Genomic DNA, 144,179 nt, shown 5'->3' with positions numbered 1-144,179 from the left:
TTAAATATATGTCTTTGGGGATATTGTATTGTTTTGTGTTCTGACTATTTATTTGTATTTTTATCTTGTGAACTGCCTTGAGATCTTGAAAGGCAGCATATAAATTTAGTAATAAACAAACAAACAACATTCCATTTGCAGCCTTTCCTCTTTGGAACAGTTGGCGTGTGGTGAGAAAGTCTGAAGAACAGGACTTCTGAAGAAGTTTCTTATGGAGAAAATTTTGACTTGTACACATCTTTGAAGTGAACCAATTGGTCTTTGACTGACTCTAATATGCCTTTTATCACTAGAAGCCTGGCAGTCTCGTTGGCAGTGATTCACTTTATTGTTAATCCCAAGGGTTCCTCCAGAAAGTGAACACCTTGGATTTGACCTTTTGTTTCTTGCACTGTACTTATTGCAGCTAAGCTCTAATTACAGCACTTTTCCCTTTTAGAATGTAATCTCAGGTAATAGCATCTCTTGAAGTTCTTGGCTCTTGGCTCGAGTCAAGATATTTGACAGCTAAGCTCCCAGTAAATTTCAGCCAGAAATAAGAAAAGTATCCATTTTTGACAATAGCACCATTCAGTCACAGGTACAACTGACGAATTTGGTGCTAACAAGTTTGTTTTGAAGCATCTACAGATATCATTGTCTCTTGGAGCTATTGAATGTTGTGTTTATGTTTCGGGAAATACTCCAGAAGAAAAACTAAGCAATTTATACCATGTTTCACTAGATCTATTATATTTATTCCTTATATCTCACTCTTGCCAAATTCAATAATAGTGATATGGGGCTAAATTAGCATTTCAGTAAAAGGGTTAATCACTTTCCCTTCTCTTCTAGAAGCACTTGTGCAGTTCCCGGCTGGTTTGCTTAGATCCCTGGGAAGAGGATTGGTTATAAACCACTCTGGGAACTGTTGCTCTACAAGGGAACATGGGGTGACGCAACAACTCTCAGCACCCCTAAGAAATGAAAGTTCCCAGGATTCTTTGGGAGAAGCAACGACTGTTGGTATAATGGTGCCTTAAATGTATAGTGTGGATGTGGCTAAAGTTTATTGCACATATGTGCCAACTTGCAAAGAGGCCTTCGTAACAGGCTTCCATGCAACATGATTTACAATATCTGGGGTCAAATGCCCTGATCTCACACAATAAGTGAACTGGGAATATTCCTCCAATCTTCTGGTTATTTATCTATTAATGAGCAATCACCTTAGCTTAATTGACTCACTTAAAAGTCCAGGAGGAAAATAATGTGCGCACACACAATATCCTTGCCATTTACAGTAATCGGGTTCTTCCTTTCCTTTCTTCTTTCTTGTGCTTTTTCTCCATTCTAAAGGAGCATACTTTTAGCATCCCATTCGTCCTATTCTGCCTAGCTAATAGACTTCATCTGTTGGGACTAATTAACACATAGAATGACATTAAAATACAATAAAGCTCAGTGACAATGTTACACAATAAAACACCATAACAATGGCGATACTGCAGCATAGACAAACGGTAAACCTTGCATTCACACTGCATTTTCACAGTAAGCACAGTTTCAGTATCCCTACAGGATCCATGTGGTAGAGCTTATTCTAGAGAAGAAACCGCAAACTGGTGAAACTAGAGCCACCATTAAATCTCTCAATGCTCTCTAGAAAGTTATATTTTAAGGCATATTTGTAGGATCCTGCTTCGGCAAAATATCTGAGGAATTCAAAGGAAGACCAGGGACTTTCAATAAGGCTGTCAAAAGTATTTGGAGTGGTTTTGCTGGATAGCAGTGATCAGAGTTTTGCAGTCAGGTTTTGCATTGATAGCAGTGATCAGAGGAGAGCAGAGAGAAGAAATGCCATGGTGCATCTGCAGCAGCACAACATTGCATCTTTATCTGCCCCAGCTGCAACAAAGCATGTCTCTCTCATATCGGTCTCTACAGCTACAGCACTGTAATCTTCCAGCAGTTTGACTTCACTCCCAAAGCCACATTCCTTCATTGTCTCCCAAGACAGATGACAACAAACAACAACAACAACAACAACAACAACAACAACAACAACAACAGGTTTAGCATAGCTGGAGTTTGCCACTGAATTTTACCTGAGGCAAATTTGCATTAGAATGGCAGTAAACACTAATTTTTTCTCAACAGAGTTACACCTTTTGTTGTTTGGTCTGCACAATCTCTCGTGTTAAAATCTATTCTTATTCTTTTGCTTTTTTTTATTCATCCAGGCCTTTAATGAAAGCAGTCATATAAAGGGTGATACCCAACGAAAGATATGAATGTTACTCCTTAGTCTGCATCCAGTGTTCTCCCACTGCTAGTTGGCATTTACATGTTAGCCACAACCCATATTGATCCTCTAGTTCAGCGTTTCTCAACCGCTGTTCCACGGCACACTAGTGTGCCGCGAGACGCTGGCTGGTGTGCCGCGACGTGCGGCGACGAGAAGGGCGATTTGCATTGTCACGTGCCTGGCGGCCGCCAATACACAACACTGATCCGCCGGAAAGCAATATTTCTCCTCCTCTTTCCCAAAGCTCAGTGCAAACGAGCCTGGCGGCCGCCAATACACACCGCTGACCCGCCGGACGGCTTGTGAAGCCTTATTACAGGAGATTGCAACCAACACAGCAACTGGAAAGTGTTTCTTACAGTCATAATTATAGTCAATATAGGGCGGCACAGAGTTAATTTTTTTAACTTTTTTAATGGTGGTGTGCCGCGTGATTTTTTTCACGGAACAAGTGTGCCGTGGCCCCAAAAAGGTTGAGAAACACTGCCTAGTTTCAGTATAAATACTGCTGTTTTTCCTCAAACCAGTTTCAATCCAACCACGAAACTTAGGCTGCATGCACTTTGTACTTACAAATGGTGTTTACAGTTGAGACAGCCATCGCATATCCACAGATGAGCAGACATGCAAATATGACAGCTTTGTGAACAGGATTGGGAGGGCAGGAAAAGGGAAACTGAAAGGGTTGTGCATGTCAGGTGAGGGAATCCATGCTCCTTCTTTAATGTGTACAGCACCATGAAAATGTAGCTTGAAGCACAACAGAAGGAATGGCCTCACTGAGTTTCAAGACACTAGTGTGAACATATCATAAGTTATATACAGAATAGACCCAGTGAAGTTAATGTACTTCAAAGGATGGGAGAGTAATTGTGAACTTGTGGAGGAGCTGCTAACTTGTGCCTGATTTGAAGAGGAAGGCTTCAGGTATATGCTCTGTGGAAAGTATTTAGATTAATCATGGTATACTTTCATTACTGTTATGACTCACCCCAGCCTGGCATCACCAGCTTCAGGATATTTGTGGTCAACCAAAAAGGGAGAGGCAGATTAACGTCCACCTTGGCATGTAGCAGACTGGAGAGTGAGGGCATGCTTGTTTGTACTTGTCAATATTTGTGACATTAAGTTAATTTAGAACACCAATTTATACCATTTCATTTGGTGTCATTTGGATATCCAGATCCCTGTTCATTTGCATTCATCTCCCATAAAACATCTCCACCAACTACTCTTGGCTAAAGGCTAAATGGAAAAATTAACTTAAAAGACATATTTGAAGGCAGAAAATGAAAAGGCCTTACAGCTGTGATATGAAAATTGAGTTCCAAGAGTAAGGCTGAGGCTACAATCCAAAGCATGGTTACCAGAGAGTAAATCACACTGAACACAATTGGAATTCTTTCTGAATAAACATGTGCTTAGGAATGCAGCACAGTGGGTTGGAGATATGGCCAGGAGTTAAGGATTTGACCCTGTGTTGTTCCCTTTCACTTATATGAACACAGTTGTTTCAGGAGATTCTACGAACCTTTTCATTTTTAAGAGTAACAAGGTATCTGTGTAGTAAAAGGTAAGAAAACCAAGACAGGTTATCTGAAATGTCCTATTCTGCATAATTACTGTGCAAGTAGCAGGCAAAATTGAAGAAGGAATTAAAATTATGTTCCACTCAACCATGTTCTTCAGTATGAGAGACATTATATCGTGTACTTAAATCCAATAGCTTAATCCAATTAAGACAACTGTATAATTTGAATTTAATTATTAGACAAGCTAGATGATGGAAACCATGTATGCATATCAAACATGAAGCTATGCACATTTTACTGTTCTACCTGATGTCATTATGTATGTCACTAATTAATGTGTATTCATATATGAGTTTTGTCTAAAGGTCACTTAAATTGTAGTCTGATTACTTTGGCTTTTCCTCAACACACTTTGAATATTATTTAGCTCCAGTAGTGAAAATACACAGTATTTCCGCTGAGTAAGGTTAACCAGAAAGCCTGGATATATGAAGCACAATAAGGATTATACACAAACACAACACTTGGCAACACACAACTGTGTTGTGTGACATTGCCCAAGGTGGGTTACAATGACTGTTTCAATGAAACCAACTTTTGAAAAGGGGAATGAAGAAGGAAGAGGGGAAACATGACTAAAGAGGAAAAAAGAAAGAGTAAGGAGTGTGAACAAGTTATACATTAAAATTATAAGAGTCCTGTGTTTCAGTTTGGGTTAAAAGTGGTTTCTGAGTCTCATAAGATTGAATGCACCAATCTATTGATTTATCTCTCTGCCTGCCTACCAGTTTGTTTGTTGCATAGCTATATGCAGTGCATAGTCAAAGTATGGAAATTGCTCCCCCAGGAGGCAGTAATGGCCACCAACTTGAATGGCTTTAAAAGAGGATTAACAAATTCATGGAGGAGAGGGGTGTCAATGGCAACTAACCAAGATGGCTGTGCTCTACCTTCTGTGGAGACAACATTAGAGAAAGGGAATTGCAGTCTAGGGATGACAAGCTGGGAGGAAGGAGTAGGAAGTACTCAAACCATAAGTTTCCAGCCTTTGTAACTTATCCCAACAATATCAAAATAAGCTCCAATAAACTAGAGGAGAAGTCTTGAGAACAACAGAAGCAGACCTCAGAACACTCCAAGCAGCCTTTGGAAGGCACAGCCCATAGAATGATTCCTGCTACTCCCCAGAGAAGGAGGAGACAAGTGGTGATGATAGGTGACTCCATGACCTTACTGTGGGTGTCTGCTATAGACTGCCAAGCCAGACTGAAGACTTGGATGGTGCTTTACTAAAGCAGATTACCAAACATTCAAAAAGGAGAGAAACAGTAATCATGGGAGGCTTCAATTTCCCCGATATCTGTTGAGACTCAAACTCTGCCAAGCGTGTAAGGTCTGCCAAATTCCTCCATTGCTTCGCTGACAATTTCATTTCCCAGAAAGTGGAAGAACCAACAAAGGGATCATCTATATGGGACCTGGTCCTCACCAATAGGGAGTAACTGATTAATGAAGTGACAGTGTCCAGAAACTTGGAAGGAAGTGATAATATTCTCCTGGGTTTCAAGATACAGAAACCCTTGGAGGTTTTTAAACAGAGGTTGGGTGGCCATCTGTCATGTATGCTTTAGCTGAGATTCCTGCATTGCAGGGGGTTGGAGTAGATGACCCTTGGGGTCCCTTCCAACTCTAAGATTCAATGATTCTATGATTACAATGAGACCCTAGGAAAAAGAAAGAGATGAAATTACCATTTTCCTCCCTTTTGCGAAAGTTAAAGTTGAGGAAAATAAAAGCAACTCACTCTCTCAGTTATGACATTAAGCATTCTAAATATCTTAATTTCATGTGAGAATGATGGAATAAGAACTTTATATGGATGGTTTCCCGCTCAATAGTCCTCAATTAAAATGTTAAATGACTGCTGGAAACTGCTGTTCATTTCCTTCAGAAAAATAATCAAGGCTGTTCAATCAAAATAAAATCTTGTGCATCCTAAACCTGGGAGTGAGATATTGGCATGGCTTTGATTAAGCCTCATAACGAAAAGAGGGGTGTCAATAACAATGATAAAAAATTCCTTCAGTAGCACCTTAAAGACCAACTAAGTTTATATTTTGGTATGAGCTTTCGTGTGCATGCACACTTCTTCAGAACACGAAAGCTCATACCAAAATATAAACTTAGTTGGTCTTTAAGGTGCTACTGAAGGAATTTTTTATTTTGCTTCGACTCAGACCAACACGGCTACCTACCTGTAACAATAACAATGATGATAATGATGAGGAAGCCAAGAAAATAAGACACGGAGCTACTTTTGTGAAGGGCACTGGCATAACTCCAAGTGTCAAAACAAAACAAAACATATATGGGAATTAAGAATAGGATATTCATGGGATAATCACCATTAACTGCCGCATTAGCTCAGAATCAAAACACAGGTTCTTCAGAAAAGGCATTTTAAATACAGAAGTTTCACTGTGTTGCTCTTGAAGCATTTTGCCATTCTCTAACTACTCTTGATTCTGGATTTAGAAATCCATTATAGAATGGGACAGTTGATGGTGATTAACTGAGTTAATCCGAGTCTGAGTTCCTTATGAGTCCCATAAAGGCCAATGTTTAACTCTGAGTTGGTGTCATTTTGTTTTTTCTTTTGTTTTAGGCAATAATGTTCTGAGTACCAGTTGCTGGAAACTGCAAGAGGGGACAGTGTTCTTCTGCTTGAGTCCTGCTTGTGAGTTTTCCACGGGCAATGGTTGGCCACTGTGAGAATACAAAGCCAGATTAGATAGGCCATTGGCCTGATTCATCAAGCTCTTATGTTCTTACTTCTCTCTCCAGAGGGTGAAAGTTATTTTAAACACTTCCTTTGGGTGGAACTTTTTCTCTGTTATGAAAAGTGATTGCTAATTGTTTGCTAAACAAAAATAAAAAAATTCCTTCAGTAGCACCTTAAAGACCAACTAAGTTTTTATTTTGGTATGAGCTTTCGTGTGCATGCACACTTCTTCAGATCCAGACCAACACGGCTACCTACCTGTAACCTTTGCTAAAGAAGATACTGTAATTGGGAAACAAAATTAGAAGCACTTTCCTCAATACTACCCTTTATGAACACTTGATATGGAATCAAGAGTAGGGTAATCATGGGATAATCACCATTAACTGTCCCATTCTCGAATGAATTTCTAAATCCAGAATCAAGAGTAGTTTGAGACTTTAAAGAATGGCAATATGCCAGTTTAGAAACTATAAAAATCTTATTATGGGGCCAGGGAGTTTGGTATTTGAGGAGGTTACAAGATCTATGACAGGAAGGAGACCGTGCTGTTTCAATATTTTCAAAGGCTTGACAGGCATATGTCATGAATGCTTTGATGGTGTTTCCTGCTTGGCAGGGGGTTGGACTGGATGGCCCTTGTGGTCTCTTCCAACTCTATGATTCTAAATTAGAGGTGCAATCGCTTCCTTAATACAGGAATGTGGGGCTGTTAGGAAATAAAACTAGTAGAAAACTATTTCCCATTTGGACAAAGGCATAATTGCAATTTGTAATGACCTCTGGCTAGGTTTAGATCAGAGAAATTACAGAGAGATTTGGGTTGTATAACAAGGATCAATTGAAGTCAATTTGGAATAATGTCCTTCTAAAATAATATCAGGAAATTTAAAGTAGAATTGCTTTAAGATTCTGTAGCAATGGTACATAACACCCCATAATTAAACTGAGATCTGGCAAATGCTGGAGATGTGGATCGTGTAAGCAGACTAGATACATGATTTTTAGAATTGTCCTAAAACACAGACACTTTGGAAATCTGTACAAAAGACATAGAAATCAACTCAACGTGGTCATAGAGAAATGAGTATTTTTGGAAGAAACTGTTTTCCCTCTGAATTATGGTGTTTTATACTATCTATCCCTAAAACCAAGGCTTCTAACATGTTTCTTAAAAAACAAAAAAACTAGTTTACATTTATTTAGGACCACCATGAGGAACACACTAAATAGACAGATATTTCCAGAAGAAACAACATCTAATTCTTTCCCATGGAAAAATCAATTGATCTTGGGTTCCAAGAAAGAAAAATAGAAATAAGCCAACTGTCAAAACAAGAACTGATAAATACCCTCTGGTTTTCAAAATTCAGTGCTTTTTTTTTAAAAAAAAAAAATCTGCTTGGTGGGAATCAAACAATTATTCACCATGAGAGGATCACTGCTGGTGAGGAAGAGACCAAGTAGCATAGGGAATAAATTAGTTCCTGATTTTGAAAGCTCTCCTGAACTTGTGTGTGTCACAACTCTGTGCTTTGACTGACACTCACACGATGAGTCCCCAGAGAAGAATTCAGCCTGGAGGCTGGACCACCAAACACACTTTTTATAATGAGGCATACTAGAAACCTGGGACACACACATGGCTCATTAGTTTCCTGCTACTCCAGAGTGTATTGTGTTTCACTGAGACACATAGCTTTGTTTATGTAGCTTACGAGCAGACACTCTGTTGCAGCCAGGAGTGCAGTTCACCCCAGTTATGAATTCTAAGAGAATAATTAAGGAGTGTTGGAAAAATCAGTGAAACATTTGAGAAAGTAGAGTCTGGATCAAACAGATCCCACCTACCCAATATAGGTATGAGCTCCATCAGTTCTGTCCCATTTCAAACAAAAGAAGAGAATATTTTCTTTCTGAGATTTGGCTAAGAAATTTATTTATTGCCATATTTCTGTCCTGCACTCCCAGGTCCCAATAACTGAACCTTCAATGCTAACCAAAAAGGTGTAATGAAAGAAAAGCATAATAAGAAACTACAGTGGTAGAACACCCACACAATCAAAATACCTATTGGCAAGAATGGGGGCATAAAATTCAAGTATAGATAAAAATGCACGTACAATTCAGGAACTAGCCACAGAACATGGACAACCAAATGCCTATTGCAAAAGAGAAGTTTTGCTACAAACTCTCTGAAAATTCAGAATGTAACAATTTTTGCATGTACTCAGGCAGGATGTTCCAAAACTTAGGAAATACCATGCACACATCATTACTTGAGCATTTCTCTACATGTGCACCAGAAAAACCTTGCATGTGCAATTATATGTTTAACAAGGAGGACCAAGAATAATGAAAATAAAGGCTTTAGGATAGGAGATGCAACCATAAATTGACTCTTAGCCTGAGCACATATTCACAGAAAACAAAGATCCCCTCTCCCAAAAAAACCCCCAGCTGTACATGGAAATATTGTAATCTTAATTTTAATGCAGCTTGGTTTGAGGCTGTGTTGTAAATTTCTTTGTAGGGTGCCTTTACACTTGGTTGCAGTCTCTGATCTAAAGGAAATTGCATACTGTTCATTGAAAATTTATCATAGCACCAACAGCAGCAATTGCAGATCTTGTGAATGAAAATTTAGCAGTAAATGAAGAGTGATTCTCAACAATGACAGACATTTCAAATTATCGCTACAGCGTCACAGTGTTGCAAACTAGCAGCTGGACCCAAAATACACTGTTTTCAAATAAAGACTTTCAATATAGTGCACAATACATGTGTATAACTTGAAGATTATGTGCAGGAAGCCTGACTAGACTTATCTTAAACAAATATATAAATATACCATCTTAAATGGCATTAAAATTTATTTTCTTTTATTTTAAATATTTTTGTCTATTTTTCATTTAAGCAATCCCAAGGCAGAATGCATACATAACAATATTAGTAGCTAATAATTTTCTAAAGAAAGCAGTAAAACATTAAAGCCACAGTATCTACACCAATAAAGCAAGCTACACATTACCAACAATGAGTCCTCATCAGCTGATGCACAGGAAGTTAAAACCTGCTTTCTGCAGGGATTAGCTTCACAAGCAGCTGATCCAGCCATATCTCTACCTGTGCAACACCTGGTATCATATATGACACCAGGTATGGGTGATGTCTTTGGAACACAGTAAGGGTGGCACCCTGAGCTAGGCCTAAATCTCTCTCTCTCTCTCTCTCTCTCTCTCTCTCTCTCTCTCTCTCTCTCTCTCTCTCTCTCTCTCTTGCTGTTCCAGGCTTTGGGGAGGTCTCAGGACTCTGGCAGGGTCCTAGAGCCCTCCCACCTCCTTCCCCAAGCTAGGCAAGTGCTAACTAGGCTTTAGAAAGGAGGGAGGAGGACTCTTAAGACCATACCAGGACCCTTGTGCTTCCTTCCCATAGCAGGGTGAGTGCTTACCAGGCACTCTCTCCGCTCGACATCCAGTGCAGGGGAACCTGTCACGTTGTCTTAAAACCGCCTCTGAACCCATGGGCGTAGGCAGGGGGGCAGGAGGGGGCAATTGCCCCCCCTAGAAGCAGGGCCGCTGGCCAGCCTTCCCCCGCTGCCCGCCCGGTGCCATCTCCCCACAGCCAGCAAGGGAGAAGGGAGGCGGAGGGAAAGCCAGGCAACCGCTTTGCGTGGCTCTGGGGCTTTCCCTCCACCTGCCCCGGCGATTGCAGAGGGGGAGGAGGGAGTCGGAGGAGCCCGATTTCGGGCCAATCCTGGCTCCCCCTCGCCCCTGCCGATCGGGGAGGGGGAGAAGGGAGTCGGAGCAGCCCGATTTCAGGCTGATCCTGGCTCCCCCTCGCCCCTGCCGATCGCGGAGGGGGAGGAGGGAGTCGGAGCAGCCCGATTTCGGGCTGATCCTGGCTCCCCCTCGCCCCTGCTGTGGCCCCTTGGCCCCCCTTGGCCCCGCCCCTGACCCCGCCCCTTGCCCCCCCTGATTTTCATCCTGGCTACGTCCCTGTCTGAACCCATAACAGTGGTTACCCAGGCCTCATTGCTGGTTATGAAGTTCAAGCTTCAGGGTCCCCAAAATGTAGGTCTGCCCACTCTCCAGTATCATGAGAGAAGGCTCTTTCTCTGTTCCATCAAGGTCTAATGGTGGTAATGGGGGATAGAGTCTTCCCTGTAGCATAGCAGATATGAAAGGCTCATTATGGAATCCCTCATTGTCTCTTCTGTACACCCACTCTTTCTCCCCTTGCCTTTCCTGATACTAACCCAATCCAGGCTCTCTCTGAAGGCATAAGTAGCCTTCACATTCTGAATAAAAATGGGATGAATAAAGAACAGCTGTTGTAGCAATTACATTCAGGCTAAAGTAATTTCATTTAAGAAATCAATAGCCAAATAGCTAATCCTTTTCATCAGCATTTTATTTAAGCTTTAGCAATTTATGTGCAGATATTTCCTGGTACTTTATGCCCAATTGAAAAGGTTGGAAGTTTAAGATTAAGCCAGATAGCTATTAATACGGTTGATTATTAACTGACAGGAAATGGTCAATCTACACATCTCAAATGTCATCATAAATAGAAAGAATGCAAGCCTGTCTGTGAAAAAAATAACATAATTGCCTTTTCTGTGTGTAAGGGGGGGGAGTAAAATCTTTATTTTGTTGTTGTTGTTAATAGATTTGTATCTGAAAAGAGTACAATTAAGTCCTAATTAAGAGCTGTTATTGAATAGGAATGCTTTTCTTTGTCTTAAAAATCAGATGAGCCCCTGAGGCCAAATGCAAACTGCCCCCCCCCCCGCTAGTATATTTTATCTTTTATTCCAATGAACCTTACTTCCCAGTATTTGTATTTAGGTTAGAGAGATGTTCATTTCTCCTCTTCTGAGTGCTGATATATTTCCCTTTTGCCACGTTTTTAGAAACAGCCCTTTTACATATTTTTCTGCATCTGTTTGTTTCATTCAAAAGTTTCCCTGGTTGTTTTTTTAAATATTATTTTAAAGTTATGCTTTATAATATAAAGCTTATGATTCCATACATAGACCTTCGCGTGCCATTGTGTCGCCTGCCTACCCCCACCCACTGCCTCCATAGTGGGAATACGTCTGCAGAACAGGAAGTAAGTTAGCCTGTCCCTCACAAGCAAGTCTTTCTGCCAGAACTACACACACAATCACACTACCCCAGGCATGGAACAGGCCTGAAGAGAGTGTTGTGGGAAATCCCCACACTGCCAAGTCCATTTCTGGGTGGGACTATTGCAAATAGGCAGAGACCAACTGATAAAGCAAAAGCACCCAGGAGGGTGTTCTCCTACACTCCAACATTTCTCCGATAAAAATAGGGACACCCTATTCTATTACTACTACTACTACTACTACTACTACTACTATATTTATACTCTCCCCATCTAACTGGGTTACCCCAGCCACTCTGGGCTTCCAACATACATAATAACATAAAACTTTAAACATTTTTTTTAAAAAAAACCCTCTACAAGGCTGCCTTCAGGTGTCTTCTAGATGTTGTATAGTTACTTATCTCCATACCCTCCAGCGTTTCTCCAACGAAAATAGGGACATCCTGAGGAAAAGCAGGACATTATGGGATCAAATCAGAAACGGGGACAGCTTCTGTAAATCCAGGACTGTCCCTGGAAAATAGGGACACTTAGATGGTCTGGTGTTCTTTATTACTGATGCAGCAGGATCCCCTGTCTGCCCGATGACCAAGGTGCGATCAAGTGATGCCTCATGGCACAGTACCAAGACCTTTTATATATTTCCCTTAACACTCTTGAGACAAATAACTTTATAACGATTGGTTATGTTGTACTACAGCAGTATGTGCATGGGTACTCTTCATTTTCGCTTATCAGTTGTTACATTCCTAACATGGCATTTCAGCAGACACTCTTCTGCCTCCTTGATAGGCTCCTATCTTATCCGCTTTCCTTCCACCTCATCCATCTCACAAATGTCAGGTTACATAAACATTAGGCATTCCATATGGCAAGCATGGCCTTACTCAAGTTTCTCACAAGAGGAAGCCAGAAAATTAAAATGGCGGGCGGCCACCACAGATGGGAGTCAAGCTCATCACCACTGCCCACCCACAGATGAAAAAACAGTATGGGGGCTGGTGAAGAGGGTGGTAAGGCAGCAGAATCAGGTCAGGTCAATAAGTCTACTGGAACCATCACCCACTTCCCAAACTGGCTGAGTGCTGATGTTGGGCTTGGCCAACCTCTCTCAATAGTTTTTGTCCACTCTGGGGAAATCCCTAACAGAGTTGCATCCTTCCTCAGTGTGATCTGGAGAAGAGGCATCTACATGTGAGGAGCCTAGACTGTCAGGTATGTTGATAGAGTGAGGTAATGTTACTTTGCCAGGGCATAACATAACACAGTGGTATGGTTCCTTGACATGAAACATCCACATTCTGCCCTCTAAATGTATCTTGCTATGCCTTGTATTATGTTCCAAGATACAGCAAAAAGACTCTGAATATATTACATATTTAATCAACTTGATAGAGTTTTAACACGAAATTCAAATGTGATATTTTAATTGGAGGGGATGTCTCTTGTAAGAGTATGGATTTTTCATTTACCAGATTATTCCTCCCACCACCCACAGAGAGACAGAATAAGTATTGCACGAGATGTACATTGCAATCCTACCCTTGTCTACTACTAAGCTTGATAGGGCTTATTCCCAAGTAAATGTGTATAGGATTGCAGCCTCTAGGTCTAAAAAAGGTTTATTTTCTAAGGAAGGGAACACAAGTCTTTTATCAGAGCAAATGTCATAGGGTGCTCATTTTCTTATAAACTGGGTTGCTAGGGGAATGAAGCATATTGTTAGAACTAACTCAGCAGCTGGCTTTCAAATGCTGCCAATTAAGAATCAAATGAATATTTTTAAAACTTTGATAAGCACATATACTAATAACACAAAACATTGACTTTATTAGTGTTTATCAGTCAAGACTCCTGAAGCAAGTTCAATTCTAACCTTGTTTTTAATTCTAACCTTATTTTCTAATAAGGCTTTCCCAACAGTCCATATGAATGAAGACAGGACTGGTAGAGAGGCTAGGTTGAATTATCACCATCACCGTTCAGAAAGTGTGGCAGATGGGTTAGGGCCATATGCTGGGGGAAGCAGCAGCCTTCACCCTTCCTCCTCAGTCCCCTAAGCTAGCCTGATCTGCACTCCCTAAACTAGCCAGCTGCTCTCAAGACCAGAGGAGAATGTTGTCCGATTGCTGTTGTTGAAGAAAGATGCTACTGTCAATCTAGTTGGATTCTGTAGGTGGAATGGTGCCATCCTCATCCTCTGCTCAGGCAGAAAAATGTATTGGGCCTAATAATAGTAATAACAATGCCCTGCTCAAAAACCGCAAGAGCACCTACTGAGTATATGTAAAGGAAATGCCAAAGGTTGGGCAAAATGCGCCTGAAGAATTCTAAACTTTCGTGAGCTGACTTGACTGGCATCAATTTAGGCTAACACACAGGTTGGAATTTACAGGGTGGGGTTGTATTTCCTGACAGTTCTTGGCTCAAAGAAGTATTAAATAATATGCATAAGTACATTTTAGGTATGTTTGGAAATGTGCATTTGGGGGGGGGGAATTGTACCCTCTTACCTGGGAGGAATTGCAGGAATTGCATTGCAGGAATCTCAACTGAAGCATTGATGGCAGGTGGCCATCTAATCTTAACAAAACTTACTTCTGAGTCTGAGTAAGAAATGTCACTATTGAGAAAATACATTTAAAATACATAAATGCAAATGTCCATACATTTTTTAAAAAACAACCATCACACACATCCCTATTATGTGAGAGGCATAACCCCTGAAAAGGGCTACATTCGTGTGTTGTGTTTTCAGCTACACCTTGGGACTCAAATAAAACGACTGGCACATTGTTTCAAAATGTGATGTTGGGTTTTTTACTTAGGCCAAGTACAAGTGACTCATGGGTGGAAAAACCGAAACTAGGCACAATTATGTATGTTTATTTTATTTTTACATGAAATTATCAGGCCACTCAAGGCTCTGCCAAAACTTATTTGGCTGAATGATTATTAAGCAACACTCATTTAGAGATGTTTTAATGAGCATTTGGCCCCCATAAAGTTTATAAAGGTTTATAAAGCTTATAAACGTTTACCCTTACACTTTATCGGTGGGATAAAATTACTTTTTGTAATGTAAATGTAACATTGTTCTTAACCTTAACTCTTTTTCTTTATGAGGTGAGCACTGTTAAGGATAAGCTAAGACTTTAAAGGGTTTTTTTTTTTGCACCTTGGTTATTCTCTGTGGCTATAAAATAAAAAAATCCTCTTTTAGCCATAGAACCTGACCCCTAAAGCAACATTTTTAGATTTGTGAGACAAACTTGGCCTAACACATCATCATCATCAATATTATTATTATTATAAAAAGCTTACGGTATATCTCTAACCTTAAAAACTATATAGATTCTGAATGACACACGGTCAGATTCTGTTTCCTGTTTCTCATGCTTTTACACCCTTCTCTTAGAACATATTCTTGCATCTGCTTGAGTCAAGAGAAAAGTAGCTGGATAAAGGATTGGCTCTAAAACAGGAGCTCTTCATTTAAAAAATCTTTTATTTTTTTTAAAAAAATAAGTATACTTCCACATTATGCAAAAAGTAGAGGGCTAGAGAAAACCCTTCTCCATTTTTATGTTCTTCATGATGTAGTTATTTTAGTCCTTGTATGATTGTTTATGTCTTTCTGTCTATTATAACCTTCCTTCAAGTACTTATAGGCATGCTTCTAGTTATGAATAATATGAATTAATTAACCTTTATAAGCAGCAAGTTCTGTATCTTGTTCTATCAGCAGCAAATTTGAACAAGAGCTTTCTCACTGAGGAAATTTTGCTGTTATTCCAGAGGTTATATTTCTGCATTTTCACATTCCATTTTTGTTTGTCTGTTTTGCAGGAAACCAATTTATTCATCTAAAGTGCATTTGTTCAAAATCACACTGTATACTTTGGTTGTGTTCCCAGACATCATTTCCACAGTCTAATTGTTTGCTGATTCTTTGTCAGCCACCTACGGGCCATGTGAGCAAGATGTCCTATATTTTAAAATGCCATGCCCTGACACATACTATATATCTCTTTATTACTGGTACATTTCTACCTTTTACCTTTCCTCTAATGAGCTCTTAGTGTCTGACACCTTCACTGCATATGTTTTTGTCATATGCTGAAGATGAGCCCATTTACCCTGTCCTTTGATGTCTGAGATATGTGTTTTTAGAACCTGCCATTTTCTTTTGACTTGTTAATTGTTTTAACTGATTTTTTTGGTTATTTTTACATTGTTGTAGCCCACCCTGTCTTATGGCGAAAGCTGAATAAGAAATTTTATCAGCCTGACCCACGTCACAGGGTAGTGAAAAATTATATTCATCACCATCACTACTCTATGAGGTTAGGCTGAGTTGCAGAGCAATATCAAACTCAGCAGTTGCCAGCACAAATAATTTTAGCTGTGCAGAGGACCTTCCCACCTTTCTTCTCTCCATGAGCCCCCTGTGTGGCCCTTAAATGTGTTATGAGGGCTTCCTCAACCCCTAACCCCCTGAACATTTTTACAATGGAGAGAGAGGGCAGGAAAGTTTGATTGCACATCTAAAAGTACTTGGATTTTCAGTACTCTGAAAAAACCTTGAGAAGCCTTCATTTATTTGACATGTATTCCTAGACAGCATCTTAAAAAGCAGAGACATCACCTTGCCGACAAAAGTCTGTATAGTTAAAGCTATGGTTTTCCCAGAAGTGTTGTATGGAAGTGAGAGCTGGACCATAAAGAAGGCTGATCACCAAAGAATTGATGCTTTTGAATTATGGTTCTGGATGAGACTCTTGAGAGTCCCATGGACTGCAAGAAGATCAAACCTATCCATTCTGAAGGAAATCAGCCCTGAGTGCTCACTGGAAGGACAGATCGTGAAGCTGAGGCTCCAATACTTTGGCCACCTCATCAGGGCCATCTTAAGTATATTTGGCGCCCTGGTGCGACGGATCCCTCCGGCGCCCGCGCCCTGCCCCGCCCCGTTTTCCAGTGCGGCGGACGGGCGGAGCTGCGTGGCCGGGCTGGCGGGCGAGCGAGCGCAGCACACAGCGCAGCTGCTGGGGGTGCAGCTCCGCGGCGGGTGGGCGGGCGCCCTGGCGCCCTGCGCCACCCAGCCTGGCCATAGGGCCTCATGAGAAGAGAAGACGCCCGGGAAAAGACCCTGATGTTGGGAAAGATTGAGGGCACAAGGAGAAGGGGATGACAGAGGACAAGATGGCTGGACAGTGTTCTTGAATCTACCAACATGAGTCTGACCAAGCTGTGGGAGGCAGTGGAAGCCAGGAGTGCCTGGCGTTCTCTGGTCCATGGGGTCACGAAGAGTCAGACACGACTAAACGACTAAACAACAAAAAATTCCTTTGCTTGTAGATGTACAATATAATATTCAAAAAGCATAATTAAGTATGTTCCATTCAAACACAATGCTACTTCATTCAGACACTTTGTTTGGCCTATGAGCACTTTACTTAGCTTGCAAAGAGCAAATTAACATCCAAAAGGAGTTAACTTCAGTCATTTTCATTGTTGTTATAAATAATCAATTACTTCAATTAGCTAACCCACACAAACAGCAGCTTATGCAAGTGGTCTATTTGCATGAGGAGTGTAATGTTTGTGGGTAGGAGTTATCACAGAAGGTTGTTTCTGCTCCTCCATTATGATAAACTGTGTTTTTGACAATTGCAGAAGCAAGGTCATGATTTTCCATGAGTCTGTCCCTCCAATCTTACGCTACTTAGATTGCAGTCCCAAGAATAAGTCCCCTTCAATTTAATGGAGCTAACTTCTGAATAGACATGCATCAAATGGCTCTGTTAGTTGTAAGGTATTTGAACAAACAATAATTTGCATTGATGAGCCAACTGCCATAACATCTGCCCTGGCTATTAGTATAGTACACCCTTTCCTAACCTGATACCCTCCAGATATTGTTGGACTCTAATCCTATCAGCCCCAGGCAGCATGACCAATAGTGAAGGATGATGGGAGTCATAGTCTAAAAATTCTGGAGGACATCAGGTTCGGGAAGGCTAGTACTCTCTCTCTCTCTCTCTCTCTCTCTCTCTGTGTGTGTGTGTGTGTGTGTCGTGTGTGTCGTGTGTGTGTGTGTGTGTATCCTGGCTGTGTTTGAGATAGTGCCTAACTTATCAGCTCACAAAAAGGGTTGCCATACATCCTCTTTTTCCAGGACACGTCCTCTTTTTCATGAGTAGCGTCATCATAGCAATCTAAATGTATCCTCTTTTTTGCTCTTCAAAATATGGCAACCCTAGCTGTCATAGAATAGGTGGGTTGTGTTTTTTTATTGGAGCTAAAATGAGCTACAAGGTGAGGAAAGGAAGGGAGCTATCCATCGTACAAGTCAGTCTTCTGCTCATGCAACATTGGCTACAACACACAGCAGAGCTGAAACAGGATGCAATGTATCATATCCCAAATTATATTCCTGAATGAAAGGGGGGAAATGCTGCAAGTAACAGCTACAAATTCTCCATCTGTAGAATTAGAACTAAACAATTATTTGATCATCTATTCAGGAATTCCCAATGATACCATACAGGGCTGTACCCGGGGGGGGGGGGCGTCTTAAATATGTAGACATCTGTTGAGTTCAGCATGCAGTAAGCTCGGCTGCCTGCAGTCAACTTACTATTCCTGATTCAAGCACCTCCTTGTAGCATCATTTTTCTATCCTGCAATGATCATCTAGCCTATGATGATTACTGCTCTGCTGTTATTTACCTCAGTTTTATGATAGCTATGCACATGTAAGCTAAAGGTTAACTCATTTCTTCCAGTGACTGGTTTTTATTAAGGACTGTATCCCATGACACTAAGTTAAAAGCCATGCAATAAAGGGATCATAAGCAATTGCACAGAGTATTAACTCCTAATGCAGCATACAACACCCAGAATGAAATACAGGCAGGTAAAGCCAACCACACTAATTATCTTGCTGTAAGTAAAGTAGAACAAGAATTCTAAAGGCAGGCCCAGACCAGGCTTGTAAACCACAGGACACAGTCAGTATCCCACCAGCATTACCAAGGGAGAGATGAAGTAAGAAAAAGTTTAATGTGCCAGTTAGAAAGTATTTTACTTCCAAATGAAATGCACTTCATCAGCAGAGAACAATATTAAAGGGTTGAAATCAACTCACAGTTATATTTCCAGGCCCAGCATTAGTATTAAGTGATGTTGGGCAACTGCCAGGATCCCACGAGGTATTGACTTAACAAGCTGCCATTTTTAATTCCCATAATGCCTCTGGTGCAGTGTCACTCTAGGACAGGCATCCCCAAACTTCGGCCCTCCGGATGTTTTGGCCTACAACTCCCATGATCCCTAGCTAATAGGAACAGTGGTCAGGGATGCTAGGAATTGTAGTCCAAAACATATGGAGGGCTGAAGTTTGGGGATGCCTGCTCTAGGACATGGTTGGAAATCAATTATTGGTAAAATTATTCATAAGGATAGGAGAGAAATCTGTTTCAGTTCAAATTAAAATACTTTAATTTGCAGTTGCCAAAACAACATATAAAGCAAAACACAGCCATTCTTAGAAATGTGCACCTCTCTTAATTTTGCAATGCTGTCCTCCAACCAAGTAATATACCAAAAAAGCATAATGAGAATAAATTATTAATGAGGATAGCATACAAAAATGCATTAGGAGGAATTCAATGCCGTGCTAAGAGATTCTGTCAGCGCAAGTATTTCTGTTTTCCAAGATGGGACAATCTCTCTGAGGGTGCCCCTCACATACACATACACATATACACACACCAGAAGCACTTTGGGGTTTGCAAGGAGAGGAGACCAAATGCCCCAGCGCTTGTGCTGGATTCCACTAGTGTGACACATAAGTTGACAAACTATTATTAGGGAAACTGTTCTGCAAAATTGTGCTTATTAGGAAAAATTGCACACAAACATGTATATAAGCAAAAATTCACATTAAAATGATGGTGAGTTCCATGAGGTCTTTAAAAAATAAAAATCACGAATTGATGTGGAAATGTGGAGAACAAAACTTGACTGGAACTTGACTCCCTTATTGTGAGTAGTAATAGTAATGATTTTTTGGTTAAAGGGATGGGGTGAAGCAGCTCTTACTAGATTTGTATTTCCAAGCCCTTTATGACTAGAACATTAAGATGTTACATTCAAAGTTAAGAGCCTAGCTCTCCAAAGGCTCACCACTCACCAAACCTCGCTGCCACTCTCTCCCTTCCCAAAAAAAACTTCACTCACGTAAATGAGAAAGCCCACCTTTATCTGATTGCCAGTTAAGATATGCTGGATGGTGAGAGCTGTACTTAAACATCTATCACCTGGAAATCAGAGCAAGCTATCCATTGTTAGCCAGCTATAAACGTCTTGCTAAAGTAATCAGCGAGCCTCCTGTTATAGCATTCTGCCAGCCTCCTACTCTATGCCAATTACTAGTGAAAGCTGCACTTAAACCACTGATCAGCAGTCATGGATCACATTCTTTTGATCCCAAGCACTGTGATACTTCCATTTATCTCAAGGAATCTGTTACCCTCAAAAGCATTAACTGGCAGAACATGCTATACCAAACAAAACATCACATGCAGGCCCCATATTGTAATTTACGTCAAGGAGCACAAATGTCTAGGATGTTATATTTAATGCATGACTAAAAACTACAGCTGTCCAAAGTTCACATTTTTTGAACCATGAATCTGAAATTTTGATTTAAAAAAAATGAAAAACCAGTTGCAAAGCACTGTAACAGCCTCTCTGATTTGTTAGTTATTGCAAAACAGGTGCCATTTGTTTCATGACTATTAGAAAAAGTGATGTTGCTGCCGCACACTGGGATGGGGCGGGGTGTGGCAGAGAGCTGGTGAAGTTGGTGTGCTTGGGGCACACCAGCGGGAGCTTCAGAATGGCTCTACTGGTGTGCCAGAACAACCCTAAACTCGCGGCCATCCTCTCCTACTCCTGTACTATCCTGGTCTGTGCCAGCTGCTCGATACCTCAACTCCAGGAGGATAACTCAATTAGAAAAAAAAAAACTTTGGGTGCAGCATATTGTGTTAAGGGCTTTCAGCATTCACTCAAGCTCCAAAATGCCAGTAAAATTGCAATCATTAAGGGTCACGCCTCCAGGCACGTCCAACAGGTAGATCGTGATCTACCGGTAGATCACTGGAACATTTGTGGTAGATCACTAGCTCCCCACAAAGGAGCTCAACATTTTTGCCCCCCCCCCAAATGGGGCCTTCCTCTTCCCTAAAAAAAGCTAAACAACTTTGTCCTGAACCCCTAAAAAGTGGGGCTTTCCTCCTCCCTAAAAACAACAACTTTGACCTGAACCCTCGAAAACAGGGATCGCCTTCCTAAAAAAAACTCAACAACTTTGACCTCAACCCCCTAAAAGGGGGTAGATCACTGCCAGTCTTTGTGAGTAGATCTCAGTCTCTTGGGAGTTGGCCACCCATGTTTAGGCAATAGGTCCCAACTTGGCAGCAAGGCCATTTTCTCCAGACTATGCTCACCTGCCTTGCTCCTATAATATGTGATGCCAGGTTTGGGGCATGTAGAGACCTGGATGCAAAGGAACAACAAGGAGCCTTGAAGGGCACTCTTAGTTCTTCATTGGCAAGCAACGCTTGCTGTCAGCACTGATCAGCTACCGTAATTGGCACTAACAGCTAATCCTGGTAGGATCAGATGCACAATGGAGCTTCCAATCACAGCCACAAAGGGAGGGGGGAGTCCTTGTGTCACTTAAAGTCACTGTCAAAATGAACCATGAGAAGGTGGAGAGTCAGGCTCTAGCCTACTGGTTAGATCCTGTTCCCCACCTTTCACCAACAACATTTAGAGGGCACCAGAACAGCTATCCCTCCTTTAAGGCTTTGATATCTCTATTAGGCTGATAAATTAAATAAATACATGTTTTTAAGGGAATAGCTGCATATTTCCAAGATCCAGAATAAACTTTTGTCTGAAGTGCTGGTTCCTGCTTCCAGAAATCATATAGCTAAGGGCACACATATACAAAGAAACAGGAACAGTCCCATATCACCACCTTCACAGCAAATGAACAATATACTTTCCAAATCATCTATCATGTTGGATGGCATTGATGTTTTAGGATGGGAAACTGCAGGATCAAAACATGTTCCTGTTCTTTTCCTCATACAAATGAACTTCATTTTAGCAATTTTGGGGTGGGTAGTCCAAACTAAACTGCACTGCATTTCATCTCTTAGTCATAAGAATAAGCTGAGAATGCTGAATTGTCAGCAAATCTTTGATGTAAATCAGTGGTCACAGGAGACTTCTTTAGAAGGTAGAATAACAAAATAATGTAAGCATCAGCTCATCAAAGGAAAGCTTTTTGCCTTTGAAAAAACATATAGCTAACTTTTAGAAAGCAGTTTTAACATCATATACCAGTAATTCTATGCCCTCATTATTGAAGGATACAATTGTTTTTGTTCAGTGCAGATTTTGTTTAAAAAACAACAACAATGTAATGAGACTTACTCTATTTCAAGAAGTGGCTGTGGCAATAAAATGTATAAATTAATAATGGACATGCTTCCTCTCTCCATTTCCACCCCACCTCCCTCTTACTTGTTAGTTAACTTGCTTTTACTGTCCTTGGCTTTTACCTAAACACTCCCGGCTACAGAATGCATATGATTACAGGTATTAGCACTTCATTACACAAATGCCATACCGGAGTCATGTTTTGCATAATAATCTGAACAGCTTGCACTCTTCTGATTCAAGTAATCATACATCACAAAAACAAATTCTAGAAATATGAAATGAAGGCTTGAAGAAGTTAGGGCTGCCATACGTCTGGATTTTCCCGGACATTAACAGGATTTCAAAGGCGGAATTGACACCCGGAGAGAATTTCCAAAACATGGTGCTTTGTCCTTGATCTCGGGCAAGTAAAATGGGGGGGGGGAGGTTTGGCATTTTTTTATTAAAAAAAACACTCAACCACCCCCACACCCCACCCAACATACATTTCAATGTCAGTAATCTACACACCTCCCTCTGGCTATTCAGGGATGTCTTTCTGTGATAAAAGCTTCAGTCCATCTTACTAGAAGTCAGCAATGAGAAATATTCTGTCATAAAGTGTCAGACATCTACACTGCACAGTGTAACTGAAGTTTTAATCAGACTGTGCGCTGGAACCATAAAAAATACAGACAAGTCTATAGTGGACAAATTAGTCCAGATCATTGAACATGCAGAGCCTCTTCACTGAACGTGCAGATGGCACAACTGCTGCATACATGAGCAATGGGGTGTGGAACTAACCCATGTAGCCCCCTGACTCACTCCACTCATGAATTCTTCCATTGCATGAGGCTGTCATCTCAATTCTGTTGCATGGGTTTATCACATGCATCCTGCCTCTGACAGAAACCAGTTCTTCCTCTCCAAACCAGCACTTTGACAGGGACTTTACTGATATTTTTACCAATGACTACCATACCCAGGTGGTGCTGTGGGTTAAACCACTGAGCCTAGGGCTTGCTGATCAGAAGGTCAGCGGTTCGAATCACTGTGACAGGGTGAGCTCCCGTTGCTCGGTCCCAGCTCCTGCCAACCTAGCAGTTTGAAAGCATGTCAAAATGCAAGTAGATAAATAGGAACCGCTACAGCGGGAAGGTAAACGGCGTTTCCGTGTGCTGCTCTGGTTCGCCAGAAGTGGCTTTGTCGTGCTGGCCACATGACCTGGAAGCTATACGCCGGCTCCCTCGGCCAATAATGCGAGATGAGCGCGCAACCCTAGAGTCGGTCACGACTGGACCTAATGGTCAGGGGTCCCTTTACCTTACCATAAGCTATTGATCAATAATTTAAAAATCTATTTGCTCACACAACCTAAAGTTAGTTTTCATTCAATGACAGAATGTTGTTTTCCATTTTGTTCATCATCACCTATTCCAGTTCTCTGATTCTTCGATGAGTTCCATGTCTGTTTCAAAAGAAATGATTTTAACATGCCATTTGAGGTTGTTTTCAAGTCCATAAGCAGGGGAGCATTTTTAGATTAAAAAATTGCACACAATCAAAATGTGTCAAAAGTAAAATCTGAATACTAATTGTATTTGATTATTACTGCTGCTTAGAGGTTGCATTTGTTTGATTTTCATGGCTCTTCCAAGTGTACCAGAAAGATTAATTTGGTATGCTAATAATAAATGCTGTACTCAGAAGTATTTTCAAAAGTGATCAGTATGCCAAAGTATACTAAAATAATCGGGTACATGAAAATGAAATCTCTGGCAATAAATTCAGATAGTGAAAATCCAATCTAATTAAATGTTAGGCAGCAGATCAAAAATGATTTCTTTAATTTCTTCTCAAACGATTTATAGTGAGAAGTAGGGGTTTTTAAGCATTCTTTTTTGTATTATACTGGAATGTGATACTGCACTTCAGCCAATAAATGTACAAATTAACAACACAGGACCAACACAGGTTGTTTAAATGCTACTCTTTTTTTATCCATTGTTCTTGGAAAATTACTTATTTGTTGGCTTCTAGATTGTTGCATGATCCAATTAAACTGAAACTCCAGGATGTGCCTATTGAGTGCAACTGAATTCATTGGAACTAAACCTGGCTTATAGGTTGTAAAGTTAAAAGCATTATAAATATACAGTGGTTAATACTGAACGACATGATGTATAACAACTATATTCTTAATGTTAATTGGGATACATGAAAAGAGAAAATGTCCCATTCCAATAGAGAAGTCCATGAATGAGATGAGTTAAATAAATAAAAAATAGGCCAAAAGATATCAGCTTTATTTCTTGGAAATAGCTTTGAAAACCTATTATTTCACCTAGTGCTTTTGTTTAAGAAAGCTCATCCTGATTTCTCACTGGGATACACTTTTTCTTCTAATACTCTTGTTGAACCCAAAGGCAAAAGTTCTAATTGTTCTACCTGTTTATTTAAATATGACCCCATTGCATTATACATTTAAAACAGTATCATACCACTTCCCCCAAATAATCATGGGAAGTGTAACTTGGTAAAGGTGCTGAGAGTTGTTAGGAGACGCCCACTCCCACCCCCATTCCCCTCCCAGAGCTACAATTCTAGAGTTCCCTGGGAAGAGAACTTGGGAAGAGAATGCTTGTTAAACCAATCTGGTCATTGTAGCTCTGTGAGGGGAATTGGGGGGGGCATCTCTTAACAACTCTCAGCACCTTTAAACTGCAGTTCCCGTGGGAGAAGCCATGACTGTTTAAAGTGGTTTGATACTGCTTTAAATGAGAAGTGCAGATCCATTAGTGCAGTGTTACATTATTTTCCTCGTCATAACTTGTGCTGAGTCCATAATATAGACTTCCTCGTTTATCCCCCACAAATAATACTTGAAGCTAGAAGAGGATTTTCTGTAATCCCAAGAGCTTTTGCTTCCTTTGAGTCACCACCACCTGCAACCTATAATATCTGTGCTCTTTTGGCTACTTTTTAGTTTTTGTCAATGGTGAATCATTTCCCTATAAACTTCAGTAATTTACATTTCAGAACTCAAATCCATTTTAGGTGAAATGTGCCAATAATGATTATTCCATCTAGGTCATAGAGACTTTAATTTTTCCCTCTCTCCTAGAAAAAGATACTACCATGAACAGTGTATTTCTACTTGGTGGGGCATGGTGGGGCAGCATTCCTTGCCTGACCCCTTGTCAATCACATCACTGCTGCTTACCGGAAGATTGAAAAGGAGGGAGAGGTGGCAGTGAGGTCAGTTCAACACAAACACACCAGCAGAATCAATATGGCATTCTCACTGGTGTTTGCACTGCTCTGACCAGGGGAGGACTTTGGTACTATGCCACCCTGAGCTAGGTCAAAAATTTGACACCCCTGTCCCCAGTCCTCACACCATGTCGGGCTTTAGGAAGGAGGTGAGAGGGCTCTGGCAGGGTCCAAGAGCCTTCCCACCTCCTTACCAAAGCTGGGCAAGTGCTAACTAGGCTTTGGAAGGAGGCAGGGGGATTCTAGGATTCTGTCAGAGTACTCATGCCTCATTCCTGTATCTGGGCAAATGCTTACAGAGTGCTCTTTCTGCTTGGCACCCAGTGCGGGAACCAGTGGCGCTGCCCTAAAAAAACCCACCTATTCTCTGACCCTGCTACTGCCTCAGCCCTACTTCTCCACCTGCTGGTAAGCAGCAGTGATGTGACCAACACATCCAATTTCAATTTAACATACTGTACCTTCACTAGAATAAGGCATTTTTCTTTTACTCAGCCTAAACCGCAAGTCATTTGTATGTCTCCTTTTCTCACTTCCTATAACACCCAAACAAGTCCTCACACTATATGCAATAGGGTTATTCGGAGTGTTTTGCCTTTGAAACTAGCCTTCCTCAACACGGTACCCTCTTGACGATTTTGTGAACAACTCCCACCATCCCTTACCATTGGCCATGCTGGCTAATGCTGCTATTGAGAGTTGCAGTTTAAAACATCTGGAGCGGGGCACTCGGCTTGGCAAGGTTGGCTTAGATGGCAAACTTTGCAGGAAGGCACTTTTAAAAGGCAAGCGTGTCAAGGTCAGATGCTTGGTACTAATTTCCATTCCCTGGGAGTCGTGGGTTGCCCTTTGGGGCAGCACATTGTGATGCTAAGTAATTACATCTTCTGGTTAAGCATTTATTTAAGAGTTACTGACATGCAATGTTCCTCTTGGTTCTGTTATATTTTCTCACTGCTACACTAAATCCTATTATCATTATCTTTTCTGTAACTCCCATCTCATTATACCAACTACAAGCAGAGCTCTGAGGACAAGTGTTCTAATGGAGATGTGCAGGCAGAGGGAGGAAGAGAGTGAAAGGGCCTTTCTCTCCTCTCCTGTAACAGTGCATGCAATAAAGATAAGCCTGTTGCACTTTTCAGCAAATCAGGCAGAAGAAAATTGCTAGGGAGAGAGTATTATAGTAATACGGATAAATATGGCTGGATTAAGGAATTCCTTCCCCTTTTCTATGGTTAAATATTATTGACTTAAACTCCTCTCTGGTGACATATGGTGTGGTCTATGGCTGGATATCTGTCCACAAGCCACCCACTCTGAAGCAGTGCTAATGATTAATGGGACTTCCCTAAAGTAAGAGATTGGAGGATTGCAGCTGAGGATTTCAATTGTGAATCCGGTGGCATATGCTAGTAAATCCAATTGAAGTTAATGGGCTCTACGAAGCGTAAAGGCTTGTTCAGGATTACAGCTTATCCCAGGGCCACTCTGATCAGACTGGAATCACCTTGAGTTTTCTTCCAAGAAATATATTCCACCATCCTTCTTATCAGGACATTCTCTTTGGGCCTTTTAGCTGATGCACAAGGCATCTACACATTCATTTGTTTCACTGTTTTTTTATAGCATGCTGTCACTCAGAAATGAGGCTCTTTCACAGGAGCAGCACTGCCAATATTAAGCTGATCAGCAGGCAGCCAAGAATACACATTGTTTTCTGCCTTTCTTCCCCATGTCCAAATAGCTCTATTCCCTGCCCTTTCTCCTTCAAACCACTCATGTTTGATCATAACTAGTGCAAAGTAACTCCATGAAAGATCTGCTGCAGGAACTAGAGGAGGCAGAACCATTGCTTTCTGCCACTACCTTTAACAAACTGAGATATAGCCACAGTTCACAAGTTTGCTTCAAAAAGTGTACCGGTATATATACTGTAAAAACTTTAGTATTGTGTGATAAAAAGCATAAAGAAATCTCAAGAAACAGCAGGGTTTATTACATTAAAGAAGCCCAGCTTTCTTTTTCTAGTGTACTTTATTATTTCTAGTGTACTTTATTAAGACATTAGATATAAAACAGTGAAAAGTTTCATTGACAAAGAAAATAAAAAGCTTTCTGCACCTTACAAGCTGATTTTTTTCCTACTGTCATTTTGCAAGGCAAACCTGATATGCTTGCTTCTACCTGGTTGCAAGTATATTTTGTGCGTTATATGTATAACCATGAGGGTTGTACACACACACACACACACACACACACACACACACACACACACACACACACACACTTTTATATAACAGATTTAACTGGATCATGACTTCCCAATAGATTAAAAATACATAGAAAGAGTGCATTTCTGAGCAATGAAGATCTTACTGCTAGAAGTCCCTAATCAATTCTTTCTGAGAAAAAAAGAATGGACAACTGTTTTATTTAGACAGTATCTCATGCTATGTGGTGTGATGTATTTGGTTCTTTAGTATTTGCCAGAATTCTTAAATATATATTTTCTTCCCATTCTGCAACTTCTGAATAAAACTGCCTTGTTTCCTAGATTGTTTTCAATATGCTCCATAGTTTGGCATGTAATAGTTTGGCACAAAATGCATTGTGAGAAAGGTATAGCATCATAATGTAAGGGAATCCTTATTGACCAAAGATCAGGCATTTATATCACATAATACATTCCAGTTACAAAGTTAAAAATCAGTCAGGCATGCAATTCTTTGAGCAAATCTCTTTTGAGGGAATGTGATTAATACCACTTTAGACATCAGCAGCTTACTCGGTTTCCTTTGGGGAATGTCTCTGACTACTTCCCCCACCCGCTCACATTGATGCCCTACAAATGTAAATCAGAAATTTATACTAATTCTAAATACACAAAATAATGCATAAGTATAAATTAATGCAGGAAGAAAGCTCAGAAGCCAGGAAATATTGTAATATACTGGTGCTGCATTGCCAGGAATGTAGCTTTAGTTATCACACTTTTCGTCATATCTAAATGTATGGTCAATATGTGATATTCAGGTATGGTATCACCAAGTGTGTCCCAAATTGGACTGAACTTGAAATAATAATTTTGTAACCAATTCTAAACCATAACATCCAAATGTTTACTCATGAGCTTTTTTTTTTTTTTTTTTTTTAAAAATATTTTTATTAATTTTCCAATTAAAACCAATTATATCACATTCAATATTTCAAATTATACACATATATATATCAATCAGACCGAATGTTATGCCAAATCATCTAAAGAATTTTTTATTTGGGTTCCCATGCTTCAAGAAATTGGGAATTCCTCGCAACTGTCCACTGCCGTCTTTTTTCTAAAGTTCAAATCGTCCTTCAAGTTCATAATAATCCAGATCTTCCCCTTACAGTCACAAAGATGTTTTCCACTTTCACGATTGTTTCCCAGCTGCTGATATAAATATCAAACAAAGTCTCACAGATGTTCTTTCTCCTGTGTGAGTTAATCAGTCCAGCCTCCCCATAAATCTTCTTAATGGAGCTCCTGTTGCGTTGAAGCAATTCGAAGTAGCGCCATCTTAAAAAGCTCAAATCACTTTCGCTTTCCTCTCATGGCCATGAAAATTTACGATCATTATAGAATTTACAGCTTTTCCAGGCAGGAGACCCAAACATCAAACCATAGACTCTTGGTAAATTAATGGATCTCCTTGCCCTATAGCTGAACTTAGCTTCAGGTCGCTGCTCCAATTTAAAGTGCGTCACAGCTCATAAATCCTCCGAACGCATTCAGAACTCCTTCCGTCCGACTAGGGGGGGGCTTTTCTCATCGGCAACTCCACATCTTTAAAAAAATATGCTCAGTAACAACAGTTATAAGGTTCAACTCACACAGTCTTTTGCTTCTCTTTCACTCCAAACAAGCCAGGACATCGCGTCCGGGAAGGTACGAGGCAACAATATGAAGAAAAAAAATAAAATAAAAACTCACTCCCCTTATCGCTCCGTCCCCATCAATCCTTCTTCCAGATGCAGTACAATCTTTGACTCCTCTCACTCGGCAGCATAAATTTCTCAGCAGTAAACAGCGCTTCTTTCCCTCCTTCTGAAGTATGTCCATAGATTTAAGCCTAATTATCTTCTTTAACCATGGAAATCCCCGCCATGCAGATTAGCGTCCGGGAGTCCTGGCCCTTGTAAGTGCTCAGCCCAAGCTCCCCCCACTCCAAAAACAGTCGGAGTGGGTCTGGGGGCATCGCGGGCCAGCGGCCCCTCTCCGTAACCCCCGGAGAGGGTAGGGGGTTGCCATTTACTCCCCTAGCAACCGCCAAATTCCTTACAAAGGTCAGAGAGATGGAAAACAGGTCCGCCATTCCTGCAGGCGGAAACCGGAACCTCTACTCATGAGCTTTTCTGCAGTGGACTAGAGGCTACTGATAAATAGCAGAAGACTGATTGCTTCTGAGAGCAAAATAAAAAAATAGCCTGAGGCAAATACGAGGGACTGTCCTAGTTAAGAGAGGAAAATCAAAACAACTTGATTTCTCAGAATGAGGGCATCAGAGCTGCAGCTTCTGTTATAAATTCAGGGCCAGAAAAACAGGACAAAAATTAATATAACCAGGGACAGCTATGGCACGATTCCAGAATTGCAGGAGGTTGGACTAGATTACTCTTGGGGTCCCTTTCAAATCTGCAGTTCTATGATTCTATCCCTCATCTTCTCAATACTAATTGGACTTCAGGGTGTCTGTCATAAGGCCAGGGAGCAAAAGAAAAGAATATATACTGATCCTTATGGATGGAATTCAATGTTGGTCATACTCAGAATGACTTAATGTTTAGTCCATTAATTTCAATGGCTGTATTCTGAGTATGATTGAATTGGATACTTACTATCTTATAACCATATATTGATAGAGCTGGGGATGATGTACTTGATAGATAGGCATGTGCTGGAAACAGAATTGAGAGAAGATAAGCCAAATTGGGTATTATTATCTGGTGAAATATATATCGATTCACTTAAAGAAAGTCCTCCTTTCTAGGATTCCCACCTGGGTGACTAAATGTGGCAGGTAGCTGTGCTGCCCTATTAGGGAGGAAAAGTTTCCTGGATGCTCCAGCTTTGATTTGCTTTGGGTTGATTTCTGGTTTATATTTAATATCTGCCTGTTTTTCTCCTGCTTCCGAGAGTATAGGGACTAATGTGAAACACATTCTGTGTATCTAAAGCAAGGTGAATACTGTATGTCCATTTCCATTTCTCATGGTTCTTTTCCTATCTAAAATTACAGGTCTTCTATTTCCACATCAGGTGTTGTTTTTTTAAGTCTCCCAAAAATTATCAGCATTTTAGTGCAATTTTTAGTGCATAGCTTGTTTGTTTACAAGTCTGGCCAATATACACATTTTTGCAAAATGAAAGATGCTGGGGAGAGCATAGCACAATCACTGGGGTAATTGGTTGACACTCCAGCCACACTTATGCTGCAGTCTTAAACATACTTACTATTATAAGGGACCTATTTTTGATAAAGCATTCATAAGATTTGTGTTGCTTTTTGAGAAAAAAAAAAATCAGTGGATGCATTTTCACACTGGGACCCAACTAAAGATGAATAACTATGCACAATTAGAGAGCAAGTCAGGAAGCATTGGTCTAGTTGTCAGGCAACAGTGAACTGTTGCCTCATTCACACACACCCCACAGCATCAGATTAGGCGCACAGTCGTAAAGAACAGGTTTGGTTGCTGCCTGCAAGGGTGAAAGATAAATTTCTTTCACAGACATTTTCACCCACACCTATTATGGCAGCTTCTGTAACCAACCTCAGGCCTTAAGATCATTTGCAGCAATATTATCGGACACCAATGAGATACCTAGCTGTAGATACTTTACTTTGTACCCCAATAACACTATGTTCACTGAGGATATGGCAGTAATTTATCTCAAGCAACTTTTAACCCTATAATTATGTTGTCACCTGAATGAATATTTCATTAAAACCAGTTTAGTATTGTATTTTTTATTATTTTATTATTTTTTGGTTAGCTTTTGCTGGAGTTTAGTCTTCTACAATTGTTTGCATGCCAAGCACGCTTCATTCATTAATTGCTGTGGGGGAAGAAAAAACCAAGTCACAACTATGGGGAGGAGGACTCTCAAAAGATTTGCTTTGCATTTTTTTGAAGTTTTGATTAAATCAGAATAAAATATTTTCTGAAGGAATTCATTTTCCAAAGCACAGAACTCTTTTTTCCCCTCAAACCCTTTGCCATGTACTCTCAAGCATATTAATCTTTTTGTTTCCCTGTTCTTTCTGCGCAAACAATTTTACAAAACAAAAAACACTAAGTAAGGTAAGGTGAGGAAATACACTGAGCATGCCTCAGGCCAATAGTTAACTTCATATGAATGTCTGTGGAAACCTTGGCTGCTGGATTTACTCTGACTTCAATGAGGAGGAAATGTTTTCTAACTCCATAATTGGTAGCATCGAAGACATGAATAAATTAAACTGTGTTTTTTAAGGATTTTTTAAAAAAAAAAACCATCACAAGGAAAAGAATATATTGAAAAAGTATGCCTTGAAACATATGATGATCTTTAGAGAAAATGACACTTCTGTAAAGTCAAAATGGAAATACATTGTAAAATTCATGGATCATCAAAAAGATGGCTGACTACAAATTCCAGCCAATGTCCCAGATACATCAGTTAGCAAAGTAACAGGAGCTCGATGGTGCAGTTTTTCTCATCCACACCCTGGCATTCAAAGCACAGATGCATATGCTGTTGGGTTAATTTGAATGTCATTGTTCCCCCACCCCCACCCCACCTTCCAACCATGCAACAGGGTGGCACTTGTTCCCCAACCCACATAACAGATAATAGTGACAATTTTTGATAACTTCCCACTAATTATATGCCCCTTAATATGCTGCTGCTCAGGATCCAAAGATAGTTCCCCCAGCTTGAGCGTGAATCTTGTCTCTTTTTTTAAGCTTGGCATGTAGTTATTAACTTTCCCTTTGCTGACAGATGTAGTGGGCGACAAAGCAAGAAGAAGAAAAAGGAGAACAAACCAATAGTTTTAATCTCAGCAGAAGCCGGGGGGGGGGGCAACGACGTGTGAGGCGGGAGGTTGCACTTATAAATGCACAGATCAGTTTCAACAGACCCTATATTTGTATATATTTTTTGTTGTTTTGCTCAAGGTCTACACATTTTCTCATTGACTGAAACTTTATGCAAATGACTGCAGCAACTTTCCTTCCGAATGCCTTCTGAGTATTTCACTTACTTGTGGGGGAAGCTTTTGATTAAGAGTCACATTGGCATGAGATGCTGGCATATTACAAAAGTTACATCCCTGGTTTCCTCACCGGGAGCAAATGTATGAAATATGCCAGTTCGAGTTTTATCTCCTGCCAACCAGCTCTTGAGGAAGCACTGCAGGTGTCCAGCATCCAGTTTGAAGGAGGTAGCAGGTGGTAGTACCTTCTTTGTCTAAGTGTCACTGGCATTAAAGAGGAAAATCACTGGTTTCAGAAATAATTAAGTGAAGGAGAGAGAGAGAGGCCATAATGATGGGGTTGTTGAAAGCTCCAGCTTGCATTCCTGAAGAGGTACCCCACACCTCCAAAGCATTCTACGCCTTACCTCCAAAAGACAGTGCCCTCTACAATCTGATCATCCTGCACTGTTAATGAACAGCTGGATAGCGTACTTTATTCTACTCTAAAGCAGACAGTTGTTGCAATAAAGATTGTTAGCCTTTGTCCTTATTAAATGATTATTTCCTCCAATACTCAGGTATGTTTAGAAGCAGCAAATGCCGCATCTTGAAGCTAAAAATAGTGTTTGCATGAAATTTCATGCCTCATATGTTCCTAATACTTTTTTTTTAAGGTCATCCTACAGCCAAAATAGGAGATAGTTAACAGCTACCAAGCAACACGACAGCCAGCTGCATTAGCAATTTGGGTTTATGCTTTGACTGAGCACTAAATGTCAACTTTGCCACCGACTTGTGGTTACAATTTTGTAAAAAGGCTTTATATGATCTGTTGATTTGTGCTTCATTTGTTTATTAGGAACATAAGAAGTTGCCTTAAGAAGTCAGATCATTGTCCCATTAAGCTCTGTACGGTACTGTCAAAAGCAACTGGCAGTAGCTTTCCAGAGTTTTACTTCCTATATTATAGCTCTGGTCTCATATATGCCTTCTTTTTAGGGTGTTTTCCCCCCAATGTTCTGCTTGCATTCTAAGGCAGCAGTAGGGGAACTACTTCTGTCTAGTTGACTAGATCCAAAACTGGCCACCCTTTCATGGGCCACTTGACAGGAAGGCGGGTCCTCTGAGTATCACTAATATTTTATGTCGCCCATTAACTGTTCCTGTATTTGTCTGACTAAGCGACTTTAGGTTTTGGAAGCAACAACAATTACGATTCCCCAGACACTTGAATCATTAGTGGTTATTCCAAATTGTTGCATATTAGGCTGTGTCTGTGTACTTCAGTCTCGTAAGACCTATAAGTTTGCAAAAGAAAACTATTCCATTCAGGACAGGGGGGGAACATCCCCTTCTGCTTTTCCTTTGATGGCATGGATTTGATGTCAGATAGTCTGTAATTACAGTTTCCCAAATTTTACAGTACCAGGGGTCATAAGAAGAGTCCTCCCAATGTTATAGCACAGATGCCCTAAGAGGTCATATGCTCTGGCAATCTATGTATCTTACTTGATAGCAGATTATTGATAAAAGTGCAAATGAACTAATGCCTGCCTCGTGCCAGCATTATGAGCACCTATATCTCCAAAGTTCTTTAAGAATGCTTTGCTCCAATGTTTCAGTTCCTGCCACTGATGCAATACCAAAGTACTGAAGCCAAAGTTATGCTCAGTAAGATCTGTCAAAAATAAAACCTTTGTCAGTCAGTCATAACTTAAATAACGTGTTCCCTTTAGGCTGCAACCTGTCTTGCTTAGTGTCAATCTTGCAACAAAGTTGTCTGACAACTTCTGATTCATACAAAATTTCAATTTCAGCTGCCATTTTCAACACAATGTCTGAAACAACTTTATTATAAAAAATGCAAGAGTTCGTTTTAGCTTTTTAAATTGCTATTGTAAGCATATTTCTTTTAATAAACTGAAAACTGAAGATGAAAGTGTGTTTCTCGGCTTAAAATCTGAAAAGTACTTTCTTCAAAGTACTTTCTGAGATATTTTCTTTTAAAAAAATATTGCATGTCTCTTTCAGAATATGCACAAATTTCTCCCCTCAACTACTGTTGATATTACAAAGGCCACAAATCAATAACAGTGCTACAAAATGTAGGGTCTACAATGTTCATTTTAATCTAAGAACAGATTCAAGTCTGAAATGTTCTGTAGGCCGTTGCTGGCGTTCAAAAAGCCATGCCATATATACTCTAGGGGAGTGCAATTCTAGAAGTGGAGTGTAAAGAGCTATGTAGTGCATGAAGCAAACTGTGTTCCTGGTGCCCTACTGTTCCAACAAGCTTCATCAATGATGTTTTATCAAGAGAGGTGTGCTGAACAGGAGGCAGTGGTGGTTGAACAGGAGGCTGAACAGGAGGGTATAGTCTTGTCATCTGGAACCAAGCACTGCCTTGCAGACAAGAGCAGACCTGCCCAACCCAACAAAGCAGGCATTCTCAATACCAATGTTTCGGCAAGAGGAGTGAATCTCACAAGGAGCATGCCATGGCTAATCTTTAAAAGCTTGGCAAGTGGGATGTAGAAAGTTGATGGAAAGTATTCCTTCCTTCCATCCAGTTCTGAACTTTTTGACCTGTGACTCATGAGCCTTGTGTCAGTTGCTGAGTATCTACCACAACTTACCCAAATAGGGATATCTTTCTCATTTACAAATAAGACCACCCACTTGTGTGTCTTGAGGCAAGAGTCATGACATTTATTTACATAGGATAGGTGCAGGTAGGGGTTTAAATGAAGAGATCTCCTACAGTCACATTTGGTTTTAAGCCTCAGCCGAGAAGCTCATTGAATGGACAAGTGGCTCTTTCCCCAATGTTAGCATTGGCTTCTCTCTCTTTTTGCTTTTTTAAAAATCAAAACTCTTGGAGAAATAGTGGAAGACAACTTTAGTAAATGAAACTTCAACAGTGGTGTAATCTATAATCACAGTTAGTGAAATCTGCAACACACGATTTACTTCCAGTAGCTTTGTTGCAAAACTGTGTCATCTGGCTCACACAGGCAGTTCAGATAACTCTGCCCATTTCTCTGATCTAAATTGTGACCTTATTGATAATGGCTATCATCTTGGATGCTTTTAATTATTTTCAGGTCTCAAAGAAGCACTTCCGTTCCTTTCCGCCTTTGCTAGCAAAGCTGAAACTGGTGTATGTCTGCCCCACTGTCTCCATTAAAGTGGCATCTGTTATGTAGTTTAAACTCATAGCATTATTTCACTCTTGAAGGTTTCCTTAACTGAAGGCTTTAGTAATCTTCCCATCCTACTGTCTTTTCATTATCTCTGGTTCTGTGATCTGTCTTGCCTTTTTGCAAATCTTATTCTGATTTGGATAATAAACCTCTTAAAGCCTATAAAGCAGATGGTACCTTTTGTCACTTCCATAGGGACTCAGGCTAGCATCTAATTGGAAATTCCCCTGTTGCGTACTGAATTACATTTTGCTGTCATCACCAGCAGAGGAGAGAAGGTTTAACCTTTTTTCATTTGCATACGTTGCAAGCTCTTACTCTCTAAAATCATAACAGATTTGCCAGCCTTTTACAAAAAAACTCAACACACTTGAGTTTTTAGTTTTTAGCTACAGATATGAGCATTCTGCTAAGGAATTTTGAGCTCCGTTCTTTAGCTTGCGCTTAATTCCTGAAAAATTATAATTAATGAAAATATAAATTATGATAAGTTACAATAACAACAAATTGAAAATCAAAATGATAGAACCTCTGGGAATCAGAAGTTTTATCTTTGCAGCACAACAGATCACATCGAACAGGATCCTATGGTATATTGATATCCTGATCCTTAAAGCAATGTACTTTTGTAGGGATTAAATTTTATGATCTTGTATCAGTATCATACATTTGCAGACCACACTCACAGTGTTTCTTGGCAGACTGTCCAAGACCTCTGTGGCGTAATATTTAAATAAGAAGATGGAGGGTAATTTACTACAAACAAATAATCATACTTTTGAAATCTCTGTGGTGAGATCTTTTCAACCCATTTCAACACAAAATCATGTATTTGTATTGGTACAGCACAACGCTGCATCAGTGAAATGACTAGATCCAGGCCTACTTTCAAAATCTGAAAATATGAATTGAATTGTAATTACTCTAAAGCAGGCATGTCCAACTCCCAAGAGCCTGCAATCTACTCCCACTATATATATAAAAAACTGACAGTGATTGACCAAAGTTGTGGAGCTTTTTTGGGGAAGCCTTTTACCGGGGGGGGGGGGCGAGGAAGAGGATCGCGAGATCAACCAAGATCGATCATGGACGTCCCATGATTGAACGGTAGATCGCGATCGACCTGTTGGGCATGCATGCTCTAAAGTTATTTATTCCTCCTTTTCCCATTATTATTTGTATCTTGCTGGTGCAATGTAGGTAACAAGTGTTTAAAAGGTGGGTTCTTGTTTTTCGTAAGGATATTTATGTAGGAAAAAAGGGATAGATGAACAGTGGACACAAGATATCTCTCTCTCTTTTTTTCCCTAATCCTAGCTAACAATAGAAAGTCAGGGGGAAAGGGAAAGCTTCTGGAAGACAGATGGTTTGTGAAGATCCCCATGAAAAGAATTCCATAACCACAGAGCAGCTGCTAAAATGAATATATAGTAGTAGTAGTAGTAGTAGTAGTAGTAATAATAATAATTTATTATTTATACCCCGCCCATCTGGCTGAGTTTCCCCAGCCACTCTGGGCGGCTTCCAACAGAAATATTAAAATACACTAATTTCTTAAAGATTAAAAGCTTCCCTAAACAGTAGTAGAAGTGCTGCTGCTGTGGTGAGGTTCCCCTGATTCTCTTTACATCCTCCTAGCCATATTTACATGGAAGGAAGTTCATGCAAATCACTGGCGCTTACATTTCAGAAAAAGCTCCCTTAGGAGTCCTTTTTCTGACTTTAAGATTAATACAGGTTGCCTGTTCACTGTGCATATGGACATTTTTAAAGATATCAGAATCAAATTTTGCATGCTGATTCCCAGGGCCGTCTCTAGGCCCGGGCTGGGTGGCACGGGGCGCCAGGGCGCCTGTGGCCACCAGGGCCGCCGCTGCGCCCGCCTGCTACCTGATGGTCGGAGAAGCGCTGCACTTCTTCGCAGTCCGTACGGGATCACAGTGAGGCTCTGGCTCTGGCTCAGAGTCACTAATCAAAGCACTAATCAGGAATAACTTTCTGACAGTAAGAGCTGTTTGACAGTGGAACAGTCTCCCATGAGAGGAGGTGGACTCTCATTCCTTGGAGGTCTTTAAGCAGAGTTTCGGTAGCCACCTGCCATGTACGGTATATTTTAGATAAGATTCCTGAATTACAAGGTGTTGGACTAGATGACCCATGGGTTCCCTTTGAACTCTACACTTCTATGATTCTATGTTTCTTTGCACCTGTAGGTTCAGTTCCTATTTTTTCTCTCTCTACAGAGTTTTTACTTTTAGAGAGAGAAATCTGGTGTGCAGCTTTCATGGTAGTTTAAGCACATATTGTTGTAGTCTGGCCAGCTTAGTCACTGTGAATGAGTAATCCAGGGTTTTATTTAAAAAGAATGTTGATTTTTCCTGAATGAGCAGTCTCGCATTGGAGAATAGGGCTCAGCAGGGAGAGGTGTGTGAGAGAGGAACAGCCCGTATTTTGGAGTTAGTCAGTGGGCACATTAGTGGCTTAAAACACCATGAGATTGCTTCCCCCTTGCTGTTGTAAACGGCAGAGGGGATTGGGATGTCTGTGCATTTCTCTGTTTGGTTTCCCTACACCTATATGCACACCCAGATCCTATTCATGAAGCTGTCATCTGTGATTGGCCGGGGGGGAGGGGGCGCCAGAAGGTGATCTCGTCTAGGGTGCAAAAAACCTTAGCACTGGCCCTGGGTGTGCCGGAGGGATCCTTGCATCACACCGCCAGATAGGCTTAAGACGGCCCTGCTGATTCCTGAAATCAAGAAACAGGTTTTTATCTATGTTTGGATACAATTGAATGCATCAAGATGGCAGACAGAACCTTTCAAAACTTCACTTGGTTTTTTGTTTCTTTTAATTCCCAAGCAATGTGAGGGGTGCTAGTTATAAATAATTGGCTGAGTTAAAAACTTTATAGTGAGAGGATACTCAGTAAGCTTCCAGGTACCGCAATGTGGAAAAATATGTGAATATGTATCTAGAACTACTGTTAAATTTTGAATCTGTATTCTGGGTGCCTCCAGAATATCTTATTTTTCAAAAAGGATACAAGAAGCATACTAGGAAATTTAGGTTTGCATGATTAGATTAAAGTGCTCTGTCACCATAGAACAGCAAAACCACTTTAAAGAAGAAAAAGATTTTTTCTGGTTAGGCAAGTGATGGGGGAATGCATTGAATGCTATAAAATGACAAAATGGTTAATGGGAAGATACATAAACACCTCACAAGCAAATCAGAATGAATGATCATTGTCATATAACCTCCTTGGAAACAAATCAGAATGGATGCTCAATGAAGATTGGATACAAACTAACTTTGGTGTAAGATTTGTAGAAGAAAATCTGGATGAATGCTCAATAAATATGTTGTCTAGAGTAAGAATGAGGGGGATTTGATTCAGTTCACATTTAAAGGTGAAACTAGCAGATTTGCACTTTCCAACAGAAACACAACCATCTTTCCAAATTCACACTTCTCCATGCATACAATAATGCATATCATACGGCAAAATTTGCTTTGAAATGCATAATATATCAGTGAAAATAACATGCAAAAATTACTTTGCAAAAATATATCTATTAGGGTAAATTGCGCACATATATGTGTCAATTCCGAGAAATTCACACTAAAAGTTTATTGATTTACACAATCCCTTAAAAATAATAATCAAAAACTGAGGTGGAAAAGCAGAGAACTGAACTCCAGACTAGAAAAACGAGAGAGTGACAAACAGAGAGAAAACAAAAATAACAGATACGTCCATTCCTAGTCTGGATGAGCCTTCAGTAACAAAATATAAAACAACTGGTATATTCTTAGATTTAAAAAAGACATAAATGTTTCTTTGGCTCAGGTGTTTGCTCATTGCATTCACACTATTTTCATGCACATAAACCAGAACTTAATGTAAACATCATTATCTCTCTTCTTGTATGTTATTTTAAACAGGGCTGCTTACTTGCCTCCTTTCTAAATAGCTTTTCCCTGTAAATATGCTCTGTTTACTGGCATTTAGATCACTTCAATTTTGGGGGGGCTGTTCCAGATACACTGGTGCTCCCCGCCCCCAATCTCCATTGTACTTTGTTGCCTTGGATTTCAGGAATCTCTCTCTCTCTCTCTCTCTCTCTCTCTCTCTCTCTCTCTCTCTCTCTCTCTCTCCCTGTGTGTGTGTGTTGCATGCATTTATCAAGACAATTTACATGCTGTTAGGGAGGAGAGCCAGGCAGACTGGAGGGGGTGGAGCAGAGCAACTGCAGAAATGCCCAACCTGCAGCTGAAGCAAGGCAGAGTGGGTGGAGCAGTGGCAAAAGGTATCAGGAAGGACAATCAAGGAGAGCTAGCAAGAGAAGCCGAGATGCTGCCAGAAGGGAGTGTAACTGAAGCAGAGCAAAGCCAGAGATAAATGTTAATAGAAGAGAAAGAGGGGGAGGCTAGAGGCAAAGATGGAGATGTAATTAAAGGCAGCAGGAGGAGAGAGACAAGAAAACTAGCACTGAGACAGAGAAAGAAAGCAAGAGCGGCAAGGAGGGAGCTGAAAGAGGGGGGAGGAGCAGGGAATTGTAGAGTTGGAAGGAACACTGAGGCTCATCTAGTCCAACCCCCTGCAATGCAGGAATCTCAACACATCCAATTTGGAACCAGACCAGACCCTGCTTAGCTTTGCAAAGATGCTAGCAAGCATAAGGGACTGAGCAAGCCATGTCCAAAGGAACAACTGGTGGGTTAGAGGAGCATTAAATGGAATTGTGAGAGGTGACTTAGTGGTGAACTAACAAGAAATAGACAAGACGTTTGACAGGATTCAGGTGTCAGGGACTGGCTGAATGACAAAGAGAAGAACTAGGCACTGCTTCAGTTTCTCAGCAGCTGCACAGTCCCTCTTCAGCTAGCTCTTCTGACACCAAGATCACAAAGAGCCTTGCACCTTGCAACAGACCAGACAGGCCCAGAGGGGCATCCCATCCCACAGTTTACGGTTGCTTTGGAGAAGTCCTGAGGGAGCAGGCTAGGAGTGGCCACACACCAGTCTGAGCAATGTCTTCAACTAGGGCAAATTTGCCTAGATGAACTCTGTTGTGTTTTGTGAATAGAAGCTGATTGCACTTAGCCAGTGTGGTGTAGTGGTTAAGAGCGGTAGACTCGTAATCTGGGGAACTGGGTTCGCGTCTCCGCTCCTCCACATGCAGCTGCTGGGTGACCTTGGGCTAGTCACACTTCTCTGAAGTCTCTCAGCCCCACTCACCTCACAGGGTGTCTGTTGGGGGGAGGAAGGGAAAGGAGAATGTTAGCCGCTTTGAGACTCCTTCGGGTAGTGATAAAGCGGGATATCAAATCCAAACTCTTCTTCTTCTTCTTCTTCTTAGCAATCTTACTGACCTGTGGATGGACCTGCATTCCTGACAGCCCCTTGACATCAGGTTATATAGAATCCTTCAACAATGCAAGGTTGCTGAAGCAGGTAAAAAAAAATCACTTAATAGGAGATGCCAAAATACCCAAGATTGATAGCAGCCCTATGAATCAATCAGCCCCAATGTGGGGCTGAAACAAATTCCAACAGATACCCTGTCAGCACAGGGATCATTGCAAGTGCCATCAACAAGAATCCTGCAGCTGGGGAGTCTGCCAATGGCCCTTCTGCCCACAAGCATGTTTGGCAGACAGTACAGGGAACTCCACACAGTGGTGTGAAACAGTCATGTCATTGCAGGTAGAGCTGTCAGAGGCCAGAGGGCTGGACAGAGGTGCTACAAAATTATTTTATGTAATGAATATTATTTTTGCAATTTAATAGTTGCTAGATGCACATTAGATAATATTGGGTACATAAATGTTTCTTAAAAATAAGAACAGAGCACTTTTGTTAAATGAGTTGATCATTTCGAACAGTGCATAACCTCAGTTAGCTTTTAAATAGGTAATAACGGGGAAAAGAAACTCATTAGATTTAAATAGGGCTGCACTGAATGTTCTCTAATTTTGTTATTTGCTTTGAAAGTAGCACATTTCATGCAGCCAAACAGATTAGCACAAAAACATTCACCTTGTTGAACATTCACGCTGTTTGTTGTTTGGCATACTTTAGTTTCCCTGGCTTCTGCTGCCTCTTTAATGCCATTTACTATGTCTTCTTCTTTGTTATCACAGTGTTTGGCCTTGTTTGCTCAGGGTGCCATTGTATTATTATTATTATTATTATTATCATCATCATCATCATCATCATCATCACCATCATTTATTGCCCACCCTCCACCCTAAAGTCCCAGGGCACTTTACAACAATTTGAGCTACAACATTAAAAGCTGTTTAAAACAACTTACAATTACAAAAATGGAGTGGGTCCAGCTATTTATCTATTATCTATTAATCTATTATCTATCATCTATCTATCTCAGGTATCAAAGGCAGCTATTGAACATAACAGCTCATGTGATTTTGCTAGCAACATGATTTTGCTTATTAAAGTCTGTGACACCACACCATCAAACACAATATTATGATGCTATCAACACAATTTTGTGGGTTGCCACAACTAGCAGAAATAAAGAGCAGTGTGAGAAAGTAAGGCTAAGGACTGTGAGATAAAGAAAAAGAAAAACAAGGAAGAAAATGTACTTCATGGGTATGTTTGCATTAGACCTGAAAATCATGACAAAAAAGAGGCCCCTTTCAACATCAGTGACAAAGAACACAAACTGACTAAATCCTTGTTTTAAATAGAGTTGAATGCATTTTACAAACAACTACATGCTTTATACCAGGGGTTCCCAACAAAATTTTCTCGAGGACCCCTCATCGAGCCGCTATTGTGACAAGGACCCCTATTAATTCCTAAACCTAAAATTAAAAAGTGGTTTTATTTATTTTTCAGTTGCTTTCCTCTTTTCTTTATCCTTCTTGGGGGGGGGCATTGGTGTGGTGGTGGCTGTGGTGGCGGCGGTGTGATGGCCGTCTGGGGGTCGGGGGGTTTCCCTCTGGAGGGGGGGGAGGTTTCTACCCTTTGACCTGGGTTGAGGGTGGTGGTGGGGCCCTCTCTTCCCTGTCGTCCCCTCTTCTTTTCTCCTCCTCTGGGGGTGGCTGTATTTGTGGCGGTAGTAGCACCAGCGCCAGCAGGTTCGGTGCGGCCTTTGTTCTTCGGGTCCCCACGAGGCTCCCCGTGTGGCGCGCAGGAGCTGCGGGATCGGGGGCCTTCTCTTGGGGGGGGCTCCTTCCCCCTCTTGGGCAGCTAGGGGTGATGGCGACTGCAGTCGTGAGGCAGGCCCCCCCAGGATCGTTGCGCGGTGGGAGGTCTCGGGCCACGGAGCTCCCCTCGGCCGTCGGCCGCGCGCCCTCGGCTTCGGCCCGGCGGGCCTGCGGGGGGCCTCAGTGGCTCCTCGCTTGCTCCGCCGGACGTTTCCGACGCCCACGCGGTCACCGCGGGGTCCGCGGCCTGGAAGGCGGTTTTGGGCCTCTAGGCCCAGGGGTTCCGCCGAGTCTCCGGCCGGGCGCACTCAGCCTCAGTCCGGTGGGGTCGGCGAGGGGCCTTCAGTGGCTCCCCGGTTGATCCACCGGGCTCACTTGGTGCCCGCGCACCGGCTGCGGCAGTTCCGCCGGTTCCGGCGGGCCAGAGGCTTGGCATCTAATAGCATCTTGAGGACCCCTCTGGCATAGCTCGCGGACCCCTGGGGGTCCCCGGACCACCTGTTGGGAACCACTGCTTTATACATCTCCTGGCTGCAGCACCAGCTACAAAATAGAGACAGGGCCAACACAGTATGGGTCCAGGGACAAATGGCTGTTTGTGGCAAGAAGGCAAACAAGAGAGAAGGGGTGGGAGAGGAAATATTTAAATCCTCTCACCATCTATAGCTACACTCCTCCTCCCTTCTAGTCTTGATCCTCTCACTATCAGGCAAGCCAGCTCCAGCAGCTAAGAACAGCAGTAGTCTTGTGACCTCTGCACCTGCCGCTACCACCATTGCTTTAACTGAGCAGGTGGTCATGGACCAGATCTAGGTGCTCTTGGAGGAAACTGATTTTCTAGATCCATTTCAATTGGGAATTAGGCCTGGTTTGGGCACAGAAACTGCTTGGGTTGCCCTGTATGACGATCAATGTTGGGAGAAAGAGATGGGGAAATTTGTCTTTGTTAATTCTCCTCAACCTCTCAGTGGTCCTTCTTGAGCAGCTGCCCAAGTTAGGGATGGGTGGCACTGCTTTGGCAAAGGAATGCACACACACAAACCCACATACAGACCATGATAATTTCACAGATATTCCTTTCCACTTGATAATTTTCAAATCCTGTTTCTCTTCTGATTTTTTTAATGGTTTTAAAAAACACAGTAAAGTGTTTTGGCACAGCACTAATAAATGGTGCACACAGGATTTCCACTAGGTTAAAAAATCTGTAAAGTGAGATTTACTAGCGCTGCTTAGTAATATTACAACGGTTGTTACAACAACCCTTTTGCTGTACTTTACAATAAATAGCTATAGTGGTTGTATTTTCCACAGAAGAAAGATGGAATATTTATAATTGTATCTTTAATGCTAAGATTTTTTTTCCCTGAGTCTGCAAAGCAGTTGCTGTGGTGAAGTATTGAACTCTCCTCTGGTATTTGAAGTAGTTCACACATTAAGCACAGAAAATACCAGGAATGTTCTGGTATAGTGTTTAAATATAGAACAGCTTTCTTCTTAAGCTCAAAGGTAGTGGCTGCTGGGTTTTAATAAACTAATAGACATTGCAGTGACTTGAACAGCAGCTATTTGGGTTTATTTATTGTCCTACATGTCCAGTTTTTGGCAATTAACAAGAAAGGATTAAAAAAATGAAAAAAAATTCTCTCTCCGTCTCTCTCCTGGTATAGCACTGTAACAATTTCTAAAATATGTGGAGTGTCCATACAGTTGTGGTTCCGGTGCTGGATATTATAGTACATCAAAAATACCACTTTGTTTTATTGTTACAGCTAGAGGTAAGAGTTCTTCAATTATGTGAAGGAGTGCAGTGTTTAAAGAACTCAGGGTGGCCTCTGAACCAAAGGCTGAGAGGTTGATGTCATTGGGAGCACAATCAGATCCAACTTGTGGTGCAGATTGGATTTGGAATGCACCAAGCCATTTTCCAATTTGGCAGAAAGGGGTATATTAAAATATGCCCAATGCCCAGTTGAGCCAGGGCGGGAAGTTTACCCATTACCAGTTTCAATACTTCCAGGTGTGTATTTATTGTGGAACCAATGCATCCACACAACATTCACATCAAAATGCCAGCCTGTATTCTTTCCACATGTAATCCAGATTTGCCCTTTGGGCAGAATAAACTGGGTAAGATTTGCAAATGCAGCCTGCTCCTGGAAGTACCCAAGAAAGGATGTGTTGCAGGAACATAAAATGAGCCTGCTGGATCAGTCTAATGGCCCATCTAATCCAGCATCCTGTTCTCGCAGTGGCCAACCAGATGCCAGAGGGAAGCCCACAAACAGAGCATGAGCACAACAGCCCTTAACCCACCTGTGGTTCCTAGCAACTGGTGCTCAGATGCATACTGCCTCTGCAAGTGGAGTTAGAACATAGCCACTGTGGCTAGTAGTCACTGATAGTGGCCATCACTGCCTCCTGTGGGAGCAAGTTTAGCTATGCACTGCATGAAAAAAATATTACAGAGATGACTAACAAACTTACAGCCTTAAACTGTGAAAGAGGAAGATCAAACATAATACCTGCTAACTTGGGTGGTAAGACTAAAGGGTGATTTTGTAACTTGCAAACCAATAGAAAATGAGGGGATGAAAGTGAAAGCTTAGGTTAAATAATAAATTATGCCTTCTGCATATTAAATTGGAGAAAATACACTGACATCCAAGCTGGAAGAGTTGTAACAGCACTTCCACTGCCTCACCTGCAGATGTAAAGGAGAAAGAGATCTATCAGCCTCTGAGGGCTGACCTTCCTAATAGGTCCCCTTCCTCTGCAGAGGGGGAAATGTGCTGTCAGCCAAAATCTGAACAGGAAGTGATCTGAGCATGACAAGGGACTGATTTCAATGTCCCCCATCGGGAATGCCCAGTCGAAAAAATAAGGTCTAGAGTGTGGCCTGCCATGTACGCTGTGCTGGTACATGCTGGGACAACCCCATGGTTATCATGGCAGCCATGAAGTCCTGAGCTGTCTCAGCATGGATGCTGAAGTCTCCCAGAACAAGCAGTTTGGAAGTCCTCAGCATCGCCTCTAGAGACCAGCTATGTCAGCTCAGGCAAGGAGACTGCTTGGCAGCGAGGCAGGTGGTAAACCAGCAGAATCCCTAATCTGTCATGATTGCGCAATGCCAGGGACACACACTCTAGATTCCCCACCTCCACCCCAGACTGGATAAAGCAGGGGAGACAAAAGAGAAAGATAGAATGTTAACAGCGTTACAGAGATACCACAGGTCAAAAATGTTCAGTCAGCCTTGTGTCCTTGCATGCTTGCATGGGAGTAAATCATCTTGAGTAAAAATGCATAGAGTTGCATTGTCCATTTACTTTCTTATAATACCTCTTCATGAAGTGGGAAAACTTAGTTGCGTAGTAACCCCTGCCGGTGCCTGGGGTGGACCAAAGATGCTGAGTTTTTTTAGGAGAGCCACAAAAATTCTGGAGCTGGCATTTCGATGGACGGGCAATGGCTCCACCCACATGCAGCACCTGAGGTGCCCAGCAACTGCCGTGTGGCCCTGAAGCTCCCCTGCCACCCAGCAGCCATATAAGCTAAACAAGCTATAGCTTAGGACCCCACTCCCCCTCAAAAAATAATACTTCTTCCTAATTGTATTTCACTATTAATATACTTCTTCTTAATTGTATTTCAGTCCAACAATTACTTTGATAAAATACGGTACATATTTTGTTATGTGCAAATGGCTTTAGATACCTATTAGATCCATAAATTACCATATAGCATATATTCAATTTGTTGTTGACAAAAGACAGCTGGACATATAAAGGGCCCCATGACCTTCAGTAGCTTAAGGCCTCATCTAACCTAAATCTGGCCCTGAGCCCACCCCCCACCCCCCACGCCAACTAGCCGCCATGCTACAGAGCCCTGTGCTGCCCTACAGCCCCACCTGTGCCTGGTGTGGCCCACCCCCTAGCCATGCTACTGGGAAAACGAGCAGATAGTGGCTGTGGGACAGCACTTTTGGAACATTACGCACACAACACTACCCTTGCTTACAAGCCTGAGCATGGCCATCTGAGATGGGAAAGCCTTTGCACGTTTTCCTCTTTGCTAATGGGAAACTGAAGCTGAGGCTACCTACAAAGTTGCATCCTTAAGTTTACTGCAAAACTATATATTTAGTTTCTAAAGTTTTTAGGCAGCAAATACATTTCTTGGCCTTTAAAGAGAAGCCTTCCTTAAGAGGATACTATTGATGTATGTATAGATTTTCACATGAGCACATTCCACTTCCACAACAGTACATTGGGAGGAAAACACTGTTTGATTATAAAAACCAATTCAGCTTTTCTTTTCTCTCCAGTCTATCTCAGTATATTGTCCAGGGCACAAATAAACATTACATTGAATTCCAACCAAATTGGCATAAGAAAGAGATGGATAAAGAATTGCACCTCCTGGCTGTAGGGCTGCCTGCTGTTCTTTGTAATGAAGTTCATCTTGGTGGATGATTTCAGATCCCTTCCCATCAACCTAGCTTCCAGTATACATCATTTCATGTTCAAAATGTGAAGTAACTTCAATGGAAAAATATCCTTTTCTTGATTTTCAAGGCATGAAACATCACATAAACTAATTTAGATGGGTGTTTTCAATACTTCAGTCACACAACATTGGGCAGTGGGGGGACCCCGTATGTCCCTTTGGCCAATTCTATAGGAGTCTAACAATGAAGAGATGTTCTTCTTGGACAGAAGAAGTGAGACGAAGGGAAGGGAAACAGCAACAGATGAACTCATGACTTGAGGGTTTTGGTTTTGGGGTTTTGGTTTTAGTTTTAGTTTCATTGGGTCCCAAACATAGATCTACAGTACATATTTACGTAACTATTGTGTAACTGTAGTCTTATGGTATGTCTTGTAGAATCTAAATTTCTCTGCTTTTCTTGATTATAAAGGTATGTTTTTGGTGGAATTGATCTCTGTGTGTCTAATTTTGTTAACACAATATGGCCTTGATTTTGTCTCCCATTGACATCAGCCCACATATATATTACCAGTGCGTATCTAATGTATTTCACACACTTAAGCTTAGGAAAACTCATGCCACAAGAAACTACTTTGCAACATGAATCTTTCTGAGTAGCCATAGGGCCAATCTGCATATTATTTATTGATTGGTTTACCACATTAGGAATGCATTTAAATCAATTTACAGTCTGTGTTGGTCTAAACCAGGCATCCCCAAACTGCGGGCCTCCCCATCCTGAGCTACAGTATCATTGATTTTGAAAGAGGTTTTTTTGTATGTTTTAAAAACAATAAAAACAAAATCAGTGTCAAATATTAACAAAGTTAAATATTGTGGTTGGTCACATGTTTGCAAAGGGGATAAAAAGTCTAAGCCAATAGTTAATTGATAATTGGTTGAATTATTCATCTGTTATTAATGGTTACTAATGAGCAACACTGGAATAATCAATGCTCAAACCCCACACTTTGCCAGATGTCATGTTAATTGCTATTGAAGACAGCAATAGCCTCACAAACTGCGGAAACAAATTAGCGTGATTGATTCAAACTTAGCCACCTCGTGCCTTGCTGGAGCATTTTTCCAGCTGTAGTTCAGCAAAGAATAAACTCTTCTGAGCTTGTTGAAAGGGATTTTGCCTATGGTATCAGAGTGCTCTGCTTCAGAATAAATGCCATAAATCTGACTTAGGCAAATATTTGCTTTGAGAATGTGTGTTGCTGCATGATAATAGGCAAAGAACTACCCATTAACCTTCAGTGTATAAAATGTTAAAACAAGCTGGTGTTTGTGGATAATTAAATCGAAAATTCACTCCTTGCCATGGATATATTTGTTGTTATTTTTCTTATTATATTGCATTTTTAAACTATGGTTTATGAGTTGGAACAAAACTCATAAACCATGCACTCAATGACATGTGGGGTTATTAAAAAATAACGCAGCATTGTTAAGTTGCTATTATTTTAACCCAAAGCTATTGTTATTTGAAGACCTGCACAGTATTCAATTCTGTGGCTAGAAAGGAAATGTTTACCTTCTGAAACAGGTCAAATAGATTTACATAGCAAAGAAACAGAAGTTTATCTGTGGGTTTTTAATGTTTCTACCTACTCCATGCTGACCTTAACTTTGCACATATTATTGTTCATTTCCAGAGCACCCGCATTAACTACGTAACTACACATGACTCATCTATAACAGCAGCAAAGCCACCATTCATTTCTAAAATGGCTCAAATCTGCTTAAGCTTAGAATGTAGGCCAATTCTGGGGCTGTGCCATTTACCTTATACGAGATAACTTACCTGTTGATTGCACCCATAGTAAATGATTAGCCTTCTAGCAGAAATAGCACTTTGCCAAAGCAGGCCAAATCTTAAGCTACTGAGCATGGCTGCAGCCATTAGCAAAGTTATGTTAAGAAAAATGAGGACATTCTGTAAATTTTTGGAACTGTTCTTTCTCACATCTCTATAATCTTTTTGGTGCCATTGAAGTTCTTCCTTTTTCAACAAATCTTTTATGTGGGGATTTTTACTCCAGTCTGTTTTTGCATTGGAGTTGATTTTCTAAAAAATGTACATGAAATGGTTTTGTTTTTATATAAAATTGTTTTGATTGGATTAATATTTGAAATTCTTTTACACATGTTTTCATTTTAAAATCATTTCAGATAGTTTATAGGAAGCAATTCACCAGTGTGCAATTCATAGTGTGCAAAAATGTATCCTATATGGGGAATTGCTTTGCAACAATTTGTATGTTAGGAAAAACCACACACAAATGTGTGCAGTAGGATAAATTTGCATTAAAAACTGACAAATTTTCATGACTTTAGTTTGAAAAATTCACAAACTGGTGTAGAGAACCAAGCTGAAGATTAGAAGAATAAGAAGCTAAAAGAAACCAAAATTAACTTTTACACATACCTCTGGTTCTCTAGATTTGTGCAAGTTTAAGCATTATCTCATATATTCTACATCTTTGCTGGAGGGAATGTCTTGAGTGGAGTTCTGGGTACAGAAAGTACTGATATGATCTATTCTATTCTATTCAAGAGGGTTCTGGAAGCTTCTCTATGTGAAATAAAGAAGCAGAAGTTCATGATGTTTGGGTTATTCCTTCAGAGGAGCTGAGTACAGCTGGTCTAACTGGTTCTGTTTTTCTGGCAAGGTTATCCTGACTATAATAATAGGCCAGAAGGAGCCTAGGTTTCTCTTTCTCTTTCTGTCTCTCTTCCTTCTGGTGTGGTGTTCTTCATTATAGGGTTAAGGTTTAGTCTTATTGTAAATTATTGTAAGTTTAAGTCTCCTGCAACTGGATTTCTTAAGGACAGTGCCAATCCTGAATGTATTGGATTTGTGATCATTATGCTCATTTGCCTTCATTAGCAGCAAAGCTGACAAAGGTTTGTATAGTTAAAGCTATGGTTTTCCCAGTAGTGATGTATGGAAGAGAGAGCTGGACCATAAAGAATTGATGCTTTTGAATTATGGTGCTGGAGGAGACTCTTGAGAATCCCATGGACTGCAAGAAGATCAAACCTATACATTCTTAAGGAAATCGGCCCTGAGTGCTCACTGGAAGGACAGATCCTGAAGCTGAGGCTCATGAGAAGAGAAGACTCCCTGGAAAAGACCCTGATGTTGGGGAAAATGGAGGGCACAAGGAGAAGGGGACGACAGAGGACGAGATGGTTGGACAGTGTTCTCGAAGCCACCAACATGAGTCTGACCAAACTGCGGGAAGCAGTGGAAGACAGGAGTGCCTGGCGTGCTCTGGTCGATGGAGTCACGAAGAGTCAGACATGACTAAATTCTGTTAGGAGGATCCACCTTACCAATTGGTTTATACATTTCCTTGCCTTTACCAAGAGAGCTAATATTTCAGCATTACTTGTAGTAGTGTACACAATCTGCAAGCCAATCAGTTCCTTTACTAATTTCTAATTCTTCTTCATATATCACTAAATGGTTCTTCCATCATGTAGCTCATGAAAACCAGATTTGAAATACTATTCCTAGCCTTCCCCAGAACAGGAAGAATAGTGTGATATATAAAAGGGAGCCTACGCAAGCAAAGAACATATTTACTCAAACATATCCTATATAATAATGTCCATGTTGTCCCTGCGTCCAGATGTCCCGTGTGTCCCTGGGGTACTGCGCATGTACCCCAGAGACACAGGGATTGGACGGAGGGACAACGGCCAACCGCCGCTCCGCCAACCGCCGCTCCGAAGCCCAGTCTCATGCTGGAGGTGCACGGCGAGGCGGCGGGGGAAAGAAGCGCTCCCCCCGGCAGCCTTGCCGCGCACCTCCGGCATGGGACGGCGCTTCCTCGGCCGAAGCGGCAGCGGGCGCCGAGGGAAGCCGGCTTTGGCTTGGTGGCGGCGGGAAGAAGAGGAGGAATTCCTCCTCTTTTTCCCGCCGCCGCCAAGCCAGTCCCCAAGCCAAAGTGCGGCGCGGCGGGGGCTTTTCGCCGTTTGCCTTCCCGGAGCGAAGGGGGAGGCAAACGGCGAAAAGCACCCGCCGCGCCGCACTTCGGCTCGGGGACTGGCTTGGCGTGCGCGGCGAGGCGGTGGGGGGGGAGAAGCGCTCCTCCCCCCCGCCGCCTCGGCACGCAGCGCCGGCATGGGACGGAGTTTCGGAGAAGGTCTCCGAAGCCCCGTCTCATGCGGGAGGTGCGCGGTGAGGCGGCGGGGGGGGAGAAGCGCTCCTCCCCCCCTGCGCCTCACCACGCAGCGCCGACATGGGACGGGGCTTCGGAGACCTTCTCCGAAGCCCCGTCTCATGCGGGAGGTGCGCGGCGAGGTGGGGGGGGAAAGCGCTCCTCCCCCCCGCCGCCTCACCAGGCAGCGCCTACATGGGACGGGGCTTCGGAGACCTTCTCCGAAGCCCCGTCTCATGCGGGAGGTGCGCGGCGAGGCGGCGGGGGGAGAGAAGCGCTCCTCCCCCCCCCGCCGCCTCACCACGCAGTGCCGGCATGGGACGGAGTTTTGGAGAAGGTCTCCGAAGCCCCGTCTCATGCGGGAGGTGCGCAGCGGGGGGGGCAGGAGAAGTGCTTCTCTCTCCCCCCCCCCGCCGCCTCGCCACGCACCTCCCGCATGAGACGGGGCTTCGGAGACCTCCGAAGCTCCGTCCCATGCTGGCGCTGCAGGACAGCAGCGTTCTAGCGCCCGTTTTTAAACGGGCTGAATTCCACTAGTATCAAATAAAGGCAGGCCTAAGACAAGCCCCCACAAGATTGGGGAGCAAAATAAATATCCCTTTCTCAGTGAAGTTGGAAATCACCATGGCTTTTTTTTATTCCCACTGTCTATAGCTTGTCAAGGGTCTAGATGTGTGCATATTACACCTGTGCTGAGGGAACTGCACTGGCTGCCGATCAGTTGCCAGGCCATGTCAAAGGTCTTGTTGTTAACATATAAAGCCCTGAAAATTTGGGACCAGATTACATGAAAGACTGCCTGTCCCTGCATAGAACACTTAGTTCATTTGAGGAAATTCAACTCGTGGCACTGCCCCCTACAGACTATCATAGAGTGGTGACCCCAAAGCAGACATCCTGTACACTGGCATCAGTTTCCAGAATGTACAGGCAAGTGGGTACTTTTAAATGTTGGATGTATGTAATATACTTTTCTCAATCTCTGGCTTTTTTCTGCAAATATCTAGAGCACATTCACCCCCATCATTCAGTGCAGACTGAGATGCATCTCCGAGGGCCTTCTGACGATTCCCTCGTTGTGAGAAGTGAGGTTACAGAGAACCAGCCAAAGGGCCTTCACGGTAGTCATGCCCACCCTGTGGAATGTCCTCCCATCAGATGTCAAGGAAATAAACAACTATCTGGCTTCCAGAAGGCATCTGAAGGCATCTGAAGGCAGCCCTGTATAGGGAAGTTTTTAATGTTTTATGTTTTACTGTGGTTTTATAATTTGTTGGAAGCTGCCAAGAGTGGCTGGAGCAACCCAGACAGATAGGTGGCATCATCATCATCATCATTCCCCCAAGGCCAAATTTGGCCTGTATAGCATCATCTGCTGCCCACAGGGCAGGGGAAAGAGTAGTGAAGAAGTTGTGGTATTTGTGGCATTGGGACTTGTTGCCAGTCTGATCTGAGTCCCACCACCTCCCACTACCTTCTCATGGTATCCCTACCATAAAATTATTGTTGACTAATTATGTGCTGTGCCTCAGATACACATTATGCTATTTGTTATATTTCCTTCTAGTCTCTGCATTTAAAGCTGCCTTAATTTTCACCTTGTTGATCTGTTAGCAGCTGATCAAGCTTTAGAATGCATTATCATGCATTGACTGGTCATTTCTAGGTAGTATAACTAATCTTGTTTACACCAGCTCTCCACAGAAGAATAAAAACCTTTCCCTGGCATTGTTCCCTGCCACTTGTGAGTTGCAGCCTGGAGAGCCTGGAATTATTTTTTAACCCCATCCATGGCATTGATTTTATCTCAGTAAGAGCCAACTTTTCTTCTATATCTAACTAGTTGTGTTCAAGTTAATAAAATTAGAGATTTCTTTACATGAAAGTATGGCTTGGGTGTGAGTTTTGCCAACTGGATAGACATACAACCTAAAGTACACTGAGGCCAGAACAATCTGGGTGTATTTACGCAAATACCTATATCTTCCCATACAGTATTCAGAACATGTGCCTGAAGTTTCAACAGCTCATTCTATTCAGGGTTTTTTTCTCATTCTTTTAAAATGGCTTCCGCAACGCCAATTGGTCAAATCTATCTGAAAACAGCCACCTACACACACACACACACACACACACACACACACACACCTACCTCAAAATGTGCTGTATATTCATTGTACTGATGCAGTCAATATAATGCACACATACCGGTATTGCGAAGTCTAGATTTAGCCCCTGAAACATGGCTAATATGAGAATGTGTATTGATTCCACATTGAAAACATTAAGCAGGGCAGTCTGTTTGAGTTAGCCTGTTCTGCTCCCAGTGGAATGAGTTAGTTGGTATTTTTGATTTGCAGTTTCTGGTGGACAGATTCCAGTACCCCTTTTCATACTGCAGGTTTGGTGTTGTTGTTGTTGTTTTTCTTGTTTCAAAAGTTGCAACAGAGATGTCTCAAGGGGAAAATACCACCAAACATAAAGAAGGTTACTACACTCACACCCTGAATTAGAGTTTGGCAAATATTCACTGTTTAATTTTATTTTATTTGGCATTGAGTTTGATTTCCCCTGAGAATTTGTCATCATCCACCTTGGGGAACATTTTTGAAGTCAGTTAATTAGCTGCTGAAACCCCAGAAGCTGAGGAACGTGTTGACAGGTTGGTTTTTACAAAGGCTACACATCCAAATTTACTGAGGACAATTAATCTTAAAATGTAATGAAACATCTTTTCCTCAAGTATGTGCTTCATGTATGTGTTGCTTCAAGGATAATCTGCCTCACAGGGTAATCTGTGCCTCAGTTCTGAGACTCAGGGACATGCCCTGGGGCAGGAGTTCCAAAACTGTGGTCTGCAGGCCACCAGTTATCCCTTTATTCATTCATCACTACAAAGAGGAAGAAAAATCATTAAGTGGTTTGGGAGAGGGAATTTAGGTAACCACTACCCTGAGCAAAAGGTATCTGCCAGGTCTCCAAGAGAAAAAGGGTTTTCTGTTGCCAGAGATCATGACAGCGCAAGAGCTTAGTGCAGAAATTAAAACAGTGAACTTCTGAACGAAATCTATATTTCAACTTCATGTATACATATATTTGAAAATTTATTTGGACCTTCTATTACATAGCTCAGGTGAGTCAGAGAAAATTCACTAAGGTCCAGAGGATTACCTCTAAATATATTTCCATAATTGTATTTTATGCTAAAAGACTCATGAAATTAGGAATTTGACATCAATACATCTTTTCAAATGATCTTTGCTGCAACTGCTAGATAAAACCTATCACTCAGAATGGAGAAGGAATCCGTTTAAAATGGATTCATATATATAGAATTCAGTGGTTCTGAGATGGTCACTTTTTGACTGCATTGGACTGCATCTTATGTTGAACACCCACCAATGCATCATCAGGGACTTTTGAGATGAGGTGACCAGAACTGTAGGCAGTATTCAATGTGTGGTTTCACCACAAATTTGTTTAACAACATTATGATACTGGCAGTTTTATTTTCAACCCGTTTCCTAAATATCCCTAATGTCAAATTTGCCTTTCTTACACCGGGCTCAACATTACAAAGATACCCACTGTGACCCCAGGTCTTATTACCAGTCAGTCACTTCCATTTCAGACCCCATTAGTGTATTTGTGAAATTGGTGGGGGCAGAAGGTTGCCCCAAAGTGCATCACTTTATACTAGCTTTATGTTTAATCACATCTGCTATTTTAAACCCCATTCACTCACTTTTGAGGGGCAGTTTGGAGAGGGAGCTTCACACAATCCCTTTTTGTTTTAACCAGCCAGAATTTGGTGTCATCAGAAAACTTGGCTACCGGAGGCTACCATAACTCTAGATCACTTATGAACAAGTTATAAAAACCACAAGGTCACAGTACTGATCTTTGTGGGGGACCCCGTTTTCGACATCACTCCATTGTGAGGACTGTTTATTTATTCCTACCCTTTGCTCCTTGCTGTTCTGATGGCTATGGAGTCTTTGGTGAGGGACTTTACATAAAGATTTATATAAAGGTTTATATAAGCAATGTTGACCAGATCACCTTTATCTATATACTTGTTGACACTGTCAATGAACTTTAAAATGTTAATGAGACAGAACTTAAGATTGCAGAAGTTATGCTAACTTTTACTTTCCCAGTAATTCATACTAGTGAATTCTCATATAGCAAAGGCTGGAAAATCCACTTGTCAGAGAGGCCTTCTGCTGGCATCCTGCATTACAAATCCTGCATTAAGGAGAAGTTGAGCTAGATGCCCTCTAAGGATTCTTTCACCTCTATGATTCCAGATAGCATAGTCCTATCGGTGGCTGGTTGCAACAGACTAGAAAATCTGGTACAAAATCCATGATACACTTTTGATGAGGCCCTAAGCTACTGAAAGTAATGGGGCCCTTTATATGTCCAGCTGTCCTTTGTCAACAAAAAATTGTCGCTGTTTTTGTGTTGAATATATGCTATATGGTAATTTATGGACCTAATAGGTATCTATTTGCATATAACAAAATATGTATTTGATCAAAGTAAAATAAAAAAATTCCTTCAGTAGCACCTTAAAGACCAACTAAGTTTTTATTTTGGTATGAGCTTTCGTGTGCATGCACACGAAAGCTCATACCAAAATAAAAACTTAGTTGGTCTTTAAGGTGCTACTGAAGGAATTTTTTTATTTTACTTCGATCCAGACCAACACGGCTACCTACCTGTAACCAGAACTATTTGATCAAAGTAATTGTTGAACTGAAATACAATTAAGAAGAAGTATATTAATAGTGAAATAAATATTAATACATACTGTTGTTGTATGTAGGTTTTCTTTTATTTGTTTTTTTATCTTATATTTTGGAAATGTACATCCAGCTGTTTTTTCCTTTAATTTTTTTGGGGGCCCCCAAGAGAGTGGGGCCCAAAGCTATTGCTTGTTTAGCTTATATGTAAATCCAGGACTGGTTCTGGCACTGTTTAAACAGCATATTTTGTGGACTGGGCTGCTCCAAATGAATATACAATATTACCATATTTCCTGACATTCTCAGACACAGTAGAAAAGAAAGGTCAGGCTGCTTTGAGCTTTATTGCTTCTGTTTTGTTTTTGTTTGTTTCTTTGTTTTCCTGCAGATTTTTTTTAATGCAATACCGTGTTGTGTTTTAATATAAGGGAAGTAGCATAATGATGGATAAGGGGTATAACTTTCTTTCCTTTGCTCCTAGGTCTAATTAGTGTGGCACAGTCTGAAACAATATTAGAAGCTTTGTTGTAATTTAATAAGTGCAAACTCCAGGCCTGTACAGCTGTTTATTTATGTCAGATGCTGAAGGGGGTTCCCATATAGGGAAGAACGAGGATAAAATCACAAGCAATTACAGAAAAAGTAATTTTGCATGCAGTGTTTGGTGAGAATAGGAAGCAGACATTGGTCTTCATATGGATTTTTTTGTGTAACTTTGCATTATCTGTTCACAATATAAAATGCCTTTTTCTAGGTCCAGTGGTAAATTATTTATATATCCCGCGATCCCGGTTTATGCAAACTACCAACTAAGCCCTTAGATGAATCAGCTTCTGAATATCATATTAAAAGCCTCTTGTTGCATAATAAAAAATTAAGCCCCTCATTGTTTAGTTCAATGCACACAATTTCAGAATTTAATAAAACATCTTTTGAAGTGTGAGTTACAGGATCCCATCATAACCACATAAAACTTCAGTAAAGCAACCTAAAGACCCAGCTGTCGGTCTGATAAGGTCTACAATGAAGTATGCTCAAAAGATTTAGCATATAAATCCTAAGAGGAAATGTCCCCTGTGAAGAGGGATTGATTGTTAGACCACTCTAGTGGAAGCAATAACTGGTTAAGGTGGCATCATAGTGCTTTAAAATGTATGGTGTGAATGTTGCCATGGTCTCTCATGCCAGTATTGATCTAAAACAGATTGGTACTGATCTTAAGGAAATGTTAAACAGTCATTGTTTTGCTCTGCAGAGTTTGTTGTCAAAACGTTCAACTGCTCAGCCCATATATGAGGAGGCTTCTCGCTACCCTTCCATCACACTTGTTAGAGCCGTATCACAAGCCCATTGTTCAGCACAATATAAAAGGCTTTTGAACCATTAAACTGAATAAAATTTTGCCAGGGTAGTGAGGAAACAGAATTCCTCACAAATCATTTTTGTTTAGCACTCTGAAATTCCCTCTCTCATATTCATTCTTTCACATTCTTAGCATCATTCACCTATGGAATGTAGGTGACATGTCACATCTAGGTCCTGTCACAAATAAAGCTGAGAAATGAAATATTGGGTGCATAGAACCATCAGAGTTTAGTTAAACTAATAAAATCATAATTAAAAGTGTTGTTATTTAACTAATCCCAGAGGATCCCATCCTGCTTGATTAATAATTCAGAGATTGAAGCATATTTAAAAGCTCTCAGGACTGTGCAATCAAAGACTCTTGATTTATTACTTCTTTGTGTACATCTTTTCTTTATTTTTCAAATGGTTCCATACCATCCATATATATATATATATATATATATATATATATATATATATATATATATATATATATATCCTATTGTCAGTCTTGTCTGGATAGTTCTGAAAGCTGTATAATGGACATTGCTGACAGGGTCATTTATTTATTTGATTCTAAATGTGCTGCTTTAAGATTTGACTAAGAGCCATTGCAACTTCGATTTAATGCATTTGTGACAAAGAAGCAAAACTATGCCATTTTGATACTGTGAATTTTAATATTTTGAGGCAAAAACACCCATCACCATTAGGAAGCTATGAAGGAAAGCAAGGCTAATGCATTGGCTCTGGTGAGAGACCAGCTGCCTTTGGCCTTTCCTCTACCACCACTTGGTGGCATCCATTCAAGCAGGCGACTGAGCAGAGCCCAAGAAGAAGAGCAATTCTGTTGAAAGACCAGCTGCCTTCTGGCCTCCTCCAACTGTTAGCCAGCAGCAGCCATTCCAACAGGCTACCTGAATTGCTTCAATCCAACCAGGGCTTCATAAGAACTGTAAATTTAGGGGCTCTCCATTCCTGTTATGCTGTCTCTTTTAAATTATAAACTTGAGGGCAGAGACTACATTGTTTTTTTATTGATCTGTAAGCAACAGAGATCCTTTCTGGCTGAAGAGCTGGGTTAAAAGAACTTTATACGAATAAATTTGCTACACAGCTATTCATATAGCATCTTTAGAAGTACCTTATCATCTAGTGCAGTGTTTCCCAAAGTTTTGATATATGAAGCATGACATTGCTGTTATTTCAGCACCAATTGAAGGCATTTGTGTTTACTCAAGCATTTTAGGTTCTTTTTAATGGGCGACTGTTTTAGGCTTCTCCTGTTTTTAGTTTAGCTACTGTTTTTTACTGCCTCCTGTATTTTCATGAATTTGTTTACTGTTTTATTGACTTGATTGCTTTTAATTTCTTTTATATCATACTCCATCCTGGTGCTAATGAAAGATGGGTAGATCAGAGCTTTCCAAACTTTTCTTGTTGGTGACACACTTTTTACACATGCATCATTTCACAACACAGTAATTCAGTTTTGTTAGTAAACTGGAGGTTAAACTAAACTTTTTCCAGCCCCAGGAGGAGCGCTGGGAGCATTCATGCAACACACCTATGCACTGCAGCCAACACACTAACATGTTGCGACACACAGTTTGGAAAGCTCTGGAGTAGATTGATACTACATTTATTATGTTATATGTTTATAATCTACAATATCCACAATCCAAACAAACAAAAACAGCATTAAAGCACACACAAAAGACACACCTATCTTGCTAAGCAAATATGACCTTCCTCCATTGGCCACTTTTTATAGATGGGTAGGCTCACTCACTTGTCAGTCACTAGATATCATGTAACTTAAACTTCAATCTAAATTTGCTGTCTTTTTCTCTTGCAGTTTTAATTTAAGTCAGCACAGCAAAGGATGACTTTTTGCAACCACATCTTGAATTCAAGCCACAACTGCAAAGATCCTTGCTAAAAGCCGGGCTTGCAGCTGGCATAAATTCAACACCAACTACAAGACCCTCTTTCTGAAGGAATTACTTCCACACAGGAGCTCAGAGTGGAAGCTCCACGAGGAAACAATCCCAGTAGAGTTTATATTTTGTCTCAAATTTAAAAGTTGCTCAATGAACCCTGAGCATGAGTGTAGCTGTGGGGAAACAGCTTCATGGGGACTAAATTGGTACCCCCAATTTGCCCCTCAAGCTTGAGATCTCTCCTCCTCCTCCTCCTCCTCCTCCTCCTCCTCCTCTTCTATTATTATCCATCTATTTATCTGTCTTCTCAATCAGTTCCCACAGACATTATTATCTCCACTCTACTGCTGCTGAACAAGTAATCATGTAAGAAAAATAATTAAATAGGAATCTCAAGGAACTTGTGAATACCATAACTGGCCAAAGGAAAGCAATCCAGTATTAAAAGGTATTATCAGGTGTTTCATCCAAATAATCAAAGATGATACATAACTCATGAATCTTTTATACTTCTTATCAGTATAATGACATTAACAACTACTCCTAAAGAAGATGGATGGGTAGATGGGTAGATAGATAGATTGTAGGTAGGTAGACAGATAGCACACCCACATAGTGATTAAAATATATTACATTACAATGTGTTACAGCAGTGTCACATCTGTTCTGGATGGGGGCTTTGTTTTCAACACTAAACAGCTTAATGTTATAATAAAATAAAGAGACTGATGTTCAAACACACACAGATACACATTAGCCTCTTAATTTTATTATAACATTAAGCTATTTGAGTTCAGGCAAATGCAAAATAGATGTGCTACTGCTGTAATACTAATGATTGTTCTCAAGGCTTCACTTAAATTAACTTAATTTTTTACAGAGAAGAATGAGCTTCTTGAAATAGACGATATATATAGGTAGTCATACGTCTCTGTTGCATCAATAGGCAAAAAGCCTAATCCTAAAAACATTATGTGGCAGTAAGGTACATTGAAATCAAAAGGACTTGTATCTGCGTAATTAAAGGGGTGTGTGCAATGCTTGTATTTGCAACTTATTAAATGAAAAATTAACGTTTTACATCAAGAACTTGGTCAAAATGTGAAAAGTTAGCATAATAACTGAAACTGGCCTTAACTAATACTATAAGATATGAGTGTAAATGTGTCACTTTTACCAACACTTTTTGTGTTTCTGTTCTTCTCTTTGGAATATAAATTGATATGCATTGTTTGTTTCTAATCGTTACTACCGGTAGATGCCATTAAATTATTCTATACAGTATATGCATGGGATGTATTTATAATAATTTACAACTATTTTTTTTAATCCCAATCTTTTTATCACACCTTCAGTTTGTTGGAATTTGTTTCCTTTTTTGCACTGCTTGTAACCAATGTGACCCTTTGTGGATTAGTTGCATTTCTCATTACAAACAATAGAGATCGGCATGATATACAATAATTACACCCTGCAGCCAATCAGATTTTGTTCATGGCACAAAGTGAGGGCAAGCAAAGCTAATTCAGACTTGAGAGCAATGCCTCTGGATCAGACACATCAATGATCCCAAACAATCAGGGATCATATATTGAAGAGTATGGTGTATGATCTCCTATATCAATTCAGATTTGTCTGTGTGATGAAATCACGGAAGGCAAATAAAGTAAAAGAGTGAAGGCAATGATTCCTTATAATAGATAAACACTTTTGAATTTGAACTGTACTTTAACAGCCCTCTGGCAACAAGAAATCACTGAAAGAGTGACCTATTTCACTGAATCTTTCTGAGAGTTAACCAGCAGAAACCAGTCTGCTGATTAAAAATGCCAAATACATGGTAAAAGATAGTAAGAGGGAAACAATGACATTGTTTATCATCTACAGAAATAGAATGTGCTATTTCCCTTCAGGATAACAAGCTTCAAGGTAAAAGACTGAAAACACATTAAGCAATAATAAGTCAATCATGATTTAATTTTTTGTTGTTTAACTTCAATACCATAATGTCCGCAGAAGATGAGACATTACAGACACATGAAGCTTCAGCATATACCACTAATTTTCAGCTTGGTGTATCACCATCACACATTTTTTCCCCAGACATATAGTTGAGGTTACTATCAATCAATCCTTTTCCAGAGACTCCTAGAACATATGCAAAAACTTCAATTTGTAAAATAATTTTGCCCTTGGTTAGATTTTCTTCTCTAGGGAGTTGAAAACATGATCCTCTGACACTCTTTTCAAACGTTTGAACTCAGATAACCTATTGCAATTATCTCTGTGATTTTTTTTAAAAAAAAAGGAGAAGCAGAGCTTGTTTTCGAACTACAAGAAACATCATTGAAATCCCCTCCATAGCTCATGACATAAAGTCTCCGAAGACCCTCTTCTACTTGGAAGAGCACCTTATATATGCCATGCTGTCAGCAACACGAAGCACACTAAGAGCCAGACTCTAATGAGATAACCTTGCCCACTTGAACATTTCCATTTTAGTAGGGTCATATCTTTAACTGTGGCAGCTTTTAGCAAGCGTGAAAAAAACACATTTAATTTAAGAACACGTGGTGGGGTAATGGGTGTGTGCAGGAAGATACTGAGAGCCAAATGAGTCTATGAACTGTCATGTATGGGTTCTCCCTTAAATTCTGTATTGTCTCACATTTAGATGATTGGAGGAAAATTATGCAATAGGGTAGCCAACATGATGCCCTCCAAACATTGACGGACTTTCACTCCCATCAGCACCAGCCAGCAAGGTCAGTGTGCAAGGATTACTGAAGTTGTGGTCCAACAGCATCAAGAGGGCATCACATTAGCTACTGCTTTTCTGAATGGTTGAGAGAATTCTAACACATATAAAAGTTTTGGGGGAGAAGATGCTTGCTCACATTATTCACTGGGTCACTACAGAAGCAGCAGAAGGCTATTGCTTATTTCATAGTAGTTTGGCGGAAGCTTCCTTTCCTCTCTCAGAGTTAGTGATGCTAACTTTCAGAAATGGGAAGAGTTGGAATTTGAATTATCATCTGTTGAAGTACAACTATCGTGTTGACCGTGGCTGGTAAGTTGAAGTCCAACATCTAGAAAGAAACACACTGATTATCCCTGCCTTAAATGTACTTGGCCGGGGAGGGCGGGATATGAATACTTTATTATTATTATTATTTATTATTATTATTATTTAATTACATGTATTTCTGAGGTGAAATACACAATCAAAAATTGGTGTTGTAAATGGATGCCATCAATAAAGAAACTGAAACCATTTCACTTTGCATATTCTTCTTCTTAAAAAGAATTCAGGTTTTTTTAATGGCAAAGGGGACAGGACTGCTGATGGAAAGTGGGTGGGGCACCTGTCACTTTCAGGTTTACAAAGTAGGCCTCTATTCTTCTGAGAATCTTTTAGGTACCCTGCTCCAAGCTGTATATGGCTTTGTACACCAATACTAGAGCACTGAGCCTGGCCTGGCAGCTAATTGGCAACCGGTGAAATTATTTCAGCAGTGGTATAATTATGATGGTGATATTCTGCTCCAGTGAGCAGTCAAGCCTCCATGTTTTGTACTGGCTGCAGCTTTGGGCCAGCCTCAAGAGAAGTACTGTAAAGTGCACTGCAGTAATCTAATTTGGAGGTAACAATAGTCAAGCTATCATATATGGAAATGGCTATAGCTGTCTTACCATCTGAAGCTGGTAAAAGGCACTCCTAGCCAACGAGGTAACCTTGGCCTCCAACAACAAATATATCCCTATTATTACTTTTGTTGTCAACCCAAAATGAATTCTTGGTAAGTGAATATATACATTATTGAGCTACTGTAGAGATCTATTTAACACTTACTGCTGCAAAATGTCTTCTTGCACCACGTTGTAATTTTAAGAAATGCCAACTAGAAGAAGAAACATGTTTGCAGTTGACCACAAAACACTGAGGAAAAGGAGTGGGGAGATCTCTTTGTAACTCCCTCTTCAAGAAAATTGAATGAAATTTGACTCTCCTGTACCAAATAATTTATAATGCTTGTTACAGCCCATCACAGATACTTGAATTCTATGTAGGGCTTCCTTCCAAAAATCAAACTAGTCATCTCATAGAGCTCTCAGAAGAAATTGCCTTTGAAATTCATATATCTCACATAACAATAGGTCTAATAACAAGTCGAGGAAAGATCCTGACAGCAAAGTAGATTTGTGTGTGTGTGTGTGTGTGTGTGATGTGTTTAGAGCAGGCATGTCAAACCTGCGGCCCTCCAGATGTTTTGACCTACAACTCCCATGATCCCTAGCTAGCAGGACCAGTGGTTGGGGAAGATGGGAATTGTAGTCCAAAACATCTGGAGGGCCGCAGGTTTGACATGCCTGGTTTAGAGATAAGGAAATTCTATAAAGAGAGTTTTTTACTATGAAGGAAGCCTTGTTCTTTCTTTCCAGCAACAGTGATTTACCACACATCAAGTTTCAGGATGCGAAAGGAAAGTTTGACTTAGTGTTGTTGACACATTGAACTTTTGGAAGAATACAAGTTTTGAAGATACTACAGAGTCTGAAGCTCTAGGGATAAGTTCACACATCTCTAAGATAATGCTCAAGTACAATAAAATCATCTCTTCTCGGAAGAACTCGTATTTCAGCACTTTCCTCTAATGCCTGTCTATCATTCTTTGATGCTGTGCACTTCCCTCCACTCAAGTGCACAATGTGTCATTTGGCTTGCTCTCAATTTGGGTGTGTTTTGCTTCCAACCACCCTTCATTCACTTCCATGGAGTGAGCTGCTTTGTGTATGCATCTCTCTGTGTGTGTCAAGCTGTCATCTAACGTAAAGAAAATAAAAGAAAGAAAGACTTTGGGGCCTAGGATGCTGTGTGGGTATGTCACAGTTTTCATATCTACCTTGAGTAAATGGATAACTCCTCTCCTCATAACCTCAAACATGCCATGTCCCAATGGAGTCTGAAGACCTTCTGTGTTACTTTTTACACACACTTTTTATGTAGCCCTTTTGTTTTAAGACAGTTTTAGGCCACTAAATCAAAGAAGAGGAAATGGAGACAGCTTGTGAGAAAAGAGGCAGACCACTGAACAGGATATGAAGAGGCATGAGGGATAAAGCAGAATTGCTGAAGCATCAGCAAGAAAGATGTTGAAGATTTCATCTGCCACTACCCTAGGCCTTGAAACTGAAAAATTCTGGATGGGGGGGGGGGTTGTATTTAGGTTGCATCCAGGGTTCACTGCTGGCTAGCACAAGAGCCCTTACACTATCAGATGGTATCATTTAAAGGTTGTGTAGCTATGGAATCCTCTGCAACAGTTGGATTGTAGCACAGGGATGGGAAACCTCTAGCCATTGATCCAATCTTGGCCAGCTAGGGGATCCAGTTTCATGAGGTCATTTCATGAGGTCATTTCCCCCAAACCATGCCCGTCCACCCATCTGCTGCTGTCATTGGTGGCATCAGCTGATAAGTGGGACAGGGTTTAATCCTGCATTGGCTGCATACCCTGCTAAGGCAGCAGGATTTAATCTTTGCTTCTTGGCTAGCAAACAAACATAAAGCTTTCTCAACAGTGCTTCTCCTGTGCTTTTCCTATGAGTGGCAGCAGTGTGTGTGGGAGAGAGAACAGTCTTCTCCTTCCTCCCCACTGCCACCACTTGCAGGAAAAGTAGTGCTTTCAGACAGCCCCTAGGCTTGTTTCAGCTGACACAAGATCAAGGGTCTGTCTTGAAGTGCCTCTTAAAAGTGCTGTTTGAAACAGCTTGCATACTTTGGCTACAAGCAGATAGGTGGTGGCAAAGTGAACGCCTACCTGCACCTCACTGCTGCTGACACCACTGCCACTTACAGGAGAAGTGTGCAAGTTCTGATCTAAAGGGGTGGTGTCTTGTAAAAACATCTGAAGAAGTATCTGGTATCTGGAGTATCAGGTATCTGAAGAAGTGTGCATACACACGAAAGCTCATACCTATGACAAACTTAGTTGGTCTCTAAGGGGCTACTGGAATGATTTTTTTATTTTGTAAAAACATTGTGAGTCTTCCCTTCCCTTTAAGATCAGAGCAAAAGTGGGAATTTTAAAGGGAAGTGGGAGGAGACTTGCAAATGTTTTGGTTCCCTTTATAGCAAGGCCCAAATCACTATCTATATCACCTTGCTGACTAAAGAAAGATCATAGAAACCAGTGGCTAGAGTGTCACACTTGCCCTGATTCAAGAAACATTTGTTCCCAAGACCACAACATGGGTGGGCATGGTCCCCATCAATGGCATTCCTGATTGCAGATCTTTCCCAACAAGCAATAGTCACTCCATTGGCTTGTTGGAGTGACTATTGTTGGAGAAACTCCTTTTGATGTAAATGTCGCACCTATGCCTACCATGAGTGTTGTAGCTAAATAATAGCTTGAGGGACACTTTCTTAGGTTGATAGAATCACAGAATGGTAGAGTTGAAAGGGACCCTGAGGATCAGCTAGTCAAAACCCCTGCAATGCAGGAATACGCAGCTGTCCAATATGGGGATCAAACCTTCAACTTGATGTTTTATGAGCACCATGCTCTAACCTGCTATGACCTACATTACACTAGACTAGAGCCTGAGACTCTTAATCTCAGGGTTGTGGGTTTAAGCCCCATGTTGGGCAAAAGATTCCTGCATTGCAGGGGTTTGGGCTAACTGATCCTCAGGACTGCTTCCAACTCTATTATTTTTCTAATAGGAGGACTTGATAGATTGCTATGTATGCATCTATTTTACTATCAAAACCCACTTTGGGGGGCAGAGAGAACCACCTGGAAGCTACTAGCTCAGCACTGAAACTAATCCATGTACAGTATACTTCTTTAATGATATCTGCAAGCCATTTAAAACAAAGTCCTTAAGAAATATATTTGGGGGAGGGGAAGCAGGAAGGGGAAATGTACTGACAGCAACTCTGAAACAGCTTTATGAACTTACATTATTTTAATAATCAATCTCTTATTTCCCTGTTTCAATTGGCTTATCAAAATAGGAAGTACCGGTATATTAACACCACTGCAAAGTGGGTGCAGAGAAAACATATTTTAATACCCTGAAGGGGAGTGAAATAGAGACTTGGAATATTTCATATTTGAATAAAGATTACTCTGACAGCTTAAGCAGGAGATAGGTGAAATCAAATTTTTATTGCCTAGGGCAATAGAATGTTCAAGGCACTCAGTAGAATCCTACAGAAAGGATGCATCACTGCTTAAGCATTATGGCTATGTATTGCCTTAGCAGTGTGTTGTACAGCTACCTTTGGCATGGTACTACCTGTGGCTTTATAGTTTCCGAGTGAGCAATGTGGTGTGATCTGTTAAAAGTAGCGCTGTGCCAAAAAACCACAAAAAACCACATATGATTTTTTTTGACCATTCTCCATCAATTAAAAAGAAAAGAAATTATTTTCAAAAATTATAAATAGGAGAAAATGTCAGTGACATTGTCACAGTTGAGCTGTGGCACTTTTTGTTGCACTCGCTTTACTTTTGAGGTGGCCGTGGGATTTGGTGAGTTTCCTTTCATCTACACATCTCAAGCACATCTGTCTACATTTGGCAGCCTTCTTAGGTGCCTGCGCTCCCCCAAAACCCTATGACAGCCGCAGCTGGGCTTTCCTGTAAGTGCAAGAAGCCAAGGAGGCTGTCTACACCAGCTATGCTGGGATAGAGCAGCAGAGAGGGACCCAGTTTGGGCCCCTCAGCTGACAATAGACCAGCATAGCATCTAGCACAGGCATCCCCAAATTTCGGCCCTCCAGATGTTTTGGACTACAATTCCCATCTTCCCAGACCACTGGTCCTGTTAACTAGGGATCCTGAGAGTTGTAGGCCAAAACATCTGGAGGGCCGCAGTTTGGGGATGCCTGGACTACACCAAGCTCTTGACAGCTGCACATTGCAATTCATTTATTTGTCACAGTTTTTAAAGTATTTTTTTTTTTAAGAAATCAGTATGGACTTAAACAGGGGGAAGTAAAGGGAAGGAATTCCTTTAAGAGCAAAATGAGTGAATGCATCAGTCTCAGGCACTTAATAGACAGTGTCCTCCATTAAAAATGCTTCCCTTAAAGTCCAGAGGAATACATAATGAGGTTATTTCTATCAGGGCGGGTGCCACTTTTCAGTAGTGGCACCCGCCCTGTGGAATGCCCTTCCACAGATGTCAAGGAAATAAGCAGCTATCCTATTTTTAAAAGACATCTGAAGGCAGCCCTGTTTAGGGAATTGTTTAGGGAAGTTTTAAATATTTAATGCTGTATTGTTTTAATATTCAATTGGAAGCCGCCCAGAGTGGTTGGGGAGACTGAGCCAGATGGTTGGGGTACAATTATTATTATTATTATTATTAATCATCATCATAGGTGTGTGCTTTTTTCCAATCAGGAAGCTCAGGCAAGCTGGAAGGTTTCCTAGCACTAGAAATAAATGTTTAACGGAAAGAAAAGAAACACACACACCACTCATGGCCACCTTCCAATGATAAGCTCAACACAGAGAGCCAATGTGGTGTAGTGCTTGGAGTGTTGGACTAGGACCCATAGCTGCCAAGTTATCCCTTTTTAAAAGGGATTTTCCCTTATGCTGAATAGGCTTCCTCGTGAGAAAAGGTAAAACTTGGCAGCTATGCTAGGACCTGGAAGACCAAGTTCAAATTCTCATTGTATGACCATGGGCCAGTCATGTAGTGCTAAGCAGGAAAGGAGGAGAACCACATCCATTGGCTTGGGCCTCTTGGCAAGATGTTGGCATGTTTGTCTCAAGAGACAATAGAGTGTACTGCCAGGGGTTAAGTCAAACCTCTGGGGAATCACAGCTCCTACTGTGGCTGCAGAAACCAGTAACTCATAACAGCTTCCTCCCATGTTGTTTTTGCTGCATTAGCTGCACTGAAGTGACCTCTCCAGGGTGTAAACCTAGGTAGTGTGTAAGGAGGTCCTGGGCTGCACAGATGACAAGACCCCCCCCCCCTCTCAGCTTCACTGATATGGTCCAAAGGAAAGCAGAGCAATACATTTGGCACCAGCTTGGTTGCTGAAGTTGCCAGAAAGAAGCATACAAGACAATATCAAACTGTCTTGGAATTCTATTCTGGATTTGTGCAGGGTTTACTCCTTAGCCTTTTCTCCTCCCAATGATGTCACACAAGTCAGTGGATACGGATTTACTTCCGAAGCCTTGCTCACAGATGAGTTTAGCCACAAAGCAGTGGAAGTTTTAGGATCAGTTTTTTCCTTCTCCTAGTTGGGCTACCTTCTCAGGTGGACAAGCCCCATCTGCCCCTCATTTTCCTCTACAGCACATGCAGTAACTGCCTTCTTGACCATTAGACCCACTAGTAGTCTCATCAGCTCAACCCACCAGAGCTTTACAGGATAGAAATGTAGTAAATAAACAAACCCCATACCCACCAAAATTCTAAATAAATTCTAAAATGACCTACAGATGAGGCAGAAAAACAGAAAACGCTTTCACAGGAGAAGAATGTTTTAGAGACACTTGTGGAAAAGTTCTGGCGCTGCCTCTGTTAGAGGTGTTTGCCTTTGAACTCCTATAGAGTTAAATTCAGGGATAACTTCTCTCCATTCCACCAGGTTTCCATTATGCCCACTACATCAATGCTGTTTTCTAAGACAAAACACTCCAGCTTGGCTCAGAGGCTTCTAGCATTAGCATGTAAACACATATGCCATGTCTCTCTCCAACTATCTTTGGCACTGATCCAATAATTCAATCCTGATTCAATAATTCTGGCAGCCATAACAAAAATCAACAAGCTTTCAGTGAATCTAACCAGAAATTTATTCTGGATTAGTATGCTTTCATTGTTGTCTCAGTGACTTGTATTAAGTGTCCATGGAATAACCGTGTTCTTAAGCAACAGACACACTTTAAATACTGGTGCATCTCACAATATTTGATTGTTCTGGGCCAAATTATCTCCTGTAACTTCTAAACCTAGGCAAAGTGTTTTTATAGGTTTAAGAAAACAGACTCCATGAAGCAATGGCTTGGGTGTATTGAAGGCATAATGGGATACTGCCTCAAAACACCCATAAAGCATTGCATCCTCAAACTGAACATCAATACAAAAACATACCAGTCTCTACCTAAACTGAGCAACAGACAATTCTAAAGAAATGATAAGGCAAATGGAATTACCCAAACTTTGAATAGGCAGAAGGATTATCCTCTGAAATTCACTGCTTGGGGTTCAGAAAATTGAATTGGAAAAGAAATTCCACCTTCTTCACGTCCCCAAAATAGATTGTGGAACACAAAGGATTTGAGATATTAATTGATATTATGAAATGCTTAATTGTGCTGAGATTAGGCTGTACAGAATTGCCACTCCTCTTCTTTATAGAAATCCCACTCCTACATTTCATTTAGGGGGAAAGGTTACAAGTCTACTTAAATACATGTGTGTGTGTGTGTGTGTGTGTGTGTGTGTGTGTGTGTGTAATGATCTTTTCTATACATTAAGGGGAAAAAATAGAAGGGGGATATCTCTCAGTGAAATGGGTGTGTTCATTGTACACTATGAAAAGTCACTTTGTTGCTTTCCAAAACTAGATTTGGAAGGCATTGTTAGGCTACCTAGAATTTCTTTACAGAGTCTTGGTAGAGTTCTCTTCATTTTCCTATTCACCTTTCCTTTGTTTTTGGACAATGGACATCTGAATTTCAGCAGTTTAGTTTTCATCCCTTGTCTTCCTTTATTCTTAACTACCCCCATACCTGTTTCACCTTCTCCCATCCTAGCTCAATTGGTTATTAACATTTTCCTTGGGCTGAAGCAGAGAAAGTTTGAAGCTACATGTCAGAATGCAAGTGTGTGCTGCTGGCGGGCTCCATGCACATGTGTTCTGTGGAACAATAGAAGATTAATGAGCCTATATTTTATAGCTTTCAAAACACTTTAGCTGGGAAATTATCTGTTTTGGCTAATTGCTATATATCATGAAAAATGCTGTTCTCAGTAATTCCCTTTTGCTTTGCATTTTGGCCCTGATTCCCCTGTCCCTGTGCCATACACAGTTATTTTATCTCTGCATAAAGTGGGTATAAAATGTTACTACTCGAGTGACTGATGATTTGTGACAAGGCAGCATTTTGCAGAAGCTTTGTACAGGTATAAATAGCTACACAAGACCCATATATCTTCTAAAATCCACAGCAATTTCATTGTACACATTTGTAGGTGTAGGGTGGGAAGGGGGTTGCACATTCTAACTGCAAGCACAGTCAGCTGAAATATATTGCCACATCTCTAGACAGCATATTACTTCAGTCTCAAACTAACAGTAGATACTCAGAGACAATGTAAAAGTTCACAGAAGGAGATTTGGATAGTTTTGGTTTTTTTAAATAATCATAATGTCAACCCTGGTGGAAAACCAGAAATTGTAATTTAGATTTCTGAAGATGCTTTCATAAATCAGAAGAGCGAAAGGTGCAACCGAGTGCTACTCTGCCAGAATCATCATTTTTATCAGTTTGGTGGGTATGTTCCCCTGTGATTGCTGCATTTTTCAGATGTTCCAGATGTTATTGGACTTTCTTGCTATAGAGATTTAATTTTGACCTCATACCCCAAAATGAAAAGACACGACACAGAAAATAGTTTGAAATATAGGACAAACTTCAACTGTTTACATGTATTCTGATCTGCAACATGTTTAAGTATTTCAATCCAACCTCTCTCAAATCAGTGTGGGTATGTACTTGCTACCAATATAAATGTTCTTCCTACTGACCGCCATAGATAGGCAAGAATCAGATCAATCTGGTCTTTGCTCTTTATCACCCACATATTTGAAAGCTGTGCAAGAGGCCCTGTCAGTATCAACAGCTCCTAAGCCAGCAACTCCAGGTTCTTGGGCTATTACAATCCCTCATGTAAGGAGTTGGGGGGGTGTGAACTCCTGAAGAGAGGAGCCTCCTATTATTGTGACAGGGAGTCTTCATGTGGAGAACCTTTATGATGACAGAAGTCTCCTTGTTTTAGAAATATGTCCTCCATCTTGTGGATAGTGACAGGAATGTTAATAGGGGGAGAGCTCAGCGTGCTCCTCCTCACTTTTCCACACACAATGCTACTTGCATGGGGGAAGGGGGCTATGATGCCTAAAGAGGAGTTGTGACAATGGCTTTAGCAGAGGTGGCACAGAGCCTACAGCTTGCCGATGAGAAGGTCAGTGGTTCGAATCCCCGCGACGGGATGAGCTCCCGTTGCTCAGTCCCAGCTCCTGCCAACCTAGCAGTTTGAAAGGACGTCAAAGTGCAAGTAGATAAATAGGTACCGCTACAGCGGGAAGGTAAACAGTATTTCCGTGTGCTGCTCTGGTTCGCCAGAAGTGGCTTTGTCATGCTGGCCACATGACGTGGAAGCTGTACGTCGGCTTCCTCAGCCAATAACATGAGAGCAGCGCCGCAACCCCAGAGTCGGTCATGACCTAATGGTCAGGGGGTCCCTTTACCTTTAAGGTGGAGTAGTCAATGTGGTACCCTCAGGATGTTGTTGGACTCCAACTTCCATCATCCTCAACTAGCATGGCCAATGATCGGAGATGGTGGGAGTTGTAGCTGAACAACATCTGGAGGACTCCACACTGGCTGCTTCTGGTCTAAGGAAGAGAGGAGCAGCAGGATGTGGAGAATGTTCTTCTTTCATAGCTCTTTAATCAAACTGCTGCCTTTGCAGAGATTGTGGAGGGAGGGGGAACCAGGCAAGGCTACCCTTGGTTTTAAATAGCCTCCCTACCAGTCAATGTAGTGGGCAACTTCCTAACCTCTTATTAAAAAGACATAATGATATTAGTTCTATTTTATTAAATGCATATTTCATTTTTAAAAACCATTTCAAAAGGAACAGAACTGGAACTAGTGGGTGTATTTGTGAAACTTATACTCTCTTTTTTTTTAATTTGAAGTCATAAATATATATCAGAAACCTCAGCAACAAAAGTATTGTTTTGCAATTTGAACATCAGCCACAAAAAGTGTGAGAGAGGCAAATTTCACATAATATGCAAATATCCCCTTTGCAGAGCTATTAATGTGGCCATGTGGAGTTGCTGATAGCAATAGTGAAAATTGCTTTTAGTATAGCTCTAGACAATAAGGCTGGCAGTTATATTACTGCTAATAAATGCACGATGAACCTCTCAATAGCTGGAAGCAAGTTTGCAAAGAAGTCTGTGATGGAACCTCCCAGTGAACCATGTGAAACCAGTCAGAACAGCTATACTGGGATGATTTTCTACCATCAGTGGGAACAATTCAAGAAATTCATCATGTATTCCCATAATGCCTTCAGGATTTTCAATTCACACAAAAAGCAACATGGTGGTGGTTTTAAATAACATTTTGATTTTATCTGTCATAAGTTGCTTTGAGCATGCCATGGGGAAAGAGTCTGAAATGTTATTAGCAATTTGCATAAAGATTGTACTACATGGGCAAGATGATTCTTTGTTGTGGCTGGCCAATTAGATAAAGTGATTTTCACTGCAACACTTCAGAGTCCTTTCTGATGCTGTCAGTTGCACCATGAAGCATTCTCCCCCTTCTGCTGCTTCTCTGCATTATTTGGGCCAAATGCCAAATTTATATGTGCTTGTTATGCAAGACACAACCAAAGCAGGTGTTTGTTTAATATTGAGGAAAGACAAAATCAGACCCCTTTCAAATTTGGGTCCAGCTTGAAATGGGATTAAGCCTTGCTGCCACCATTAACCAGACATTCCTTCCAGTTGTCATTCTCCGTCTTCCCAAGCAAAACATACAAACAAGGATAGGAGCTAAGTCTTAGGAGTCAAGGTCCCTTCAGCTCCCCCAATAAAATATTTGAGAGAGTGGGGGGCCCCCAAAAGTTGATGGGCATTGCCATTCAAATAGTGTGTGTGCATCATGTATTGTGACCTATTATGTGGGTGGGGCTTACCTGCCCCCCCAAAAAAAACATTTTATTCAAGTTGGGCCCCCTGCAAACAACTCTTGCTTTTAAGAGAGGGTAACTTATGGATTGCTTGAAGCAGTAAAGGCCTCATAGGGAGCATGAAGATTTGTACAGTGGTATCTCGACTTACGAACGACTCGACAACCAAATTTTTCAACTTACGAATGGGGGTAATGGCGGCGCGCGCGCTTACGAATGTCTTGACATCCCAAAAAAACACACGGCGGTTTTAGATAGGGATTTTTCGACTTACAAATTTTTAGATAGGGTTGCTTCGACTTACAAATGTTTCCATTTCCAATGCATTCCTATGGGAAATCGCGTTTCCAATGGCATTTTTCGACTTACGAATTTTTGACTTACGAAGGTGGCTTCAGAACAGATTAAATTCATAAGTCGAGGCACCGCTGTAGTTTTCTTTTCAAAACTACACATCGCATGATCCCTTGGATAAAACAATGCTCTGGATAGTGGTAAAGAGAGTCCTTTACCACTAAGGAGAAGTTATCTCCTGAATCTAGAGAACCCTCATAGGTACACATTTCTTCACCACCATCACTTGCACTAAAAGCAAGCCCCAGACATGCCAGATCCGTTTCAGACCTTCCCACACTGAGAGATGAGCTCTAAGGTAGGGCTCATGATCATAGGGAGGATAAGTGCATGCAGCTGAATGCGTGCAGAATCTCCTTTCCGACCTTCTCTTTCAACACAGTAAACTCTGAAGTGAGTGGTGTGACGGGAGCTCACATTTATGCTCCTTCCATCCACTCTGCATATTTAGCATACCCACTTTCAGGCGCATGTCTGAATAGGACTATAGCCACCCAACCTTTCAGTTGCAGACCTGCTAGCAATCATGAGGACTATCGAGCACCAACATAAAACGCATACAAATATTGTCGCTTTTAAACGTAATCTTTATACAATATCAGCAAGGCCAAAAACACATTAGGAACTGAAAGTCAAGAGATCTCATTTGGAGTGTCAGCAAAGCAAGTGCTCAGAGGCATGTATCATAAAATCTGACAGAAATCGAAAGCTCCACCTTGCAGCATTCCCAAACTCCCAAAGAAAATAAGTCTTTCTTATTACAATATTTTTATATAAAACCAACGCCCGGTGACAGCTTCTAGAATATTGTAAGTGCAACAATTGATGTGGCTCTCTTGTGCTCTCTGGCTGAGGCCTTCTTAAGCCCTCAAAGGGAATAGCTGATTAAAGACACGGTGTCAGGTGGTGGCATGTCTCACTTCTTCCTTTGCTGCCAGAGACAACCAGTACCAACTGAAAGCTTTCAGATACTGCCACTTTTGACGCCTTCTCCTTCCCCTTTTCTTTCTCAAGATACTGATGCAAGGAAACAAATGGGATCACCTGCGCTAATGTCAGGAAATGAAACCAACTCAGATGCCGTATAAAGAACTTCCCATCAATCATCTTGACAGCCAAGCTTAGTAACTGCCATTGGATACCATTTATCTACGAACTCTGTCTGCGCAGAGCCCATTGAAAAGAATGAGTGGGCAACCTATGGCCCTGTGCCCATATTTGACTCTTGGCCTGTTTTCATAAAGTCCTGTTTAGACCTCTGGAAAGACTGATCTTATCCGTTTCCCTGGCAGTTTACCAGGCAGAAGTAAAGAGGGAGACAAGTGGGAAATAAGAGATAGAAAGGGATTGGCAGAAAGAGTGCAAGGCTGCTGACTTTAGGCACTGGTCCCACCCACTGTCAGAATGCACTCCCTGACAGATTTCCCCTGGGGGAATGAAGTTCCCCAGCCCTGATGTAGCATTAGAGAAATACTTCATGGTTAAATTTACCAGTGGGTTCAAATCTACGTATGTTTGTGGGTACATATGCATATAGTAGTACTTTACAGGAGTAGATAAGGGTCGCAGGTGGCACCGTGGTCTAAACCACAGAGCCTAGGGCTTGCCGATCAGAAGGTCGGCGGTTTGAATCCCCATGACAGGGTGAGCTCCCGTTGCTCGGTCCCTGCTCCTGCCAACTTAGCAGTTCGAAAGCACGTCAAAGTGCAAGTAGATAGGTACCACTCCGACGGGAAGGTAAACGGCGTTTCCGTGCACTGCTCTGGTTCGCCAGAAGCGGCTTAGACATGATGGCTACATTACCCGGAAGCTGTCTACGGACAAATGCCAGCTCCCTCAGTCTATAGAGCGAGATAAGCGCCGCAACTCCAGAGTCATCCGTGACTGGACCTAACGGTCAGGGGTCCCTTTACCTTTACAGGAGTAGATGACATTTCATTGAAATTAGTGGGGTTAGAGTTGTTTTAACAAACTGGTTGAGAGTGTATCATATGACCAGGTAGTCCCTAACTCAAATGCTGCCTGAGGCACAAACTTACAAGGGAAACAGAGGCAGATTTAGGGCACTGCGACTGGTTCAACTGGGTGCCGAGCCTAGAGCATGCCACAGGGCATTACAGCTATGACGTAGCAAATTGCACAGTATGGAAGGCGAGAGACAGGGGGGTGCCAAATTTTGTGCTCACACAGGGCGTCGCTGAAATGTGAAAGACCAAGGACCACCCCTGAAACAAGCCACTCTCTTTCAGCTTCGGCCCCACACCTTATCTTTAATATGGGGGTGATAGTGACCCCGATGTAGGCTTGTTGCAAGGATTAATGATATCATGATGTGAAGCTTTTTGAATACGCTAAGGTGTTAAGTTCTGTGGATTTATCATAGAATCATAGAATCATAGAATCATAGAATCATAGAGTTGGAAGAGACCACAAGGGCCATCCAGTCCAACCCCCTGCCAAGCAGGAAACACCATCAAAGCATTCCTGACAGATGGCTGTCAAGCCTCTGCTTAAAGACCTCCAAAGAAGGAGACTCCACCACACTCCTTGGCAGCAAATTCCACTGCCGAACAGCTCTTACTGTCAGGAAGTTCTTCCTAATGTTTAGGTGGAATTTTCTTTCTTGTAGTTTGAATCCGTTGCTCCGTGTCCGCTTCTCTGGAGCAGCAGAAAACAACCTTTCTCCCTCCTTTATATGACATCCTTTTATATATTTGAACATGGTTATCATATCACCCCTTAACCTTCTCTTCTCCAGGCTAAACATACCCAGCTCCCTAAGCCGTTCCTCATAAGGCATCGTTTCCAGGCCTTTGACCATTTTGGTTGCCCTCTTCTGGATCATCATGCCGTTCATATTAGTAAGCCTGTCAAACTGCACTGGGTTGTGGCTTCTTGAGAACGATCAGCTAGGCCATTGCTGCAAATTCTACATGACTTCCAATAAACTAGTAAATACCGTATGGATAGGTTAAATGTAGATTGCATTATTTGCTTTTTGTAAAATGTATGCAAATAATTTATATAGGTCTGCATCATTCTTAGTTCTTAATTGGATTCACCACATTTTTTATTTCAATTACAGCAAGAGCAGCTGTTGCTGTTTCTTCTCTTTTATGTTACACACTGGTTTAGCTTATGGCTTCTTCTATTTTTGTGTTCCCTGTATTTTATGAAGCATGCAGAGTTCTGTGATAAAGATTCAAAGCAATCACCATTCTATGCAGGCAGTAAGATTTGTTTGCTTTCTCTTTGCTATTTCACATCATTCATTAATGACACCTAGATAGACCTCCCTTTTGACTTTGTCATTTCCTACACTCCATATTTTACGAGGCACTGAGACGTGTGATAAAGTTTCAGCTGACTATTCACTCTTTTACATTTATGTGCACTGGACTGTCTTTTTCATCTATTACTCTTTCAGGATTCTTGTCTCTCTACATTTATCTATTCCCTTCTCTTATTATTTACTATTGCCCTTTCAGCCCAGCCACTGGAGCTCTTTGTTCTTGGCCACTGTTTTGCAAACAAACTATCAATGCTCTTAATAATCTTCCAAAAGCTGCAAGACTGTAGCTCAAAGCTGTTGACTTGATACCTATTGTTCACATATTTGCAACCTTAAGTCATATTTGTTCATCTTCACAAAGTCTTGTTATGGACCACAGTTGGGGAGCTCTGGATATTTTCTAAAGTTAGATCATGAACAACACTATAGATAGATAGATAGATAGATAGATAGATAGATAGATAGATAGATAAGATAGATAAGATAGATAAGATAGATAATGTAATGTAATTGTATTACAATTTTATGAAAAATTGGGAAATTATGCTAACAGAGTATATAAAAAATCATCATAATTCTTTTGCATCAATTCCATGTGTGAGGGGTGGGAAGGGGAAGAGATATTAGAGTTATAAGATAGTCTTATGACTTGTTATATAAAATCTACTCATTAACCTGCTCCTCCTAACTCTCCTTTTATATATCTTGTTACTAAAACTCATTTGTCTAGTGTTTTGGTGTAAATATCTTTATTTTGTAACATTGCTGCTAGTTTGATTGCATTTAGCTGTTCACATAACTTCCTAATTAAGGTATAACTAGTTTGTTGGGCTTACTTATATTATTCCATGAATTAGCATACATAATTTTTTACATATCTATTATGTAGTTAAATGTGCAATATTTATACCCTGTATAGACATGATCATCTCTCGTCAATGTAATTTAACAGCTTTTCAATTGGCCTTTGACTGGCTTTAAGATTGTTTTGTTAACTTTCTTCTCTGGTGTGCACATCTACACAAAGTTATATACACCCCTGTTTTCCTGTTGTTCTAAGGGTTTGGAGAGATTTCCTTCCCCTACCCCCCCTCCTGAGCAGGGCCAGAAACACGTCGGAGAAAGTTTTTAAAGCCTGCTTTTAATTCTTAGACTTTGAATGGATAGTAGCCAAACAATCTTGAGATAACATGTTATGCCTGCAGTTTACATTGAGAACAGAGGTATCATGCTGAGGACTATGACTGACATTTTTGCCATAAAAGCTATAGGTTATCACAAAATCCACATAAATATTGAACATATAAAATGGGGAACATTTTTAACCTAGTATCAAGTATAGCTGAAGCATGTTCATAGGAAATATTTGTGTGCACTTCAGACCTTCAGTTTTGACAAGCAAGTTCTGAAAGGTAATTCCCAGTACAGTGGAACCTCGGTTTACGAATGTAATCCATTCCAGAAGACCATTCGACTTCCAAAATGTTCGAAAACTGAAGATCAAAGGGCGGTTGGGAAAATCTACTGAGAAAATGGAGAAACGTGCCCAGGGGCGAACGAAAGTGTTGTGACACCCGGGGCGGGGTGTCGCTATGTGGCATCGCAGGTGGCATCGCTAAGTACGACACATGTGCCATACGTAGAGATGCCGCACATGCGCTGTACATAGCGGTTTGCCAGCGGCACCGCTCCAGCGCCATACGGACAGTGCCGGGATCCTCTGCTCGCGGCTGCAGCTGCGAACAGAGGATCCTCTATATGCTGCTGTAGCAGCGACGGAGGGATCCCACCGCCCTCCGTATGGCACTCGAGCGGCAGCAGCAAACAGCTATGTACAGTGCATGTCCAGCGTCGTTACATATAGCGCATGCATGTGACGCTGCACATGCGCTGTACATAGCAGTTGGCCGCTGGCACTGGGATCCTCTGCTCGTGGCTGCAGTTGAGAACGGAGAATCCTCCACATGCGGCTGCGCAATGGCTGCTCACACCGCCGCAGCGGGGCAAGCCCCTGCGGGGTGCTTTCTTGTCACCCCCCAGACATGGCACCCGGGGCACACCGCCCGCCCCCCATTGCGACGCCACTGAACACACCTCGGAAGCTATTAGACTTCTGAGGCATGTTCAAAAATGGTAGCATTCACTTCCGGGTTGTAAGCATTCAGGTTCCGAAATGTTCATCAATGGAGACGTTCAAGAACCAAGGTTCCACTGTATTTGGGATAGCTCTACACTTTCTTCCCTACAACAGAATTAGGAAAACTCCTCACCTGTCCATATCTTCTGAATTTGGTTAATCTGGTTAATTTGGTTTGTAGTTCCTCCAGTTTGTTATCAAAATAAATATAACCATACAACCAATGTTATACATCATGAATCTTCTTTGCAGGTGTGGAAGCACATACTTATCTGAATAAGTTTATTAAACAGAATCTGCATAGCAGTTAACTGAAATGGACTCCAAATAGCTTTTCCTAAGATTGGAAGCATTAGCAGCAAAAAGAGGCTGTCCTCCAAGTCACTTATTAATTAGTTCATTGCATCATTATCGTTGTTGTTGTTGTTGTTGTTGTTGTTGTTGTTGTTGTTGTTGTTATGCTTCCCATAAAACATCCAAAAGTGATTTACAGGAATTGAAAGCTTAATTTTTCTCCCACTATCCAATACTTCATTTTTTCTTTTCTTTTTTAAAGAGACTCTAAATAATGTTATCTAATATCAAAATAAAATTGGCATTCAAGAACATAGTAGGACAAATTGTCCTTGCTTCTTTCTGTTCAAAACAGATACAAGTAAAAAATTTCCAGCATTCTCTTTTCAAAGGAAATGGCAGGGGTCTGTTGTTGTTTTTCATATTTACAGTATGTTAAAGGCTTGTACCTGCTAACCAATTTACAATACTTTTACCTATAAAAATAAATAAAATGAAAATTGGGGGGGGGGGATTTTTAAAGCAACCCCTGCACAAACTCTTTAGTATCATTTAAAGCAGAGGTCCCCCAAACTAAGGCCCGGGGGCCGGATGCGGCCCAATTGCCTTCTAAATCCGGCCCGCGGACAGTCTGGGAATCAGCATGTTTTTACATGAGTAGAATGTGTCCTTTTATTTAAAATGCATCTCTGGGTTATTTGTGGGGCCTGCCTAGTGTTTTTACATGAGTAGAATGTGTCCTTTTATTTAAAATGCATCTCTGGGTTATTTGAGGGGCATAGGAATTCGTTCATTTTTTTTTTTCAAAATATAGTCCGCCCCCGCCACAAGGTCTGAGGGACAGTGGACCGGCCCCCTGCTGAAAAAGTTTGCTGACCCCTGATTTAAAGTGAACGTATTGAGTGGACTTTTTTTTATTACATCTAATGAGAAAACAGGCAGAGTAGACTTCTTAATTTTCCTATGTGAAACTGACATGGACTGGAATTGTCCTGATCTGAAGTCTATGGTGTTTATAGTTTCTGATTACATGGAAGGAGAAGATGAAACCACATCCTTTTTATTCAATTAGAAAAGGGAAACCATGGTCCAAGCTAGTGATATCTGGATCCTGCTGCAAAATGTTGAGAGCTTCATCTGCAATCTATGCAAAATCAGAAGCCATCTCAGAACTCTGCCTCATCAACTACACTTATATTAGAACAATTTGCCGGTAAAAGCCATTAAAAATCAAAGCACACCTTCAGATAAATTTACATTATAGCCAGAGTTTTAAGCACAGCTGGCTTGACAATCAATCCATTTTAACAGGGTTTATCCCTGTTGTGAGTTGAAAACTTCTATGACAGTTGCATTAACTGCATATTAGTTCATATTAGGAACTGACATCTGTCACTGTCATCCTAAATACTGGCACAGTAAAAATACACCCTTGTCTTACATCTGCAATATTCTATTGTTCTCTTTTCTCATTTATTCTGCATTCCTGTGCTCATTCTGTGATATCTATACCTACGGAATATGCCTGTCAAGAGTTGCCATTCTCAGTGTATAAAACTGCTAAGCAGCAAGAGTCAATACTAGTTTGTGCAATACTGATGTACAAATCAGTACATCATTCTGTTGTGTAATCTTTTGTATATTGCTACCTATATTATATTGTACATATAATGTTACTTCACCTCAGTCACTTTACCTAGAAATACTGATCAACTGCCTTCACTGAGTTTTATGGCATGATACCTTCATTGAGTTTTTGTTCACTGTGTATTTTATTTCATTTGTGTTTATACGTTTCAAATACAATTTTGACTCTGGGATTGCGGCGCTCATCTTGCTCTATAGGCCGAGGGAGCCGGTGTTTGTCCGCAGACAGCTTCCGGGTCATGTGGCCAGCATGACTAAGCTGCTTCTGGCAAACCAGAGCAGCGCACAGAAACGCTGTTTACCTTCCCGCCGGAGTGCTACCTATTTATCTACTTGCACTTTGATGTGCTTTCGAACTGCTAGGTTGGCAGGAGCTGGGACCACATTTGACTGCACCTATCTGTCAAGTGCAACTAAATCAGGAAGCAACACAGCATGGTGTGTAATAGTCCTGCAAGTGCAGAAGCAATTATGTGTCTGTTTTGCATCCAAAGAAAATGGTCTCAAAGGCAGGGTATCCAAAGCAACAAAATTCTATCCAGCACAACCCAGGGACCCAGGTGGCGCTGTGGGTTAAACAACTGAGCCTAGGGCTTGCTGATCAGAAGGTCAGCGGTTCGAATCCCTGTGATGGGGTGAGCTCCCATTGCTCGGTCCCAGCTCCTGTCAACCTAGCAGTTCGAAAGCACATCCAAATGCAAGTAGATAAATAGGAACCGCTACAGCGGGAAGGTAAACGGCATTTCCGTGTGCTGCTCTGGTTCACCAGAAGTGGCTTTGTCATGCTGGCCACATGACCTGGAAGCTATACGCCGGCTCCCTCGGCCGGCTCCCTCGGCCAATAATGCGAGATGAGCATGCAACCCCAGAGTCGGTCACGACTGGACCTAATGTTCAGGGCTCCCTTTACCTATATTGTTATCCAAAGCAACAAAATTCTATCCAGCACAACCAGTCATTAAATAGTTATTCTGCATATGTAAACTTTGCATTATTGCCAGCAGATTAAAGGCAATTTGGTGAACCAGAATTTGCTTACTACTTTATCTTCACATGCATGAGTTGAAGTGCCCTTGGTAGTAAATGGAAAGTCATGCCAATATAATACAGACGGAAGAGTCCCTTATCACACATTTTACTAAAGCTACACACACTGATGCATTTACTTTAATAGAAAGTTTTGATTGCACACTTATATGTTATTGGATCTGTAAACCTGGTTCTTATCCTGTTATTGAATCATAAGTCTTGAAATTGCCTACATCAAGTCCGGTTCCTCCCATTAAGGCTCGATCCTCAATACATCAGTAGTCCAAATATTAGACACCATTCCCACCTGACAGTCAGCAAATCCAGATAATATTGCAGAGAGTGAAAGTAAACAGCAAATCAGAAGTGAACACAATTTGAAAACAAATTAGTAAAACAGTCTGTATAAGGCTGGAAAGCACACCCACTCAGAGATGAGAGAACAGGGTGTGTGGGTGTAAGCTACCTAACATGAGGTAGAAAACCTAAATATGATGTTCAGTTAGATTCTACAAATGAAACATGGCTGTCTGAAACATCTGTCCTTTTACCACACATTCTATTCCTGGTTTTGAAATATCAGAGAATAGGAAAGACCTAAAGGTTGTGGGCAAAAGTTTGCTCCTGGTTTTGATAAATGACTATAAATAAATAGATTATTCATGATCTATAGTCTTCTGAAGAATTCAGAATTATTACAATCAATCACACAACAGTATCAACAGTGTCATTGCAATTGCACCAAAAATCAACAAATGAATACCTATATATAAGGACCAACCCAAAACAGCAAGCTTGGTAGGACTCATATTCAGGCTGGAAGGCAAAAGGGTACGTGTTGTGGTAGAAAAGTCCTGATGAGCACCAAAAGGAAATTCCAGCAGCACAGAAAATGTAATTTCAGAATTATTATATAACTTTGTTTCATGACTTCTGAGATTGCATGTAGGGGATGGGATTGCATGTGTGAGAGGGGGCTCTTGTTACAAGTTTGTATTGGGCCCCAAAATACAAGGCTTCAGACAGGAATATAGTCACCCTTCTCTTGTTAGTAGAAAAGCAATTATTTAAGCAAATATGCACACTCAAGAACAAATGGCACTGCCTTTCAAGAAACAAATGCATAAAGACAATGAGCCAATATTTGCAAGCTTCATCCTATCAGTGGTACATCTGCAGCACAGAGTGCAAGGTACTTAATTGATCTGCAAGAGCCCGAGAGATGAATGTCCCATACAGCAGCAGAAATATTCTACGGTAAGTAGGAAAGCAATATGGGAAGGGAAAGACAAGACATGCCAGGAAACTGCAAGTTCTGGGAGTGAGGGAGAGAATGAAAGAGAAACAAGTTAGGAAAAATTGTGTATAGCAGAGATACATTACAGAGAAAAACCAAGAGACAATGTCCAACTAAGTAATACACAAGGTAGATCCAGCAAAATCCACTGATTTCTATGAGTCTGCTGTGAGCGCAACTAACATTGGATATCACCTAAGATGTAGAGAAAGAACAGGGATCCTATCCTTCATTGTGCTCATTTTGTATTTTCCATGCTGTATCTACCTTGGTACCAATGTTTCTATGAAACGATGAAACCAAGTGTGGGGACACACACACAAGAAAAAAACTACCGATATGTAAAAAGAGATTTGCAAAAAACCTGAAATAGTTCATGTTGTGCCCTGGGTTAATTGATCCTGCAATTTATCCTGGGGCAAACTGCACAACTTCCCAACAATATAGAAGTCTTAATCTCAACAAGACACATCATTTCAAATAATTTATGCGTATTTTTCCTTGAATCCAATTTTAATGAAGCTTTAGCCCATCTGAGAACATTCAGAATTTGAAATTACCTTGGTGTAGGACAGCCGGTGGCTATTTGATCATTTTTATTCCATTAACTCCAAATGACTGAGGAGTGTTTGCTCCACTGCACTCCTCTTCTCAATGTAAATGAATTGAATATTGGTTCATTTACAGAGGTCTGCTTGAAGATACTCATGAGTAAACAGAATCAGGCTTTCCAGTTGTCCTATAACAACAGCACTTCTTTTAAAATAAAGTTATGTTTCCATAATGTAGAAGTCATGCAAGCACATGGTTTTTGTTTTGTACAGCGTGCCAGTATTTTTGGCAAGGGTGTTACATTGCCACACAGGTTACTTACACAGCATAAAGGTGTCTGGATGAGTGAAACCGACCACCTGTCTCCTTGATCCTTGCACATCCTGGCTTATAAAAGCGAGTTGGAAGGGCTGGGCGATGGGCTCTGTGAGGGAGCCTTCCTAGACTAGCTGAAAGAGGCGGTTATTAAACTGCTTCTTAAAAAACTATCTTTGGACCAGGCCAATATGGCCAACTATTGCCTAGTCTTAAATCTTCCATTCTTGGGCAAGGTGATTGAGCAGGTGGTCACTGAACAACTCTAGGCACGCCTGGAGGATGTGGACCATTTGGATCCCTTCCAATTGGGATTCAAGCCTCATCATGAAACGGAAACTGCCTTGGTTGTGCTGGTTGATAATCTCTGGTGAGCTAGGGAGAGAGGTGAAAGCTGTTTCCTACTTCTGCTGGAAATCTCAGCGGCCTTTCATACCATTGACCATGACATCCTTCTGGACCATCTAGAGGAGCTGGGGGTACTGTTATGCAGCATTTCCGCTCCTTCCTCTGGGCTATGTCCAGAAAGTGGTGGTGAGGGATGAGTGTTCAGACCCCTGGGCTCTCACTTATGGGGTGCCTCAGGGTTCCATCCTCTCCCCCATGCTTTTTAACATCTGTATGAAGCTGCTGGGAGAGATCATCAGGGGGGTTGGGCTGGGTGTTTATCAGTATGTGGATGACACTCAGCTCTACCCCTCTTTTAAGTTAGAACCAGTGAAGGTGGTGAAGGTCTTGTGTGAGTGTCTGGAGGCGGTTGGAGGATGGATGGCAGCTAACAGATTGAGGTTGAATCCTGACAAGACAGAAGTACTGTTTTAGGAGGATAGGGGGCAGGCGGGTGTAGAGGATTCCCTGGTCCTGAATGGGGTAACTGTGCCCCTGAAGGACCAAGTGTACAGCCTGGGAGTTATTTTAGACTCACAGCTGTCCATGGAGGCACAGATCAATTCTGTGTCCAGAGCAGCTGTCTACCAGCTCCTTCTGGTACGCAGGCTGAGGCCCTACCTTCCCACAGACTGTCTTGCAAGAGTGGTGCATGTTCTGGTTATCTCCCGCTTGGACTACTGCAATGCGCTCTACATGAGGCTATCTTTGAAGGTGACTCAGAAACTACAACTAATCCAGAACGCGGCAGCTAGACTAGTTACTGGGAGTGGTCGCCGAGACCATAAAACACCAGTCCTGAAAGACCTACATTGGCTCCCAGTACGTTTCTGAGCACAATTCAAAGTGTTGGTGCTGACCTTTAAAGCCTGATACGGCCTCGGTCCTGTATACCTGAAGGAGTGTCTCCACCCCCACCGTTCAGCCCGGACAGTGAGATCCAGTGCCGAGGACCTTCTGGAGGTTCCCTCCCCGCGAGAAGTGAGGTTACAGGGAACCAGGCAGAGGACCTTCTCAGTAGTGGTGGCCTCCCTTGTGGAATGCCCTCTATTCATATGTCAATGAGATAATTACACAACTTTTAGAAGAGATCTGAAGACAGTCTTGTATCAGGAGGTTTTTAATGCTTGATGTTATATGTTTTTAGATATGCTGTAAGCTGCCCAGAGTGGTGGGGTATAAATATAAATAATTATTATTAATAATAATCTGCAATCCTATGCCAACTTACCTGGGAGCAAGCTCCAATGAACTCAGTGGGACTTGGGACATACTTCTGAATACACTTGTTAGGATTGCACCGTGAAAGAAATTATTTTTTAAAACTATAAACAGGAATGCTCCAATGTACTTCATCTTCTTAAGCACACTGCTTCCATTACAGTACTTTAAAATTCTATAGGCTTCCTTGCTTAGGTGAACAAGGTGCAACACAATCCAATCCTATATTTAAACCTGAGGGGTACCTACAGGCCTGAGGGGGTACCTACAGACAGCAGTAGAAGAGGAGAAACCTACTTTCAGAACTACAATGAAAGTGGCTGGGAGTAGGGTATTTAATTCACCAATGATTTTGTGCACAAGTAAAAAAAGGCATTAGCTCTACATACCCAACTACTAGAATACAATTTTCTGTCTTGCATATAATCTCAGACACTTACCAAATTAAAACAGTATAACTGCTAAAACAGATTATAGACTGTGTCGGTGGCTAAGGCAACAGCAGCAGCACATTGTTGAGGAAAGGTTGCAGCTCAGTGAGAGCATTGGTTTTCCCTGCAGAAGGTCTCAGGTTCAGAAGGCATCTCCCAGAAGGGTTGAGAGTGATTCCTGGCTGAAACCCTGGAGAGCCATGGGCACTCAATGCAAAAAATACTGGGTTAGGTGAGCCAATGGTTTGACTTCCTATGTTCTTATTGGGGCTAAAGTACTGTTTTTAAACAAAACAAAACATTGGGGACCCAAAGTCTAATCCTGCTCAGTCATGCAACCTCAAGCTGCAGCCTATGCAAACAGCAATACAACCATAAAGCACAGCAACATGATGCAACACAATCCAATCCAATATTTGAGTGATTAACTTCAAAGCAGAGAATCTGGCATGCTGCTGTACCAGTGTTTCCCCTCTCTATGTGAAACATTTGGCTAGCACCCTCAGCTTTCAGACCACTGACCCACCAGTGATGAGTGTTGCTACTGCCAGGGATAGCTGCCTCTTATAACCATCTGTTTGGCTGTATGCACAAAGTAGATGGACTTGTCATGTGTGTGCTCTCCATTTCCCAGATATAGTTATTTCCCCACATGCACAACATTTGCTGTCCTGCTTAGGACAACATGTCAATCGTGCATTTCATGTGCACCACCCTGGCTGGTACAGGACAATTATCTGTGAGACTGAGAGAGGATATACTTCTACAAGAGGGAAGTGGAAACCAGAGAGGGTTCTATGGAGCATTTCTCAATAGAACAATATTCATCAAATGATAATTAACACCATACGCATTTGCCAAACAGCTGCTGTTCTCCAAGCCTGAATCTCTACAGGACCTTCTAAGTGCTCTGTGGCTGTCTGTGAAAAGCCAAACAATGCAGCTGTTTGTGAAATAGGTTTGAAGGCACTTTTAGAGCTCGACATTCATCAGGAATTAACAGGGTGTTTGATTCAAATTCATATTTAAAATATTTTGTAAAGACATTTCATTTTTTTCATAGGAAACAACTTTAAAAAAACATTTCCACCCACCGTTAAGCAATAATTTACAGTAATAACTGCACACTGTTGGCACAAAAAAATGATTCCCTGCAGAACTGAGGGGGAAAATAACCTTGGGAAAACGAAAAGCTTAGAAACAATTCTAATTTCAGGACTCATTGCAAGCCAGAAGCTCAGCTCAAGTTAATGGAAATGCTTTAGAAATGTTGCTTTCTAATTTTCTTGTGGAAATAGTGTGAGATGATGGCAGATGAAGCCTTTTCCCAATAAAGATAATGAATACAATCCAGTGAAGGCGAGCTACACTAATGTTCCACGGAAAGTAATGATACTTCCAGATGTCACCTTTCCTTGTGATGATAGCTGAAATCCAAGAAGTGAAACAGAACACACCTCATAGAAAGATGCCAGTTCCCAGCAAGCAAAGATAGCTGCCTATCTCTGCTGACAGTGTGTGGTGGTTGCTGTTCTTTCTGTGCCAATGCTGCTAATACAGCTGGATTAGCAGAGATCAGTATAGGGATTGGTACAGCTGATGTCTGGAATGTGTGTGCTGAGCATGCCTCAAAAACTCACTGAGAAAAACCAACGTCTGGAAGTGTTCTTAACTGGTATGCCTCTGTATACCAGTCAATGGGAATCATAAGAGGTGAAAATGTGGTTGCCCTTAGATCCTGCATGCAGGCCTCCCATAGGCAACTGATTGGCTACTGTGAGAACAGGATGCGCTGCAGTAGATGGGCCTTGGTCTGGTTCAGCAGGATCTTTCTTATGTTCTTAAGTGCATAGCTGAGGACATCTTATTCTATCTGCTACATTTTTACTACCCTTCTTCAAAAGAACTTAATGTAGTCTGAATGGATCTCTCCCTCCCGCTCTGCCATGCTATTCAATAAACTACCACTGGATCTCTTGGGCTGCAATTCTTATTCCTTGAGAGGGAGTCCCATTGAACTAAGACCCAATAAACTTCTGAGTAAACATGTATAGCAGTGGTTCTCAAAGGGTGTGGCCAGGTAGATTCCAGGACAATCAAAGAAACATTTAAACATTTCAGTATAGCATAGCATAGCATAGCATATTCCCTCCCTCCCCCCCCCCCCAGAATATGAATAGTTATCTTTTCAACATCATGAATAGTAATTGTTTTGTTTTGCACTGTATTTCATATCAATTAAAAATTCAGTATGGCAGGAGGAAATTTTTATTCTGAAAGTGTGGCCCAGAGAAAAAAGTTTGGAAACCACTAAATAGACTATTTAGAGTCATGAAATGCCATGAGCCCAGTCAAGTCACGTTGTATTCTAAAGAGATGTCTATGTTGCCATAGAAGCAACACAAAATAAAGCCACTGCTCAACAAGGATGGTCTGATAACATAGGAAACCCAGCAGCAGTCACTTTTTTATTTACCTGCCAGCTTACAGGAGTGGGTAGAAATCACATAATCAATTCTGGCCTGTTTTTCCTGAGTCTTTGCTGGTTTCCTTGTGGCTCCCTTCTGGGTCCCTGGCTAATAATTTCCAGGCCTCTGATTTAGGACTCTTTCAAGGTTCCTGTCCTGATCCCTTTTTGTTTCATCATCACAACCTTGCTTGGAAAGATATAGCTGGATATGAAAATGTAGGCTGCAGCTAGGTTGTGCCATACCATAGACACAAACAGAACCAGCCAGTGGATATTGGAAATTTCTAAGGATTTCATGTATGCCGATACATTAAATGTTTCCACATTTATGCCACATCTTAGCCATCCTACATAGACAGAGTATGATAACAATAGAAGCAGGTCTTTCTACTTCATCAGAATCTTCACAAAGTCAGATCTAGAATGGCAAAATGAACATTTAACTTTAATAATCCTACCATGTTTAGACTATGGGAATCAATATGAATGTTAAATCCAGTTTGCACTATTATTCAATAAACAGCATGTGATAAAAGAGATTAATTCCCCTCTCTGAGGCCAGTTTTTAAGGCACATGTCCTACTTGTGCATCTCAAGATGTATCCAGGGCATTTTGTTTAATGAAATAAAATTACTAGATTTGCATCCCCTTGTGCCTCATAATTACAGTCCAACAGTGCCATCCACTGCCTTTCTAAATAATGTTCCCATATCACTTATTCCTTAAAATTCTTCTAAGAAAGCCAGGAGACCATAAACAAACTCTCTACAATAACCAATAGATTTTAAGAATTTTTCAGACAGAGCAAAGCTATTCAGACCCAACTAGCTTTTGTTGGACTAAGACAAGATTTCTCCAATAAAGTTACAGTACCGGTATGTGTGTTGAAATAGCAACTAATATAATATTATATAATATAATATAATATTATAACAGAATGTTTATACTGTTTATACTACCTGACATTTAGAAAACACCTAAAGGCAGCCCTGTTTAGGGAAGTTTTTAATCTGTGATATTTTAATATATTTTGGTATTTGTTGGAAGCCGCCCAGAGTTGTGGGGGAAACCCAGCCAGATGGGCGGGGTATAAATAAATAAATAAATAATGATGATGATGTTTTACCAATTTATTTGAACATTTAAGGAAAGTTGGGATATATTTGTTAGTATAATTATATTGATGATGATGATAATTCTTGTCCCTTATCCAATATCTGGCTATACAGCTATTGTTTCCCCCCCAAAAGCTTAATTTGAATGATTGAATGGAAGTTTGGGTTTGCTATTGTCCCTTTCAAAAGGTCAACAATGTGATTACTGCCTTCTTGGACTGGAGGACTTAAGTCCTGTTGGGAGCTGTTTCACAAAGCATACCTTGGCCTGCAGCTTCTCCTAAAATTAAATGTCACCCAGGTGGCCCTCTCCATTTGGGGAGATCTGAGGCTGTCTCCCTCCGACTCAGATGAAGCCTGGATTCCCCCTGTACAGTGGTACCTCTGGTTAAGAACTTAATTCGTTCTGGAGGTCCATTCTTAACCTGAAACTGTTCTTAACATGAAGCACCACTTTAGCTAATGGGGGCTCCTGCTGCTGCCACGCCGTCGGAGCACGATTTCTGTTCTCATCCTGAAGCAAAGTTCTTAACCTGAGGTACTATTTCTGGGTTAGCGGAGTATGTAACCTGAAACGTTTGTAACCGGGAGCGTTTGTAACCTAAGGTACCACTGTATTGGTCTGATTTGCTTTGGGATTCTGCTGAATTCAGTGCACATCCCTACTAAACCAGCTGAAGCTTAACATATTTTATTGTTGCAACCCACCCTGGGAACTTATGGTAAAGTACGAGTAAGAAATGTAGTAGACTAACAAATCAACAATAGTGTTGGATTTAGAGGGGGGAAAGAAATAGTGTTGGGTGGTATCCATATGGGGAACAGAAAATCCTAGAAGACATGTCCCAGCAGTCTTATGCAGATGTTAAATAACATGAGGGACACTATAGACCAACAACCATGGTGTTAAGCAGAACTCTTATGGTACCACAGTCAGGGGGTGGGATCTCCTACGAGGATAGGAATGCTGTAAAATGGTACCTGCAAGTATCATCCCAACCAGACAATCTAAAACAGGGTGGTCCAATGCACAGCCCAAGGCCCACATGCAGACCTTGACGCCTTTTTGGTAACCTTCACCAACATTTGATCCCATCACAGCCCTCACACTGCCTTCCCAAAGCTGGGTAAGCGAGGTAATGGGCTTTGGGAAGGAAGTGTAAGGGCTCTGACAGGGTCCTGGAGTTCTTCCGCCTCATTTCAAAGCCTAGTTAGTGTTTTCCCAGCTTTGGGAAGAAAGAGGGAAGGCTCTGGGATACTGCCAGTGCCTCACACCTCTTCCCAAAGCCTAGCGCCTCACTTAGCTGGCTTTGGCAGAGGGCTGTGTCTGTGTGTGCCAATTTTTTACGTCGCTCCCGCCCGCCCCCAACATGACAAGGCAGGCGGCAGCCTGCGGGTTCCATGGCAAAGTACTCTTGTGGCCCATGCTATCAAATCCACAGAGGTCCTGTAAAACCAACAATGACACCCTTCCCTATCCCATAATAAGACCTGAAGCCAGATCGAATAAGATTTAGATTTTTTTATTTAAAAAAGTCATTGGTTCTGATAGCCCTTTTAATAATGGTTTTATTGGGTATTATTAGGTTTTTAAATAGTTATTACAAAATGAACCCATTGACCAGAGGCCAGTGTGCAGTCACTAAACCTAACTTAGGCTATCAAATATGCTCTTTGCTAGTATCATACTATTCTATTAATATTGATTATGAAAATATTTTAGGCATCTTACTGTCTTCCATGATAACTGCAAATATGAACTGATGGAGCTTATACTTAGTAACATTACTTGGATGAATATTTTCAGACAACTAGGAGTCTAGGAGTGTAACTCCATTACGCTGTGACATCATTCAATGTGGATTTCAGATTATTAACTGCTTTTAAATATGTGTATATATTCAATATCACCAGAATGGCTTGTTAACATATTTATAAGTCATTATTTATTCTCTTTATTAGCAATTAGGTTTCAAAATTGCTTCACCAATTATAATATCCACTGTGTAAACTAAATGTCAGCCATCAATTCAGCTTCACGAGAATAGCTCATAGAGCAACTCAATGCAGCAATTCAAACGGCTTGTTATAGCTCATTATGACGAAAACGTTCAAGCATTTTTCCTTCCTACAAATGTGATTTTACATTCAACAGGCAAAACTGGGTTCATTAAAATTGTTCACCGGTAGGTCTGCAGCAAACTTCCTAGGGAAATGTCAAGATAAGGCAGCAAGGCTTACTGCCAGACTAATACCCAAACATAATTAGAAGAGGGCTGGGTGGTTTACTACCTACTGAAATGAGAAGGTATGCCAGGTACATTATGGATATTTGTTGGTGGGATTTCAGCTCATAAAATAAACATCCTCAACACTGCCGGAAAAGTGGTGTAAGGGAGAGCGCAGTGTTTATCGTGATTCTTTTGGTTTTGTTTTACTGTACTCCCCGTTTCCTGAAAGAATGCAACATTTTTCATCTCGAGCAGTTGGGAATTTTCTCTCTCATATCTGCATAAATGCTGGGAAGCGAGGAGGTGCGATCCTCTTCCTTAAGCATTTGTATGACTCTCCCCCCTCCCATTCATATCAGTGATAAAACTCTTATAGATTTCAAGGCCAGGAAACATTAAAGCCAAGTGGGGATCCTCTTTGATGTAACAGAGTAATACTACTTCCCTTTGAAAAACCCACCCATGCTTTACCGTGGTGGAGTCACACGCTTGAGTCTGAAGTACAGTACTACACTTACTTGTCCCAGACACCACAACCACGGCTAATTAAAATGACAGGGGATGGGTTTGTGGCTGCTGTTTAGAAAGCAAATATTTTGATTAAGTAATAAGACTTGGACAGCCCTCAGTCTTAGAACCAGAATATGGTGCAATAATTGTGTGAGGTTGTGTGTGATAGTTTAGACTACTTGACTACATAAAACATATTCACATTTCTATATTCACAGTCCAAAATGTATTGTGTGTTTTGACCTTTAACGCTCCCCCTTAAATAAATTCAGACAAGACTCAAATTTTGGTTTGGTTTTTGGCAGAATTTAGGCCACAACTTTATTGATTACAGCAAGTGAGTGGGCTGAATAGGCTTTGGTTTGACTAGCTCCCTGCACCTTTGCAGGTAGCGCTGACCCAGGGTACTATCATAGGTCAGCCTATGGTGAACACCTGGAATGGCGGAAAGCCAGGGACATGCTATATCTGCCACCCAGATGTCCCCCTGGACTCAGGCACAGGCACAACCCCTCACAGGGTTGACCAAACCATTGTGTCCCTGGATTCCTTTAACGGAATACCCTTCACATAGGGATGGTGAGAACTTTCCCCCATCCCTATAACCTGAACTAGAGCCTATCTGCAACCTTACAAGATGTAATTATTTGCTAGGTGGCAGGTGAAACCCAAATGGCACCAGCCAATCAGCCAAGTGGGGAAAATTCCTGCCGTGCCCCTGTCCCAACGACAGACGACACACAATGGCATAGCAAGGTCAAGCACGCAAGCCTTAAATATAGGGAGAGGTGGGCGGGTGTTCCGATGCACTGACCAAAAGAGAAAGCTCTGGGTCACGTGCACAGGCATATATAGGTCCCTTGATCCATTTTGGTTAGTGTCCCATTGGTCAGATTGAACCCAGCATCAAGGGACCTACCAATAGGGTGTTGTGGCTATCCAATCGTACCCACCCACAACACAAGGGTTTGGTTGCCAGGTCTCACCGCAACACTCCCTCTTTGAGGGAGGACACGATTTATATTATCTGCTATCACATTTATACCACGCTGATTTTCTTTGGCTCATTATTTCTGATTCATTGCAGGTAATGAATTGCCTTTTCTTAATGTTATGCAATGGCACTTCTTATTTGATTTCAATATGAAACCAGGCAGATAGATGAGGTATTGTGGATTTTTTTCAGGTGCAGCTCTAGACTTGAGGCATTTATTTCTGGTTCAGATTAAGAAGATTTCAGTACAGATTTCTATGAAGATATTCAAACAGGATTACCCGAAATAAGGCTTGCGTCACGTGAATACTGATGTTTAGGGGAAAGAGAGAATTCTGGGCTGGATCTAGAAATCCCTTGCTTTGCTCTCTAAACATTTTTCAGAGACACTTAAAAAGCAACTTTCCCACTACTAGGGATAGAAAGATCCATATTTGGGGGGGGGCATGTCAATTTCACACAAGTTTATTCATTATTCCATCCAATTCCTGCATTAATCTGTCCTTTTAAAAAGTCTGTAAATTTGTATTTAAATACATACATATTTCAATACAAAATACATATTTAATTGTTGTTTCACCTCAATGTATGCATTTCTAAACATATTTTGTCTAATATATGCAGTTTTAATGCATTTTGGTCCTTTTTGAGCTAAAAACTGGATCACAGAATTCAGAGAAGTGTGAAATCTAAAGGATGATTTATGTTCCAATCTGTGTTGTATTATGGAAGGTGCTAATTAGCTCAGTTGGCTTAAAATGTTGACCAAACAGAATTCTCCATCCATATTAATCCACTAACACGTGTGTTTTAAAAAAAAGCCCACTAGGCATGCCCAATTCCTTGGCATGCTTAATGTAGCTCTTTGGAATCTGGCCCATAACTGGTCTACAACCATTTATGAGCCGTTATCCATATAGCAAACAAATGTTGTTGTTTTTTCTTATTTATTAGCATCTTTACATGCCTGACTCGTGCATTCATGTTTGTGAAAGGTTTTCAACCAGATGAGTGTAATGTTTCCATGGGAACAGCTTGTGAAGCAGGATTAAAAAAAAAAAGAAGAACACCTACTGCCCCCCCCTTGCCTGACTGGCTTAACTTGTACCTTCTTATTTGCTAATCCTCTATAATGAAAGTCAGCCAGAAGCACTCCAAGGGTCTTTGAAAAACTTGATCAGTAACCATGTAATAAAATCAGCAATGCCCATCTGGATTCTTGGAGGCTTTGCTGCTACTAAGTTTACTTATAGCAGAGCAACAGATCTACCATTTAGGTTTGAACCACTTCATGTTTTGCCTCTACATAGATCTAGGACCCCAACCACCTTTTTTGTTAGGGGAGGCTCTGCCACAAAACTAATTAGTAGAATAAAATTACTTCTGTTGATCTTCCAGTCTTGAGAACCTTGACCCCTTCGCCATCAAGGAATCATATTAAACCACATTAGAAATGACTGCTCTAACCTCCAGTTAGAGCAGCTAGTAAAAAGGAGATTAATTACAAAAAAACAAAACATTTTTATATACTCACATGTATTTAATCTCCAGTTTAGCTGGTCTGACTGCTAGCAGTGAATATACATACTTGACCTTTTAAAACTCTTAATGTTCAGACCACAACTCAGTTTGGCTGAAAGGAATGAGACAGTGTATAAGAATATCTGGGTAGCCGGTAAATCAGGAAAGTTATATTCATAGAATTGTACAGTTGGAAGGGTCTAGTCCAGTGTTTCCCAACCAGGGGCCATATGGCCTCCTGGGTGCCCCAGGATATCCCAAGGGGCTACAGGTGAAAAATGTGTACTATGCCCATGCGTACTATGCCCCCCATGGGCATAGTAAAGGGGGGCATAACATGGGGCTAGGGGGCACAGAGGGAAGTGAGAAGTGAATGGGGAGAAATCATTTCCCTCATTCTCCCCCCCAAAAAATATTCCTGATTGGCTGGCTATTTGCTTGACCAATCACAAGTGGGTAAGGGGGCAGCCCACCAGGCTCCCTTTTGCCACATGCATTTTCTTGGAGCAGTCCTGGTTTCCGGCGGGAGAGGGTGATCGCTGAGGATCCCACTTTGACCAGTAGAGCCCGCAATCCAGAATCTCCAGGCCAGGTAAGTGCAGTGGTGGGGTGACAATGGATAAGGGTGGGCGAGCCAGAGCTGCTCATTGCTGCTGTCAGTGCTGGGCCTGGTGGCAGCCTGAGTGTTGCTGAGGGGCACAGGGCCCATCAGGAGCATTGTTGCAGCTTGCTGCTGACTTGCATCTTGCAAATCACTAAGTGTCTAGTCAGAAGAAAGTCGCACTGAATTCAGTGAGCCTCACTCCCAGGTGGGGGGGGGGGCTATAGTATTTTATCTAGGCAGCCAGGGCTCCTCCACATGACAAGGTCTTTTTGCGCCAGATCAGTGAGGACCACTTGCTTTTAAAAATTCTCCCATATATACAGAACTCCCTGTGTGCCTTCTGGACTATATCTATAGGTCCCATCCCACCCCACCCCCCGGTTTCACATAATGGGGGTCAAGTAAGTGTTGTTTACTTTTTATAATACATGGAAGATGCATCTCCCTCGAAAGGTTCTGGACTCTCCTTCCTTGGATATTTTCTAAGCAGAGGTTGGATGGCCATCTGTCATGGATGCTTTAGCTGAGTTTTTACTTATGTGGGGAGCAGCTGACCCCCCTTGGCTATGCTCATGGGGGGCACAGGAAGGAATCAAGGTTGGAAGGGGGCCATGGTTGGAAAAAGGTTGGGAAACACTGATCCAGCCCAACCCCCCATCAAGATTAATCTGAAATTATTTATTTATATTTTTTAGATCTAAAATAATACAATTCTACATAATTGAAAATAATGTGTATGCAAATATACAGTACTATAAAAAGTTACTACCGTAGTTAGATTATCATCTGCAACAGTATCCTTTAAGAATCCCAGAAATATTTTGTGATTATAAGTAAAACCCTGATCTATCATCGCCTCTTTTTATTATTTCCAGTATCTACATAGGTACAAAAGTCTCAATAAGGGTATATGAGCAAGCTCAAAATATATATCACATATCAACACTGGGTGACATTGTAATCAATAAGCACCTGCATTTTACTTATATAGCTACAGACCTATAGATACTGGCCCCAATCTATGGTACTCCCTTCCATGAAAGAGAAGGTTTGACAGGGCAGTCTCGAGCAGGTCGCGTGCCCTGGCGCTGAGGGGCGAAGATCACTCCAGTGCCCCCGCCCTCGCAGGGCACAGCATGGTTTCCGCGCGGCGCCCTGCCTACCAGCCTGGCTCACCGCACCACCAGGGGTATACCTAGAGCCGGCCCTGAGGTTCGAACTTGTTATGTTTAAAGTTTTCCAGATCCACAGAAATATATACTGGCGGTATTACAACCAGAGCCGCCCCAACAATTGGAAAGGGTGAAGCACCCACCTCAGACAGTGAAAATGCAAGAGGCAGTACCCCAACTAGCCTACCACTGCTGGAACACCGCTGGAAGTGTGGAGAGGTGGGGTGATAGTGTAGGAGGGAAGGAAGCAGTAAATATCTTTTTTTTCCTTTTTTTGCTGAAAATCTATTGGAGACCTTCAGGTGGCAAGCTACTAAAGCCTAATAAATGAAAAATGCAATGAAACATACCCGTTTCACCTTAGGTGGTGAACTGGGATAGGCTGGCCCAATTACAACCATCAATATTTCTCCCCCTGTTGCAATTCTGTGAGCTAGTAAGAAGAGAGATTTGTTAGCTTTCCTCTACTACTATTGCTCTATTATATATCCAAAGCAAAGCAGTCAATCCTTGTTGCTAATTTATAACACAATCCTAATCATGTTTACTCTGAAGTAACTTCTCTTTTGTCCTACTGTGATTTATTACATAATAATTTGATTAGGATGCAATTGTAAAATCACAGTTGTATAGCCTGATGATTGATAGGCCAGGCCCTGCATTGCAAGCATTAATGCAAACAAAGTTGCAGCTAGTCTTGCCTGTTTTCCTTGCCATTTTAATTTTAATACTGTACCAATTTATGTCATTTAGCCAATACAGCAAGGTCACATTTTAGAGCAGAGCTTTCCAAACTTTTCATGTTGGTGCCACACTTTTTAGACATGCATCATTTCGTAATCCAGTAATTCAGTTTTACTAGCAAACTGGAGGTTAAACTAACCCCTTTCCAGCGCAGGAAGCGTTTGTGTGGCATGCCTACACACTGCAGGGGTCAGCAAACTTTTCCAGCAGGGGGCTGGTCCACTGTCCCTCAGACCTTGTGGGGGGCTGGCTATATGTTGGGGGGTGAACGAATTCCTATGCCCCACAAATAACCCAGAGGTGCATTTTAAATAAAAGGACACATTCCCTTCATGTAAAAACACACTGATTCCCGGACCGTCTGAGAGCCGGATTTAGAAGACGATTGGGCCAGATCCGGCCCCCAGGCCTTAGTTTGCCTACCCAGCACTAACGTGTCATCACATAGTTTGGAAAGCTCTGTTTTAGAGCAAATTCATGAATAAGAACATTATGCTGCTTGTTAACATTAAATTACTCACCACAGCTGGGTTTTTTCCAAGTCAGGGTATGAACAAGCTTTGCAGAAAGGGGACTAATTCTCTATAATTATTATAATATACGTAACCTGTCTTACTGGCTCCTTTAAAATCTTGAGTGAGGTTCTCCTCACAGATCAGGGCTTATCTGCCACATCTACTGGATCCCAAGGATACTCAGATATTATGTGGGATATAGTAAAGGCTAGATAAAGGGGGAAACCAGTAGAAGCCATAGGCCTCCTCGCCCTTCCACTTGTACTAGACATCACTGGATCCTAGGCAGTGATTATCTTGTGCCACTATGGAAATATTCTCCTGTATCCAACTACTTCCTTCCTTAACCAGAATGTATTTTCAGGGAATATCATATTTCCTTCTGTTCCTGCCATTCAACTTGCTATTTCCACTTCTTTTAGTTATATTTTGTTTTCTTTAATTTCAATTCGTTTTTTATTATTACTGTTACCATCTTAAGAAATTTGTGATATTGGAAAACACTTTCTTTTCTGCATGTTATCATTTGCTGTTCTTCTCATGGAGGGGTATTGCATTAGCTAATTAATCCCAGATAAGAGTTTTTATTTTAGTGCAAAATCTTGGACAACACTTTGCTGCCCTTGGTTCCTTTGAGCAGAAAGGCAGGATATAAATTTAATAGATAAAACAAAAGACCCCTTTAATGTCCCGGTGGAGTTAATAATGCTGCAGGCTGTATCTTGCGTCCTTAACATAAAATTTAATCTGTAATACCCTGTGGTGCTGCATTGTGAAAAGCATTTTGCAAGTGCATGCTCAAGAATTTATGGAATGGCACTGGTGAATTTTCTCCTGCTTTCAGTTCTTTGGATCCATGCCTTCATACTCCAATAGCAAACTAAAAGTGATGAAGGATGTGAAATATATTTAATATCAATTCTGGATAAGATAACAGTATTTTCATTCCTTGTGTCAATTGTGGTTGATGTATTTTTTGTTACAGAAGGGAGTGACAGAAAGAAAGTTTGATAGATATGGGCAGAAAGTAGAAACTGTAATGTGATTTACTCGATGCTCCAATAGATTAGTAGCCACAGGAAGGGGAAGGGACTCTCTTTTCTCAACGTTAGTTGACCTTTTCTCTATACAATCATATAAAGTGAAACATTTACAGTGTATTTTTCATTCCACTGATTATTATTCAAATACAATATTGCTGTTTTTGTTCCAGAGAATGACAGAAACAAAAATGATGCATTAGCTACTTTTCTAAGATTACATGTATGCTGGCAGTAATTTACAGGGTTTGGAGTTTCTGAAACATCTTCAGTAGGAATAAAATAGGAAGCTTGTGCCATTTAGATGTTACTCCTAAAATAATCTTCTTTGGACAGGATTCTGAGCATAATTATGCTACATCCTTTAGCCACTCTGTCATAAGCAGTTTGAAAATTACACCCTTACTCATAAGAAAGTCAGTCTTCATTATTTCAGTTGGATTTACGCAATATAAATAAGTTGTGAGTGCTGACTTCCTGCATTTGAGTTACTCTTGTCATAAAATATTGATAGGAAATGATGCCTTGCATACAGTGGCTGTTGTTGCAGAAACTACATAATTCTGAACCATTTGATATTTCTGTGATTTGTTCAATGTGTTACAGAAGAGCTGGATTTTGGAATCAGTTATGAATTTGTTAACACTGTTAAGCTAGCTTCTGGGTGGAAAATGATACATGATCGATTGAAACTTGGTTGTCTGATTTCAGCTGGTAATTTATTTCAGAGACCTGGGGTTGCAACACTAAATGCCCAGTTTGTTGTATAATGCATCACAAATGTAGGTGCTTTAATAATATTGGGTGACTTTCACCTAAGATGCTTAGAGTAGACCTACTGTAATCAATTGACTTAGATAACTTTGGTTCACTGATTTTAATGGGTCTACTCTACCCATAATTTAGCTGGATATTACCCATCTCAATCCAAGTTAAGTTAATTCCACTTAGGTCCATGTGGAGAAATCAGTTCCATTTCATTGTATTTACCAAGGTAAAAAAAAATGGTTTGAATTCTATAAGAGATTCACTGGATGTAATATAATATTATTCTTTGTTGATCGCTCAAAACCAAGTAAGATGTCTTCCATGAACACAGTCTTAACAGTGAGTCCATAAGTGACTGTGGAGGCCACTTCTTGGATCTCTGCCTAGCTTGCTCTCCCTTGACCTTGCTGTCTTGGGTGACCCTACTGGGAGTACAAGACTCTCAATGGCTTTGCTCACAAGGATCATAGGAACGTGCAAGCCCATTCACCATGACAAGGTGATGATCCAACATGGGAGGTAATATAATATAAAGTGTTAAGTTGAATACAAGGTAAGAAAAAAAACTAATTTGAGTTAATCATGATTTAAGCTAGGTCCAATAGTTGTCAGTGTGGTAGAGAAGAGCTACCCTCCTTACACAGCTCTCACTATAGCTTACCTGAATATGGCTAGGATGGGGTAAGACAGAGTTGGGGACAAGACTGTGTGGACACACTCACAGCCCTGACATTGCCCCATCCACATAAGTTGAAGTGATGCTAGTGTCAGGAGACTGATTCTGTGACTTCATCACACTGCACTAGCCAATATTGCTTGGTTTCTGCATATTTCAGTGTCAACAAATTGTAACTAACCTTGTCTAGATCCAAAATATTTATTTCAGCTTCTCTATTGGACTGTGGTCAGATGCTGCAATCCTGGTTAACATCTGAGGACTTGAATAAGCCTGCACAGCTCCAAGGATACAGGGGCTTCTAACTTGTATCTAAAGCAGGCATACCCAAACTTCGGCCCTCGATATGTTTTGGACTACAATTCCCATCTTCCCCAACCACTGGTCCTGTTAGCTAGGGATCATGGGAGTTGTAGGCCAAAACATCTGGAGGGCCGCAGTTTGAGGATGCCTGGTCTAAAGCATTCTGCGACCCACCATAGTTGAAAATGTTATCCGTTTCATACTAGAGATAATAATAATAAAAACTATCACTACTTTCTGAATTTCTCCTATACCATGGAACCTGAAAGGGTATGAATAAATACAGGGGGAGGAAATACTGTTTGCAGGCCTTTTCCCACTTGGCCTGGGAGAGTGGAGCCCTGATTTACTCTAGCTACAGCAGTTATGACTGGTGATAAGGCCAGAAGCCATCTTGGTTGTCTCTTAGTGGACATCCAGGATATCAAGTGTGAGCTTCCACAGCCGCCATCTGCCATGAACCACTATTAGCAGGAATGGCAACAACAGCAGTCAATATGTTCCATGCTTAGGGTGATGTTTTATTCTCTTGCTAATTATGCTGTTTTAAATGTGCATTTTATATTTGCCTTCTGAAATGTATTTTATATTTTCTTCTGAAATGTTTAAGAATATTTTGTTCACTTTGCTGCATTAGATATACATTCTGCATTCGACCTTTGTAATATTTTATTTTGAAATCTTTAAGGTAATATTTTTGTCTCCTGTCAGTTATGTTGCTCTGAAAGTACACATTCCAGTAATGTTTTATTCTGGTTTGTTTTATTTGATATTTTAATGTGTTGTGAACTGATTTGAGATTTTTTTCCTTAAAAATATAAAGCTGTATAGAAATGAAATTAATAATGATGATGATGATGATGTTTCCCATTAGCTGGAATCACTTCACAAATTAAAATTGCCTTTTATCACACAATACAGTCAGACATTTACTTCATGCTGTGTACTGAGCTAGTATAACATGAGAGGTTCTTTGCCAGAGTTCACTGCAGAAACAAGTACAAGATGTGACAGGTTGGCACAGAACACCTAAGGAGGTGAAGAAGAAAACATATACCAGAGGCAGCAGACCACGAGCTGGACAAATTAGCTATGAAGAGAGTTGACAGCCTGATAGCCTACAATTTTCACAACCAAACAAAATCATCAGTTGCTATCTAACCTTTGTATAAAATATGCACAGCATGTTATCTTACTGAAAGGCTTATTCTTCCCATCTCTGCACATTCACATTCAGTGGTAAGTGGTGTCTTGCCACATCATTGCATGCAATCGATCTAGAATGGACAGCACTTTATTGGCCTGTTAGTTGGTACCTTTCCTGATACTCAAGAAGAACAGCACTCTGTGCACATTGCAACACATTGCACATAGACATCCAGTGCTTTGTATGAGCAAGAGTGGGAAATGGTTAGTCAACTGAGAAATGGCACCCATTTTCTCTTATCACACCATTCAAGAATTCTGAATGACCTTGCAAATGAATAAGAGTGAGAGCACTGTCATCTCAACTCACATTGTTCTGCGCTGAGCTTTGGAGAGTTTAGCAATTCCTTGAAAAACAAATGCTATTTTTCAACAGGAGGATACACGGTAGATATGACCTACATTGCCCTAATTGAATCACCTTCTTTTGTATGTAATTTCTTTGAGCCCGGATAAAATACTGTAACAGGTGTGCAACAAAGTAAGATGCTGAAAATTCCACATGGGTTAGCACAAGCTTTTAGGTGTTCTGTTTGATAATTAAGATTATTGTCTCTCCTTTAATAAATTCAGTAGAGTGTTATGCAAAAGTAGAGTGTTATGCAGGCTTCCTGTTTCCGGCGGAGAAATGGCTGACTCCCACACGATCAGACCTTAGCCGTGCCAGTAATTCAGGGCTGATATGGGGGTAATTAGCCCTGGCAGACTCCCCAGGGTGGGGGAGGACTGTCTCATAGGCTCGCAGACCGTCCAAGATAGTCAGCTTGTATCAAGGTGCAAGCGGCAGAACGCTGGGTCCCAAAGCACAACATGGCTGGCACTCTCCAAAGTCACTCTAATAGCCCAAAATATCTGTTTGATAAAATAATTAGATTTGGACAATAAACAGACATAGTCTGGACTGAAGAAGACTGAGAAAAAACGTGCAGAGCTGCACAGACCCTGGTGTTTAAGCTCGGACTTCAAAGAGATTCTCATCATGGTGTTTGGATAATGGAGGTGATTGATGGACTTCTATTTATAATTAAGTATGCAATTGTGCAGCTTTACTTAGACTTGAAAGACTTGATAAAGATAAAAGAAGAAACTCGAAGAAACAAGATGGCGCTTGTTAATATGACGCAGCACAGAAAAATGAGAATTCCTCCCTTTTTTGAGGGAAGTGGGAAATACTTGCTAGCTGACTTTATAATGACTTGAGATAACAATTTGGGATAACATACAGTGCATCTGTTTGCAGAATTTCTTCATTATGAGCGAGAGAGAAGTCTAAATGGATGTCTAGCAGCCCCCCTTCTAGGGCGCAGAAGGGGGGATTGTGTGGTCTCCAAAAGCTGATCAATCGCCAAATGACTTCTATCTGTAGAATACAGTTCATTTACACTGCAATATTGCAAACAGTATGCTCAACAATTTAACAATGGGAAATCAGTAACAACTTAACACCATAGAAGTTACTGCATCATTAAATTTCAAACAACAGGCTTGGACAACAGCCCGGATTGGAATAATTTAACAACTTGGGAGTTGCTGCGTCATTAAACTTCAAACGATAGACTTGGACAACAGCCTAGATTGGAAGATTGGAATTAAGTCAGGAAAAGCTGCACTGGCAAATAGACAGTTTAATATATATATATATACACACAAATAAAGCTGTACTCGATGGATGAAAGGATATATAATTTCTGACAAGATTGAGAATCACATAGCCAGGGACAGAGAACTTTAAAGCATTAGGATCGGAATGTGGAAAATATGAGAACAAGAAGGCGGCAGGAACGAAGATACTGGAGATATATTTCAGAGGTCCAGACTATGGGAAGCCCAGAAAAATTAATAATAGTTTGGATTGTTATTTGGTTGCTTTTTATTTTAGTTTATTGTTTTTAATTGGATTATTATTATGATTTGATGGATATGTTAATTGGCTGCTTTTATTGGGAAATCAATAAAAACGATTTTTTTAAAAAAAAGTAGAGTGTTATGCAGGGCAAAGAAAACCCATAGAACAATGAAAGGTCATAATATCACCACTTATTCCTGGATGAGGGTTTTTTGTTGTTGTTGTTATTTCCATAATTTTTGCTACTCCAGCATCCTATTTGTATATTTGGTGAAGAAGACAAGCATGAGTAGCCATCACAGTTGAAAGCTTGTTGTTGTGGGAATGACAGAGGATCCTTAGGTTCTAAAAGCTTTTCTGAACCTCAGAACATCACATTTTAAGAAAATATTGCTATGTCGACTTTCATTCCATGGTAACATTTAGGTTGCCGTAAAATGTGAAGCTGGTTTCTGAAAATCTATCATTAACATTTTTTCTCTATGAACCTTCTTTAATGGTTCTATTAGCGTGCTCCATTGCCCAATATAAGTGTAAGCTTTTGTAGTCAACTTTTTAAAAACGGAAAGCCTATAAATATCCGTCATATAATGGCTATTCCTTCACTTCCACTCCAACCTGATGAATAGAAATTGCATTTCATATCCTGTTTTTCACTGCATCTTACTAGTGATTTGGTTAATTAACACTTCCAAGTATAGCCTCTCTTAGAAATTCAGGAAAGTGTGAAATTGCTTTATTGGCAATGAGAAGGGGGAAGAAATGTTCTGAAGTCATACATATTGCTCTGATATCTGGAGTTAAAAATTAAGTACAGTAATGTCACTTACCAGCCAGAAGCTAAAGCAATAAACACACACACATCCAGTCTTTACTCTAGCAATTGTTTAAATTTTAACAGACACTAAAAGATTGTTATTTAGCTTCTTAGATTGTTTGTTTTGGTACTGTATGTACTAGATTCTTGAACATAGCATAGTAGTAACTAGAGCATGATTATACATTTTATTCCTGTGTAAAAACAATTGTTTCACAACCCTTGCAAGGCCATGAGATAGGCAAAAGATCAAACCTGATCAGATAATTGTCCATGACATCTGAATATGCTCCAAATCATAGCGTCAAATTCCAGTTATGGGCAAATGGAGGGTAGAAATTTGGTTGGAGATTTTGTTGGTTGTTAATAGGTCAGGGATTAACTGCTATTTCCTGCAGAATACCTGCCAATAGCATGGGTTACAACTTGGGTGGCATAGATGAAATATAATTTAGAAAGGATTTCACTCTACCTGGATGCACTTCTTGATTGCAAGCTTTTTTAAAAGATAAAAAAATCCAAAGCTAAAATATTTGCACTTTTAGCAAGAAATTAAACTGTGTAAAATGCAATGGAAAGGAAAGGGGGGGGAAACACCTCTGCCTTCACTTTATATGCAAAACATTGTGCAGTTCTCAAAAGAGCACTTGTCAGCAGGTGGATTGAGTGACAGTTGGTACACGAAAATGTTAGTTTCCCTTGTTCTTCTAAGCTTAGAGGAAAATTACAAGCTTCCTCCCACTTAACAATTGCAAATGTAAACCACCAACTTTCATGGTCAGAGGAGACTGGTTAAATAAATACTTGCTAAAGGATAAAACCTCTTAACGGAGAGTCATGGCAATGACTCAAAAGAATATCAACTAGGACTCGCAAAGAACACTTGCCTCTGCTCTAGTAATAACTGTAGCCAGAGGTGTGCTTGATGGAAAGAATGAGTTTTTCAGGGCACATATATGCTAGGTGAGAAGAATCACCTTCAGGCTTCCACATTATTTTGTTTGTTTGTTTGTTTATTTGTTTGTTATTGCCAGACTATCTTGCTGCCTTTCACAGTAGGGCCCACCCAAGGCTACTTGCGTACATTATTTCAAGTTACCCATGCTCTAATAACCACACAATTGCATTAGTGCAATGTACTCCGTGGGAGGCTCCCCTTGGAAGATGGCGCAGGAGCAGATTGAACAAAAAGGTTTTCAGGGCCGATTGAACAGCTGGGAAAGACAGCTCCAGACATAAATTCCTAGAGAGGGAGACCACCAAACCTGGGCCACCGTCAAAAAGGCCACCATCCTAGTCTCCAAGCAGGGTCTTTGAGACTGAGCATAGGGTTTGCATGCATGTATGCATGCATACATGCAGGTTGTCTGGGTTAATATGAACAGGCCTCTGCCAAAATACCGTAAAAAAACCAGCAGACAAACATGATACACAGGTAGCTTATGTTTTCATGGGCTCAATAAACAGCCAAGAAATGAGCTAAACTAGAGAAAACATGGCTGGAATTTGAAGCAATGAGAATGTGAACTTTTTGTCCATTGTGAGCTGAAATGTTTTAAATAGGGAACAAATGTTCACAATATAGTGCAGCTAATTTTGTAACCCTGGCTGGATGGGAGAAAAGCCAGAATGACATTACCACCGTAATTCTTGAAAGATTATTCCATACGTCATTGGGTGTGAGGGGACAGAGAGGTAACCTGCATGTTCTTCTTTAAGCATCCAGGCAATACAGGATTCCTACAGCACACAATATATTAAAATGATTGCACTAGAAATAGCAGAAATAGCATAGTCAAAGAATGTAACTATGGTCAAGTCTATCCTGAATAACTCATCTGCTGACTGGCATCAAACAATATTTTACTCACATTATGCCAGCTCACAGTCATAAAGAGCAGACCCTCCAAGTATCCCTATTTTCCAGGGACATTCCTGGATTTACAGAAGCTGTCCCAGTTTCTGATTTGACCCCAGAATGCCCTGCTTCTCCTTAGGATGTCCCTGTTTTGAGCTCCTCAGCGGCGGCTGCAGCGAGCAAGCGGCAGCAGCAGCAACGCCCATAGATGAAGGCTTCAGCGGCGGGCGCTGCCGCCGCTTGCTCACTACAGCTGCTCGGGAGCTCACAGCGTCCCCTCCGTGGGCGGGAGGGCGCTGAGCTCTCCTTTTGGCTCGCGCTCCTCCCGCCTAGGGGGGGGACGACGCTGTGAGCTCCTCAGCGAGCGAGCGAGCAGGCGGCGGCGGCAGCGCCCATAGCTGAAGGCTTCAGCTGTGGGCGCTTGCCGCCGCTACCGCCACCGCTCGCTCGCTGCAGCCACCGCTGGGGGGCTTTCAGCGTCCCCTCCATAGGCGGGAGGGTGTTGAGCTCTCCTTTTGGCTCGCGCTCCTCCCGCCTATGGAGGGGACGCTGTGAGCTCCTTGGTGAGTGAGCGGGCGAGCGAGCGAGCGGTGGCAGCACCCATAGCTGAAGGTTTTGGCTGCAGGCGCTTGCCACCAATACCGCCACCGCTCACTCACTGCGGCTGCCGCTGGGGAACTCTCGCCGTCCCCTCCATAGACGGGAGGGTGCTGAGCTCTCCTAGAGCTGGCCCTGCCGCCTGGCTGGCTGGCTGGAGAGCGCGGAAGCCCGCTCGCCCCCGCTGGGCTCATGGCACTTGGCTGGACGGACGGCGCCGCTGGTGCTGCGCTGGGCGCGCGCACACACTCAGATTCCCCCGCCTCCCCGTCGTGCGGTGCAGCCCTGCACCTCCTGCAGGGCATTGCAGGGAAGCGCCTCTGCAGCCAGCAGCCAGCAGCAGCAGGAGGGAAAGCTGCGGGTGGCGAGCGGCGGGCGGCGGGCAGGGGGCAGGCTGGCAGCGCCCCCTCCATGACGACGCTCTAGGCGGTTGCCTAGCTCGCCTTTATGGACTCTCCGGCCCTGCCCCCAAAAGCTGTCCTTGTTCTGAAAAAATGTTCACCACCCCTCTTATAGAGTTATACAATTTGCTCCCCGTGTTTCCCATTACTTCAGAAGGATTCTAATTTTTGTACTTGATTGGGCATATATGTACACTTCCATTTTTTAAAACAACACCCTAAAATAATATCCTTGCCCCTTACATGAAAGATGTTTAGCCTAAGGCCTTTGCTAATAAGGGCTCTAGCCACTCATAATATAACAACAAACCATTAAGAGACTGAGGCTCAAGCTTCAGGAAAGGTGCTTGTGCGAAGAGAATTGCCCTCGTGAGGCAAACAATCATGTGAAATGCTTTTTTCTTCTTCTACCTTTGCTCATTCAATGCAATTGGATAGCTCTATCAAAACAATGAAGACGCAAATTGGGATTCTAACCAAATCTACAAGGAATGCAAAGGGCTCCCTGAGTTATTACTGAGGAATACACATTTTTTGAGATAAGCTTGTAATGCCTTTTTAAAAGTTGGCCAGCTGCCCAAAAGGCAGCTTAGCATATCTTGGTAATGGAAAATTTCCTCTAATTCTGCCCATGAGTAAGTAACCCTTTTAGCTGAATGAACTTTAATTTGAAAGTATTCATAGTAGAGACTTCAGCATTCTCCCCTTCTAGGAAATAATCATTATTACTAATGTGTACCTAGAGACTGAGAGCCCTAACTTTGATTTCTAATGAAAAATAGTCTATATTGAGAAATCTTCCCACTATTTTTAGGCACTATTACAACATTTGCATTTACATCCAGTACCTGCAGTGCCCTCTTCTCTTTTGGAGGCATATGGTTTGAGGCACCAAGTCTCTGATCTCATTTAAAAATTTAGACAGCATTTGCTGATAGACTTAATTGGTAAGGTAGTATCTGAAGTCAGGACAAAATATTATATTCTTCTCAGAAGAAAAATTCACTGTCATCTTGCATTACTGTAGAGTTCTTGGCTATCTATCTGGTGTGGGAAATCGCTAATATTATTAATGAAGGTATACCTATCACAGGTGTATTTTTTTGTTGGAGGCGGCATCAATAGCTACCCAACATTATTTTGGTAGCTTTGAAAATTTCCAGTTTTCCTATTTTCTTCTTTTTCAACATTCCAACACCTGTTTGTTTGTTTGTTTGTTTGTTTAAGAAATTTTTGTACTGCCTTTAAAACTATCTCTCCCTAAGGTGGTTCACAAAAGGAGAAAGCAAAACAATAAAACAATTCTTAAAATTGCACATCAAACAATACGCAAAGCATCAAACAGATTAACATTGATCAGCAAAAATCTAATCAAAGATTCAGGAAGAAGAATAAAGTCAAGCTCTTCTGAAATAGAAGAGAGGACTTGCTGATTTTATCTGAAGAAGTGTGCATGCGCACGAAAGCTTATACCAATGACAAACTTAGTTTGTCTCTAAGGTGCTGCTGGAAGGATTTTTTTTATCATTGTTTTGCTTACTAAGTTGGGCAAACCAGTTTTAAGACATGACCATAAAATTAAAAAATCTCATGCTAAAAAAAACCAGTGAGGCATAGGAAACAGCTCAAAGGCTGGAATGTGGCTACCTTGGTTTGGCAGGATGACTGCAATGAGAATGATTACCTAATTTTAAATTTTTATGTCATGTGCTGCCTGTTGCAATCTTACCTATCCACTTTTTAAAATAGCAAATTTGTTGGGATGTTTTATGCAGGGGGGGTGAGCATGCAAGGGTCAAAGAAACGTTGTGCTTGCACAGGCGCTCTGGAGAATTGGGAGTAACAAGCATGCAATTTTACAATGATGCAGCCCAATTAAGGCAATTCATTTAATTTAGGCGTCCTCAACCTCGGCCCTTCAGATATTTTTGGCCTACAACTCCCATGATCCCTAGCTATCAGGACCAGTGGTCAGGGATGATGGGAATTGTAGTCTCAAAACACCTGGAGGGCCGAGGTTGAGGAAGCCTGATTTAGTTGATATGAAATTCACCAGAGATCCATTGGTTGAGAATGAAGACCACTGCAGAAACCACAACCCAAAACCTCCCATTCTTGCAAATTAAAAGGGCATCACAGCTAAATAGTGATAACCCCTTTGCGGTAGCCAAGCTACAGGTGAGAAGTGGTGGGTCAATTAGCAGCTTTTCCTAGTCTGAACCAGCCCCAAATCTGTCTGTAGTGACTAGTTCAAGTTTCTGGATTTGTTCAAATCCACTGTATGCACCTAGTGTATATGCCATCCTAAACCTTCCTTGAAGGAAGAACATGATATAAATATAAGTGAGAGAGTAAAAGATTTTGGATGCGTTCTAGATTTGCAACACATCCATGGGTCTTTTATTGCCACACAACTCCAAATATATGCCTACAGAGTTTTATTTTCTGCCTCCACGAGGAAAGCGTGGCTAGCTCATGCAAGGCTGTCTTCCTCACTACAACCTGTGTGTGCAATGAGAACTTGATCATTTATTCTATGTTGCTCACTTAACCTCTGTAATGAGAACATACTCTCAGTGAGATTTGGTTCTACTTTCTTTGCTGAAAGAGATATGAGTTATAGTTTGCATTATTCACAAGTTGTGCACCACAAAAGATATTCCACTGCCCTCATTAACCATCACTTAAATCTAAATGAAACTTCTGAATTTCCAACTCAGTGAAAGGATTATGGGATCAAATATAATTAAATCACTGAAAGTGCTTAAATGAACAGCACATGCTAGGTCTCTCGCAATGTTGGGTTCAGCAGTTTATTTTGCCTTCCATTTAAAAGGTTTAATCATTATACTGAAACTAATAAGAAATTAATAGATTTCTAAAATCCTGCAAGCACCGAAGATCTTACAACCATGCATTAATCTTAATTACAAAACGTTATGGTTGAGTTCCTTCCATATGCATGATTACAACATGGGCTGAACTGAAAAAATCTCATAAACTCTTCAGCAAATATACAAGGCACATTGAATGATGGTCAATAAAATCTTTAAGTAAAACTTTGACAGCAAAGAGCTCTTCATTCACCTGAGCTCTTCATTCACCTGTGTGCCTCTCTGACAACAATCTGTTTTCAAATGCCTTTGGTATCTATGCACCGCGGCACATCAGAGGAGGTTGACTACTGACATATAAACATGATGGCTCTCTCCATGTAATCTAAATAAAGGTAAAGGGACCCTTGACAGTTAAGTCCAGTCATGAACGACTCTGGGGTTGTGGTGCTTATCTCACTTTACAGGCCAAGGGAGCCGGCATTTGTCCGCAGACAGTTTTTTGGGGGGGTCATGTGGCCAGCATGACTAAGCCGCTTCTGGTGAAACCAGAGCAGCGCACGGAAACACCGTTTACCTTACCGCCGGAGCGGTACCTATTAATCTACAGTGGTACCTCAGTTTATAAACACAATTGGTTCTGGAAGTCTGTTCATAAACTGAAGCGAACTTTCCCATTGAAAGTAATGGAAAGTGGATTAATCCGTTCCAGATGAGTCCGCAGCGTTTGTAAACCGAAAATTCGTAAACCGAGGTTCCACTGTACTTGCACTTTTGGCGTGCTTTCAAACTGCTAGGTTGGCAGGAGCTGGGACCAAGCAGCGGGAGCTCACCCTGTCACGGAGATTCGAACTGCCAACCTTTTGATCGGCAAGCCCAAGACACTCAGTGGTTTAGACCACAGGTTCCCCGACATTTCAGTTAAGCCAATGTCCTTGGACTAAGCAAACTTTCAGAATTTCAAAAGGTCTGTTGAACATGAGCAGGTTGGGGGACAGTGGGCATGCTCTGAACCCTATTCCACGTGTGTGTCACAGAATCTTAGAATGACAGCATTGTAGAGTTGGAAGGGACCCCAAGGGTCATCTAGTCCAACTGTCTGCAATGAAGGAATCTCAACTAAAGCATCCCTGACAGGTTGCCATTCAATCTCTGCCTAAAAACCTTGAATGAAGCAGAGTCTACAACCTCCCGACAGAGTCCGTTCCACTGTCAAACTGTGACACACACACTGCAGGTTGTATTTAGGGCTTCAGATTCCATATGTTTCAGTTGTTGGGAAACCAAAGTCTCCCCCCCCCCCCAGTTATTTCTGTAGTGATCTTTTTTAAAGACAAAAACAAAACAGAATACATCCATTTCCATACACAAAAACAATAGGAGAAATGAACAAAAAGTTTATCAGAGCCGTATGGATTATATAGGGGGGAAAACCCTAAACCAGTTATGGGCAGATGGTGAGGCTATGCACGTTTGTTTTGTCAGCCATACTAAAAAATGTTATCACTGGGCTCTAGAATAAAACATTGTTTTGTTTATTTAGTATTTCGGTTCCTACATTGCATTTGTGAAACATCAAACAATTGTGTCATCCTGGGTAATCTATCACACATAAAATCTTAAGTGATAACTTTGCCCTTCTTAAATGTGTGTTTTTCTCATTCATGGACAAGTTGCGTCTAATGGTCTCTCCCTACAGCCTGTAGAAATGTTCCCGCACTTGAATCCATTAGCACTTCTTTTTTAACTAAGTGTCAGAAACAAATATGACACTTTTTCCTGAGAAAATATTTTAGAACTTTGGCTGCCGTTTTAACTTTTGACATTGTTAACTTGGAATGGGTCTGTGAAGCAAGGAGCCAGTTCCCCGAGGGAGCGGTATTATCTCCCGAATAAAAATCAAAGCTCAGGTACTGAAGGGAGAGCTATAAATTAAAATTTACTCTATAGGCTCAAGAAGGATAAGCTGATAACTCTGCTAGAAGTTGTTTTCTGTGTGCATCCTCTTCCAGCCACTGCTTCATCTTTCATTTCTAGATTTAAAAACTGGGACAATACACAAGAGACAGAATACCTGTAAAAAGAAAAAGGCCATGCCTCCAACAAAAAGGTTGGAGCTACTCCTTTGAGGAAGTCCCATCATCTGCCATAATGAGAACGCTAAATCTACGCAAAGGTCATGTGTGAACATTCATTGGAACAATTATGTTGATTGGGGAAACAGCAGCCAGAATAGGACCCAGTTAAGCCCAAGTACTTAAAAGTATCATATTACTTTCAATGGAGCAATTACTCCAACTTAATTGATTTGAAATTGTAGCCTAGAGGCCTGATCTTCCTGTATGTGCATAAGGAGTTGAGGAAAAGTTACGGGGGTGGTAGGCAACAACCTTCTGTATGCTTACTTTCATAGAAAAATAGCAAGCAACCCAGCAAGCTATGAATATAATAAATCCACAACCATTCCCACACTGAAGAGAAAGGAAGCATGTTTGCATCATTCTGCAGAGATAGAAGGCAGGCAGAAGTAACAAGTCTATTCCCAGCTGCGAGGTGAATAAAAACGTCAGCCTGCCCAGACCTTTCTGCTAAAGAACAGCAGCCTGCTGGGGGAGTCTGAAGATTTGGCCCACTACCCCATCCATCAACAGCAGCCATAACTTTGCCATTACCAGAGAAGAAGCCTATTTGTTCAGAGGCCACCATTGACTCAGAAAGGAAACAGGTATATAAATAGAATTAAAAAGTTAAAATAAATAAATATGAAAATGTAAAATTCTTATTTCAAATAAGATGACAGTGGCAGTGCGATCCTAACATTTACTCTTAAGTTATGTCCCACTGAGCTCAAGGATACTTACTCCCTAGCAAGTATGCTTATGATCTGAGAATTATGGCCAAATATCCTTTGCAGCATTGCAAGGGCCACTAGGGTGTTTCTCTCACATGGCACATTACATTATTTAGCCATCCCAAGCGAATGCTCATACATCCATTCAAAAGCCTGAGACTGTCATTATTTCTTCATAAGCTATGCTGAGCATATGTTGCAGAATGGGGTGTGAATCCTTATAATTCCTGTAATAAGGACAAGGACACACAAGAGCAAGTACTTGTTCACACAGTCGATAGTTTAAACTATGGAATTTGCTACCACAAGATGTGGTGATGGCCACCAATTTAGATGGCTTTAAAGTAGGATTAAATAAATCAATGGAGGACAAGGCTATCCGGACTCTCTCCAGAAGCTGCATACTTCTAAGTACCAGTTGCTTGGAAACAACAGAAAGTGGAGGGACTGTTGCATTTATGCCCTGCTTGTGGGCTTCTCATACGCATATGATTGGCCACTGTGGGAAGCAGGCTTCTGGACCAGATAGGCCTTTAAATATGCTCCAGCAGGGCTGCTCTTCTTAAGCAGGTACATACCGTGTATAGATAGGCTTCTTGCCTGAGAGAGGATGGAGCCACAGCTAAGTTCACCCCACTGTGCCACTAAGAAGCTTTTCTTCCGCTTCCCTGAATAGTGAGGGGGTGAAAGTCATTTCCAAAGGAGCCGCTTAATGTGCAGTGACTAATAGGCAGAGGAATCAATAATTTACAAAAGGAAAAAGCCAAAGTACATGAAAGAAAAATTAACCTCTGTTTAGGTAATATGTGGTTCACCTTTTTGTGGCCTTAATTAGAATGCATAGTCAAACTAGGCCTGCCCTTTCAAATCTTTATCTGAAGTTTCTAATATTGATATTAAAATAGAAGTGTGTGGTACTTAGGGTCAGATCTGATTAAGATCAGCATTTGCTTTAGCATTCTTTAAAGCAGTATACAGGGGGGGAAGCAGACAAGGAAAAGAAAGGGTTTTTAAAGTAGAATATCAATCGTTCTCAAGTCTTTTCCCCTTTCTGTTTTGATCACAATCATCAAGTGCAAATTAAGAGGAAATGAACAGCCTGGTCCCAGTTTAGCTAGAGTTAGTTGCATTTACGGTATGTCTCATTGAAGATAATGGGACAAGCTTTTCACAGATAACTTAAGCTCAATTGATTTCAATGGGATTTAAACATCTCTCACCTGGATAAGGGACCATAAAGTTTTGAAATGAATGCTCAAAAAACAAATATTGTTTCTGAAATTTATATGAACAGTTATTATGAGAACACAAGTTCAGAAATCCTGGCACATTGTTTTCTACCCATGAAGTTTATCTATAAGCTCACCAAGCACTCCTTCTAATAGCAAACTCACCTGCTGAGTGCTAACAAGATTTGTGAATGGGGGTATTTAGAGGTGTGCAGCCTCTGAACCTGAATATAGCCTGATAGCCTTGCCCGCCCGCCCATATCTTTGCCCAGTTTAGAAAGGAGGCTCCTTTTATACTCTTTGGCTCTCATACAGGAACGGTCAACAGAGGTTCATTGGGTGCTTCCAGACTGCCACTCTTGCAAGCAGGATTCAAATACAGTGGTATCTCGGTTTATGAACACAGTTGGTTCCGGAAGTCTGTTCATAAACTGAAGCGAACTTTCCCATTGAAAGTAATGGAAAGTGGATTAATCCGTTCCAGACAGGTCCGTGGAGTACTCAACCTGAAGCGTACTTAACCCGAAGTATGGGTTCCGGAAGTTTGTTCATAAACTGAAGCGTTCATAAACTGAAGCAAACTTTCCCATTGAAAGTAAGGGTAAGTGAATTAATCCGTTCCAGATGGGTCCGCGGCATTCGTAAACCGAAAATTCGTAAACCGAGGTGTTCATAAACCGAGGTTCCACTGTACATGCTTCAAAATAGGTTTTCACAGTTAAAGTGGAGGAAAACATTCTGTATCCTTAGCAGTACAAATTCTTTTTTTTTAACTGACTTTTTCATGAACATGCACTGAAAAGTGTGGGAAGACATATAAGTACCACATAAGCAAATCAGGATTGATGCTTAATAAAGACTGGGCATAGTCCAATCTCTAGATAAGTTTCTGCAAGCAAATCAGAATGAATGCAAAGTTAAAAATTGTGTGGAGGAGCCCATAATAATTTGAGGCCTCTAGCAAACCTTCTTTGATGTCCATACTAAGGAGGCAGATGTTAGACAAGCCCTTTGAATTTGAGCCAGCCTAAGTCACATATCAAGGGAGGGCTACATTGGTGGCTCAATGGGAAGCTACAGCCTACTTAACCCCAGCCTTTAGCAGAAGCAAACTATTCACCTATTTTCCATAGTCTAGGGAACTTTTTCAAGCTACTGATAATATTGCAAAAGAATAATAATAACATTACCGTAAACAGTACTTTCCCCCTGGAAGTTTCATATTTTACTATACAAGCAGGTCGTCTAATTTTATAGTCTACAGACATCAAGCGCACTTCAAAGAGAATGACACATGCCATTGTACTCCAGCCCGTGCTGCTTGCAGAGAGCAAAGGGGCTTGCTATAAGCCATCATTTCAGAAAGAGAAGCAGATGAACTACCTAATAAACAATAAAAATCAGGTCGTAAAACATTCTTGTCAATATGTCAAAGAGCTGGTAACCAGTGAAGGTTGACTAACAAAGGGGTCATACCATCTGATTTCCTGTTCCCAACAAGGACACAAGCAGATGAGCTTTTTTCAGGTCCAGTGAGTCTTTATGGATCCTGTTCTGGGAGGGAGTCATATATTAGAGCCATCAATTTGGCTAGGATAAACTGAATAGTAAGAACAAAGAGCTGGCTGTGTGAAAAGTAAATGTGGGTAAAATTATGCAGGTAAATGTATTTAGCAGCCATTGTGCACTCACTTCTGCTGTCATAATATTGAACAGGAAGAGTATGGTCTGCTAGCATTGGAAAATGTATGTAAATAAAGTTGTACAAGTAATTGAGGATAAAAACTCATTAAGCTTAATAGAAATAAATATGCATGTCAGAGGATCTTGATTTTTGGAAAACAAGCTGCTAAAAAGGACAAAGGACAATGAAATACAGTATGAATGACCCAGGAGAATTGTAGATGACAAGCTTACAGGGTAGTGTTTTCCTTATTTTCAAGGATGTGTGTCATCCCTGAGTGCACTTGTATTGGGGGGGGGGGGGTAATTTGATTCAGTTCTCATTTAAAAGTGAATTTACCTAATTTGCAAGTCCAAAACAAGATGGAAACCAAAACACAGACATCCTTTGAATTTTGCAAGTCTCTGAATTTTGCAGTGCAGTTCTACAGCGAAATAATGTGTACATATATAAATGGCCATTTTAGTGGAAACAACAAGCAAAATGTAAATGGCTTTGAAAACATTTCTATACCAGGCAAAGTTGCATACAAAAATTTGTACATTGGGAGAAATTTGCACTACAATACTGGTGAATTTTCATTAGGGCTGAACAAAAATCACAAACTAATGTGGAAATGTGGAGATCTGAAGTTAAGATTGGAGAAGTGAGAGACTGAAACTTACATGTTTGCTCATCAATACATTCAAATTAAAGTTTGACTTCTTGGCAATCTTGGAGCACATATTTAGAGAGCAAAGGTGCAATGCGACCAGTTTTTTTAATCAAGTCAATTTCAATGAAGAAGGCATGTAATGAATGCAAAAGTGCCTCGTTGGTAAGGTAAGGTGATCACATTGACTGGCAGGTTTGGATGCTTTTAACAGCACAATCCACTGTGAAATCTACTCTATTAAGTTCAGTGGGACATACTCCCTAGTAACTGTGTAAAATGGCAGCCAGGCAGAGCAATTCACATCCCTCTTGTGCAGGGCAACTGTATGTTGTTACTGAACATCATAGAGATGTTCCTTCACCCAGCTCTCCCAGCTAAGCTGGCCTCTTACCAGCCACCTCCAATGGAGTGACTCAAACATCCCTTTAACCGTGTGGCATTCCCCTGCTCACCTGTCGAATATGCAGACAGGTGGGAAGGTCCCCTATGGGATGCCCAACAGCCATAAACAGAAGGCAACCCTGAAGGGGCATACCAGAGGTGGGGAGGGGAGAGGCTGAGCTGGCCTGCAATGACTTGAGATTCAGTCACTGGAGCAATCTTAATTCCCTCCTCTCCCTCCCCAGCTGTTTTGCAGGGATGTGGATGTGGTAGTGGCCCTCCTGCTATTTTAAACTCTGCTAACTCAGGGCGGGGTGCGGGGGGAGGGAGAGATGTAGCTCAAGTAGAAGGCATGCTTGTCTAAACCATGGGGCACAATGCACCAAAATGCTCCCTTGACTCATATCCATTGAAACCATGAGGGACTGCACAATGTCTCCCTCATAATTCCCCACCTTGAGCTGAACTAATCGTGCTGGAAAGATGCATGAAAGAATGAAAATATTTTCCCACAATAGAACCATTTTCTTATCCATGGCAGTGGCAGCACTTAGGCTCCTAGGGCCTTGGTTGAGTAAGCAGGGTTCTGTGATGAACTCTCCGAGAGGCAATATATAAATGAGGCAGCTTTCAGTTCTGTGACACAAGATGCACTCGGTCTGATATCAATAAATAGAAAAAGAAGATTTATTTAAAAAATGTATCGGAATCTAATCCCTGTTCAGGAATAATTACCCCAGAAGGGCCATTTGGAATGCAGAGTGCCAAGATGAGGCCAGAAAGTTGCTCTGGCATGAATGATATTCTCACATCAGTCTGAGGTGGTAAGGGCTATCTACATATTTATCAGGAATCCCATTTCCAAAAGAAAGGAAATCATTGCTTGGAGGGAAGTCAGATAATTGTATATGTCAGTTTTAGAAGAAATTCTTGATATAAGAATGGCTGAGATGAGATGAGAACTAAACCTGTTTGCTTAGTAAAGCAAATACAATATTCCCTAAAATATAGTGTACAATGTACATTGATCCAAAGGCAGGACAGAAATTCAATTAAGCCCTAGGAGGAGGCAGGTGTACAAACATAGCTGTCAGGAGAGTAAAAACAATGGACTCTAAAATGATTTGTATGCAAATACCTTTGTAGATCAGAGAGGAGGACACCTAAATTCCTTTTCTCCTTCACCATATCCACTTGAATTCCTATGAATTTGGCTCCCATGAGCTTTTGATCTGCCCCCACTTCCATTTCTATGGGCTGTGTCAACTAAGGATTGCATTTATAAAGGCAATACGATCAGGCTATGCAAAAGAACAGGAATAGGCAAACTCGACCCTCCATATGTTTTGGGACTACAACTCCCATCATCCCTAGCTAACAGGACCAGTGGTCAGGGATGATAGGAATTGTAGTCCCAAAACATCTGGAGGGCTGAGTTTGCCTGTGCCTGCAAAAGAAGGACTCAAGTAGGGGAAGCATAGCAGTGTGTGTAGCCTAGCAATACAAGAAAGCCAGAAAGAGCTCTGCAGTTTTAGTTGTTGTTTTATTTGTTATTTAGCATTTTTATCCTGCTCTTCTACAGTAACAGCTTGTGAAAAATGACAGATGGAAAAGTTAATGTGTAGATTCATGAACATCTCTAAGAGGTCTTTTTACGTTTGTTTTTGCCACATTCTTGTAATAATAGGATCATACCCAATCTTAGCATATTGTCATGTTTTACAGAGGTGTATGTATGTTCCAGAAGTCATACATCATAATACATAAATGTCCCATTTAGACTGCCTAAATCCTTCAAGTGTTCATCCGTAAGCTTTCTTCGGCTGATGGTTAATGCTTTCCCAACCTGCTAAAGGTAGTAGTAGTGGGTATCCTATGGTCCCTAAGGTCCTAATCTCAAAAGCTTTCTTTTCTGAACTCTGGCAAAAATGATCTGCCCCTCTCCAGGCAGGTATGGAGGAAGAAAGAGGGAGAAGGGGAAAGAGAATTCAGAAAAAGAGAAAGTGGGTACCCTTCAGAAAGAGGGGGGGGAGACTGTGTGGAGATAGGTGCAAAAAGAAGTCTTTTTGCTCATGCTCTGTCTGCTGCTGGCTTTAGCTGCTTCCACAGCTGGCTTGTGCCCTGTCCTCAGATTACACTCCATGTGGCCCTTAACCGGGGGGGAGTTGCCCATCCTTTCTCTAAAAGATGTGGGTGGGTAGATGCCTCATTGCTTTCCTTCCTGTTTTCCTGCCAGCCTTGGAGAGAGAGGAATGAAGAAACGGGCACCAGCTAGTGGGTTTGCTGCTGCATAAGTGAAGCTATCTAGAGTGCAGCTTTAATTGGTCACTTCCCTAAGGAGTTATTCAGTGCAACTTATTATTGGTCTAATAATACTGGATTTAATTCAAGGCTCTCTAGTTCCCCGGAAAGGAGGGGGGAGATAAGACAGAGCAATAAAGACATTTGTGGGATTAGGCTGCAATAAGTCACATGTCTGAAATAAGTTTCATTTCAATTCCTTGCCAAGAATTAGAGCAGGAAGAATAGGAAAGTGTGGTTTGTTTCTGCCTAGTACAGCTGACAGTAACTGCTAGAAGCATCTGTCATTTACAAAAGTTAAGAGAAAGGTGATGGATTCAAACTGAGAGAATTTATTGTATTTTCTTACATGCCACACACTTTCAATCAACCCATAGATGAGAAAGAGATCCATACCCCAACCTATGTGCAGCCACTGGTGCCAATCTTGATCTGTGGACACTGAGTGGAACACAATAACAGTCTATATGCACACACAACTTTACAAGAGTAGGAGAGCTGGTACACAAAATCAGAAACCATAGTGACAGCAGGATTTCCAATCACAGGTATGGACCTCTATGTGCATACAGTTGTGGTTTTGTTGTTGTTGTTGTAGGACCCATGACTATGTTACACCCAACGCATGAAGGCTGGGGAAAGGGCTGCAGGACATACAGACATGGGACCAGCCAGCACAATCTTGTTCCCCTCTGTGCTTTGATTAAATGTGGAGGGGGAGTATGAGAAGAGGGCCCATTTAACATCAAACACAGAGGAGACTATGTATAGATATGACTTCCAATCTTTTCCAAAGGGTCCAGCAACCTTCGAGAGTAGATTTTAAGGGTGTGGGTGAGGATTCTACATTGTGCAAGTGGAAGCCTGTTGCCTCAGTGAAATGGCAGCACTGACTGCAACCATATTATTTGTTGCTTTTTGCTATTTATAGGAGAGGAAAATGAATCCTAGTTGGGGGGGGGATGACTCCCTTGTACTGAAAAGAGCCATTCAAAGCTGAAAGATGCGAAACTCATTTTTTTACCGATGTCCCTAACCAAGAATACAAAGATAAGGCTGGCATGAATTCTGCATTGTATGATTACTGCCATTTGTTTTGTTTAGATGGACACTTCTAATTTTGAGAAAGTTCTTGCACTGAGCCTAAACATTAAACATCCAAGCAACTAGAATGCCTGTTTCATCATCATTACAAGAAAACATTTATGATATTTCTTCATATACCTCAATTGCCATAATGTTTACCCTTTCCCTTCTCATTGCAGTTAGCAGATTCCCACCAAAGACATTTTGTTTGGAGAAATTTGTATCACTTTCCACAAATGAGGCATGTGATCGTTAATGGAAGCAACAACATCCATTGTGGGCTGATGATAAGAATTCTACTGCCATCATGAGCATTTTTTCTTTATAACAAGTAAAACAGCAACACCTTTTAATCAAATATCCATACTTCAATTGCCTTCCAAATATATGCTAAATTAAATGATGTAAATGTTTTTCCTGTCAAAAGTATTGTGTTAAATGACTGAACATTAAACAAAGCCAGCTATTATTTTGTTTTACTACAGACTTTCCTCTTCTTAAATATGACACCCACTGCATAAAAGGTTCTATCTGAATATAGAAATATACAATAAATGAATACGCTAAGAGGTTAAGATAGTTAAGGTTTTTTTATAATATTCAGAATAGACAAAAGAAAGTAGTCCTTCAAAAAGTGCATAGTTAAACTATGCAGTTTGCTCTGACAAGAGGCCACCACCTTGGATGGCTTTAAAAAGAGGATTAGACATATTCATGGAAGATAAGGCTATCAATAGCCACTAGCCACAATGGCTATTTTCTCCCTCCTCTGTCAGAGGCAGCCATCAAATAGTTGCTGGAAATCGTAAGTGGAGAGAATGCTTACCATTGTGAATCAGGCCAAATGCCCACCTAGTCCAGCATCCTCTTCTCACAGGGGTCAAGCAAATGCCAAAAACACTCTCTTCCACTGGCAGAGGAAGAGGAGTGCGGGGGGAGCACACCACCCCCGGCAGCGCGAACCTGGTGGGGTGCCATCGCGGCAGCCCACCATGCCTGTGCTGGGTGCCACGCCCCCACAGGCGATGCACCAGCCCTGCCCCCGTCTGCTCTCCGCCCCCTGGTGCTGGAGCATGAAGCTCCGCCACTGCTCTCTTCACCTGTGATTCCCAAAAACTGGTATACAGAGGCAGACTAGTAGCAAAGGCGGTTTTAGGGTAGCATGACTGGTGCGGCTGCACTGGGGTCCATGCTGTAGAATGGAATGTGAGAGGGGAGGTGGCGCCAAATTTTAGGATTGCACAGGGTGCCGCTGAAATTTGAGAGCCCAAATTCCACCGCTACTAGTTGCCATTGAAAGCCTTATTCTCCCTCTGTTTGTCTAATCATCTTCTAAACCCCATGGAAAGGGATGCCAAAGAATGTAATACATGGAAAGAGAAGTACATTTTTCCATAGTTTGCGTGACCTGGAACTGTGGAACATTCCTTTGCAGGCAGAGTAACATTTTTCACCAGCAGTCCTAATAAAAACTCAGACATGACAACCCCAGCATTAGAAAACAATATATAATGCAAGTACCGTATTTGGGGGGTATATAATGCATTGATGTGACTACTGGGGGCAGAGCGGAAGAAAACACAGTATTGAAAAGAATCCTCAAGTTTCATACATATTTATATTTGGAATGAGCTTTGAGTTGAAACACCCCCACCCCACCCCACCCCACCCCCACACATGCAAAAACAAGAGAGAAATTAGGCCAGATGGTCCTTCTCTCATTCTGACATAACTTATGTTCTTTGCCACTGCTGAAATTAAAGATAAGTCAGAGACCAAAATATCTCCATCCTTTCCTAATTGCTCAACAGTGATGCATCTGGCTTAAAATGCCCCTCTCCAGTTCCCAGTAATTACTGGATTTAACCTTATGTCCTCCTGCCCAAACACATCCATCGTTACATGTTGCAGTTCTGCCATGAACATGAACTCTATTTTTACCAAATGCAACTCAAGGAATGCTTCTGCCACACAGCTGAACAAAGCATAGGCATGCAGCAACCTTCAGAAACAAAGATTTGGCAATGGACCCCATTTCAGACATGGAATTATGGAGTGCTTCTCTCCTCATGCTAAGTCTGAGACGGTGCACAAACATCACTTGCCTTATAATTTTGGCCATGCAGAACAGAACACCACCCACAACCTTAGAAACAATTCCAAAGTTAGAGTAAAAAGTCACTGGCAAGGAGGATGTTGCAGTCATCGTGAACCTTCTAGATTGCATGTGGGAAGCTGAAAGATAATCCAACCTCACAGTTTTCAAGTCAGTGTATTTGAAACTCACTGAAGAATTACCAAATGCAACTGTTGCAGTTTGCTGAAAAAAACGAGTGCTGTGCCAGAACCTGTCCTCCAATTTCTGAGGTTTATTCACCCATGGAAAAGATTTTTCCTTTGTTGCATCTTTTTCAAAGTGTTTTAGAATTTACTTTTATTGTTGGTGTGTGCAGGTTTGGAATTAATTTATTGTTATGAAATGGTTGTGGTTTTCTTGCCATTAACCATTTGCACTCTGCAGTCTCCCCAACTGCCAGGACTTCCTGATTTCAAAAAGCCCCATGGGACATTAGTCAATGTCCTTTTTGAGATGAGGAGGGACATGGCAAGGGGGTGGTATCTGCAATATATAAAATACTACTCCAAGACACTACAGACTCCCTCACCAATTGGAGCATGACATAGGATACAAAATAAACCCCACCCAATGGTCAAAATATGGTCTAAACCACCATTTAAATCCATCTCAGCCAAAAGAAGAGAACTTACCCTGAAATTTATCTATAAATGGTTTCTAACATCACGGAAGCTGGTGCTGATACATACAAGGACCTCATCCAAATGCTGGAGAGGCTGCTCCTCCATAGACACATACCTCCACATGTGGTGGGAATGTCCCAAAGTTCAATCCTTTTGGATGTCAGTGTTACAAGAAATATCCAAATTAACAAAACAGGCAATAGAAGCAACTCCAAAACTAGCCATATTAAATGTGTTCCAGGACAACACACATGACATGACAAGGTGCTCAGAAATCTCTTACTTAGCAGCCAGAAACTTAACTAGACACTGGAAGGAACTATCAGAAGTGGACATAGAACACTGGTACCAAAATGTATGGGAAACCGCCCTATTAGAAAAGCTAACCAACAAATTTCAACTAGCATGGGGACAAGCAACGGAGGATGCCTTCACTCCGGTGTGGCTCCCCTTTATCACACATACAACACAGTAAAACAATGACCTTTCCCCCACAAAAGCATATACATTAATAGAGCTAATCTGACCCAACAACATCCCCCACACACACATACATACACACCACACTGCAACCAAATGAATGCAACCAATCAAGCTCTGGACCCAATATCTCACAATGCCAATACAAACAAAGAACCTACCTACATTGTGCAAACAAACCCTACACTAACACTATGCAATAGAATGAGATAACATTTCCCTCCGTCTCCCTCCCTTTTTCTCCCAAAACCGCATAACAATAGTGTCTCTTACTGAACGTAAACAAACTGACTCGAAAATGGAGACACAATATTTGTTTGTTTTGTAACACAATAAAACATTTAATAATTTTTTTAAGCCCGATGGGAGCAGTTACCTTGTGGTGATCTTCCTCTAGACAGTGCCAAAATCTGCAGTCCTGTAAGGAATGGAAGATATGCTACTTGAGAACAATAATATATTCCAGAAGACTCAGTGTTGTATTGTATTGCACCTTTGTATGCAAGCTACCTTAGCTGAGGCCAGTTCCCAGGACCAGCAGTTTCTTTACCATTGTATTTACTTTTCCCCATGGTGGTATCAGCCCACATTGATCATCTTCACCATAAGAAAAACTTGCTTACCTTCAGCATCATTATCAACTACATTAGTATGCTTACACATCCTTACTATCATGGAAAATGAATTACTGTAGATAATGTACTCACGCACCATACGTCTGTAATCATGAGCATTGTGGTCAGCCTTTGGTTAATCCAATCTATTGGTAAACTCAGTGCTTTTTTTATGGGGGGGAAGCAGGGGTACACATACCCCTAAACATTTTGTGAATCTCAGTTGGGCCTCATTGAGGGGCAGTATTTCAATATGAATAGGAAAATGAGAGTACCCCTAAACATTTTTTCAGGAAAAAAAGCACTTGAGTAAATTGACCTTTCAAGTTGCACAGACCTCTTCTGGTATGATGAAGTGTGTGCATGCAAGGCACTTGTCATGAACTCTTGAATTACCAGGAGCGGCTGGGGGTAGGGGTGTCACTGGAGAACTGGCCTCCTGGCAACAGCATCACTGCCAGATACTGGGATGGCAAGGCAACAGGATGGCAGTTTGGGCACACCAGCAGGTGCCAATCTGCACCTCTCCCTTGTGAACCTGGACCACCCAATTCCACTGCCATCCTGCTTCGTCCCCTTACCATCCTGGCACGCAGCAGAAATGGTGGTACCAGGACAGCAAGTCTGTGGCAGCACTCCTCCATGCTTGCTGCTCCTGTTTACCACATATTATCTGCTGGAGACGAATTTATTTCAGAGGACTTGTTTTCATAACATTAATGAAGTGCAATTGTTGTCAGTAGTCATTCTGAAGTCTGCCTCCACTTTTTATTTTTATTTTTTCCACCTTGTATATTTTGGTGACCTTCACATATACCATTCTTGTGCAAAAACAAAACAAAAGGTTACATCTAAAATTGTCTTTCTTGCCATGTTCTTTTGGCTCTGGCAATAATTCTGGCCAGAAATCATATGCCTTGTACTGTGTCAATGGGTTATTTTCTCGCTGTTATTATTATCATTATCATGACTGTCATCATTATTTGTGAATCTGTCATTTGGCAGCCCTTCTCTCCAGGTGTCTAATTGCCATCTCCATCAGTGGAATGATTTGTCAGCCACAGCCTGGTTTCCTTGGCCATAGCATTGCAGAGCCTCTCCAGAGGAGCATTAGCAGGATGGAGAAAGGAGGTCATCAGCTAGTATATCCACAGTATGACTGCCTCTTTGTTTCAAAGAGAGAAGTGTTAAGGAAAGTCTTTCTATCTCTCCACATGCCATCCAGAATGCTACTAAAACCGGAGGCCTTCTGGCTTCCATGCATATCATAATACGAGCTTCATGCCAGAACTCAGGGTATTTGGCAACCAAATACTATAATGACATATCCATGGCTATGTACTAATGGGCTTAGCAATGCTAGAGCTCTCAGAATATCACAGGTTTTCTTGTGGATATACTGATCCATAATCAGAGATGAACAAAATCCACAAGTTTCCACACGCAGTTTAAAACCCCACATCAACAAAGAATAGGTACAATTGTTCTTGATCACAATGAAGAGTGTGTAGCAAATTACCAGGGTAGAAATGAAACTTTAACAATAACCCAGTTGGTAATTACAAAATAGGAAGGAATAAAAACTCTGCAGATGTTTGATCATGAACCTATTTTTTAAAATAAAAAAACTAGCATGTATTCATCAAAGTGCTGGGTTTTTATAAACAAAGCTTTGAAAGACAAGTGAGTTTTCAAAGCATGCTTCAGGCATTCCTTTAAAGAAAGTAAACAGGCAACCTTACTTTATTATTATTACTTTATTAAATTATTAAATATTTTGAGAAAATGTCAATTAAAGGCACCAATAGTTCATGTATTTGTCAATATCAGTTTAGCAAAACAAGTCTGCTCAAGCAAACTGTTTCTAAATTTTCATCTGAGGCATACATAGGGAAGGAATGGTGTCTGCATCCAGCATGGTCAGGCAAAAAACAGGGCCCCAGATAGCCCACCATGGCTGATTCTGGCATCATCAGGAGAGAAGAAGAGCCTGGCAGGCAAGACCCATCTAGTCCACCATCCTGTCCTCACAACAGTCAACCACATGCCTTTGGCAAACCCTCAATCAGGACCTAAGTGCAATAATGCTTTCCTCACGTTTGATTCGCACTCTAGAGCTTCTCCACACTTCCGCTTGTGCCATGTCTAGAAAGCCCAAGTCCGAGAGGTTTTCCATTTGACCTGTGCTTTCTAGGCATGGGGCTGAGCAGTTTCCCCCTTGCCCTGCTCCTTTCCAAGAGAAAACTCGCAATTCAGCAGTAGATTGGAACAAACGGCAATCTGGGGGGAAACCTGAATTGTCATTTGCTCTGACTGACTGCTGAAGGGAAAGGGAAAGCAGCAGGACAAGAGGAAGTATGGATAAGACCTCCCTGGTATTTAGAGGTTTACTGTCTCCGACAGTGAGGCAAAACACTGCCATTGCGGTTTGTAGCCTACCTTTTTAAAGCTAATCAAGTTGGTGACCATCTCTATATCTTATGGGAGCAAATGCCACAGTTTAACTATATGCTGTGTGAATAAGTACTTTCTGGTATCTGTCCTGAATCTTCCAATGTTCAGCTTCATTGGAGCTCCCCAAGGTCTAGTATTATATGAGAGGGAGGGGATAGTGGTGCCAAACTGTGGAATATTTTGCCATGGACAATGTGACTGGTCCCTTTCAGGCCCCAATTAAAAATCTTTCTGCCTGAGTCTGTTTTTCACAGCAATGGCTGCTCACCCTTTCACAAGTGGGTGACGGCTGCCCCCCCCCTGCTCTTAGCAGCCATCCCTGGGAGGTCAGAGCTCATGCGGCCAGACGGCTATGGCAATTTCCTTGGCCGGCCAGTCTGCTGGGTGTGATTGCCTGCCAAAACCTGTAATTTAAATGGGCCTATCAGAGGCCCTTATGGCCGGGTGTTGTCTGCTTTCATGCCCAGCTTTCATGCCCAGCCAGCCAAGCAATGCATTTAAGCTGGCTGCACTGGATGCCAACATATTTTTACTTTTTATTTTAATTTCCTGTTGTTTTTAATTGTCTGTCACTAGTGCTGCTCAATGTCCTGGGGTGTGTGTGTTGAAGCAGGGTGCCCATCAGATGGTGTTGGGCGCCAACTCCCATCAGCCCCGGACAGAATGGCCAATGATCAGGGTTGAGGGATGTATTCAGCAACATATGGATTGCAATATTTCTGTTCACTGCTCCAGGTTTAAAGGATGTTACTAAACAACTTTATAAAATATATTTACATTCCACCTTAAGGTCTTGGAACAATAGGAAAGCTTTTGAGATTATTTTTCTACGTGCAGTCATATGGAAACTATGTGTGAGAATTGCACAAGAGCAAATCTGCTGTAAAAGCTATTCATTCCAACAAGGGTAGAATGTGCAGTGGAAGTTTTGAAAATTATTCATTCCAATGGAAGAGAAGTGGTCAGTGAAAGTTCCTTGTGGATTGAGGCCAATGTCATAGCAGTCGTGACTTCATGTACTGTAGCTGTCTTAGCATCCTCTTTGTGCATAGAATGAAGCTTTCTACACCCATGCCTTTCAATTCTATATTTAATTGGCAATTCAACCCTACTGAAGCCGATGTAACACCTTTGAAGTAGGCATTATGCCATTCTGACAGATGGGCAGGAGTATAGATGTGAAGTACGCCAGAGAACAGTATGTTCAGAAGGGCTGGATTTCCATCCAGAAATATTGAAAGGGCAGTCTGTGCAGATTGTCACTGCTTTATGACAAGAAAATGTGCCATTTCTACTTCGTATTCAATGTAGATTAACCCTGAGAAATAGATTTTAAAGTCCTATTAGGTGAGCATTTGGCTTTCTGAAATCTTGATTACAGGAGATGTCATCCTACCTCCACTCTTGTTCAAGGCTCAGGGGAAATACATCCAATACATTTCCTAAAAGCATCTGAGCTTCCTGCCAAAAGTCCATGACTGACCTTCCATACACTTCCACATCACTGAAGTCTGTTAAAACAAACGTCACCTGCATTTTACACTACTGTGTAGTCAATTAAATCTGCTACACAAACTGAATGGGATGAAATATCACCTCGGCTGATTATCACTAAATAGTTCACATATTAGCACAGAACTGCAAATGAGAAAATAACAGCGTCTCTTTGAGGAAAACATATGCTTCCTGTTACATGGTGAAATCGCTAATGTACATTGAATGCCATCTGCTGACTAATGTAAAGTATTTAAAAAGGCAAATAATCCTGATAGTTTTGCTTGTTAAATGGCTCAACAACTTAATTCAGCAGAATTTTGGACAACTACTGGGATCAAGTCCAACACGACCACCAACACCCTTTATTTCATTTTCCCGAAACTAAACTTTGGCATGTAAGCCAATTAGAAGTGATTAAAGGGTAACTTGTTTAGGGTTAACTTGCACATTAAACAGAATGCTTTAATGTGGATGAAACCAACAGGAAATGACCAAGGAATAAAACATCATCTATTTCAATTAAAATGAACCAGCTATGAATTTAGTGCTTGAAAATCCTATAAGTAAATCATAACTTGTTACTACTGTTGAATTTTTTAAAAGCTATGCTGCTGAATCATGTCAGATTGCCACTGTTCAATACTCTAATATGAATTGCTTACATTATTACACACAATTGAGTCCAATTCTGTAGTAGTGATTGCATATTTTATAGCTAAGGATGGGGGAGGGGGATTCATTCACTTTGTATTTGAATGCAAAACTACTAAACACTTCTCAAACCAATATGAAAACCAAAATACAGCTCTCCTTTTAAATTCACAAATTTCTAGTTCTCCAGTCAGAAAAAAACAGCCATCAGCGAAAAATACTGTGAAAATAGTTACAACAGTGAAAATAATGGGGGGGGGGTTTGCATTATCTTAGAAAATAGCTTACAAGATGCATATCAGGGCAACATTGTATACAAATATTTTTATATTTTGCAATGTACAATTAGCAAGTGAAAAAGTTCCTCATGAATACGTGTACAAATTTTCATGTGAATCTTTTAAAAGAAAAATTTGCAGAGGTATGCAGAAATAGGGCAAACCAAATTTAAAATTGGAAAAATGAGTAACTGAAATGGACAAAGCTCTTAACACTGGAAATCCTCTACTGAAGTTTCAAAGCAGGGTCTTTCTCACTGCTACATGACCAAGATATGACTCCATCATGCTATGTCAGATCAAATACACTTGCAGCTATCACTCTACCACCATCAGCATTCATTCAGGGTCACTCTGCAAATTATGGAAAGAACTGTTATACACTGTGCACATGCATGGTGTTCCAGGCAACATGTGAGATACAAACACATACCTTTTTCCCCATCTTTCGCATACTGTATGTAAACACCATGCAGAGCCATGTAGTGCTTATAGTTCTTTGTACTATGCATGTGCCATGTTGCATCAATTTGCATCTCTCACATGTTCTGTAGAACACCACAGGTACAAATGGGCACACGCACCTTCCTTTTAAGGAATTTCAATGGTTCTAGATGTTTAGGAAAGAGCACATCTAGGGACAATAGTGATAAGAAGAAGAGTTTGGATTTGAAATCCTGCTTTATCACTACCTGAAGGAGTCTCGAAGCAGCTAACATTCTCCTTTCCCTTCCTCCCCCATAACAAACACTCTGTGAGGTGAGTGGGGCTGAGAGACTTCAGATAAGTGTGACTAGCCCAAGGTCACCCAGCAGCTGCATGGGGAGGAGCGGAGACACAAAACCGGTTCCCCAGATTAGGGGTCTACCGCTCTTAACCACTACACCACACTGATAACCATTTCAAAGTGTTGTTGCTGATCTTTAAAGCGCTAGGTGGCTTCGGCCCTATACCTGAAGGAGCGTCTCTACCCCCATCATCCAGCCCAGACACCAAGATCCAGCTTGGAGGGCCTTCTGTTTCCTCCCTCACTGAGAGAAGTGAAGTTACAGGGAACCAGGCAGAGGGCTTTTTCGGTAATTGCACCTGCCCTGTGGAACACCCTCCCATCAGATGTCAAACAGATAAACAGCTATGTGATTTTTAAAATATATCTGAGGGCAAACCTGTTCAGGGAACTTTTTAGTTTGTGATGTTGCATTATTATTTTTTGTTGGGAGCTGTCCAAAGTGGCTGGGGCAACCCAGTCAGATGGGTGGCATATAAATATTTTATTGTTATTATTATTAGTTATTTTGTTAATATTTCTCAACAGCATCATCCTCTATATTGTCTGTGAACATAATGGTTCAGTTTCTAACTATCACAAAGCTAATAGCCTGAAACATACATTATGAAATTATCAACCTTTTTTAAAAGGTCAGTTATTCTAGTGCCCAATATCTCTTTCTATAACAATGATCTTCACAACTTAAGCATGACATTCTTTCCCATTAAACTGCCAATATTTCTTTTCTACAATAGTACCCTTCAATATCAGTTCAACAGCAGAGTTATATATGCAAGATCTGTTGTCGGTTCTGTTTATTTTACCTAGCAGCAGCCTGAGCCAGTGGGCTCCATAGGCCAAACTCAACTCCCTACTTGCCATTACCTGGTAGCAAGGATTTGCTTCACACACAATTGTGAATATGACTGAAACAAAAAATGTCATCCATAGGTCTCATGGTCTGGAGCAATCTCATTTGTTTCAATACTTGACTGGGAAAGGTTATAAGTCATGGGCTGCAGGACTTCCAACTCTCTCATTTAGAGGAGAAAACAGACTGTACTAAGGTTGCCCTTTTAGAATCATAGAATCATAGAGTTGGAAGAGACCACAAGGGCCATCCAGTCCAACCCCCTGCCAAGCAGGAAACACCATCAAAGCATTCTTGACATATGGCTGTCAAGCCTCTGCTTAAAGACCACCAAAGAAGGAGACTCCACCACACTTCTTGGCAGCAAATTCCACTGTTGAACAGCTCTTACTGTCAGGAAGTTCTTCCTAATGTTTAGGTGGAATCTTCTTTCTTGTAGTTTGAATCCATTGCTCCGTGTCCACTTTTTTTTAGACTGAAAAAATATGTCTCATCCTTCATAACCTTCACTGAGATTCTCCTGTATGTGTGTGTGCGTGTGTGAGAGAGAAAATAACTGAAATAAAAATGTTAATGGCAATTATAGTCCAAAAGCTGAGCTTACTAGCTCAAAACAAAAAAATCTCCCAATTCAGTACTTTGGCAAGCTTGCAATATATTCAAGCAAAAAAGAAAGAGTGGGGGGAAAGCTACAACTAATTAGCAGATTCCTATTACAGTATTGTCACAATCAGAAACAGATTTGAGCCATAACTGAAGCTCTCATTGAAGGTCTGAAAATTATTGGCAGATATTCTGCTGGATGTCACCCATATCATCCTACTGTGTGATCCCACATGAACAAACCAGCTAATCCATGGCACCACTACCTGGCTCCTATTTAGCATTTATTTAACACAACAATGTGTGCAGTGTTAAACAGAGCACTGAACTGGCATAGTCCTGTTCCCTGTCTTGTGGGGTTAACTACTCAGTTCCAGCTGTCCAGCCACTAGCAACCCTAGCAACCAGCATTTCTATTTGCTTATTTACTGATCAGCAATCTATCCCAACAATTCACCTACCAAAATACACCCCAAGTATTTGATAGTTAGTCAAAATTGGGAACTAAGAAAAAGAATGAAAGCAAGACTTCAATACAGCCAAATTCTGGGAGGTATTTATTATTTAAATATAGGTCTAGATTACATTTGGCATTTTTTATGCTCTCCAGTAGTACAGCAGATATAAACATTGGAACTGGTTTAAAGGTAGCAAAGCCTTTTCAAATATTTGAAAATTTAATTAAATTAATATGAATGAAAACACTCCCATCCAAAATACCCACTGAGAGATGAAATTGGCATTTTCAGTTGTTTCTCTTTGTATTTGGCTGTACTGGTGCTTGGGAATAAAGTTGGTTTAATCAGACATAGAGAAGCTCTGGCCATTTAATAAAATAGAATTTGCATTTGTTTGAAACCTGTCTCTAAGGTTGCCCCCCCCCCTTGCAGGCAGATACTTCACTGGTATAAATCTGAAGTGTGTGTTTGCGTGAGCTTCACCTGAGTTAGTCATAAAATGTCCTACAGATGTTAAATCTGGCCCTAAGAGCTGATTTATACAGGAATGGACAACACCTGAGAGCTACTCCCGAATACATTTTCAAAAGCTTCAAAGTCTTAAGACTCCAGGGACTTTGCTAGCATTTCCTACTTTGAAGTAAACTGCAGGTGGTCCTGCTCTCAGCAAACTGCTACAACTACTGTAGAAAAGAAAGACACTTGCTGAAAAGGAATATTCCTTATTCCTCTTTTTATTTTCATTACTATTCCTCCTTTGCGGAATCTTTTATGTGTAAATCTTGGCAATTTAAGGACTCTGGGAAATATGAAAGCATATAGAATTACTTTGGAAGGTTTCCTCTCATTTTTATGTGTTACATGTCTGTCTCACAGTTTCTCTAAGCAACACGGGGCTACTTAACAACAGCCCTGGGCAGGTTAGATTGTGAGAATGTTGTGATGTGCCCACTGCCCAATGCCATCCTAGATCATCAGGAGTCTGAACTTAGGTTTTCCAGATCTAGACCACTGATTCTAGCCATTGTACCACACTAGCGGATTTATTCAAATGTGTTCAAGTGAAATTTAAGTTTTGGGTTGAAGCCCTTGCTCTCTTTTGAGATTCATTCCCTTTGATTGTCCCCAGCTGGAAAACAATATACAGTACGGTAATATACTGCTGTGGTGGGGACTGCAGGGACTGCTCCCTCTGCCAAAGTGTTACCAGCTGGCCTAAGGGGCAAGGCCCAGGCCCTCACACTTCAGGGCAGGACAATGGGCCGGAGGTCCAGGGCTCCACTCAACAGAATGAGCATAACAGAACCTAAACACAGATGATCTGGCTTACCTCATTTTGAAATAAGTGATGTAATATGCAAAGGTCTGTATAGTTAAAGCTATGGTTTTCCCAGTAGTGATGTATGGAAGTGAGAGCTGGACCATAAAGAAGGCTGATCGCCGAAGAATTGATGCTTTTGAATTATGGTGCTGGAGGAGACTCTTGAGAGTCCCATGGACTGCAAGAAGATCAAACCTATCCATTCTGAAGGAAATCAGCCCTGAGTGCTCCCTGGAAGGACAGATCGTGAAGCTGAGGCTCCAATACTTTGGCCACCTCATGAGAAGAGAAGAATCAAGATGGTTGGACAGTTTTCTCGAAGCTACGAACATGAGTTTGACCAAACTGCGGGAGGCAGTGCAAGACAGGAGTGCCTGGCGTGCTATGGTCCATGGGGTCACGAAGAGTCGGACACGACTAAACAACTAAACAACAACAACAACAACAACAACAACAACAACATGCAATGCAAGAACAAAACAAAAGCACCATAAAACTTTGAGTATTCTTTCGAGCTAAGCCTATTAGCCTGTTAATCTTGTATGAATTAGAATTAGCCATCTATTTTCTGGAAAGTGATGGTAAACTGAACCTATATTTTCTGGATTGACACTGTTGGTAATAATAACTAACAGCATGAGGCAGGGACGGGCTTTGCTATTTAACCAGAGTTTGCCATCAGAGGAGGAAGAAAATTGGGCCAGAAACATACCAGTATTTGTTAAGTTATACATGGGTGACGCTTGTTGATACACAATTCCTCACTCCAGAGATCTTTTTTAAAAAAAAAAAATTAACTGACTTTTTAAAAGTTGGTAATCAGTACCGTACTCCTTCCTTTTCCATTCTTTCTGCCAAACTGGAACAGCTACACACAAAAACCCACGCAGAAATGGAATACACAATACAAAACAAGAACTGCACATCTTAGTTTCCAGACAGTGCTCTCGGTTCTATAGGATTAAAGTGATTGTGTTTGTAAATCTGTCATTATAGTCCCATTCCAAAACTCCATGGGCATTTTGAGACATACACAGAGCTCCTGCTGTGGCTGCCACATATTAGGAAGATATCTAAGATAGTGGCTTCTGGCTATTAAGCGTTGCATTTAGTTGCTCAAAGGAAACCAAGTAATGAGTTGGTTGTTGGTCAACAGCATTGGTCTTAAGGCAATGCCAGAAGCAGGTCAGCAGATACCAGGGTTGGAAGAAGGATGACAAATGATTCTAACATCCCAGGTGCTCAGCAATAACAAGCCCGTGTTTGCTATTTTTATTGTCAGAGAAATCAATTTAACTTGTTAATTGGATGAAATATTTGAGCGAAACTCTACAGAATTGAAGATAAACCCCAGGCACGGTCATTCATTTTCTAAAGATAGACCAGCTACAAGCATGCAAGTAATCTCAGGGGACGTTTAATTAATCTTGTTGATAAAAACATGAAAATGATGAATGATTCTGGCTTCAAACATACCACTAAACAAGGTATTTTAAGAGCTTTTAGGCTCAGAGCTCTGAGTAATTTACCTGCTCTGAACTCTGAGGAAATGAAGCACAGTCTATGTCAGGTGAGTGACTGTACCTTCATTAATCACACTGCTCAATACCTACTTTTCGGTGGTAACCTCTGGCCACCAGCCAACACTAAACCTGGCTGCACTATATTAATGGGAAAGAAAATGCCAAACAGGAGATTATTTTGCCAACTCATTCGTGAAAGCACTGCTCAATTTCAGGGCTGCAATTCTAATATTGTAAGCATGGAGTTCCATGTCTTTTTGTTTGCTTGTTGTATTTTCTTGTACTAAAAGGGGATTTTACATTTTAAGCCCATTAAATGGAAGCACAGTGTCAGACTTCAAGCTGAAAATATTCTTTCAGTTTTAATCTATAAATTTGTCTGGACTCTACAAATGAGCCAAATCCTGGCTAATGCTAGGAATATACTCAACCAGTTCCATCCCTATGCTAAATTTAGAGCAGGGGTCAGCAAGCTTTTTCAGCAGGGGGCCAGTCCACTGTCCCTCAGACCTTCTGGGGGACCAGACTATATGGGGGGGGGGCTGAACGAATTCCTGTGCCCTACAAATAACCCAGAGATGCATTTTACATGAAAGCACACATTCTACTCATGTAAAAACACCAGGCAGGCCCCACAAATAACCCAGAGATGCATTTTAAATAAAAGGACACATTCTACTCATGTAAAAGCACACTGATTCCCGGACGGTCCGCGGGCCGGATTTAGAAGGCGATTGGGCCGGATCCCGCCCCTGGGCCTTAGGTTGCCTACCCATGATTTAGAGAGTGAAGCAATGCAGCTTGGGCTCAATTCCCATAATCTCTGACCACTGGTCCTGTTAGCTGGGGATGATGGGAATTGTAGTCCCAAAGCATCTGGAAGGCCGGAGTTTGCCTATGCCTGTTCTACATCCAGTGCAGGAGGCAATGTGACTCTGAATACCAGTTGCTAGGAATTGGAAGTGTGGAGATACCTGTTGTGCTCAGGTTTGGCTTGCTAGTTTTTCCTGGGCATCTGGGTCTCATAACGATCATTGTGAGTTTATCTCTTTGCCACTTTTCCACAAAGGTGCTCAGCATACCAAATGAAAAATAATATAGCAATTCAAAAACATATTAAGAACAATTAAGAAAAAATAATACTGTCAAATAAATGCAGAAAACAAATCCATACAAAAGCAGTACGAATATGCTAACCTGATTTAACAGCTTGAAACTAGAAAGGAGAGAGAGGCTAGTCACTGTGAGAAGAGTGCTGGACTAGATGCATCTTTGGTCTGATTCAGCAGGTGCTTCTTACATTCTAACTGCAGCCCTGCTTACAACAGCAGAGGACAATCTGATTAAGGCAGTATTCCTATATTCACTTCCCTGGGAGTAAGTCCAGTTGAACTCAGCAGGGCTTTCTTCTGAGTGGTCATGCATAGGATTGTTCTGTCAAGCTTTTTTCCTCTACAAAAAAAAGGGAAAACGTCTCTGTTCCAGCCCAACTGAGAGACCAAGGTAGGCAAGCTTGAGTAAACACAGTCATATGCTACGGCTTTATTCTTTGGAGGAAATAAAAAATAAACAAACCTCTGTCTGCCAGCAGGTTTTGAAAACGTAAAGTACAAGACATTACAAATTGACTTCACTCCCACAAGAACTTACAACTTACAAAAGTGAAGCCATGTTTGCATGAGCAGTTGCATGTTTTTGTTTAACAATGAATCGATGGGATTTAACAACTACCTTCTCCTTGGGAATTCATATAATTTTCCCCATATGCTCTTATTGAAAATCTGTTTGTACAGTGTGACAAGGCTGGCACAATAAAGGAGGTGACCAAAATATTGTGCCACCTGTGATGGACAAACACTCACACCACTTCCACTTTCTCCTCCCCACTGACTTCTCTGATCAGCTCTTCCTCTAGACGAGCATAGGAGGACGTTTAAACAGTGTTTTCCACCACAACAAAGAGACGACAGTTGAGTCCAGCGCCATTCCAGATCTCATCACATAGTCTCATTCTGAAGAAGAATATGGACATCACTCCAAGGAGTGCATCATTACAGACTGAGATCTCAGATGGTGCCAGAATCAATTATGTAGGAGAAAACTGCCACTGGTGCTTTGCCATGGCATGACCATGTTTCCCACTGATTTTCAAAACAATGCTCCCCAAGGCAGCAATGTGGCAAGGGAGTGATGGTACATTTTCCCCACTGAAGTAAAGCATCGACCACAGCACTCCTAGTCAGTGACCAGCAGCAGAGAAAGGCTTGCAGTGGTGCCAGCACTCCTAGGCAGTGGGAGTGGTGGGTGGCTGGGTGGCTGGGTGCAGACTCACTTCATCGTATATCCCAATCCACTACCTGAGACAAAACACACACTTTGTTTCCTGGTAGAGCCAGCATTATATGACATTATATGACACTTAGTGGGTTTGTTCTAAGCTTTCAGTCAATGCAAAGCACTAAGCAGCCGCGTGCTTACTTACATATCTTAATCACATTTTAACCCCTGATAAAATACTAATGGTGCTTGCCTTTGTTTGTGTTAATGCAACCCCCAAATGTATTCTTATGATTATTGCAATCGATGGCAAGTGGGGGGGGGGCTCACTCAAGTTAACATCCAGGAGTGAAGTACTCATGTGCCTCCAACTATATGCATAGGATATTTTTTTATGTAGCTGCCATGCATGGAAAAAGGTACTTATAAAGAGGTTTTCCATTTCAGTGACATCAGTATATAAAGCACAGTAATTTCAGTAATCCTTAATTAATATTAGCATGGTTAGAGCAGAGGCAACATATATCAGCTGCTTTCCTTTTCCAAGTATCTACTTGCATAAAGTGAGCATTTATGAGTCTTCTGTTTGGCTACCTTCCCAGATAGCAGCAGGTTATGGGTATTAAAAAGGAGGATTAGGTTAACTGCTTTAAAATAAAACCAAAGATTTCTCTCTTCAGCGGGGAAATGTCAGTTAGCGCAGACAGGAATATCCTCAGCTCTGTTTGATTGAGCTGGCATTACACTAAGTTAGCAACCTTTGTACCATGCATTATCTTCCTTACAAGCAACCAGTTTTGTAAGCATTTATCCTCCTACTGGATCTCCTTCATGGAATATAAATTGAACCAGATGCCAGTGAGCAAACTCAATTTTATGTTCTAACAGGTTCACCGCAATGTGTCTGTGAAGGGCCTTTTGCCAAGAGGCGAGGCATGCTGCTTCTCAATGCAGTCACCAGGTGTGCTGAGAGTCTGTTTGCAATGGCCTGGCTTTGGAGGCTTAATCACCTCGTCTTCCAACAGGTTCTACACAGGCACAAATGGGGATGGGAAGAATCCCTTGGACTATTACACAGGAAAACACTAAAAGCGAATGATCACAAAGCAAATCAGCACGACACAGTGTAAAATCACATAAAGGCGATGGGGAGGAAAGAAAATAAAAGGCTTATATTTGTTGAACGTTAAAATGAATACATGGAGGAAAGAGTGACATGATGCCCACGAGCAGCATGCAGATCAGAATTTATCTTCTGGGAGTGGGGGGGGGCATTCTATGTTATAGAATGTCCCCCCACGCCCAGATGGATTTGCTTCAGCAACAGTAAATCAAACATGGTAGGTAGTAGTTCAGTTTGACTGATCTCACATGGCACTGGCATCAGGGCAGTGACATATATGGAACAGCAATAAATAGTTGCACTGGCAGTTCAGCAGCCCTTGCTCAATGTCATGGGGGGGGGGGAGATGAAAGGCTTGGGGAGAAAATTAAAAGGCAAACTGGTTTGGCTTTTCTACAGCTATGCTGATATTTTGCCTTTGTGCTGGACAAGCAGAACAGAAGCTATTCAATAAAGACTAGAAATTTCATGTGAACTAAAGGAATTGAATCTACCTACTGACCCTTGTACTGCTGGAGAATTGAGAGAAGGTTCGCTTCCTCCCTTCCAGCTGAACAATATTGAGAAGGTGGGATGTTTGCAGGGCTGTAGCTAGGGGGTGGTGAGGTGGGCCCTTGCCATGGGCGCAGGCGAAAATATGCTAAATCAGCTAAAAATATGTCCATAAATATAAATATTGATTATAGCCTCATAAGAAAAGGTTTTCAATAGAGGGTGAAGTGAATAGGTGAAAGGGGGGGTGGAGGAGAGGCGGAAATAAGAGCTGATTTGTCTGTGGCTAGGGGGTGCAATCTGGACAGTTCTGCCAGGGGCGCAAGATCACCTAGCTATGGCGCTGTATGTTGGGAGATTCAGCACAAGTGTTGACTGAGACCAGCACCATGTTTCACTGTTCACTGAAATCCACAGGAAAGTCTGTTGCCTTACTCAGGGCCAGTGATCAGGTCCAGAGCATTCAAATTCCACATGAGAACACAAGTAGCAAAGAACTACCATGTTGGATCAACCAGTACCACTAGGCAGAGCATGTTAGAAAGCGCCATCACGCTCTCCCATGCGTTTACATAGCCCCTAATTGGATATTATAAATGCAACTGATTCACCAGGGGCAACAGAATGGAGGATCTAAATTCAGCCTTTCCACCAGCAGAATTTACAGAACTGAACTGAACTATTCTCACACCAGTTACAGGTATTCAGGCTTTACTGCAGCGCAATAGACTTGTAGACACCTCCTCTGCACCACAAACCTCTTGGCACTTTACCACCACCTGATGGATGTTCCTCTTTGTTCCCATCCCTCACATGGTGGCACCCATGTTCTATCTGCAAGGAGCGAAACATTGTTACTGTATAATAATATAAATTTTAAAACCAATATATTCATTCTTGGTGTGCCAGTGCTATATTTGGGCTGGGGGAAGGCCATAAACATGTTAATGTTTAATAGATTGTTTTATTTTATTTTTCTGTTGGAAGCCGCCCAGAATGGCTGGGGAAACCCAGCCAGATGGGCAGGGTATAAATAAATTATTATTATTATTATTATTATTATTATTATTATTAATCAAATTAAGGAAGTTTTAAAAACACATATAGGTACTTGGGAGAGCAGCAGATAGTGCCCTCAACCCAATTCAAGGTGCCTGGAACCCAAAGCAGATCAAGTTATTTTGTCATGCAAGGCATAAAATTCCACAAATGCTTCTCCCCATCCTTGCAATATAAATCCAATAGTAAATGAAATATAAAAAGACTAACAACAATAATGCATGAAATAACAGTGTGTGTTCCCTCTCATGACATCCAAAATGAACTACCTGATGTCAGGGCCAGCCACGGCACAGCCATGTGGGGACAGTCACAGCTAATGGCAGATTATGAGAAAAATAAGGACAATACAAGTTTTCTGTGTCAGGGTTTATGCCACAGCAAAAGATAGAGGGAGGAGCTCTTAGAAGGTGGCTCTTTTTATCAAGTGCTTTACCTGACACAAACACACACACACACACACACACACACACACACACAGCAGGAGACTGGACTCAATTTGTAAAATCCCCATGGAACAAGGTATCCCTTCATCTTGTATGTTTGTTTGTTTTTTGGTAGGGGGTGTTATTGGGTTGTTGTTTTTATTTTGATTATATATTTTGTGGTTTTGTATTTTGATTTTGTTTGTGAGCAGCCCTGAGACCTCCAGGTGTAGGGTGGTGTATAAATTCAATTAATAATAATAATATTACACAATGATATCCCAATCTGAGCTGAGATCTGTGAAGAGCTGTGCAGTCATTTCATGAATATAAATTTGATAAGGCATTTTTTAATAAAATCTGTTAAATGTGGTCAACCTCTACACAAACCAAACTGCAAAAACCCAGAACTGTACAGTACTTCATATCACTTCCTGTCATCAGCCATTTCTTCCATTATTTATGCCTTTAAATAAGTGTTTTAGAGAGATTTTAAACTATGATATTAGTACAATTTTTCATCCTGTTCCATCTATGAAGCTTCAATTGCCATGAGACTGAGATTCAGAGGGAGAAGGAAATTAAACCCAATATATTAAAGAAGCATTTGAAAATCACCTCAGATGCTTCTGTTCTGCATAAACCCCTCATAGGAAGGCTTGACTTCTTTAGAAGGTGTTGAAAAAATTCATAGGGTCAATTATTACCATGAAGTCCTTTGGCTGAGATGATTCAATTTGAGTCAAATATAAAATAAATTTGTTGCCTTAAATTATACTCAATCCTTAAATTCCACTCAGAACTTTTTTCCCCTGCACATTGCAGAGTCCTATATACTTGATGCCAGTATTTGATGTATGTTGTTTTTTACCTCAACATTTGATATTTGTTCCACTTGGACAGCTGACATGCAATAACATTAAGTATTTTACAGAGCTTGACCACTAGTGTGTCATAATGTTGAGTACTTGACAGTTTGGCATCAAATTCAGAGTGTGTGTTGCTTTGGACTGTACAAATTCATTTATAGAATTGGGTCTTGTGTCCTGTTAAAGTCAGCATTAGATCGCAGTTGGTGATTCTGGAAATAAATGAAGAAAAGCTACTCTAAGTGAACATGTCTCAGGGGGCTGTAAACAAATAAAAGACAATCTGTTTCTTTACAACTGACATAAAATACAGACTATATGATTCCTCCTCCCTCATATGAATCAACAGTCTTCTGGAGGCTCACGGGTAGCCAACATGGTATCTTCCAGATTTCCTGATCATTGGCCATGCTGACTGAGGCTGATGGGATTTGAGGTCCAACATCATCTGAAAGGCACCAGGTTCTCCCTCAAATATAGGAAGATCATTACAGTATATGGTTCTGATACTGCAAACTTTGGTTTTAGAACCTTGGTGTTGGAGTCATTTCTTCATGGAACAATCTACTACTGCACTAGGCCAGGCAGCTAAGCTCAGCTTCTTCTGCTGTTCCATCTCTCTAAGAAGGTGGGTTTTCCTTCACGAGGAGATGAGTTCCTTTGCACTCAGAGATGAAGACCAAGACTGATACTGAGATAACATTTCCCCATAGTGACAATACAGAAAGGGAAAAGCATATTTTGTTTTGCCCCTTCGGGTGTGACTTAACTCCAGTGGCCTCTGCAGGGTTTATAAGTTAGAGTTACATTGTATGAGAGCAATAGATATCTATTGGTTTTCTGATTGATTTCTTATTATGCAATACTGTACATAGGTTATATATATTTCAATGGAGGGAGAGGAACACATGCAAGAATAACATGAACCAGAGGGGGGAAATAGCTAGATCTTTTTATCCTTTAAAGTTATTCAGTCTTTCAAAACCTCATCATTTTCTCAAGTTTCTTAATATCAGTTAGGGACTACAAATCACTTGTGAAAGAACAGACTTATCTGAAGCACACTGCAATTGTATTTACTACTTGCTGTTCTGTATTCCAAAACACACATACAAGTAGATAGTAGAGTAAGATCAAGATCACTGGAAAAGTTTCTGCTTTAGTGTTTAAAGCTTGCCCCTTGGGCTCTGATGCATCCAATTTCAATAAAGATAATTTGAAAAAAAGGAGTCACAGCCTCTCTCTCTCTCTCTCTCTCTCTCTCTCTCTCTGTGTGTGTGTGTGTGCGCGCACACACACACACACATATATGCATATATACATAAATTTGTTTACATCAATTCTTTGAATGTTCTGTTTTTAAAGACAAAATGCAATAAAAAAATGTATCCCTTAAGACTTGTTCATTTGAGACTCATCGGAGGGAGAAAGAGCTAAATGTTACAAAAATCATGGGACTGCTGCTGAAAATGGTAGATTGGTTGATTGATTAGATTTGCATACCTCCCTAAATCCATAGATCTCAGGGCAGTTCACAACATAAAAGTAAAATATAGAAAACCCATAAGACAAAGAACAAAACCAAACCAAAATCCTCTTCCCACAACACATTTGAAAGGCCATCAGATGTCAGTCAGCCAAAGGCCTGGTTGAACGTTTTTGCCTAGCGACTAAAGGTGTGTAATAAAGGTAGCAGATGACATTCCCAGGAGGAGCATTCCACAAACGGAGAACCACTGCAGAAAAGGCCCGTTCTCGTGATGCCACCCTTCAGACCTCTCATGGAAGAGGCACACAAAGAAGGCCTCAGATGATCTTAGGGTCCAGGTAGGACGAAACCAACTCTCAAAACTAATTGGCAACCAGTGCAGTCAGGCCAGGATTGGTGTAATATGTTCAAACTGTCTTGCCCCAGTGAGCAACCAGGCTGCTGAATTCTGCACTAGCTTAAGTATTCAAACCATCTTCAGAGGCATGTAACACATTTCAGTAAGCTAACTTAGAGATTACCAGAGCATAAACAACAGTAGCTAGGGACACAGCTGGGCCACCAGCCGAAGCTGATGGAAGGCAATCTGAATCACTGAGGCCACCTGAGCCTCAATGGATCCAGAAGTACCTCCAAGCTGCCTACCCACTCCTCCAGAGAGAGCGTAACCCCATCAAGAGTAGGCAACCTCTCAGCCATCCGGTCTGGGAAACCACCTACTAACAGTGTCTCAATCTTATCTGGATGGAGTTCCAGTTTGTTGGCTCTCATCCTCTCCATTACCGAGGCAAGACAAACATCCACTGCCCACCTGTAGATGTAAAGAAGTAGTAGAGCTGTCTACATCAGAATATTCATCCTCCTAGTTTAGCAGTGTCTACACTGACTGATAGCAACTGTCCAGAGTTTCAGGAGACTTTCTTAACCCTCCCTAGGGACCTTTCTCTACGAAAGGCATGTGCTCCAGCAGTAAGCTATTGGCC

This window comes from Zootoca vivipara, chromosome 4 (assembly GCF_963506605.1).
Source record: "Zootoca vivipara chromosome 4, rZooViv1.1, whole genome shotgun sequence".
Lineage (NCBI taxonomy): Eukaryota > Metazoa > Chordata > Lepidosauria > Squamata > Lacertidae > Zootoca > Zootoca vivipara.
Note: the sequence above shows the minus strand (reverse complement) of the source record.